Consider the following 144,179-nt stretch of genomic DNA (forward strand, 5'->3'; position numbering starts at 1 on the left):
GGGAACCTGATCTCATAAATATTGAGTTTTCAGTGTTTGAAAGTCTTGTGTAATGGTAAGACCGGGAGCTGACAATATGTTACAAAAATCTCTCATAAGTCTGCTTGCTGGCACTTTATATCTGCAGGTACTTAATGCCATAAGCCAATGAAAGAAAGTAGTCGTAAGGGCGCCTTTTTTTTGCTACACAGAAGAACATTGTAGTTTTCATACTGCTGGCATTATACCATAACATATAATGCAGTGTATAATTAATTTTTAACCTAACTTATTATGTCATCCCCAAATGTATTATAAATATTTCCCTGTCTAAGAAATTATTTACTTGAATATTTTAAAAGGAATGAATATATGTGCAACGATCAATTAATTATCTATCAATAATTTAGTTCAACAATCTTGTCATTATAGCATTTGCTACATACACAATTTAAAATTGATTTATTAAATATTGATGGGAGAAATTATATGCGAAAATATTTTAGAAGTTTATTGTAGTATCACTAGATAAAGGAATACAACATTTTCCAATATATAATTTTTTATTTGGTGCAAGGCCTTTCTGATGATGGAATCTTTGATTCAGAAAGGCCTTGCACAAAATAAAAAATTATATATTGGAAAATGTTGTATTCCTTTATCTAGTGATACTACAATAAACAGTTTTTCCAATGCTCCAAGATTCTACATTTTAGAAGTTAATAAGTGATGTTAAAATATAGGTAAATTGAATTATGTAATTTCTGAAGAAAGGGTCTGCAGATTTAGGATGATACAGTGAGACAACAGGTTTTCTGGTAGTCTGCTTTGTGAACGGGTTTACAATGAGTGTTGACTTTTGTTCTCGCTGACCTTGTGATTGGATAGTGGGAGGCCAATCATAGATTGGCTTACAGTTAGCTGGTTTACTGGAAAGGGAGGTACAACACGTGCTTCTCAGGGTCTTTTAAATGTTCTTTAGCAGTAATAGTTAGTGTTTTCGGATTTATGGTTTTCCTGTACCCATCTGTGAGGGATTTTGCATAAGTAGCTTTTTTATAGTCAAATTACGATTTTCAGAAAGGAGTTTTGCTGTTTATTAATGGTAGCTTTCTTTTACAGGGATATTGTATACATTTTTATATAAAAGGGAAATAAGAAGATTTGAATCCACTTAATAAATAACGCAAGTTTTCTAGACAGTACAAGTCGTTGCAAGTACAGTTTAGAGTTAAGTCTTCCATTTTAATAATATTTAAAAAGTTGCTGGTAATAACCATTTAGTATTAAACAGTCAGAATAATTTTTATACATGAAGATATAAAACTTTTAACAAAGATTTTTGGGTGAAACATAGTTAAATTACAGTTTGAACTTTGAGACTGTACCAACAGCAACAGTTGTAACAAAAGTGGTCTAAAGAAATTTTCAGTAAGTTTTTAGTTTAGTTTTATTTAGCCTAGTTTATAACAAAGAACAGTATATTTTATTTTGAGCTAAATTATAATCTTTATTTTATTTGAAAGAAGAAAACATATTCCTGAGAAAACTTTTACTAGACAAGTGGTCTTGTAAGAATTTGAGTATTACTTACTTACTGCCGTGGCTCTTGGTACCCAAGGTGGTACTTTGCCTCGCCAACACACTGCCTCCAGATCTCTCTATCCATTGCCTCTTCTTCCCAGTTTTCTTATGTCTCTTCTGATCTGGTCTCGCCATCTCAACTTGGGCCTTCCTGGTGGTCTTCTGCCCTCCGGATTGTTTACAAGGACGTTCTTGACTAAGGAGTTGTCCTCCTTCCTTAGTAAATGGCCAGCCCATCTCATTCTCCTACTTCTCACCTCGGCCACTATGTCTGGGTCCATATATAGTTGCCTCAACTCTACATTATGTTTTATCCTCCACTTTCCATCTTCAAGGGTTGGCCCATAGATTTTTCTCAATAATTTGTTCTCAAATACTATCAAACGTTTTTCTGTTTTTTTACTTAACACCCAGTTTTCTGAGCCATATAACAGAACTGGTCTTATAATGGTTTTTTTATATGTACGGAGTTTGGTTTTGTGTGATAGTAGTCGAGAGCTTAATAGCTTGTGGCATGATGATAAACTTCTGTGTGCTGCATTTATCCTTTGTTGTATATCCATGTCTTCTTCATTATTATTCGTCAGCATTACTCCCAAATAAGTGATGTTGTTTACTTTTTCAAATTTGTGCCCTTCTATTTCTATATTATTTTCATTGTTTATTTGGGTTTTTCTCCCACACTCCATTATTTTGGTTTTCTCTTCATTTATGCTTAAACCAACTTTTTGTGTATGGTTTAGGAGTTTTGCGACCAGCACTTTCAGCTCTTCTTTACTCTTCGCTATAATTGAAACATCATCCGCAAATGCAAGAACATTTATTTTGGTCCCTATTGTAATTCCAGCTTCTGTTTGTCTTACTTCTTGTAATGCTTCCTCTAAAGCTAAATTAAATAGCAATGGGGACAATCCATCCCCCTGTCTTACGCCTGTGCTTACATCAAACTTTTCCGAGATTTCCCCATTTATCTTAACCTTGCATCTAGATCCTGATATGCATCATTTTGACAAGTTTATTAATTTGTTGGGTATTCCATACTTTTCCATAATCTTCCAGAGTCTTCTTCTACTAATCGAGTCATATGCTTTGGAGAAATCAATAAAAAGGCATAGAAAGGATTTATTGAATTCATGGTATTTGGCAATTGCCTCCTTCAGTATGAATATTTGATCGGTAGTTGATCTACCTCTAGTAAAGCCTGCTTGGTGGTCACCTATTATATTGGATGTATACTCCTCTAATCTTTTTTGTAAAATCTTTGATAGCACTTTGTAGGTACAGTTGAGGAGAGAAATTCCTCTGTAGTTGGTGCACTCTTTTTTGTCACCTTTCTTATGAACAGGGATGACTATCGCTTCCTTCCATTCATTTGGAATCACTTCTTTTTCCCAAATATTCAGAATCAATTTGTGAATCTCTTTCGCTAGTCTTGCCCCTCCTGCTTTAATCAATTCTGATGATACTGAATCCTCTCCTGGAGCTTTATTGTTTTTTTAATTCCTTGATTGCATTTTCTACTTCTTGTAGTGTTGGATCTGGGACCATTGGTTCCACATTTTGATATACTTCCTCGGTTTCCTCTTCCTCCAATGCTTCTACATTCAAGAGATCTTTAAAATACTCTTGCCATACTTGTATCCCTTCTTTGCTCTGTATCACTAGTTCCCCAGATTTGTTTTTGATTCCATATGGCATTGGGCTGTATCCCTTCCTGAAAAATCTCACCGATCGATAAAAGTCTCTGCTATTGTTTGCCGTCCTATCCTGTTCTGCTTTCTCTAGGATTTTGTTCACACATTCCCTCTTTTTTCTCCTGAGTGTTTTTACTGTTTCTCTTGAGCGTTTTTTATATTCTTCCCTATCTCCTGCCTGTTTCCTGTTGAGCCAAGTCTCTTTCCCTTCCTTTCTTTGCACCACTTTTTCTTTGCATTCTTCGTCAAACCATGGTTTTTTGTTCTTCCTTTCATTCTTTTCACACACATCTTTTGCACAGTTTTGTAGGGTTTCCTTTATGTTTGTCCAGCCCCTTTCAATTTTATCTTCCTCTGGGTTTCCTTGAGCTAAGTTACTTAGGGCTTGGAAACGGTTTGACAGTTTAAGTTGGAAATCTTTCCTTATTTTTTCATTTCTTAGATGATCCAAATTAACATTTATTGAGGTTTTCTGTTTTGATTGTTTCTCTATCTTAATTCTCTGTAATAGATTGACTAGAACTAGATAGTGGTCTGATCCACATTCCGCTTTCCTTATGCTACGTACATTGGTGATATGACTAGAATGCCTGAGATCTATCAGAACGTGGTCTATTTGATTTTTTGTGATGCCATTCGGTGATGTCCATGTGGCTTTGTGTATGTCTTTCCTTGGAAAAAATGTGCTCATTATCTTCATGTTTACTGCCCATGTCAGGCTCAACAGTCTCATACCGTTGTCATTGCTGTTTGCATGTAAGCTATTTGATCCTGCAACACTTTTCCATACTTGTTCTTTGCCAATTTTTGCATTGAAGTACCCCATTATTATCTTTGTGTCATAGCTGGGGATTTTTCTATACTCTTCCTCGATCCTTTCATAAAAAGCATCCTTTATGTCGTCTTCCCCATCTTCTGTGGGCGCATACACACTCATAACAGATATATTCTTACACCTACCCTTAATCCTAATTATACACAGTCTTTCATCTTTGGCTTCGAAACATATCACAGTACTCTCAATCTTCCTGCTTACAGCAAATCCTACTCCTCTTTGTTAGCTTCCTTCCTCATTTCCACTATAATATATTATATAATCTTTGGTATTTAGCTTTCCTGCTATTGGCCATCTGGTCTCTTGTAGAGCTACCAGATCCATCTCATATTTACTAAGCTCCTCCGACAGTATGTCAGTGGCCCCTGGTATAGCTAGAGTTCTAACATTCCATGTCCCAAATCTCAAAGTCCGTAAGGGTGGCCTTGGTCTAACCCGTGTAGTCCGTCGTGTATCCGAGGCATTGTGTTGGTTTTTCTGAACTAAGTAGTTTTCCGATGTGAGTAGTTGGCCCGACGCTCAACCCCCACATACCCTTGGAGGACCGGGTCTGAGTTTCCTGGTTTTCGCCTACCTCATCAGTGCTAAGCCCACCGAAAAGGTGTTTCCCAACTTTAATACTTAAAGAATTTGAGTATTAAATCTAAATATTTTAAATTATATAAAGTCATTTTCTTGAAAAAACCGATTGTTTAGTAATAAACTTTGAAGTTTATTACTAAACAATTTTTAATGTGATTTGAGAAGGTGTTCTCCTGTATATCTACCATAATATATATACTTAATTAATTATCAAACTAGATAATTAAGTGCAGTTGAACTAATCAAAAGATTATGTAGAGGGATTTTGTGAAACTTGTGGATCTCTTTACAGTCATCATAATTCTAATCTGTATTTTAATATCTCATCACTGACGTACAGCCCATCTCACCTATTCTGGAAAATGTACCAATATTAATCAAATAAATTTAATATTACAAAATTTCAAATTATTTCCCTTTCTTAACACCAGTAGTACAAAGTTATTAGACAAACCAGTGAAGTCATCAAACAGTGATAAATTCCTATTCATTGTTGAGAAAATTAAATGATAACAGTTTCCTGAAGCTCACCACTCACTTCCAGACTCCCATCGGCAGTAACAGAGGGAGACTTTTGTTAGTTTATTTTCTGGGTTTCATTCCTAATAAAAGTGTTTTTAATAATATAACTTTATACTAATCTACAGCTGCTAGTAGTATTGTTATCCCTTTGTAACTTCAGTTGCTATCCCTATTTGATAACTATTATTTTTTTAAATTAATTTTAAAACTTGGAATTCATTTAATGCTTGTAATAGACTTCAGATATCATTCCATATTTTATTGTCAGCTGATCAACTACAATCTGAAAACTCAATGCTTTCATAATTATAATTTAAGTATTAAGTAAAGACCCAATTTTTAAATATAATATTTAATATATATATTATAATTTGTTCAATAAGCACTGCATCACAAAAAGTAGGCTATTGCCATTTATATAAATTTGATTATATATAACCTTCTCATGAAGGTTTTTAGACATTTCAGTGAATATATTTAACTACACTGAGGTGCAAAAAAAGTGGGACGCACTGTTTTTCTTAAATGCCTTTAGCTTAAATCAACTTGTTGGGCATGAATCGTGTTTACGTAAATAAATATAGTGTACGAGTTCCAGTTCTAAGTGAAAACCGCTAATTGCCCTATAAAAATTTGACAAACCTGTTCATTAGTCTCATTCTGCATGTCTATTATTGTAATATTGTACTTGTCTATTCTTATCAAGCCAAATCTTGACCTTTGTACATCACTGTTGGCCACCATATCCTCATTCCTGTTTCTGACTGTAACTAATATAGTTGTAGTTGTTAAGTTGCAGTTCATTTTTTACTTTTAAAATGCCTCTTTCACCAGTGAATGCGGCTAGAGTGGTGGCATTAGTTGAAAATGGCAATAGCGTGCGTCAGGTGGCTGAGATAACAGGATTTTCACGTTCAAGCATAAATAGAGCTGTTATTCAATTCAGGTTAACTGGTAGTTATGGTAGAAGGCCCGGATCCGGTCATAGCCGAGCAACTAGTGCTAGGGATGATCGGTTTATTGTTTCATTGAGTCTACGAAATCGGTCTTCAACTTCTGTTGAACTGGCAAATGAACTTCGGAGGGTTCGGGAAGTGAATATTAGCAGATGGACTGTAAGAAGAAGGTTGCAGGAAAGACAATTAAATGCTTGTCGGCCTGCCACTGGCCCAAGACTGACCGCACGTCATCGGCAAGCTCGTTTGCGATTTGCAAGAAACCACTTAAACTGGACTATTGACCAGTTGGAGTCAAGTATTATTCTCTGACGAGTCCAGATTCTCTCTCAGATCACCTGATGGTCAGCAAAGGGTGTGGAGAAGGCGAGGTGAGCGATATGCGCAATGTAACATATCATTCAGGGACAGTTTCAATGGTGGCTCTATCATGGTGTGGGGCAGAATATCAAGGGAAGCTCGAACGGACTTAGTTGTTTTTGATAGAGGAACTTTAAATGGTCAGAGGTATGTCGAAGAGGTTCTAGCAGAACATGTTACAGTTTATGCAGGATTTGTTAGGCCAGATTTTGTTTTCATGCATGACAATGCTCGACCCCATACCGCTAGAGTGGTGCAAGACTACCTTCAGGATGTGCAAATTAGTACGATGGAGTGGCCAGCACGTAGCCCAGATCTAAATCCAATAGAAAATATCTGGGACGAGATTGGGAGAGCAATTAGAAGTCAACGTGGCGAGCTGCTAACTTTGGATCAACTTCGACAGGCTGTACATGCAGAATGGAACAATATTGGTCAACAGAACATACAGAATGTGATTGACAGCATGCCTAGGCGGCTGGAAGCTGTCATCAGATCTCGGGGAGGAAATACGAGGTACTGAACTTTCTGAAATGGAAAACATAAAACCCACCAAGTGTTTTAAAAGAACTCCTTGAAAAGAACACTTACTCAATTGTGTGGATTTTTGTTGGGTATGAAAACATTATTTTTCTTTTTTTTTTAAATTAAAACATAATACATTTTAAGTAACTGATTTGATTTGTTTTAGGTTATTTCTTGAGAGTAATATTGTGTTATAGTTGGTTTAAACTAAGAAAATAAAAAAGATATTAAGCAAAAATAGTGTCCCACTTTTTTTGCACCTCAGTGTATAAAGTTAGGGCAGTTGTAAATTAGCTTAGCAATGTATCATATTTAGAGCCCTAACACTACTAATTACACATGATTGTTTTTTAATTCACTTTTTAAGTGAAAGTTAATGCGAGTATAATGTTGAGTGAAACACAACCACATTACAATAACAAGTAGCATTAATTATTGAAATTATAAAAGTTCATGTTAGTCCTGATGAAGTTGTGTCTCCACAATTAAAATTCTTCCACTGTGTATAGATGGGCCAAGGGATCTGCGTGTGCGGGCCGACCGCCTGACTGGTAGGTGAGAGAGAGGGGCATCTGTTCCAAGAAAATAGGGTTTTCCCTCAGAGCCCATTCTTCGGTGTTCTCGTAACCCAAGAGGCAAGATCTGAGATATTTACTGATTTATTCAATTACCTTGCGGTTATATTCAAATAAAAGGTGTTTCGATAGTAAAGTAAAATGTATTATTTAACCAAGCGAAGTTGTGGCTTAGAAACACTCTCTAACACTTAACTTGGGGACCAACGGCTTAAAGGTGACTTCTGAACCACCACCAGGAAGGGGGGCTGCTTGCAAGGACAGGCAGCAGCCACGCTCAACGTTGCTTCATTTGCCATAGGCATAGCTCAGTTCTTTTAAATCATTCACAGAATGACAGCGTGTAGGTGAGGTCAATGTTTTATGGATGGCTAGTAGAGCCTCAGCTGCATCCTCAGATCCCTTCGTTTAACTGGAGATGGTTTTTTGCAGGAGCCAGTTCTTTATCGTTGTCTTCCAAATAACCTTCTGTTCAAAAACATTTTTTTTACTAATCTTTATTATTACTCTTAATGAATAAGATTGTATAAATACATGTACACTGCAACTGAGGTGTTTAAATTTAATGGTTGGCAACTGTTTAGATTTTGTCATTGTTAGATTATGTTCTTTATTTTTGGTTAGTAATAAAAATGTGATAGTAGTATTTTATAAGAAATTAGTATTATACTTGTTTGTGTCCATCCAGAGATTATAAGCAGTAAGAGTGATAATGGATAGAGTAGCTTAATTTATTTTATTTGTATATGTAGTTAATCCTTACAGTACTCAATATGGTATTTTTCTCACTTGTTATTTGTCTTTGTGAATGTGTGTGTAGGTATAGCATGCGTACAAACTCATGACACAGTATAAGCTAATCTATAATATTGAATTAATGAAAATAATTTAATAACATGCTATTGGTAAAAAAAACATTACATCGTATTTTGTAAATATAGTGTTGTGTTACCGTTTCTGTGAACAGTTGCCATCTGTTAATGTATTTTGTTTAGTGTATAGTAATATTTTCGGTTTTCTGTGTTCTTTTTTCCTAAGTAACTGTTGTGTTTGGTTACTGATGCCTCAAAGGCGAGTACGGTTGCTACTTATCATCGTAACAGTAGACCATCCAAAGCAGACGGTTATACCAGTTCTTGTCTGAAAACAATTTCATCCTTAATTTTATAAATCTAGTGCTTTAAATTGTGCCTTACAATTTGTGTTTACAATAACACATAAGTTATACAAATTAATACTGGAGGGTCAACATTCCAAAAATAATTTGTAGCAAATTCTACAAATTATTCAAAAACTAGACGAAGAATGTATAGTCTTCTTTAAAGTTAATTGCTATTTGTAAATGTCATTACAACAGACACTGCAGGTCATGTTTTCATACTGATTTCTTTGTTGAAAATGTATTACAAAACCAATATATGTAGACTATAGTTTCCATTCAATTAAAGAAATGCCACGATTTTCCACAATCTTGTGATGTTATTTTATGTTAAAAATAGTTAAACATCGTGCATATCGTCAGACTTTATTTCTTATCTAAATTGCTCATGTCAACCGGAACTCAAACTGCAACATATTATAATACTGATATCATGCACTTGGAAGCTTATAATGAGCTATTAGAAAAGTTGTTAACATACAACAAATCTCTGAACAAAGAAGAAATCATTATACAACAAAAAGATACTATTTATGAGTTAAGTGAGACAGAGAAGTTCCAACTAGTCATACATGTAGATGTATGGTAGAATTCAAGGAATCTTTTTTCTTTTCCAACCCAAAATAGATTTAGAACTTATGGGAGGCAGGATGTAAACAGAGACAACAATTTATTCTCCGGAACTGTTGCCTCATCTTGTAGATGCGGGAGAAGAGTGTAAAATTTTGAATATTGAACCAAAATACTCACAGTTTCTGAAGATAGTGAAATGAATACTTTTGTGCAGATAAAGCAAAATGAAAGTATTATAAAGCGATGTAACAACCATAAAAAAATTAAAATAATAACGCTGAATCAGCGCACGTCATCGATTACATCATGTGTAATATCATGTAATCATGATATCAGCTTTGAAATACTATCATGAATCAACTGTATGCCATCTGACAATATTATCCAGTCAGCACACGCTCTTTCAAGAAACCAAAATTATTCTCAGTTCGCTTGAAAACATATCAAGATTTAAAAGAGATAAAAATTTAAATCAGGAATGAAGGTTGGAGAATGCTGTCCATTTGAGCTGTCCTTACCAAGGAAGAGAATCAGAGAGATTTGACACCAGAGAGTAGTCAACATCAGCAATTTTGAACTGCACCAAAGATAAGGGTTCAAAATGCCTTTTTAAGGCATTAGCTACTACTGTATAAACTGCTTAGCTACTATATTTACCAAGGAAAGTAAACAAATGCATTTGCCTCATCACTGAAAAGCATTAAATATTTACTAGTTTTGAGAACAAATATGCACTGGATTTATTGACAGTCTCCCGGTCAAATTACAGTGACATGTCATTCAGCTACTCTTCTGCTGTGGGAGGATACTTGCGTTTTTATTGCTTTAAAACCTCTATTTGAACAAATAAACTTTTACACATCATACATTGTTGTAAAGATTATTAAATTCTCTATAATATGGTGGTATTTGAAAATGTATAAGTTTATTCACTATTTTGGAAATTCCACTTGAATGAATACTCTGACAGCATAACTGTGAAAATAACATAACAAGACACCAGTAATTGCATACTGATACTAATTCAAATAATTCTGGGAGATATCAGCACAAGTCAGGGGAAATTGTGATGAAAAACTATTATATCACTGTAATTGAAGAAATTGAGTTAACAACAAAATAATAGAGCTAAAATTATGGAAGTTACATTAAAACTTAGCTTGTTTATTTCTGCGTGTAGACATATAAAGCAAATTATTAAAAAACCATAACTAAGTTTTGTATCTGTAAGAATGAGCGCTTTAATACTAAACAGCAATTTCGAAAATTAATTTTCATTATAAAACCTCCAATGGAGATCTAGACTTTTCTAGATATGATGGGACATTGTCAAATATATGAAAGAAATATTTCATTTATTACAGTTTCTCTTGCACAATGAAGTGAAGCAGGCCACACAAGATGCTAGAGCACTGTCGAATGAAGACCCATGCTTTGTTGCATGACAGCAGTGCTGGTGGCTGACACGCATGCTATAACATTATACAACAGACTATAGATATTTCTGTACAAATTCTTTAGTCTGTGGTTGTACGTTTCTAAATATCTTGTCTTGACGTCTGTAACTAGTACTGGAAATGTTTTGAGGTTATGTTACAGTCAATTTTTTTATTTTTCAGCAAAGCTTTAGTTACGCAATTTTTAATAAAATATTTAAACCTATCTTCAACATAAAAAAGATTAAGTTAGAAACACTGGAATTTATGTTGATTTATTTATAATGTCTCCAACATCTCAACATGAAATATATATATTTTTTAAAATTATTTATTGTTATCTGTTGTTTGGTATTCTTACCCTTCCATTTATATTTATTTTGCAAAGCCTAATCTTCCTTAAAGAAAATCTTAATTTGTATAAATTTAGAAGTTATGTCCATAACTATAGTACTAGATCTCAGAACTTGATAGACCTCAAATACTTTAGATTAAGTAAAACTCAGAACAGCTACATGTACATTAGTGTAAAACTTTTTAACCTCCTACCACCAGATGCAGTTACCACTACTTTAAGGAATTTCAGAAATTGTCTTGTGAAATGGCTGAAGCAGAAGGCTTTCTATTCAGTAGAAGAAATACTTTTACATGATTTAAGTGACCTTAAATTTTAATAATGCTATGTTTTAATTTTTAACAATTATTATTTATTGTTATCTGTTGTTTGTTATTGCTATTATTAATTTATTATTATTTATTTTAGCATTAAATTCTAATTAATACTATATTTTGACAATTTTTTAATTGTATGTTTATTTTCATTTCTCTATAGAGATGGTGTTCTTGACTGTTGATCTAATAGTACATTATTGTAAACCTTATCTGTCTTTGTCAATGCATATAGCATGTGTGGGACGACAATAAATGATTCTTGAAATTTTATTGGAATGACAGACATTCCAAGAGCCTAAGTATAACCAATTTAAGCATATAATAAAGAGGAATTAATTTCAATGAAGTTTAAACATTGGTGTTTATAAAACACAAAGCTTAATAAGGTTGGTTCTTAATGTAGGACCTAACTAATTATCAAGACAAACTGATGTTAAAAGAAACTTGTTTTATAACAAATACAATTTCAATACACTATTTTATTTTATTTTGTAATTAATATTGAGAGAACTTCATTTTTACAATAAATTTTAAATGTAATTTTGCAACTGAACTTTTTTTAATCAAACCTCTTCACAAACATCTCATCTTTTAATTATTGAGGTTCTAAATATGTTAATAACAGTATTTTGATTCGCGTAAACATCGGTTCTGGATATTAGAAAACTTCAAACTGTTTTTCGTAAATATTATTAGAATAACTGCTGAACACAAATACATAAGTGCTATAGGACAAATATTGAGTCTATTAGCATTTTTGTTAAGAAAATTTTGATCCCCACTTAAACCCTTGTAATCATCGTTAATTACCTTAAAACATTCTATGAAAAAAAATTCAATGGACTTCCGACTCAATGGAGGAAGAATGATGACATTTGAATTACAACGGATGGGACAATATTTACCACTTAATCTACCACATATTTAAGTAAAACCATAAAATGAATCCATTAGACCAATTTCATTCAATGATATTAGCCTCTGGATTGTTTAAATATTGTGATAAACGATAACTTACCCAAACAATCCTTGTTTATTAAGTTTTATGTCCCAAGACCGGTTTCGATGTTAAACCATCATCAGTCAGGGTGTACAAAGAAATAAAACATTTATTTCCTCTGCAGAATCATCAATAATGTTAAAACAGATAAAAAATACTTCTTAAGGTAAGTTACCTTTTTATCACACGATTTCATTCACCTGAGAAAACACCTAATAGACAAAATTAACACAAAAACGGTTTCAATAATTTGATCAAAACTAACCAATGGAACCGGTTTACACAACAATTTATTGAATCAACTGTGTTCAATAGGTTGTTTCTAACAATGTATACAGATATATTTTAAAGGGGTTGATATTCCAATCAATCAAGATTGACACTAGACATCATGAGTTTTGGTAAAACTTAATGAAATTCTGTGACTGTGTAAAATTAACTAACTGCTTAATTTGCGTGCACAAGCGTACATACACGTGCGCACCCCACACACACACACACACACTTAGTTTGGAAAAATAGCGGGCCACAAAAGAGCAAGCTTACAAAAGTTTAATACTTTATTTTTTTAAGAACATTTTTATATACATTTTAAAATAATTTTACATATTTGTCTGTTAGGAATAAATATAAACAAAATGCCATTAATTAGTCATAACTGTAGGGTTCATTCAATAGGTATTTTATGCAGTCTTGCTATATGAAACCATACATGGAATCATTTCATCAATTAAAAGTTCATACATTATAACTAAATATATTAAGTAGCACCACCAATGTCCAACGTTTGGGCAGTCTAGATATTTGCTCTTATTAGTGTTTCACAGAGTCTTTCAGTTTCATATGTCATTAAAATAAATTACAATGAACCATTAAACAATTATACACTTTTGAGATATGACAAACAAGTGTAATTTCAGTTAATAAAATATTGACATAACAAATAGGACATTTTTTATTCGAAAGTACCAGTATTTATGTAACAAAGAACATTAAAATAGAAAATAATCATTATGTCAACTAACAAAAAGTACTGTTAAGTTATTAAGAACACAATTAATTTATACTGACATAATTTTCATTTTTTTTATCAAGACTGTTTATATTATGTGTACAAATATTATTGTAGAAAATATGATACATTAGCAAATGGAAAGACTAACAAAGAATGGCATATTATTTTAAGTTTATTACAACTAACAAAAATATGCTCTATTTGCCTGACTTAGTCGTAACTCAAAAATAAACTAACAACAATATAAACAAAACAATGAAAAGCTATGTTCACCAGTTGACAATTGTGCGAACAAAAATAGTAAAATGCACAAAGTCATTGAGATAACAAATGTAAAACCTCACAACTACATTTCATCTTAATTTCTTTTTTTTTTATCAAACTGTAACTTAGGTATAAGAACGATTAAAATAATTAAGCTAGAAAGTAAAAAAACCCAACAAGAGAAATTTACCAATATGTTTTCCACTTTAATAGAATTTTCTCCAACTCTTTGGAAAACTTTATTTTTTTAATATAAGGCATATATATTCATTGGTGATTTCAAAGGAAATGCAGCCATTTATTTATTAATAATTTCTCTTGCCATATAACTGTAAAAACAAGAATAAATCTAAAAATTGATGAAATGTACGATGTGGTGAGGTAGAGTCGGGTGACTTAAGAACCAGTATTTGACTCGTCTTTGGGGGGGTTTGGGGGTCCAGGCGGTCCAGGGGGTCCGGGAGGTCCAGGAGGTCCAGGGGGTCCAGGAGGTCCATCTTCAGAGCCGGATTGATCTCCTCCACCCATGTGTCGACGCAATTCCTCCACTAATGCTGGGTTCTCGTTCTCCATTTGTTGAGCAAGTTGCTGAGACCTGTCACAGAGCAACCAAACGCATCAAATAAATACAAAGTCTGGTATTGAGCGGCAAGCACTTGTAGGGAGCTCAGTATAGTCTAATTTACATCAAAGGCTAACTGAATCTCTTATAAAAACACAGATAAATAAATAAATAAATATTTATTTTCCAACATTTACATTCATGTTTACAAATAAATGAAAAAACTTAGGAAGTCACTGACCAAAAACAAGTGGCTGGTCAGTATAACAGATACACAATACACAAATAAACAGTTCATAGCTTGCTCTCACATAAAAAAAAAAAAAAAAAAAAAAAAAAACTAAAAGGTGAACAGACTGCTTTCCGCGATGTCTGCACAAGACTACAAAAAAACTACAACTAAAATAAATACATATAGCCGACGTTTTTACAACATAGAGTGACTAGGAACTAATTACACAATGCAAAAAATAAAAAACACCCTTTGAAAAAAATACAAATATACAATCTTATGTACTAAAATCATAAATAATTTTACAAAAAATGTATAAACAAATATATTGAAATAATGGAAAACTAAATTAATGTATTACATAAAATTACATACAAATATCAGAAAAATCACATACATGCACTTACATGCATACTATAGAACACCCACACTCCAAAACACGTACACACTACTATGACAAAAAATTATGTAATAATGATGTAAACAATGTAATAGGTGGTTGCATAAAACTTAAATTAATACACTCGTTAAAAAAGCAATATCAGGTTTTGTAAATAGCCAGGATTTTAGTAAGGAGCAGAATTGTTTTAAGTTATTACTCGATTTGATTTCATCAGTCATTTGATTAAATAATTTTGGGCCTACGTATTGAATGGACTGTCTATAGAGTTCTTTATTAACTTTAGGTAACCTGAAGATTCTACTTTCACTAATTCTAGTTTTATACGTCAAACCACTTGTACCTAAATTTACGCTTCTAGTATAAAAAATTCTCAAAACTTTGTATACGTATAGATAAGATATAGGCAAGATTTTCAATTGCACATATAGTGGAAAGACGCTATCTCTTTTGTTTCTACTTAATATAATACGCATGAAATAATTTTGTGTTACTTTTAACTTATTTATCAAAAATTTATACGTACTTCCCCAGAAACTAATTGAGTACTGTAATCTAGATTGGATTAGGGCAAAATATAAAGTACGCATAAGATCTGTATCGCAATAATTTTTTAGAAAATAAAAAGTTCTAATTGATAATCTTAACTTATTATGTAATGCGGTAATATGATCCCCCCATGTTAATTTACTATCTATTACTACTCCAAGGTATTTGTAACTATTTACTCTTTCTATACACTGACAGTTACATGGATTTACGTTACAATTCATATTGTGGTATTTTAAGGGCCTTTCTAATTCAAAGCCTTTAAATCCAAAGATTATATATTTAGTTTTTGATACATTTACCTGCATATCATTCCGACAGCACCAAATTTGTAAGTAATTTAAATCACTGCTTATCTTTTCGTGTAATATTGCATAGTTTTTCGAAGAATAAAGAAAAGCTACATCGTCTGCAAAAGCAATTATCTGACCATAAAACGGGGTTTCCAATAATTCATTTATAAAAACTAAAAATAATGTTGCTGCTAAAACGGATCCCTGGGGTACACCTGATTCAACGGTCAGAGGGGGGCTGGTTGTATCTTTTAGATTAAGTAATTAATTAATGAAAAGTATCAAGTTTAATGAAATTTGCACTAACATGACTGCATAGCTAGGACATAACACTTGTCATATTGTGTCACTGTATCACGGTATACAATATTAAACTAAAAGCTTTAGAGATAGGTGTGAAACATGTTTGAATAACGACAATACTTGTCTTTGAGTAACAATAAATAAAAATACTTCTCCTTCCAAAGTCCAACTTCACTCGTGGAAACTTCCTCCCAAAATGAGAACCTTTTGCAAATGTACTGGTCTTGGACGGAGAAACCTCCTCCCTAAATGAGTCTCCCACAAAGGTACTAGGGGGTCACTTAAAGACCAACTCTTGTGAACCGTACAGCACACAGTCTCCATAGGTAACATTTCAGGAGCATCTCAGAGGGATATTTTACATTACGGGCATACATCCAAAAACTGGAAAGGGTTATTAACAAACATTTTTCTTATAATTGTAAAAAAATTACCAGAACTAGAAGCAAAATAAAGATAGAAAACAATTTTCAGCAAAAACTGCAGAAATGAATTGCTTTCAATAAAAATCATAACCAATTAAAAAAAAATCTTTAAATGACTCTTCTGTACACTACTGTACCTAACACTATATTTACACTATATACAAAAGTGTAAAGAGTTATATGTACACTACATCATAATAATAATCATTATTGACGTCTGTTTTTAATGTATCCAATAAATAAAAGACGAACCTGCATTTGTGTTGTAAATTGGTGAATGTGATTACTGTTAAGTTTATAGTGATGTATTCCACAAAACGATATTGGAAAGCTAAAAATACAGAACCGGTGATACGGTGATGGCTGGTCTGAAGCGGAAAAGTACAGCAATATTGCCTGGTCCTAAAAAGGTTAGTGCTTAACGTGCAGTTTGTTTTCAAAACGTGCTTGATAACACCAAATTATATTAATTAACCTTTATTTCACTGTTGTTATTTACATAGTTATGTATTCACTTACGCTTGCAAGAGCACATCGATGCCAACAGGTCCCTCCTGATTCAAATTTCCCGATAGAATATTGCTCATCCTGAAAAAGTTTTAAAAATACCATTAAAATTTTTCTTAATAAAGTTAGTTTCCAGTGCAAAGTGTGGCATGGATTATGGACATGGACTATGGAAACAGAAGAAAAGAAGTATTTGGATAAGATAGAAATCTTTATACAATAACATTGAAGAATGCCAGGGACAGATGGAAAAAGGAAAGAAACACCAGGTGGAACTAAAGCAGATCTATGAAGACCATGATAACTCACAGAACCAAATTATTAATGACTACATACGTAAAATAGATAATCTTGAAAAAAATATATCAAGGCTCCAGCATGATGCAAAACTGTACGAAGAGAATAAAGCTATGAATAAAACATACCAAAACGGGGAAACACAGACACACACCACCGAACCACCCCAGGCCATATCAGCTCTCATGATGGCACTATCTCTTCTAAAGGAAAGGCAGGATAGTCTGGAGCGTGCTGTTAACTACCTACAGGAACAAAATAAGCCACAAACCATACTGAGCTCCGAAAATGAAACTTCTCGGGAGGCAGGCACAAAAAACAGTCCTGCCACCCCAAAGTCACATGCAAACCATCCTACCTGGCTCCAATCTAGACACAACTCCTCAAGAAAAAAAAAGTAAAAAACCCAGAAATTCTAAAAATCATTTTAGCGTCTCACTCCAGATGGTGCATTTTAAAAACCAATCAAAAATGCATGAAACACATGGAAACGTTGTCATGGCTGTAGAACCGAGTTTTAAGCCTAAAAACCGAGACCCTGACACTGACACAGGGGTAGACCACCAAACCCAGACAACTGTGATCAAAAACATGGACTTTAAAACTAAACTAGAGGGAGACAGCCAAACCCTGACTAAAAAACTGACACCAGAAACCAAACCAGAGGGAGACAGCCAAACCCTGACTAAAAAACTGACATCAGAAGCCAAACCAGAGGGAGACAGCCAAACCCTGACTAAAAAACTGACACCAGAAGCCAAACCAGAGGGAGACAGCCAAACCCTGACTAAAAAACTGACACCTGAAACCAAACCAGAGGGAGACAGCCAAACCCTGACTAAAAAACTTATACCCGAAACCAAACCAGAGGGAGACAGCCAAACCCTGACTAAAAAACTGATACCCAAAACCAAACCAGAGGGAGGCAGCAAAACCATAACTGGAAAACTGGAACCAAAAAACCATAAAGCAATAGAAATCTCGGAAACAGGCAGGCTTAACAAAACTAAGCCCACCCCCTTGGACGAAGATGATCATGAAACGTATGAAACGAGATCCCCAAGCTATAAGCACATAAGACGCACAGCTGTTGACATAAACAATGGCCTAATATCTGAAATCATGGAGGAAGACCATGCCAATGTTGAAAAAATAAAAATGTTCTCCTTCCCACCAGAAGAAACTCCATTACTTACAACACAACATAAGCAAGATAAGGACCTCCCATTAACATGTGGCATTCATTTCCTAGACATCGAATACCAGAACAAGCCCCCCCTAGCTCTACCACCTGCAGAAATAGTAACAGTACAACAGAGACTCCGAGACAGAAAAGTATCCTTCAACAACTTCATCACATCACAAGATGCCAAAGGAAATACACAAATTATAATATGCTTCTCATCTAAATACATGAACTGGAAGAAGAAACTATTGCAATTCATGGAACTTGCAAACGAATGTATCAAGTTCCCTATACTCTTCTCCATCAACTTAAGAGGAGGTCATGAAGGTAATAAACCTAACCGAGGCAAGTGTAAGGGAGCTCCTGCAAGTTTTTCTACAGTTTTTATGCAATGCATATCTTCACCGAATCAGAATGTACATACGGACAAAAAAACTTAAAACAATAGTTGACAATATTCTTGACAACACCATGAATAAAAATCAGAGAAAGATTTCAAAAGTATCCCCAACAAGACAGGAAGCCATATACAATCTGCGGAGAGTGACCCAAGGATCTCTTGCCTCACCAAATCCTTATGACACCCCTCGACCTTCGGCAACTCCTGACAAAACCACTTTTATTCAAGCAGCTATGCATGAACAAAGAGAACTGTGGAAAGCTAAAGAGAAAATTATCCTCCAGGAACTCAGTTTGGTGTACAAAGAATATGAAATAAACCACTTAAGTGGAAGAAATAAGATACAAGAGTTTAGGGAAAAAACAAAAAATAAATATGCCATCATTGACCTATGTACTGGAGAACATCTAACAAACCAAGAAGCAAAAAAAGAGTATCAATTTGGCTTTGATGGAGCCCGATTGATTGAACTTAAAGTAGATGAAAATGGTAAATACACACTGGCCCCAAATAACATCACTATCAATTCCAACATACTTGTATCAGATGACACTCAACTGCTAAATGACTTGCGCCTCCTCAACAGCGTTAAAAACATAAAAATCGATAGCATTGGCAAAATTAATCTAAACTTCGTCCAAGGTGTACCAGGGTGTGGGAAAACAACCTACATTCTTAACAATTACAAACAAGGTGACCTCATTCTCTTTCCAACTAGAGACTCTGTTCAAGATTTTAGAACAAGGTTTAGAAACACACACCCAAACATCAACAACACTAAAATTAATGACACATTCCGAGCGGTTCACTCATTTATAATAAACTTGACACAACATTTAAAACAGGGACAAAAATATGAAAAGCTTATAGTAGATGAAGCCCTAATGCTGCATGCAGGTGAAATGCGGCTGTACTTGCAGGAGCAAAAGAAATTATGCTTGTTGGGGACTTAAATCAAATTCCTTACATCAATAGAACAGAATCCCTCGAAGTTAAGTTCCATAACATCGCTGAAGTAGCAACAATATCTGACACACTGAGTACAACCCATAGATGCACATTAAGCACGGCAGCGGTACTTTCAAAATTTTATCCTCAAGGAATTAACACAACAAACAAAGTCTCAAACGAACTAACGCTGCAGTCTTTTGATGGACCACAAAGTCTTGAAAAAAACCCAGCAAACCCTCCACATACCTACCTTGTCTTCAAACAATCAGAAAAACACTACCTCATCAGTCTAGGCTACAAAAATACTTCCACCATCCATGAATTTCAAGGAAGACAAGCAGAAAACGTAATCGTGATTCGTACCTCAAAAAAACAGGAAGACATCTTCAACTCACAAGCGCACTGCATTGTTGCTATTTTAAGACACACCAAATCTTTTCTTTACATCACTGCATGTCAAAATGACACAATAAGCAAGTGGATCAAGCATGCCAACACCCTGAGTAAAGAAGAGCTCCTCAAATACACAAAGAACTCATGCACTGAAAATCCATAGCAACAAACAATCTCAGCTGCAACCACGTACAAAGACAAAATACAAACAAACCTACATCCTGAGCCGCAAATACTGGAACACCATTTTTTAGTTCAAAGTCCTGCTCCCAAAGAGAGACACAAGCCGAAAATAAAACACAAAACCCGGACCCTCTGGAACTCGGCCCTCAGGAAAATCAAACACATAGCAACCATAACATCATAAAAATAATACATCAAAATCAATAAAAATCTAATCAAAATATAAACTGGCTAAGTAATAAACTAGATAGACTCGCCCATCTCTTAAACAGCGAAAAACCAGACTTGTTAATAGTAACTGAACATGGACTATCACAAGAAAACCTTGCTACGACCTGCCTTGAAGGCTACTCACTTGCTGGAGGTTTCGCAAGGAAAGATCACATCAAGGGAGGAGTAGCTGGATACGTAAAAAAGGACAGGAGAAGGAAATAACGCTCATTGAAACAAGCGGACCTGAATCAGAACCTGTATGTGAAACTGCCCTCTTTGAAATAAAGAAAAAAAAGATAAATATACAAGTACTGGGCGTCTACAGACCTCCAAGGGCGAAACTAGACAGTTCAATTGAAGTCCTAACCGAACAACTAAATAGAATTATGAGCTCAAGCAAACAAACGATACTCATGAGAGATATTAATGTGGACAATCTCACAGAAAATAATGACAACACAAAACTTCAAGAACTTCTTGCTACATATGACATTGTGAGAATGAATCTCCCTCCTACGCGAATTACAAATGAAACTGAAAAATCAATAGACTGGATCTGCACCTACATAGACCCTGAGAGCATAAAAACATCCATCATCCTGACAGGCTTATCTGACCATACAGCACAAATATTTTCCCTTAAAACATCAAAAATAATCAAAAAAACCATTAAGGAAAGGAAAAAGACTATTTACCAATAGAGAACTAACACGGTTCAAGGAAAAACTACTAACACAAACCTGGGATCAGATCTTAATGGAAGAAGATGTCAACCATGCCTATAACTCCTTTCACAGTGCACTACAACTTATAATAAATGAAACTTGCCCTCTGAAACTAGTTAAAAGAAGAAAAAATAAAAAAGACAGGTCTGGGATGACGAATGCAACCAACTGAAAAATGTGTACATCAGTGCTTTAGAAATATAACAGCGTACAGGCCTAGCAAAACAAAGAGCACAAACAGTGGAGAGAAAAAGAGAATATGACTTGAGACTGAAACACCTAAGGCGAGAACAAACTACAGCACACATTAACCAAGCAGAAAATAAATCAAAAGCGCTGTGGCAGGCAATAAATAATGAAAGAAAAGCAACTACTAACACAAATGATCAGCTAAGTCTTCAGCTAAATGGAAAAACAACAAAGGACCCACACGAAATAGCAAACTCCCTTAATGTATATTTTGCAACAATAGCAGAAAACACACTCCAAACAAGAAGTAGCAACACTAATCCTGCAAACCCTAACCCAGCTGCAGTCACAAATGAGAAATTACAGTTCTACTTAACAACAAGCGAAGAAGTAAAAAAAGCTATAGACTCCTTAAAGCCTAAAACATCGTCTGGTATTGATGAAATATCCGCAAAACTAGTTAAAAGATGTAAAGAAGAACTGATAATACCACTAACTAATATAATAAATAAATCCCTACAGCAAGGTATCTTCCCAACTGTTCTGAAGACCGCCAAAATATATCCAAAATATAAAAAAGGACTACGAAGTGAACCTGGCAGCTACAGGCCAATATCACTCATCCCAACATTCTCCAAAATAATTGAGAAAATTGTCCTTGCCAGACTCCTAAACCATCTCGAACAGCATAATCTACTTAAAAACTAACAGCATGGATTCCTTAGGGGTAGGTCAACAACAACAGCCCTGGTACAGCTGACAGAACACATCATAGACCAACTAGAGGAAGGATATTCAGTAACTACTCTGTTCCTTGACTTTAGTAAAGCTTTCGACTGCCTCAATCACGATCAGCTACTGCAAAAACTAAGAGCCCTAGGCGTAGGAGGTAAAGAAGTAGATTGGTTTAAATGCTACCTCAAGGGAAGAAAACAACTGGTACAAATAAATCACACCCAAAATTATACATACTATAAAATTCAATCAGCAACAACTGAAGTGAGAAGAGGGGTGCCTCAAGGATCCGTGCTTGGGCCGGTGCTCTTCCTCCTCCTTACAAATGATATGCCAAACTGCCTGGATGATGCCTGTTCTACTATAATGTATGCAGATGACACTGTGCTTACCATCTCTAATAAAGTCAATGAAATGCTCGCAATAAACACGACTGCATGCTTCAACCAAACTAAACAATATTGCACAAATAATGACCTAGTATTAAATGAAAATAAACCGTACAAATAGTTTTCAACACAAAAAACAAAATTACAAACTTAGCACCTCTCCTGGACCTGGAAGTAAGCAATGTGACCAAATATCTAGGCAAGTATGTAGCATGGAGGTAGCCAAAGTTTCCTACTTTGCTCTTTTATTTTGAAATGCACCTAAGATAAGGAATAATATCATGGGGAGGAACATCAGCGTCCAACATGGGAAAGATTCTTATTCTACAAAAGAGAGCAATTAGATGCCTAGCAGGACTACATCACCAAGAAAGTTGCCGGGAATCTTTTAACACGTTCGCTACCAGGCGGCGCATATTTGCGCCGCCCGGGTCACCGTAACAGACCAACGTTACAAAATGTGGTTGTTTTACACAGACCGAGAATAATTGGTGTGAGATTAACCACAGACCAAGGATAAAATATTGTTGAATTGAGCTATAATTCAACAAAATAACCTAAAATGTATGTATGTACTGTTCTTATTTGATATATTGCTGATTTGCGTAATTTTTACGGTGGCGCATATGTGGGACGCTCTGTCTATAGCATCAAAATCTTAACATAGACCAAGCCACTATTTATTTGCTCAGTTACTGTAGGTTTTAGGGTAAGTTTCAATCAAACATGCATATCTTATTATGAGAGTATTTTAATTCATGGTACAAAAGCTCAAACAACAGAGTCATAAATACAAGTTCATTGAATGTATTATTATACATATCTTATTAGGCTATAGGCCTACAAGAATTTTAATTTTAGAAATTAAAAAAGTAGAATATAAGAAAATTAAGTAGAAATAAATTTTATTTTATTTCATGGTACAAAAACACAAATGGGGTTCTTTTTACTCTACAAGACATAATACACAACTGTTTATACATATCTTATTAGGCTACAGGCCTTCAAGAATTTTAATTTTAGAAATTAAAAAAGTAGAATATAAGAAAATAAAGTTGAAATAAAGTTTATTTTATTTCATGGTACAAAAACACAAATGGGATTATTTTTACTCTACAAGACATAATACACGACTGTTAACCCATATGTCATAACTATTTTACAAAATAAGTGAACAATTATATATAAGTTATTAAATTTACACTTATATTCAGAATGTTCCAAGTTACATTATATTTAAGTGCTCACATATTCATAGTCTAATTATTGTGCCACTGGTTATAACAAGTTGGCATGCATAGGCCAAACGGTTTGTTATTTGAGTCTCTGCAGATGGAGCAGGTATAAAATGTTTGCTTCCTCTTCTGGTTTCTCTCTCTGCAAACATGGCATCTCAGACGCTTTTACAGCTTCACGGGAGTATGGGCAGACTGTGAAGAGTGGCTGGAGCGAGGATTCCTTGGCATGGGCTCTATCTGAATGTAATTTCTTATTACGATGTCCCTGAACTTCAGGTAGGTTGTTTTGGTGGCAAGCCATGAGAAAATGTAGACACCGTTCCACAGGGAGACGTCTAGCAGGTGGAAAAAAATTTTGACGTACCATCGCAGAGACTTTCTGGGAGTGGAATAATACGAGACCATTTGGTCACTGCGATCGATCCCACTCATGCCTTTATTGTAACGGACAACCATGCTAGGCTTCATTGTTTGTTACCAACTCCATCTCAGGGCCATTCGATGTTGAAATAGTTAACACATTTCTTTTGTCACGCCACTTCATAACTGTAACACCTCCCTTTTGGCGACTGATAGACTCCCCTTTTCTCAACTTTGTTTGAACCACAACCTCCGGATTACCAGCTCTAGTTGACCTCAAAGTACTACTCATGTTGGTCTTGTTGTTCATGAGATACTCCGCTAACTCGACGCTATTGTAAAAGTTGTCAAGAAAAAGTATGTGGCCTTTGCAATGTGGTCCTTCATTAACTTTTTGACCACTTCAAAGGAGTGGCCTTTATCTGTGTCCATCAGAGTCCCCTTTCCTTGATAAATTATAATATTTATAATGTATCCTTCTGATGTAGTCAGCTCGTAAAGTTTTATCCCATATATTGTTGCTTTATTTTTTATATACTGCCAAAACGACATTCTTCCTCTAAAGAGGACCATAGCTTCATCCAATGAAAGCGACTTACCAGGGCTGTAAACTCTAGCACAGTTTGCTAAGATATGGTTTACTACATTTTCAATTTTATGCATTCTGTTGTTTGTGTTGTCGGTGTCTGGATCATAAAACCGTAAGCATCTTAAAATGCACTCAAAACGGTTACGGGACATTGTCCGCCCAAAAATAGGATGTTCGTATAGGCTATCTTTGGACCAATAGTGCTTTATTGACGGTAAGTTTACATTACCCATCAACATGCACAAACCCAAAAACTTTTTAAGTTCTTCTATATTGACATCCTCCCAAACGTTCAATGATGCATGTTTAGGAAGAGGATTTCCTTGAATGATTGATGCTCTCTTATTTGTCCAAGTGACTATTTTTTCTAGGAGAACGTTGTCAAAAATAGCACCAAAAACTTCAACGGGATCTGTTGTTTGTAAGTGTATATCTTCTTTACCTGTAAACTCGTGAACTAGTGGAACATTGTTTGTGTTGGTCCAACAAGCAACTGAACTAACGTAGGCATTGTGAACTTCATTTGTTACGAACTGCACGTTAGAGTCATCTGCCAAACTATTTTGAGAATGTTCAGTTTCATCAGTGACAATGTTGGAGTTATTTACAATTTCATTAGCCTCAATGTAAAACAATTCATTTTGTTCTACTACACTACTATCATCACTACTATTAGAGCTCGGAACGTACTCACTCTGTCCATCCGATGAAAACAAAGAACTTGAGTCAGATTCACAGTCACTATTACTCAGCTCACGATCTATTTCACTGTCAGTACACACAAGGTTACGTTTCTTATTTCGTTCCATTTTGTTCTACAATAGTTTCTAAACACTAACAAAACATAACCTCAACCGTAGTTCAGAAGAAAGAAGCCCGTGGTGTGAGGTTTACAACAAGAACAGTGTAAGCTGCAATGAACAATACAACAAGTCCCACATGTGAGCCAGACATCCCCCATAGACCAATACAAAAGTATCAAGCCTCTAAAAGAGACCAGTGATTTTTCATGGCAATAATAGTGGCATGCAAACAGCGGCGCAAATATGGGACGTCAGTCTATTTGAGGTGCCCCCAGCGGCGCATATTTGGGACGCCGGTGCACGGGAAGAAACCGCGTGGCTCATATTTGAGCCGGCTGGTCTGTGGGTATACGACTTTTCTTAACATGGCGGTAGCGAACGTGTTAAACAACCAAAAATTCTCACAACAATCTCACTCTACATCTGGGAAACCATTCCGCATGCAGTCACTTCACAGCAGTTAAGACATCAGGAACTACATCTATATAACACAAGAAATGCCAGAAACTTCGCCCTGCCCTTACACCGCTTAAGCCTCTTTGAGAAGAAACCCTCCTACCAAGGAGCGCTGTTTTTCAACCACCTGCCTGATCATCTAAGAAATCAGCCACCTCAGTGTTTCGCGAACCAACTATCAAAATGGCTGCAAGAAAGGCCCTACTATTCGGAGTCCGAATTCTTGAGCACCTGACACAGTGCAGCGCAAGACAAGAGCTCCCTCTGGACATCAAAAAAACAACTTTGTATTATACAGGGTGCGGCAAAATTACCTCCCTATTTTTAAATGCTAATAAAAACCACAGTTTTTTTTTCAAAAAACAAATTTATTCATTTTAACTTATTCTATGACATGGGAAGTTTTTTCTACTTTCTTTTTAAAAGAATATCAGATAAGTGGTGGCCGTGGTTATCAATTCACTGTTGCGAGCGAATTCTGAAACTGTCGTGGACTCTCTCGAGCATGGATTGAGGTATGCGCAGAACTTCCTCCCGTATAGCTTGCTTCAGATCTTGCAGGTTTCTGGGGCGATGTTTGAACACCTCGGCCTTTAAGTAACCCCACAGAAAAAGTCACATGGGGTTAAATCGGGTGATTGCGCTGGCCACACAATGTCCCCTCCCCGAGAAATCAACTGGCCAAGAAACATTTGCCTCAAAATGTTCACTGCTATTCGGGCAGTATGTGCTGTGGCACCGTCGTGCTGGAACCACACATTCTCGAAAGCCCTCTGTTGTAGGGCAGGTTCAAAAATTCTGCTAGCATGTTGGCATACCTGTTTGAGTTCACAGTAACAACATTGCCGTCCTCTTCCAAAAAATGAGGGCCAATGATTCCACATCGTGATAACGCGCACCAAACAGTCACACGTTCACTATAAAGAGGCCTCTCATGGATTTCCTTCGGGTTGTTTTCACTCCAATAGCAAAAATTCTGTTTATTCACACTTCCAGGCAGATGGAAATGCGCTTCGTCACTGAAAAAAAAACAACAGCGTCTGGTGGGAGACTTTCCAAGATTATTTGACACGCTTCCATACGACTCTGCCAATCACGTTGAGACAGCTCTTGGACAACAACCATCTTGTAAGGATGGAAATGAAGATCCATGTGTAGAATTCGACGAACACTACGGTCGGACATTCGAAGGGAGGCTGCATGTTTGCGAGCTGATCGTTGAGGAGACTGCAAAACTGATTGCCTAACCGCATTAATGTTTTCTGGTATACGAGCATTACGAGGTCTTCCACCTCGTTTTTTCACAACAGAACCAGTTTCTCTGAAGTTTTTCACCCACAGCACAATAGACTTGCTGTCCGGTACTGAATCACGAGGAGGAATTTGAAACCGCGTTCGGAATTCGCGTTGAGCCATGATACCTGATTCATTGTTACGAATGAACACTTCGACCACAAAAGCTCTCTGTGAACTCGTCCACACCATGATGGCGACTGACGATTGGTGCCTACGGGAGGAGCGTCACTTAAACTTCCCCCTCTCCTGCGTCGATTGCGGCTATCCCCACCATTCTGAGTGCCTCCCTCTACTCACAATAAAGCAATGAAAATAGGGAGGTTATTTTGGCGCACCCTGTATAACTATGACACAAAAACTTTTTACATTGTATAAATTTTACGAACCACAACTTTTGTATTATGACGCATGTACTATTCTCTATGAATATGTAAATAAAGAAAATTGTCTATTGTCTATGGCAGTTACTTCAGTTTATTAGTTGACGAGTATGAACAGCTGGCATTCCCTACGAATCTAAACTGACAGTCTCATCAGTGAAGCCTAACAGTCGTGATCTCTGTGACGCTTATCATCTAAATGTGTCTTACTCAACTCAAGAATCATAGAAATATAAAATTGAAATTTATTTGGTATTTTAGAGGGTTAAATGGAAAAGCTTATAGTACTAAGTAAAAATTACATAATAATTTTATACAATCGTTTGTACTTAAGAATTCAATTAAAATGAAATGCGAGTTGAATAATATAGTGGTTTTTTTTTTTTTTTTTTTTTTTTTTTTTGTGGTCAGAAAAAACTTTTTCAACCAATTACGGTAGTCAAGTCTATTTTTCACCAGAGTAACCCAGCCGCTGCACTTGCAGGAGATACAGGACATATCATTACACCATACCATATTGAATACCAGTATGTAGGGAAATGAACTTGTTTATATACATAAAGGAGAAAGTATCACTGTTTGGGAGAAGACAAAATGTCCATGGCTACAACACCCGCCATGCAAAAGACTTAAACACCCTACAATGTTGACTTTCTAAATCATTAAACAGTTTCCAATAGCTGGTCAAACCATACAACATCCTACCAGAAAGCATCAGTAACATGAACACTACTAAGTTCAGGGAAGCCAATATGGTCCAGACTTACAAGTAGGCCTATCTATGCCCTCAAGGAACTTGAAGATGAGCCACTGTTCTAGTCTTGTCACCATAAACTTATTGTAAATAGTGTATATAGTTTTAACTGTTTGACAAAATTGTAAGCAAGTAAGTACCATATCATATATCTGTTTGTATTTCTGATGTAAGAACTAAACTTATGACAAACAGAATATTTTACATTACATTGCTGGATTTGTAGTTACGAAGGCACACAAAACAATAACTAATACTTGTTTGCAGATTTTGATTAACCATAACCTGAATTCCAGCAAGACTTTTTAGATTTCATTGGAACTATTGACAGAGGTTATCTTTTAAAAGTAGGTAAGGGCGTACTTGATATTGTAGTGGTTTTAGATAACTATTCAAAGAGTTCCACTTCACTTATAAATTCTAAGACAGAGCAAACAAGATTGTGGTAAACTTCATGATTTGTGAAAAAAAGACTACAAACAGTGCGTATACAACTCAGGAATTAGAGCATAAACCAAACAAAAAAATTTTATTCTACGATGCTCAGTGTATGGAAAACATAAAATAAATATTTTTAACAAATGTGTCGGGTTAGTTTATTACAATTTCCTATGTTCATCTTGATAAATATATGAAGCAATATATGAGCAAACACCATAAAGATATGTAAAGATTGTAAAGTATTTTAAGTTCTGTTTAATTTGTATTAACTAATTTGAAGGAGAAGAGTTCTGAAACATCACTCCTAAATCTCACTAAAATGTATGGGTTTTCCATATGATGAAATAGTAAGTTCATTATACAGGGTGTATATTATGTCTGGAAACACCCAAATATATCCTTTAATAATTTAAATATAAATTTTGAAACCTCTTACAATCGTGATAGAGATTGGGCATCTACTTTTTGGAACAATGTTTTGTTATGTCACACCAACGGGGGACGTCCTGCCGAGGGTATCGTGAATATTCTTAATGGAAGCCTATACCTTGTGATACATAATTTTAAAGGTAATAGCTTACTGAATTGAATGCCACAAACCGCATCTCAAAGGAATTATTCTATCAGAAATAGAGCATTTTTAGTATTGAAAATTTACTGATGTTCAACAATGTAATTTTAACATGGTTCTTGCCACAAAATGTGTTACACTAATTTTTTAGCATTTTTTAAATGTTCAATTAAAATAAAATAAACAATTTATTTTTTAAGCTGGTTTCATTAGTACAAATTTACCAGTTTTTATTACAATGAATAAAACTTATGAGTCACTTTCTCTGATTACTTATGAATCTGTACTTGGTGTTTTCCAGTCAGCAGGAAGGTTTAAAGAGACAAAGGTCACTAGCTATGAGAAAACATTATTGTGTTATTAATCATCTGGTCTACAGGTTTCAGTTTGTTGAGCATGGAGCTTTCACTAGACAGGTCTAAGCTTGGGAATTACAAATGGACAAAGGTCATATCATTCCTGTCGAGTTAATCAGTGTCTCTGAAGCATTGCTGTCAACAAGTTATCTAATTACAGTAGTTCAGTTTTTATTTGGCATTTTAATGGAATTGTCTGAAAGAGAACGAATTACTCTGTTGATGATGCGAGGATATGGCGATCGTCAAAGATCTTATCGGGAAGTTTGTAATTTGTTTAATGACACTTTCCCAGAAAGGAATCCCCATAAGTGTTTCAACAATATCAAAAAAAAAACTATTGAGCGTTTTGAAATGACAGGGAGTGTACGTAATCGGCCAAAGTCGGGTAGGATACAATCTGCATCAGATGAAGAACATGCACTAGATGTTTTGCAAACATTTATTGAAGACCCACATACATCGCTCAGAAAAGCTGCACAGCAACATGATATGCACCCTATGTCTGTGAGTAAGATTTTGAAAATTAATAAATACAAACCATTTAAAGTTCATTTAGTCCAACAGTTAAGTGAGGATGATTACGACAGAAGAGTTGAGTTTTGTGAACTTGTGATGCGCAAGATGTAATGACAATAGAGATTTTCTGACCAACATACTATTTTCTGATGAGGCAACTTTTTTCCTAAATGGCAATGTTAACAGGCACAATTGCCCGTTACTGGGCTAGTGAAAACCCACATTGGATTACTGAGTCCCATTCACAGCAACCACAAAAACTGAACGTATGGTGTGGAATTTTAGGTAACAAAATTGTTGGACCCTTTTTCATCAATGGAAATTTAAATGCCGAACTTTACTACAATATGCTCCAAAATGAAATAATCCCAGCTATTCAAAATTGCATCAGGAGAATACTTTGATAATGTATGGTTTCAGCAGGATGGTGCTCCACCCCATTATGGGAGACAGGTAAGAGAGTATTTGGATTTAAGGTTTCCTCATAAATGGATTGGCCGAAGAGGAGAAATCGAATGGCCTCCAAGATCTCCGGATTTGTCACCAATCGATTATTTCCTATGGGGTCATTTAAAATCCAATGTTTATAGAAGAAAGCCTCATAATTTGGAAGACCTAAGAAACAGGATTATAGAGGAGATTGCTTTGATAACTGAAGAAATGTTAGGCAACTCTGTCGAATCATTTTACACAAGATTGGCTCATTGTCAAACCGTAGAAGGAACACAGTTCGAACAATTGCTTTGACACCAAATGCAGGTAAAACGTTTGTTGTAAGACTTTTCTAACAGCATACATTTATTTTTTATTTGTAATAAGAAATCAATAACATAAGTATTTCCATAATTGTACTGTAATAAAAACTGGCAAATTTGTGCTAATAGAACCAGCTTAAAATGAAATTTTTGTTTTATTTAATTGAACATTTAAAAAAATGCTAAAAAATTAGTGTAACACATTTTGTGGCAGAGAACCATGTTAAAAATTACATTGTTGAACATCAGTAAATTTTCAATACTAAAAATGCTCTATTTTCTGATAGAATAATTCCCTTGAGATGCGGTTTGTGGCATTCAATTCAGTAAGCTATTACCTTTAAAATTATGTATCACAAGGTATAGGCTTCCATTAAGAATATTCACGATACCCTCGGCAGGACGTCCCCCCGTTGGTGTGACATAACAAAACATTGTTCCAAAAAGTAGATTGCCCAATCTCTATCACGATTGTAAGAGGTTTTCAAATTTATATTTAAATTATTAAAGGATATATTTGGGTGTTTCCAGACATAATATACACCCTGTATAGTGTAATAATGATGTATCCTGTAGGCCTATCTCCTGCAGGTGTAGTGGTTGGGTTAGTAGACTAGATCAGTTGGGTGTGTTCTTTGGCCTGTACTGAAATAACCGTATATCTGACAAAAAAAAGGCTTGAAATACACATTTTTTGCTAACAATTTTCCTTCATCGCGAAAACAAAAACATAAGCACACTAAATTTTTTTTACCTCGCAACTGAATTTAATTAAAACGTTCTTGAGTAAAAACTAAGGTATGAAATTATTACAAAATGATTTTACTAAATTTTTACTTAGTACTATAAGCATTTCCATTTAATCCTCTGAAATATCATATAGATTTAAAAATATTCGGAGGGTGGACCGGCAGGTAAAATGAGATGTGTTTAGTTGTCAAGCTCCATAGACCGGCAGGTAAAATTAGATGTGTTTAGTTGTCAAGCTCCGTGGACCGGCAAGTTAAATGAGATATGTTTAATTGTCAAGCTCCATGGACCGGTAGGTTAAATGAGATGTGCTTAGTTATCAAGCTCCGTGGACCAGCAGGTTAAATGAGATATGTTTAATTGTCAAGCTCCATGGACCGGCAGGTTAAATGTGATGTGTTTAGTTATCAAGCTCCGTGGACCAGCAGGTAAAATGAGATGTGTTTAATTGTCAAGCTCCGTGGACCGGCAAGTTAAATGTGATGTGTTTAGTTATCAAGCTCCGTGGACCAGCAGGTAAAATGAGATGTGTTTAGTTGTCAAGCTCCGTGGACCAGCAGGTTAAATGAGATATGTTTAATTGTCAAGCTCCGTGGACCGGCAAGTTAAATGAGATATGTTTAATTGTCAAGCTCCATGGACCGGTAGGTTAAATGAGATATGCTTAGTTATCAAGCTCCGTGGACCAGCAGGTTAAATGAGATATGTTTAATTGTCAAGCTCTATGGACCGGCAGGTTAAATGTGATGTGTTTAGTTATCAAGCTCCGTGGACCAGCAGGTTAAATGAGATATGTTTAATTGTCAAGCTCCATGGACCGGCAGGTTAAATGTGATGTGTTTAGTTATCAAGCTCCGTGGACCAGCAGGTAAAATGAGATGTGTTTAATTGTCAAGCTCCGTGGACCGGCAAGTTAAATGTGATGTGTTTAGTTATCAAGCTCCGTGGACCAGCAGGTAAAATGAGATGTGTTTAGTTGTCAAGCTCCGTGGACCAGCAGGTTAAATGAGATATGTTTAATTGTCAAGCTCCGTGGACCGGCAAGTTAAATGAGATATGTTTAATTGTCAAGCTCCATGGACCGGTAGGTTAAATGAGATATGCTTAGTTATCAAGCTCCGTGGACCAGCAGGTTAAATGAGATATGTTTAATTGTCAAGCTCTATGGACCGGCAGGTTAAATGTGATGTGTTTAGTTATCAAGCTCCGTGGACCAGCAGGTTAAATGAGATGTGTTTAGTTGAAGAACTCCGTGGACCGGGAGAATTTGGAACTTTTTCCCACCAAGTCCTCTGGGTCCAGCTAGATTTTCAGACCCTTTTAATTTTACTCAGGGAATAAGCAAAAATCTAGTACTTTTGTAATTAGACAAGTATTTCTAATGAATTGTGTGAAACTTTACTAAACAAAAACAATAAATTATGAAACTTTTCCTCATTCAAATGTTTAAAATTAGACAGTAAATTTCAGTAAGTCTGATTTATAATTTTTCTTATCTGATTGGATGATACAGTGAAATTTGTGGCAGTAAATTCTGGTATGTGTTACGGTTTATTGTTCATAATTTATTGATTTATTAAAATCTTACAAACTTGGTTTTTTTTACTCCACATAAAAACTGATATCAGAGATTAGTAATATAGATTTTTAGAACAAAAAGTATAATCATTTGTAAACCTTACATAAATGTTTTGCTTACCCTGTACAATAACATGTAACACTTTCAGACACCTATACCCTATTGGCCTTTACCTATTGGCTACTATTGATGTATATTGCCCGACATCGGTAAGCATTGGCATAATTACCTATGATGGGCACTACCCATCACGATAACTTCGTAATTTTTGAGCCAAAAAATATGCCTGATATAGATTATTTTGGCATTGGTCTATACTATTATATTGATGTTCTGTTAAAATATAACATGGCCGACTCTCTTGAAATTGACTGTTGTTTACAATTTCATCTGTTGATTGTTGCCTTCTAAAATTGCGTAACAGCAAAATCGCAAACTTTTCCCAGAGTTTTAGCTTTGTATAGAACATACTCAATGAAAGCAAAAATCAATTAAGTGATGGCAACTTTAATGACGAAATTTTGAGTGAAAGTGGTAATGAAGGAATTCAAGTAAAGTATATGATAGTGTGAAACCTTCAAACTTGGGACTGGATAAGGAAAGTAAAAGATCCACATAATTTTATTTTTATTGGTAGATCTGGTATACACCCAATTGTTGTTAGGCAACAAAATACTTACAATATAAGGTAATAAAACCATTTAACATGTTATAGGGTAGTTTAATATTTTTAATTGACCCCACACTACTATTTCCATTACAAAATGAAAAATTAATTTGGTACCTGAGAATAATAATATTTGAATTTTAACTGGTAGTCAAAGACATAGAAAAAAAGTATGAGTATTTCTGAAAAAATAAGACTATTACAAAAATATTTGCATGTATATTAATCATATCTTTCAAATGAAACATCTGTTAAAATTCTAGGACCAGAAATAAGGGCGGGACATGTTTGAGGTCAAGGAGGCCACCAATACAGACAGCTCTTAATTTTATTGTTCCCTATTTTGTAATACACTAATATGCTTTACATTATTTGATATACTAACTAACCAAAGTAATAATACAGGGTATCCCACAAGTAACCCGACAAACTTCTCAGGTAATTTCCTCTCATCAAAATAATAAAAAAAAGGTTCATATAAACATGGGTCTGGCAACGCTTTGTTAGTGAACTACGGCTGGGGAAAGATTTCACCTGATTTTCTGGGAAAGGGCGGAAATAAAGCGAAACTGATGTTTTTATAGTGTAAAGTTAGGTGTTAAATTTATTGGATTTCATGTAAAATGAACTACAAGTTTTGGTTTATCTTAAATCTTCAAAATCCTGCAATCCCTATAGGGGGAATGAAGTTGTAAATTCCGTACACAACCAATTACAATTACATTTATTTTATAGACATTTTTTCAGTTGACATTTAATATATCCCACATCACTATTTATATTAATTATATCTAAATTTTGAGATAAAAACTAAATATACATAATTTAGGCAAGGTAAATACTTTTTGGAGATTTAAAAAAGGCTAGCAAAAAAGGGTGACTGTTACTCTATGTGGTTGTACAGAAAGTTACACCTTCATGTAACTACGATGTTACCTTTCTCTATGAGGGTCTTGACTGCCTAAAACGCTTGTTCGTACCCTCAGTTAGCTTAAACACTTAATTAGCAAGAAAAGTTCCCACTATTAATAGATTTGCATGTAGTTGGTTTCATTCAGTAATATTAATTATTGTAACAAATTATAAAAGCGAAATATTTAGAGTATCAACTTTTAATTTAGGTGTTTTTGAGTAATTGGAATAAGTTTCTGATCATAAATAATGCACTCCACCCACCTCCAAAAAAACTGGCCTCGGACTCTGGATGAAAACAGTGGAAAATATATTTTGTTTAATTAAAGGGTAAAATATAACGAAATATTGTTACTTACATTGTTTGCATCGACGGGTTGGCCAGCATTTGCGATGCCATATTGAGCAGATTTGGATTCGTAAATATCGTAGCTAAATCTACATTATGGAATGGAATTGGTCCGGTTATGGTAGGAGGCGCTGCAGTGCTGTTGGTGAGAGTGTCTTCAGCGAGCTTTAAATTGGCTTTGTAACTCTCGTTTCCGGGTTCCAAGTCTACTGCCTTCTTGTAGTAGCCAATAGCCTCCTGATGTTGGTTTAAGCTGGCATACGCCAGGCTGCAAAACAGCAAATATTAGTCATTAATATAAACATAAAGTGAGAATGTTGACTTGCCCTTCTACCTTCCTAGATGTAATGCTGTGGATGAACAATATTTTGTATAGTGGAAAAGATCTTTAAAAAAATTATTCAAACATCAAACAAATTTCAACTGAAATAATAATTATTGCACAAAGCAAAGACATAGCCGATAATAAATTTAGAAATATAATATCTTGTTACGAGGCACAACATTCCATCTATACGGTTCCACAAGTTTAACTGTTGTCACCCAAAACCAAGCATAACAATAATGGACAAAGCCTCCCTGTACTGCCTACGTCTTCGATCCCCTCCACATGGCTGACTACTGGCTGTCGCATTTAGTGTTTACCATTATCAATTAGGGAGTGTAGCTGTGCCCAGATAGTTTAACACCCACACACACAAGTGCTGGGGATCATGTCCGGTTATAGCGCACCACTCAGACTTTTGAATTTGTAACTTTATCTAAATGAATAGTGTTTATAGAATTTCTACTTCGACAATTAAAAAATATTAAACCAAATTCATGATAAAAGAAACAATACATTCATGTAATCCATTTAGTGGCACAAAAATAGGCAGATAATGTGCTGGCCTCGATCCTTTTCACTTGAGTTTGCATGCAAGACAATACAATCTGTCTCTTCAGCCAACAGTCCCTTATTAATAATGGTATATGTTGCTACATTTACAGTAATATATTGAGCATCTTGAGAATTGACCCTCAGGTAAGTGCTTTCTAACACAATTCAATGTTACAAATACGCTGTGCTTCTGCTAGAAAAAATATTCTTTTTTTACGATTTCAGCACATACAACATTACTACCTACACTAGTAAAAATATTCTTTTTTTACGATTTCAGCACATACAACATTACTACCTACGCTAGTAAAAATATTCTTTTTTTACGATTTCAGCACATACAACATTACTACCTACGCTAGTAAAAATATTCTTTTTTTACGATTTCAGCACATACAACATTACTACCTACGCTAGTAAAAATATTCTTTTTTTACGATTTCAGCACATACAACATTACTACCTACGCTAGTAAAAATATTCTTTTTTTACGATTTCAGCACATACAACATTACTACCTACACTAGTAAAAATATTCTTTTTTTACGATTTCAGCACATACAACATTACTACCTACGCTAGTAAAAATATTCTTTTTTACGATTTCAGCACATACAACATTACTACCAACCAAAAATATGTACTTTTTATTTAACAACATTTTTAGCATTTAACATTATATTTCACTCCATAAAGTGTATTGTTAAAAAAAAAGAATTAAACTAGTTTTTATTGCACAAAATTTTGTAGACTCATCTATTTTCCTTTTGACATGCTCCATTGAATGAATCTTTCAAATTACAATACAAGGAAGAACATGCTTTATAAGGCCTTTGTTTTTTAACAACTAAAACATTTGTTACATACTATTATAAAACTAATTAAATATTTTATTCCCTATTAAACTGTCATTTTATGTATATCCTTGAATACAACAGGATGTTATCCTTGTTGTTAATATATAACAGTGTTACTTATTTTTGTGAAAAAATTGAACACATCTGTTTCGTTAATATATTGATACTATATGATGGATTAAATAAATATGGCTTTTACTTCCAAGCTATTTCAGTACATAATGGTTTTTTAAACAAATCAATTCAACCAACATCAAAACAAATTAAGGATGTCAATTAAACAGCTAAGATTGAAAGTAACTTGATACTGGCCACATTAACTTAATTAAACAATTATTCTACAAGCTTGGTTTTACAGTTTAGGGCACTCAGACAACCGTTCGTTGATATATCTGCCGAATATCTGCCGTTACCTCCCTCCGAAGTAAATTGTTTATCAAACTTCCCTGTCGAGAGTTTACCTCCTACACAATTGTGAGTGTTGTTATTGAAAAGAGCGTATTCTTGGCTTTCAGAAACTTTGCTTCAATAGCTAGTAAACAAATAAATGTTTATCCAATAGTTGTTTGAAAGATTACAATTTGTAAAATCTCAAAATGCCTGATAAAAATCTCAAAATGTGTTGATAATAGCTTTATTAAATTTTACAACTTTATTGTTGTCTGGAAGTACTGAGAATTATATCAAAACAAAGAAGAACTGTTCTTACAGGATGTCTAGTAAAGTGACTTCACCTGACTTCCAGACAAAAATATAATTTTCCATATCCTAAACGATCAAATCAACAGTGTTTTAACCCCACCAACTCCAACAGTCATCTCCCGCAGTAGACTAGACCTATAGCTACTAGTACCTATAGACCCTTACACCCCAGAATCTCCACATTTGCGGTTAGTGATGTGCCACCTCACTAGTGACACACGGTTTTTACTGTGCCCAGTGTAGGTTCAACTGGAAGGTATAAAGCAACCAAAAGTGATCCTTGCTGGGTATATCTTCGGTTATTCATATACAAAATCATGTTTTCCCAATCGGTAATTTACGTAATGCTGATCAGCTGTTGTACTGGAAGAAACACAGCAGACTCGCGCCGAGATACAAACGTACAGCTAATAACTACAAGCAAAATACTATTTTGAAAACTCAGACTATTTATTAATAAGATTATCAATTTACTATTTTTCAAGTACAAAAAACGTTTATGTAATAGTAATCTGTATATTGACGATCAGCTGATAATTAATGACACCGTGAGTCTCAGCAGATTCTATTGTCGTATCCCGTTGACCAATGTTCAGACCTAATTCTTTCTTGAAGATTCTGTAGATTCGAGATTTGGCTTGACCATCACTAGTTATAACACAATGACATAACACAGATATTTTTAACAGAACATTTCTGTGACAAAGTCATAATCCATGATGTTTGGGCGATTACTGTGAATTCACATTAGTAACTTTTCCGGAACTTCCGAGACCGGTAGATATCAGCAAGAATAACTGGACAATTTTCCCAGTCTATCGTGAAATTCCCTGACTTCCATTACTTTCTCCGTACCTATTGTTAAAATTTCCTGACAATTCCCAGTCACTAAACACCCTGCCTTAGCAACAGCATTGTCGCTGAAGACAATGAACCTAGTATTTTATTTTTGTTTTGTTGCGCAACCTGATTCAGCTAGTAGAGAAGAACTACGCATCCTCTGATTGTTGTGTTGATTTCGTGGTTCGTATTACATCATTGTCAATACTAGTGTATTGTTTGGTATTTATTAGGATCTTTAAGACTTTTCATTGTTTATTGGGTATAAATAAACGTTTTAATAGTGTTTTATAAATTAGTGAAGTGAAAAATGTAGAAGTTTGTGTATTTATGAATTGTAATAATAAAATGTTGTTTAATAATAAAATGTATTTTTGTGAAACTGTAGATAAGCTCAAGTTTAGATAGGTTCAATATTTTTCCTTTGGAGTAAATAATTATTGTACATTTCCTTGTGAGTGTTCATTTTAACTGTAGTGGCATTAGGAATGTACTAGGTACATTCAGAAAATCAGAAGACAATGTTGGTTCGGTGTATATGGATGAAGTCTTACCTGACTTGGATAAACCATTTCCTAATAAATTAATTGTGCCTGATGCTAGTGACTTAAAAAAGATAAAATTACATTGTTGTACATTTTTGTAAACATCTATCTATAAATGTACTTTCTATATAAATAACTTTAGGATAAAAACAAAATTGTTACTTAAAAAAAGGTTAGGTCTTTATTTCCCATTTTTACTTTTTTCAATAAACAGAATTTTTTGCCATTTTTTTATATATATAAATATAAATATATAAATATATATACAGGGTGATTCATGAAGTTCTCCCCCCCACTTCTACAGCACATTGTACTAGTAAAAATAATGAAAAAATGTTATATAAAACATAGGTCCGAAAACGCTTCGTTAGCGAGTTACAGCTAGCGAAAGATTTCGCCTGAATTTCCTGGGTAAAGAGTAAAATAAAAGCCATACTGAACTTTTGGAAAGGTTAATTAAGTAAGAAATATCGTGGATTCTTATGTATTTTTACCTGATAAAGCTAATAAAATAGGTTTCAGAACTGTACCTGTAGTAGTTTTTGAGGGATTTCAGGGTTAAATGCAAAAAATTGGGGCACGAAACAATGTTTTTTTTTAAGTTTGATGTACAATAACTTTGTTAAATTGGTAAATAAATACATAAAAATCAACAAACATTAATTGTAGAGAATTTAATTCTGAAAAAAATTGATATAATCAAAGTCTAAAATAAAACAGAAATAAGTACCTAAAAATCGATTTTATTCAGTATAATACATTACTAGTTTTAAGCAAAATTAATCAGGTTGGGCCAACCGTACGCACCTTTTTATAATAGATGTTCGAAAATGAGGCCATCATTATCAATACATTTTGCAGCACGTTTGTGTATTGCTTTTGTTGCGTTTCTTAATTTTTCAGGACTTCCCTGTATCTGCACAACCGAATCCATATTACGGGCAATTAATTCATTTTTGTCTTGAATACAATGTCTTTCATCCCATCCCCAGATGCAATAATCCAATGGAGATAGATCTGGTGATGTTGGTGGCCAAGGGTGAGGCCCTCCACGACCAATTCAGTGTCCAGGAAATTGATGATTTAAGTAAGCAGAAACGGCATGTGAAAAGTGGGGAGGTGCTTCGTCATGCTGGAAGTACAAATTTTGTCTGAGATGTAAAGGAACATTCTCTTACAGCTGCGGCAACTCTTCTTGAAGGAAAATGCAAATAGAACTCAGCATTTAGGCGTCCAGGTAATATGAAAGGTCCAATCAGCCGATTGTGCAAAAGGCCACACCAGACATTGACGCTAAATCGGTGTTGAAAGTTCTGTTCCACTACCTCATGTGGATTTTCTTCTGCCCATGAGTGTTCATTGTGCAAGTTATTGACACCATCCCGAGTGAATTGTGCCTCATCCGTAAACAAAATACGCTTGTAGAGTTTGATTTATTAATATTCAAAAAAGTTTGCAAAACTCCAAGCGAAGCGGGACCATCCCCTAGCTGTAGATGTTGAACCTTTTGTTTATGAAACGGATTAAAATTTGTGTTTCGATTAAGTGACCTCCACACCGTTGACTGCGAAACTCCTATCCGCCTAGAAATACGTCGTGTACTTACACCTGGACTGCGATGAACAGCATTAATAACAATATCATCATCAAGTTGGACAGCTCGTTCATAATTGGTTCTAGTACTTGGTAGTGATCCTGTTTTCCCGAAGAGTAGGGAAAAGTTCCTGAAATTTTTTTGGTATCTGGAATCCTCCTATTAGGGTAACTTAGTTCATATTCTTCTACAGCAGCTCTAGCATTACCATTACAGTAACCCAAAATAAAAACCATATCAGCGTATTCCTCTGATGTAAATAAGTAAGGAACATTTTTTCGCTGAATAAACAATCGAATTATAACTCACAGAAAAATTGCATTTAATAACACGATTCACAGAACCCGATCTCCTGCTGTAGCTTGCAAAACACCACTAATACACAGTTCTAACGTAACAGTACAGAATACCATTGTTGATCAGCTGTTTATTCGTGTGTTACCAACTTAGAAAATTAATAAAACAAAAAAAACTGCATTTCGATGATTAGGTAAACAATAATGGGAAAATGTTTGCTTCATTTATTTTCAAAAATTTGATGTAAATTTTTATTAAAAAAAAATACAACGTAATAAAACATGATATTTTTTTATTTACAAACAAATTTATTTAACAGTTAATCTTGTTTTCCTCAATTTATCTCATCATTAAGGAAGAAACATTTTGTTTTTGGTTTTATTTTAACTAAATACCGTACGGTATTTCTTTACAGCTAGTAATGTATTATACTGAATAAAATCGATTTTTTTGGTACTTATTTCTGTTTTATTTTAGACTTTGATTATATCAATTTTCTCAGAATTAAATTCTCTACAATTAAATGGTTTATTGATTTTATGTATTTTAATTACCAATTTAAAACAAAGTTATTGTACATCAAACTTAAAAAAAAAACATTGTTTCGTGCCCCAATTTTTTGCATTTAACCCTGAATCCCTCAAAAACTACTACAGGTACAGTTCTGAAACCTATTTTATTTAGCTTTATCAGGTAAAAATACATAAGAATCCACGATATTTCTTACTTAATTAACCTTTCCAAAAGTTCAGTATGGCTTTATTTTACTCTTTAACCCAGGAATTCAGGCGAAATTCTTTCGCTAGCTGTAACTCGCTAACAAAGCGTTTTCGGACCTATGTTTATATAACATTTTTTCATTATTTTTACTAGTACAATGTGCTGTAGAAGTGGGGGAGAACTTCATGAATCACCCTATATATATATATATATATATATATATAAATATATATAATTCAAAAGTACCAACAAACTTCTTTTACTCAAATATTTTTTAATAATTTGTGAGTTAAATATATATGTATGCAAAACTTTTGTCTATTTTAGATTTATTCAAATAAATTTAACATTACCTATGAGGGTGCAAGTAGAGAAATTTTTTTCATTTTTTTATGTTAATAAGTAATTCTTGAATAAATTCAAATGATTCCATTTTTATTTTTTTTTTTTTTTTTTTGTTGTAAACTACGTGTATTTCTGAAGACACTGATATCTTAAAATGTCTGTATCTTGAAAAATAGATGAGCAGTGATTACAATTTTTTTAATCTTTACAAAATTGCAAAAAAGTGCCCGCCATTTTCGCAAAACTTATAGTCAGTTCCAGGGTTAAAAATGTGTTCATTATAAAAACCTTGCCATTTCCATGAAAGATACAACAAGAAAATACCACATGGTCCTCGAAAAAAATCTTCAGTTAAATAAAATAGTTCAAAAATGTTTTTAGTGATCAATGTCTTAAACTAAAATCCCATAATAACAAAGTTTAGTATCAAGAAATTAAAATTTTAATTTGTAGTGTATTTTTCTAAGAATAATAAGAAAAACCTACACTATCTGTTTACTACATTTGGTACCGCAATCGTCTTATGTGAATGTTTAGCCATGTAAATAAGAAACCACAACTTACCCAAGCCTGCCATATGCCTTGCTATAAGACGGATCATACTTTAAAGCAGTTTTGCAATCTTGAATTGCACTTTCATATTGGGCCAGCTTGTTGGACGCAGCCGCCCTGTTACAGTAGTAAACTGCATTTTTCGGGTCTAGCTTGATTGCCCTGAAAATCATACAAATAAAATAAGCACACAGCAGAATGATTACAGATCCTATTACAAATAGCTGAACGATTTATCTTTTATTTCGCTAACACTTTGATCAACATGAATATAGTGTCCAAGAATTATCCATTTATCTATAATGGAATCATGACTAAATAATTGCAAATTTAAGATGCCACTTGTTGAAATAGAATATTTGACAACAAATTACATTAGCTGATAAACTCAAACAAACATCTTCTTGGTGTGAAAGTCCTCGAGACAAAAATCAATATCAATAAGTGTCACACAATAGTGACACTATTAAGTTGATCACGATATGATGTATCCTACTGATGTTTCATTTAACAAGGAGCGACCATTACAATAAGACAACCATCACTATTATAATAAGGTGGTAAATTCTAATTAAAAGAGTGTGAGAATATGAAGAGTTCATAGAGTTGCCAAATGACAGAACACCTGTACTTATCAGCAATATATTCAAAGAAAATACAAAAACACAATAATTAAACATCACATGACGTACTTACTGTTTTGGGTCAATCCTAAAACAGATGTCATTTTATGACACCCATATTTATTATATACATCTTTCTTTACACACTCCAGGAAGGCTTAATTTGAGATTAAGATAAATCATAGTATTAAATTATTCCTCACACACTTTACTAATCTTTTAAGCTGTAGTACTGGGAACCCCCCCCCCTTCCTGTTAGTGGTTACCTAATGTTAGCTTAACCCATTGGCTAGCTTTGTTTGAAACAAATAATGGGTTAGCTTTGTTTGAAACAAATAAAGTGGCTAGAATTACAGAATTCTATTGAAACCAGTGTAGAGTTTGTTAGAAGTGTTCAAACTAATATTAAGTTTTCACATTCTTCTTCATAATGAAATTATCTACACATTGGTATTCAACTTTTTAAATGACTGCACAATTTTTACCAAGTTAAAAATGCATGAACAAGTTTTAAAAGTGTTTTTAATAACTTAAGTTTTGTGTGGGAAAACTATCTTGCCATGTTTAATCAGTAGTTTTACTGAAAATGCACGTAATTTTGTACGTGAAACCGAATATTTGAAAAGTTACCTAACAATACAAAATATATACAATATCAAAATCAGAAGAATAAGAAGTAGAATAATTTTTATTGCCAAATTAACAGTTCATACAGTTCAGCAACAAAGGCAATGTTACATCAATTAGGCCTAAACTATTTTAGTATGTGGCCTAAGTATTAGCACACTGTGGCCTTACAATCAACAAATGTCAAACTGAATTAACACATTCGAGTCTACGCTCGAGCCAGACGCGAGCGCCATTGTTTAAACCCCCGGCCGGCCCTCGAGCGTGACTTGAGCACAGCTTTGCCGATTGATATACGGAGTTGCTCGAGTGATATTCGAGTGCCGTCTGCTGCATTAGAAAGCCAGCGTTAATGGTCAGTTCAGAACAATTCCGCTAGGCGCTACTACGTCATACCCGCTTGAGGCTTTTGTTTATCCACTGACGTGGCCTGGCGCGTCGTCAGTCTGTCTATGACAACAATCATTTTTTTAGCATTTGAAATTTTTTTGGCAATTAAAATAATTATTTGTAAATATGTATATAGTAAATGCCTTTAAAAAAATTGAAATTCTTGTTTTATTTATTCAAAAGTTAGTTTTCAAGTAACACAAGACATGCAGGAGATTTTATTTTTCTTCAAAAATGTAAGTTTTGAAATTTTTTAAAAAATTAATTACATTTTATAGGAATTCAGTTTTACATATCATTTTAAAGAGGAAAGATAGAACTTTCAAGAAAATATAATATTGTATACATAATATTTAACATTTTTCTAAAAACAAAATGTGAAAACCAATTAATCTATGCAGACCGGGTTATAAAAACAGCAAATAGCGAGCCAGACTCCAATGTGTTTAAAAAGCCTTGAAACTTGAATGAAAGAACTTATGTAGTAAACATTAAAAACACATAATTAAAGAAAAGACCAAAAGCCATTCAATAATTAAAAACTCTAGAGAGCAGGTAAAGAAATCTTGCCTTAATATCAGTTAGACAATTAAAGGTTAAAATTCAAAATAAAATAAAAATTAAGGTACAGTTTCTAACTTAATATCACAGCAGGCCACAGCACTGGTAAAATAGGCCTAAATAATTATTTAAAATATTTAATCTACTGTTGTTTAAAAAAAAACAACTCTTGTAATTTATAGAAAAGGATTTTGTACTAACAAGCTATGTATCACAGCCCTAAAAGTTCTCACATCTACATGACTTGATACAGGCAACTTATTAAACATTTTAATTGCTAAGAGTGGCAGATCATTTTGAGCTTTATTTAACCTACATTAAAGTTGGTCAATCATGCAGATTCTTGTAAAATGAGCACTAACAGAATGTCCTAACTGATGATTGTGAATGTTTAGAATGTGTAAAAATCATCTTCTTTGTCAACATGCAAAGTGTATTGTTTATATTTCCTTAGTTTCAGTTAAAGTGTTAAACTAAATCAAACCATTGGGCATATTATCATTAATTAACATCAGATAGAGGACCTTTTATTCCATAGAAGAGATGGTGAAGTTTGTCTAGAAATAGGTCAGCACCAAAAAAATGGACCGTTCTCATATTCCCCTAGGCCAATGGGTTAATTCAGGGGTTAGCTAAATTCACAGTTAAATTTTCTAAGGACTAATATAACAATGTTTAAGGGAACTGGAAAGCAAGGAGGTCCAAGCAAGAAGAGTTACACAACTGGAGGGAGTTATGTTCACCAAGAAAAAGGTAGACCGGGCCATGACAGTTAGTGTATCAAAGGCTAATTATAATCAGTGGTAGTGATGGGAGAGTAGAATACTTAAAAGAATCGAATAAAGTGTATTCAAAAGCACCCTTGTATTTGAATATGCATTTGAATACTTTTTCTAAAAGACATGTCTCTTGTCTTACTTCCTTCCCGTAATCCATTGTTTCCTGGTTATTTGGAATTGCCCTGCCAAAATAGTTTGTCTTTTTGCGCTTCCTGCAAACATGTCATACCCATGATTTAAGAACTCCAGAAAAAATAAATTTGTTTACCTGCTACTTCAGTCCCATCTGCAAGATTCTTTTTTTACTACAGGTTTTGTCACCAATGATCAAAGAAATAGGTTGAAGCCAAAAACCTTAATCATATTTTGTTTTTACAAAACATGAAATAAAAATTAATTTTTGTCTTTATTGTTTACAAATGTATCTATTAATTGAATATTTGTACAGTTATACATTTTGTCAGATTTAATCTTTTTAATAACTTATTCCAAATTATGAATCTCACCTTAATTATTCTTTTCATAGTTCAGATTGTTTAAAAATGTATTTATTAATTTAATATTTGTACAATTATACATTTTGACAAGTTATTATGTTTTTTCATTTATTTATTCATCTAAAACTCTCAAATGAATATATGTATATGAATACAGCTCTTGAATATTTTAATTGAATACTATTGGTCCTAACGAATAAGTATTGTAGGTTTGATTTCGATTCTTCCAGAGAAATTGTATTCATTTCTAGGGTATTCAAATTCATTTTGAGGTATTCGAATATATGAATACCTGGGCTGTATCCAAATACTATTCGATTCTGTATTCAATTCTCCCATCACTAACCATTGAGAGTAACATTATTAGATTTTAGTTCAACATCTCTTGATTATAGATAGATCTATACAGCAAGGTTGCAATACCTCATGTAGTAATTGTTTTAGCAATACATCAATACAATATAAGCGGATGGAGGGATTACACCCCTGTACTGATTGTACCTCTAGTACAATACTACAGTAATATCGTTAACAGGCTTTAATCACAATTTGTTACTTACTTTGTGTAACAGGCAGCAGCTTCTTGGAATTTCTGCGCACTCATATGGGCATTGCCCTCAGATTTGAGAGCTTCTGCTGCGGCTTTCTCTTCAGCAGAAGCTTCCTTTAGAGCTTCTTGCTAGAAAAATAAAATATAACATATTTCAATTACTGGGAGTCAAACATTTTATAATAAACATGCAGACTTAAGTGGTTTAAATACTTAGCTTGCCATTATTTTATACTGAATTAACAAGTTTACGACAATGTCTTATTTCCGAACCTTTTTATTTTCTGTTGAGTTTTTCAATAATAATCACTTCAAGTTTTTTTCGCTTGATGATTTAAGTGCGGGATCACATTTAACAAACCACCAAGACAGATAAACAATAAAAACACAACAAGGAAATCCGTAACAACATGTACTCTATTAGGCGCACTATGCGCTTTACCAAAGCCCAGTGTGTGTATACAAATGCAGTGTACATTAACCCTCCATCAGGCGCTTAAAATTTGAAACACCATCAGGCGCTCATGGAGGTTTCCTCCAGGTTAGCGAATAATGGATATCATAGTCGTTTAAACTGTTTGTATTTGTTTAAATATTCATACGGATTTAATTACAATGTACTATATTAATTTTTAGAAGTTAAATGAAAATTACTCTCTTATGTAATGAATTTTCCAAATAAGAAATTCAAAATCTTAAAAAATGTTATTGTATAGTAACAACATGATTTATTTTAAGGAATAATGCAATTAATTGTAAAAATGTTTAACCTACTGTAATAATATATGGAAATTAAGTTAGTTTTTAACTTCTTACAAAAACAACTTACTTCAATTCTTGAGTTATTATACAATGTAATGTCAATTATTACTCTGAAATAAAAATTTATTCTTTACTAAATTTTTTTTAATACTATACAAAGTTTCAAAACATTTTCCTTCTGGTTATTATAACGACAATGTTCACTCCATAAACAGTACTGAAATGTTCCCTAGCACACGGGTACTGTACTGACAAGTCTCTCGTCTTCATTCTCCATTTCACAAACTTGAAATAAAATATATTGTAAAATTTAAAAAGAAACCATCACAGGTCACACATTTAGGCGCACACGGATTATTACTCCATAAAAACTAAACACAATAAGGCGCTCACGGAGATTTCATCCAAGCACTACAAACACAACATCGGGCGCTCACGGAGGAATCGTCCAGTCTCGAACGGAAGTAGACGTCATACTGACAGATTTTGACAAAGATAAGCGGGAGGCTATTGTTTTGCTTCCCCGAAAGATGCTCGTAAAGTACACTGCGGGAAACGACTGCCAACATCAGAAAAGTAGTACTATTTTTAATAATAAAAAATACACGGAGGAAAACTCCGTTTAGCGCCCGATGTAGGGTTAATAACAGCTCTACTCATTTTATTTCATATAGCAACTTTAAAGAAATAAAACTTAATCATAATTTACAAATAACAATTTCAGCCATAGTTGAACCCCCATGTTTGACCTTGGCATAACAGACTTCTGGGGAAAACCCGACAGTATACATGTTTCCAGTATGAAGCAATAACATCAAACATGTCTGGACTCTTTAGATTAACTCGTTAAGAGTTACTGTATACAGTGAAGTACATAGTTTCATATTTAGCTAAAAATTATTTCGATACTTTGGTATTATCTGTTGAAAGCACATTAAAGATAGAAAAGACTTTAACTTGCTGTGAAAAATTACATGTCATTATGACGATAGGTTCTTGTTTTGTCTCCTAACAGGGAGTGACGTCAGCGAGAAGTACGCCACTCTGTCCCTATTTGAGCTTGAATTTGGGTAATACCTCCAGGGATGTTTTTCTTTCACCAGAAATGCGGTGTGGCACCAAACCACTGTAGTATGCACCGATGGCGAAGGGCATTTCCGATCGGTACTCTCTTAACCTCAGATCGTGTTCCAGATCGTCCAACTTTTCCCATCTGATATCAACTTTAATCTTTCATAGTATAATATATATGTAGGCTAATAACACATAGTAGATGGGGACAGAGTGTCCTCCTCATCGACATTGCTTCTTTTCGGGAGGCATAAAACAAGGTCCAATCGTTATAATGACATGTAATTTTCACAGCAAGTGAAATAAAGTGTGTTCTTTCTAATGAAAAATATTTTTGAGGTCTTCCGTACAAACAACTGTTCCAAAATAGTGGCCTCCAGATAATACCAAAGTACCATTATTTCATTAGGACTGTATGAGTGTTTTCCCTGAAATTTATACTTTTTATTCCAGTTTTTTTATGCTCCTTGGATCGTCTGACTTTGCCGTTCTGGCCACGGCCTAGTTCCGCCAGGGGTGGACATAAGGGGCTCTACTGTATATAATTCAAAATTCATAAATTGGGAAATCGATACTAATACTTCTTGAGAAAATGACAACTGTAATGAAGGCACAATACAAAACAGACTATTTAAAATGCAAAACAAATAAAATTATAATACTTGCAAACAGAAAGATTAAAAAAGAACATAGTCTGCAGATGAGTTGAAATATAATATTACTGATCATGGTTAACAATACTTTTATAGTTTCTTAAAATAAATATCATAGCTTACTAATTTATTGCAATAGGCTGCACTAAAACACTTACATGCTCTGCTAGATACTTTTTGAAGACGTCAAGGAGGACGCAACTAACATCAAGAGAGGGCTCCGAAGTGCCGATGTTATATGCAGCTTCTAGGCATTGTATGCCAACTTCCAAGCCCTCAGCACTTTCACCGTTGAGACCACCATCGCGCAACTGCGCTTTTAAAAATTGAATAATGGCATAGACAAGCTTCCGGTCTGTATCCGACATCTGCTGAAACATACATTGTTACATCAGTGCCAATAGTATCTCGTTGTGCCTGATTTAACATTATAAATTATTGTAGTAGACAATTACTTGAAAATTATGATAAACTATAAACAAACTTCATTTGACACACTTTATTTTTGTTACCATATTTAATCAGTGATAGATAAATAGCATAGCCTTAACAATTATACCTAATAAATTAAATCCATAACAATTTATGTTAGAAAACAACAGTACATGTTTTTAACACGCTAGATGGGCCTGCCTGATACACAAGTACTCTTATCATAGACTCGTACTTCGCTTGCTATTGTTACACACTTACACTTTTATAATATGAAGTTACAGCTTTCTAGGCCTTGTATAGTTAATGAGATGTTTTGGGTGTAATTTTCTTATTATTATATTATATCATAAAAATTGATATTATGTGATTGGAGGAGCTGATAGAATTTTGTAATTGCGGTTACATATAATACAAGATATATCTATCATATTAAATATGGTGATGTAACCACACATCTAATGTCAGATAACACCCTAACAGAGTTATAATAAAAGATATACGATATATATAGGTCATACACACAATATATAGAAAGTGTGGATAACTTTAATAATGTAAATTCTATTTATATGCTTTATCTATATGCAATTTAACTGCATACTGTACTGATGTAGTTTACTCAAACGATATTGTCTTATGTCCTATTAACGGAAACAAATGAGACAGTTGTTCAAAATACAAGTGCAGACAGTCTGCGTTTGCCTTAACGCCTTACCTTTGTTTGATATTTAATGGGTTTTAAGTTACAATTTGGGGGTTTCCATTTACCTTATCTTATAAAAAAGGAAAGAAACTAGATAATTAAAAAAAAAAATGCCAAAAGGCAGTCCTCTCTAACTTGCTAGTGAAACTGTTGTAATATCTTCCTGCATTTAATGTTGATTTCACCAACCTATACATTAATAATTTTAATATACCACATTTGAAATGGTTTGTAATATTGAACTCGAACAAAATTAAATAAATATGGTTGGCTAGTAAAAATATTTACGTGTTTGTAAAAATCGTTACATTTCAACCTCTGATTAAAACCTAACGAGCGGCCCCGATTTTAGTGAGTATTTTAACTGCCGTGTTGCAACTATACAAATCCAATATATGCAACGAGACTTCATGAAATGAACATGGTATTTCGTTGCAATGGAACTGTTGGTGGAACCGCAGCATAGTGTTGCGAACTCGTTGCAATGGTTCAATGACTAGCACATTTAACAGAAACATTATAGAAATTATGAAAATACCAATAATGAAATCTTGTTTTGTATATAAAGTTAACAAAAACTTACCTAACCTAACCTCCTGACTGTCTCGCATATCCAGAGGCCAACTGCCCTACTTGAGAGTCAAACACCCTACAGGGTGGTCACTCAAAACCCTTTTTATAATTACCGGTCTTTTCAGATTGAAAATGTTCAATTCTCTGGTTAATTTACAAACCATATAAAAATAACTGTAATACTGTATTTTACCCTTACGCCGAGCGTCTTTATGATTTTTTGTAACCAGCTATATTTACAGGAAATATTACGAAGATGCAGTGGGTTAGCAAATTGAATCGCTAGCAGTATATGCGAGAAATGTAGTAACGAAAGCAAAAATCCAAGCCATTCACAATAATTGGAGACGCCTTAGATCACAGGGACCTTGTGGAACATTATTAATTATTTAACTATTAAACCTGACCCTCCAATTCTTCCTTTATTAGTTATTTCTCTTTTCAAATTATCCGGTTTTTGCCGCTTGAAAATTTCCGATGCTCTAATCCATTTTCAAACCAAATATAAACAACTGTAATATTGTATTTCATCCTTATGCAGAATTATATAGTGACAATTTTTAGTCACTAGCTTTATTTGCCAAAAATGTTGTGAAGCTGCAATAGCTTAGCAAATTTAATTGCTACGGGTATATGCGAGGAATATGGTGACAATTCTCTATCCCCTCCTTGTTAATATATCTGAGGCTTTTAGTGTGTCGACGTAACATTGTATTTACTGAACTTTACTTTTAATTTTGTTTCCCCCTAAAGGTATGGGGAAAAAAACAAGCCTAAGAATAGCATGCTCCTTCAAATGAATTTGCAGATATTTCAGGAAACTGAAACATTGTAATAGTACTACAAGTCATATACGCTACCCTCAACTTTCAAATACAATAGAGATGATATGGACGACCAGAATACATTCCAATTACATAAAAATGTATGGCCATAACATATATGTCTGGTATTAATTAAAATACAAACATATGAAAAAAATCAAACATCTGCATTCACGATTACAAGATTCAAGATATAAGCCTATAAATATATTTTTTTATAGAATCAATTTATGTATATACAATACAAAAAAGATGTAAAGGTAAAATAGTCTGTTTACCACCGAGCAGTTGAAGTCCACACATACAGTTGTAGAAAATATGAACTTTGAGTTAAATATTATTTTAAAAAGTGTTATTTTATTACTCCACATTTCTAATTATAAATTTTAAGGCATCCATGACTACAAAAACACATTGTACTAACCGATATTTTGTGTACTACCGATAAGTTTTTGTCCAAGAATAGACGTAGCAGACTCACCAAGATGCACCAAAATAAATATAAAAAATGTACAAATTGTAACCATATCATGTTTACAAATACGGTAATCGGTAATTTTTTTTATCTGTCTACCTTTTTACACACAGGAAGTACAAATAAAATATGCCAGCACTCATAAGTTTGTGTACTGCCAAACTTTTTATAATAATAATAATGTGAAATTGTGACTTTCCAAGCGTATTTGAAGTATTTCTATTGGTATCGTACAGGAATCATGTGAAGAGCCGTGGTATCAAATCTTGAAATCGACCCTTACATACTTAAAAATGTCAGAGACATTATAAAATTTCACGCATATTCACAAACATTTTCCCAGTAGCTTACCCAAAATTCAAAAATAATCCATGCTTTTCCAGGTTTTCATTGTAAGTGGCAGCCCTGGTTACAGACCCGCAGAATTATTGTTGTTCCGAATATATCAAATTTCCTATCAATATATGAGGAATAAAGTAATGTGCTACGGAACAGTTCTCCCCCCGAAAGCAAACGTAATTAAGGTAATCAATTACTCTCTCATCTCTAAAATATTTTGAGTTTGCCTTAAGATGATACCTTACACAAGAATAGAATCACGCCATCACAACATAAACACTAACATCATAAAGTTAATTTTAACTCACAAGTTCGTGTGATGGTACTCATTGACTATGAAACAGCACGATGTATGGCTACAGTATATAACCTACTCATAAAAGTAATGATTGGTTGGACGATTTGGTTTGAACAGTTCTAATTCTCCAACCGATCATCATGTGAGCGGTGCAGTCGTTCATACGGAACAGTTGATCAAACATTGATTACATTTCTACCAGTTGTCCAAACAATGCCACAAAGACAACAAAACCTGCAGTGTGTGGAAAATTCAGGTGACTGGCTCTTTGCAGACTGCCTACAATATTAGTTCAGCCGAGGTTTGAATTTGACCATAATCACTTTAGTTTTTTATTAACCTATGTAATCTTATAACCAATCAAAAAGTATGTGAGAAGCAATCATTCACAAACTGAAGTGAGACATTCCGTCCACACATTCTGTAAACAGTTCAATATCACTACTCGCATGTAGTCGATTTTCATTTACAGTTTCATGGATCACATCATGTAACCTAAACACACTTTATCACTAGGCTATAGTAAGTTTGCGTGCCATTTCTAGCATTGATAATTTACTTTGAATATATTGGTGATAGGAAACTGTTATTCCTTTAGAAACCAGAATCACTGTTGCATGCATTAAGTAAGTTGGAGATTTTTCACTGCACTGTTAATTTTCACACAGTAATTAATCTAGTTTTATTGGGTTTGAATCCTACATAGGCTAGCAATAGCCTATTTTATTGTTTAAAAAACTGAATAAAATTTTTGATTCATATTACTAAGTAAAATGATAAATCAGTGTAGGCCTATTTGGAAAATTCATACAGGACATATTATGACCCATGATAAATTGAAATAGGCTACCACTACCTACTTGCCTAACCCAGTTTTATTATATTTAAATCTCACATAGCAATAGTATTTTGTTTAGGCCTGAATAGTTCTTATTGATTCATATTACTTAGTAAAATCAATCAGTGTAGGCCTACTTGACAATTGCTTATCTGTACAGTTAGTTACTCAAAATAAATTGATATAGGATACCACTGGCCAGTGCCTACCAAGTAATACTAGTGATGAAGTACTTTTCAATATGTAACCAATGAATGCCCAGCCTATTCAATGTCAATCGAACTGATGTCGAGATGATAACAAAGTAAATAAGTAATCATACTTGTTTGAATTACAATACAAGATTACTAAAACATAAGAGCCTATGACCAGAAATATCTACTCCTCCTCAATGAAGGTCCACAACCTAATTGAAGTAAGCAATGAAGATAAGTGATTACGTTTTACTATATTACTGAGAACAAAATAATTAACACAATTTACTTACGATTCTGTAGGTAAAATTCGCTCTTTTATTTTAATAAACGCGCAAACTAACTTTACACAAAGCCGGTATGCACGAAGCTCTCGACAAACTGTCGTCTGGATCGGGCGGAAAGCGTGAATACGAGGCGGGAAACGTCAACGGAAGGCGCGAAAATTGTCTGTGTAGAGAATTCTAGAATGTTCTAGAAGGTTCTAGAAAACAAACTATTCTCTTCCGGTTCTCAAAGACGTATACATTATAAAACTTCTCCATTTTTTTTCAATCGTCGGAACCAGTAAGGTGTTTAAAACTGGAAAACAAATTCTTTTCTTCCTGACACAGATGCCTAAAATGTCACAGAAATGGAACATTCCCTCACACTACATAGGCTAAATAATAAATATGTTTATGCAATTGATCATACACTGTTGAAAAAACAAAGTCTTTAATTATACAGCAACAACAGCCATATATACAATAGCGTCATATTTTTGTCAATTAAACATTTATATTAGTTTTGACATAGTAAATGTATGACTCTTTTACAAACTTAGGTTACTTATGAAATATGCAAATTAATGATACAGAAAGTAAAGTTGTCTACTAGCCTTTAACTTACATAATCAGAAACGGTCATATTTTACATTTAGTAAAAGAAAATAGTTTAGTCTACATAACCTAACTTGAGAATACCGTTATGGAAATTTTGAAAAATACAAATAACTGAGATACCATAAATAGTATTATTAGCTGTAATGTGCGAGGTTTTCAACATGTATAGTAACTTCTATACTGGCAGATATTGTTCCCAAACCAAATAAAAACAAAAATTAATATTTAAACTTTCATAATTCAATAATTACCCAGTACAGTAGTCATTTTGTATTTTTCATTGAACTATTTTTAATTTGAGAACAAATTGTTGCAATAACTTGAAATTTGGTAAACAGTCTTAAACTTTAAAGGCCTAATTAAAGAAAAAAAAATGTTTACAAGCTTTATTTTCAAGTTAGTAGCTTCTTAAAAATGTTAAGTAAACATCACAGCAACAACACATGATAAAAAGTAACTATTATTACCTGTTAGATATAGCCTACAATTTAATCCGCCATAGGCTCCTTGTCAGATGGCATCTAACAACATTATTCTCACTAAAGACAATTTATTTAATAGTTAGCACTGCAATATAAGCATCAAGTGCTTTCAAAACTATATCAGGAACATGTTAAACTTAGCTATAGTATATTTTATCTGAAGGCTGATGGGTGGGGGTTAATAGAAGAGCACCAGGACAGTAATGTTAGTTGCCATCTACACATGAGCCTAACTGACTTATTGTTTGGTAAAGTCTACGTGCAAGCCTTTTGACGGGTTTGTGTTTTCGTGTCAGAGTGGTTTGTTTTCGTTATACGTTTTAATATTTTATGTGTGTGTTCTGATTATTATTTATCTTAACATTCCGCATTATCTCAGAAACTCCATAACAGTGGTTTTAGGATAAGAAGCTCCTCCTCAAACTCCACCTCATGTTAAGAAGATTTCAGATATCTAAACATACTTAAACTAATTTATTTTATAATCATCACCAAAAAATTGTACATTATTACTTCCAAAAATATTCGTTGTGAGAAAAATTTACTCTGGCATATAAATACAAATTCAAAATCAATAATCCAAGGACAAAATCCAAGGTCCTTTTACTATCTGGTGTAGAAACACAGATTTACACCCTATAAATGTAACAACTGCAGAGGATCCTTATGTAAAGAACACACTGCATCATCTGTATACAAATGCAACACATGCATTGCCACCGTACGTAAACGAGTAATCTGTAGACTCAGCCATATTGACAAGCAATTTGTTATATATTTTCTCGATATCTTAACATTATTTTTAACGAACTTGATTTTTAATATAAATATTTTATTATAAATACATTTTTCAGTATGTCTACGTATTATGTTAAATTGCATGCAAGAAATTTAATGTTTAATTACAAAAACAGACACAATAATTATATTCCAATTCTTTAAATATATAAAAGTGTAAATCATAAATATTTATAAAAAAACAATCATACCACTATACTGAAATTAATTAGAAACAAAAAACTGTTTTAACAGTAAATTATTTAATATTAAACAATAAAGTTGTCGCATGTCAAATGTTTAGATGCCAGCTATACAAGAGCCTACAGGAGAGAGAATCAGGTACACAAGCCTGATGGAGAGTTAATTAAAAGTTCAATGATACCAATTTTAAGAAAATTTGTTGATAAATAAGGGGAGATCATTCACTTTTTTTAATCTGAGTGTTAACAAATGTCAAATGTCATTAAATGAGAGTGAACAGTTTTTTTAAATCATGTGTTTTAATATTAGATTGTTTAATCAGCTGATTATAACATTACATTGTTGGATTGTGATCATAATATCCTCACCCATTGAAGGATTTAGGTTTATTTTGATAAAACAATACAAATAGAAAGCCTGATTTTCTTTAAAGTTTAAGACTGTTTACCAAATTTCAAGTTATTGCAACAATTTGTTCTCAAATTAAAAATAGTTCAATGAAAAATACAAAATGACTACTGTACTGGGTAATTATTGAATTATGAAAGTTTAAATATTAATTTTTGTTTTTATTTGGTTTGGGAACAATATCTGCCAGTATAGAAGTTACTGTTGCTCTCATTCTGCCCACTCACTGTCATAAAAACTTCTGTACGGGACGGCAGCGTAGCTTTACTCACAAGCACAGAGGTCTCCAAAATGGACAGTCCATAGATCCGGGCTGAACAGTAGCTGACTGTCGTTCCTATCCAACCCATTCACTTATGAATGGTACAGCAGTGTAGCTTTACTCACAAGCCCACAGAGTGCTCCAGACAGTTCATAGATCCGGGCTGAACAGTGGCTGACTGTCGTTCCTATCCAACCCATTCACTTATGAATGGTACAGCAGTGTAGCTTTACTCACAAGCCCACAGAGTGCTCCAGACAGTTCATAGATCCGGGCTGAACAGTGGCTGACTGTCGTTCCTATCCAACCCATTAACTGTCATTAACTTATGTACGGTACGGCAGCGTAGCCGGTAAATGACAATTTGTGGGTTGGAGGGGAACAACAGTCAGGCGCTGTATGCTTTGGAGTGCTGTGTGAGCGATTGGACTAGGTTAAACTGGAATACTGTGTACCAGTGACATGTACAATACATGGTATGTCAGCATAAAAAAATTCATTCTGGAAATGAAAGTTATACTAGCCAAAACTGTTATAAGAAATTGTTAAAAATAGTTTTAGATCATTTTAAATAACGTGGGTAAAAAAAAATGGGGCTTTGGAGCACTCTGTGGACTTGTGGATAAAGCTACGCTGCTGTACCTTTCACAAGTTAATAACAGTGAATGGGTGGGATAGGAACGACAGTCAGCTACTGTTCAGCCCGGATCTATGGACCGTCCGTTTTGGAGCACTCTGTAGGCTTGTGAGTAAAGCTATGCTGCCGTACCGTACATAAGTTAATGACAGTTAATGGGTTGGATAGGAACGACAGTCAGCTACTGTTCAACCCGGATATATGGACTGTCTGTTTTGGAGCACTCTGTGGGCTTGTGAGTAGAACAGCTGCTGTGTAGAACAGCGTACGCACGTACAGAACCGGGTAATAGTCACACATGTTAAGAGTCAACTACAATCTCCCTCTCTCTTACGCACTGCAGTTCTAAACGGCAACATTACACAACATCTGGAGTGCTGTGTAGAACAGCGTACGCACGTACAGAACCGGGTAATAGTCACACATGTTAAGAGTCAACTACAATCTCCCTCTCTCTTACGCACTGCAGTTCTAAACGGCAACATTACACAACATCTGGACTGCTGTGTAAAACAGCGTACGCACATACAGAACCGGGTAAGTCACACATGTTAAGAGTCAACTACAATCTCCCTCTCTCTTACGCACTGCAGTTCTAAACGGCAACATTACACAACATCTGGAGTGCTGTGTAAAACAGCGTACGCACATACAGAACCGGGTAATAGTCACACATGTTAAGAGTCAACTACAATCTCCCTCTCTCTTACGCACTGCAGTTCTAAACGGCAACATTACACAACATCTGGAGTGCTGTGTAAAACAGCGTACGCACATACAGAACCGGGTAATAGTCACACATGTTAAGAGTCAACTACAATCTCCCTCTCTCTCACGCACTGCAGTCCTAAACGGCAACATTACACTGTCTCCAAAAGTCATGAGCAACTCCACAGTACTGCTGTGCCAATCACTTTTCCGTATACCTCGAACCCTTTAGATATAATGTTATCCTATGTTTTCTTATAAAACTAGATTTTTACATGGTGTTAAGAGGTCTTTTAGCAAATTCATAATGTTTAAAGAAGAACCTCAAACTGTCAATATTTTTTACCTGTTTGCTGGTGCTAAGTAACATAATATTATGTTAATACGTTAATAATATGTTAATTAATAATACGTTTTATGAGACATTTTATGTTTATATTGAAGCATTTAGGTATAGTAGATGTAAAAGTGAGTTTTGTAATAAAACACAGAAAAATACACAAAAAATTAATCATTTACAAACAAATCATATTTTCGACAAAGCCAGAATACATAAGTTTTCATTAACATGTCTCTGATATCACTTGATCTTCATGAATCGCTCACCCATTCTTTTATTTATTTTTTATTTGTATTTATTTATTTCCAACGGACATAGTTCCAAAACATAATAATGCACAATAACTATGACCAAATAAAACAAAACTGGAAATGCTTAGTTGAAAAACTACTGTTACGACTGCTCAGTGATTGAAAAGGAATAACAGCTGAAAATAATGCAGATTGGTAATCAATTACAAGTTTAAAATAAGTAAAATATCACTAAAGATGAACTACAACTTGTGGGCTTTCATTTGATATATCATTTAAAGGTCTGTGACTAATAATAAAGTTTGTATATGTATTCTAACCAATAAATACCATGATCACTAAATACTCTTGTACATGTCTGTATAGAACACCCAATACCACAGACTCACCAATTTTTTTGTATTCTAAGATGAATTCTTGCATAGTACTACCGCAATGAATCATGAAGTTATTATTTATGCTGATTTTAACATAAACATTTTGGAGGCCAAAGATAGGCATGCAATAGAATTTGTTAACTTAGTTACGGCATGAACAATGACCTAATTACACATCCTGGAATCATGAACAAGGGTTCATGCGTAGACAATATAGTCATTAGTATTCATCCAGACACATTCTGATCATTTTTGGTGCTAACATTGATGGGCCATCTGCACATCTGGAAGAGTCTAGTAACACTTACCTTTCGAGATTAGTCCAAAATAAGGATACCTTAACTTTTTAGAAAATATACGGAACATAAACTGGTTACCAGTTTACACTTTTCATAATGCTAGCGATAAGTTTTGTTGTTTTTTGTTTTTTAATTTAAAGTACTTCTCATTCATGGTACACTCATAAGCTGTTGGCTCTCTAGAAATCCTGTTTGAGTTACTACTTTATGTATAAAGATACTAATTCTCCAGGTACATTAATTGAGTACAAAAGGTTAAAAAGCTTTAACCACAAGCAAGTCATATTATTTAAACTATAATAACAATTTATTCCTAAAATAAGCCTAAACAACTGTGGGGCATTATCAAGAATGACCTCTCAGTTAACAGTAGGGCCTACTTTCATGAACATAAAACTGAACTGACTGATAAAAGATTTAATTCTTTTTATATTAACACTACTGTAAACTTAATCAGCAATCCACAAAATACCATACACATTGTAAGTTTTCATCTGTCTGATGTTTATAACAATGTTAGCTGTGCATTTTCGTTTACCCATGTAAGTGTTGAAAATGTATATTTAGCAACAAATTCATTAAGTACCAGCAATAGCCAGGATTGTTTTTTATCTTAACTTCACGATATTAACGGTGAGTAGTTATTTGTGAAGTTTTGTGTGATGTGATAAATTCTTGTTTAAATGGGGTCTATTTTCCTTAACTTCACGATATTAACGGTGAGTAGTTATTTGTTAAGTTTTGTGTGATGTGATAAATTCTTGTTTAGATGGGGTCTATTTTCCTTAACTTCACGATATTAACGGTGAGTAGTTATTTGTGAAGTTTTGTGTGATGTGATAAATTCTTGTTTAGATGGGGTCTATTTTCCTTAACTTCACGATATTAACGGTGAGTAGTTATTTGTGAAGTTTTGTGTGATGTGATAAATTCTTGTTTAAATGGGGTCTATTTTCCTTAACTTCACGATATTAACGGTGAGTAGTTATTTGTGAAGTTTTGTGTGATGTGATAAATTCTTGTTTAGATGGGGTCTATTTTCCTGAAGAATTAAAAATAAATAAAGTGATACGCATTCATAATGAAGGTAATGAGGATGATGTCTTTATATGTTCTTCTACTGATCTATCATAGTTATACACATTCTTTTTTAATATTCTGTGGCAATAGCTCGTACTCCAATTGTCTGTTTGTATTGCGAAAACGAGCTATTAGATTAATTTGTAAAGCAATCTTGAGCTCACTGTAAAAATATATTTATTAGGTTAAATATTTAGACAGTTCCAAGTATGTGTATTTATCAGTGTCTTGTATATGTAAAACAATACCATCAACTATTTACACGTAACAGTGATCGTCAATTATGAAACAAGAAATAGGTTAAACTTAAATGATCTGGTATCTTAGAATGCAACAAAAAACAGCCTTAAGTATACTGTTATGAAATTGTATAACAATAATAATAATATTTATTTGCCATAAGAATCACAAAAGATCATTGACAATGTCATTTAGCTGCTAAGTAAGCTTAGTCATGAGTCCATCACATATTCAAACATGGTCAATCAGTATCCTATAATCAATCAAACACAATATTAAAAAGGATTACAAATTACAAATATTATATGTTAACTACAACCTAAAAATATTTACATAACTAATACAATGTAAGATTACACCTTGTGAAAATCCAAATCATAAAATTCCCTGCATAAATCAACATAATGATTTTAACATAATAACCCTCCATTTAACTGATACTATCCAATATAAATACCAAACAGTACCCATCAAATACTCCGTCAACAACAGCCTCTCTCCGCATCAGCTAAGTATACATCCTTCAAGCAAAGACCAGCAAAACATGATTAACAATAATGGTGATTTGTAACAGGCCTCGTGCAAAGTTCTAAAAGTCTATTGGATCAATGACAAAAAAGTCATCTAGTTTATAAAGGGGATGTTCTAGTAGCCAGTTATAAAACTTGTTTTTAAATTGCAGGATTGGATATTTATCCATAAGTACCTTTAATTTATTGTAAATTTTCATAGATATAATGGTATGGCTACTTTGGCATTTACTCAGTCTAGAAAACGCTATGAGGGCTCTATCCTTATTCCTTGTATTATAGTTATGAATATCATAATTATATTTATAACTACTTTTATTTTTAATTGCATATAGGGTTAAGTCATAAATATAGAGATTAATTACTGTTTGTATTTTCATTTTAATAAATAAGGGTTGACAATGTTCATATTCATGTGAATTTGTTAAAGTCCTTAAGGCTCTTTTTTGGAGTATTAATATTTCTCCTATTCTGCTACAATTTCCCCAGAGTATGAGCCCATAACGCATTATTGACTGAAAATATGCAAAATATGCTGTTCTGTTATACGATTTCGGGATTTTATTAGTGAGACTCCTCAAGAGATAAATGATTCTATTTAGTCTTGGATTAATCGAGTCAATGTGTTGGCTCCATGTTAAATGGTTATCAATAAACACTCCCAAAAACTTGACTGCATTAAGGTAATCAGGATTCTCAGGAATATTATTTTTTAAACTAAATATAATTTTTTGGGTTTTATCTTGATTTAGAAGAAATCCATTGGCATTGAACCATGTGGTGGCACCCTGAAGAGCGTTTTCAGTTAATTCTTCCAAAGCATTAATGTCTGCAGTGGAATTCACCAGAGTTGTGTCGTCAGCATATAATATAGTTCTGGCTTTTATAAAATCAGGGAGGTCATTTATTGATATTAAAAAAAGGAGAGGTCCTAGGACTGATCCCTGAGGTACACCGAAGTTGACTTTTAATTCTTGGGACCAAATACCATCAATTAGAACTTTTTGACTTCTATTTTGTAAGTATGATTCAAAAAACTTAAAGGGGGAGTTTTCAACACCATAAAACTTAAGTTTATTTAAGAGGTAGTCATGATTGACACAATCAAAGGCCTTGCTCAGGTCACAGAGTGTGGCCTGAGCATAGGCCTTGTCTTCAAATGCCTGAAAGGCTTCTTGTACTAATTTATCTATTGCATCTACAGTTGACATCCCCCTTCTAAAACCGAATTGTGTTACATTAAGGTAGTTATTTACTTCAAGATGCATACTAAGCTGGTCATATACTATTATTTCAACAATTTTGGATATTATTGGTAGTATTGATACAGGGCGGTAACTTTGTGGTGTACTTACTGGCCCTTTTTTGTATATTGGACATATCCGAGATATTTTGAGCTGGTAAGGAAATACACCTTCTTCCAATAATTTGTTTATGCAGAATGCTAGAGGAACGGAAACTGTCTGAATTATCTTTTTTAAAACGCTGTTAGAAAGGTTATAAATGTCTTTACTGTTGGAGTTGTTAAGTCTCTTTGCTGCTTTTATAATATCTTGGGGGGTAATGTAGTTCCAATTAAAGTTAGCTTTACTTATTTGTTTCCTACTTAGAAGATCATCGAATGTCACGGGAGTCTTAACAAGTTTTCTCTGAATACCATTAACAGATTCAATAAAAAAGTTATTAAAATCATCTGGTGAGAGATTAGACTTGGAATGACTGGGAGTTGAATTGTTATTCTGTTTAATCAAATTCCAGGCAGCTTTGCACTTGTTGCTACTATTTTCAATATACTGAGCATTCGATGCTAATTTTGCATTCTTAAGAGCTGTTCGATATTGGTATTTAAGATTTTTCATTTGATTTACCAAATCATCATTAGGACTAAGACTATTTTTAATAAGGCTGTTATAGAATAACAGTTTATTTTTCATCGAGGCCAGTTCACCCGTGTACCACTGATGTTTATTTTGATTTTTTGTATTTCTTTGTTTACTGTTTTTTATTTTAAGGCTACTATTTAAACTGTCTAAAAAGATTTCAAAAAATACTTTAAAGTTTTGACAAGCATTTAAGTTATTACTGAGATATAGCTCCCAATCGTATGTGGCTAAGTGTTCCTCGAGCAACTGGACACTTTTGTCCGTAAGAACCAACTGTGGGGTTAAACCAGCATTAGTTGGTTGCTCCATCCTGGAGTTATTCCTGGTTTTAATGGGCACACTTATTATCAAACCGTCATGGTCTGAAAAGGGACAGTTAAAAAGCTCACATTCTACTCTATTGTTTAAGTTAGCATTTATAGATATGTTATCTAAACAATTTTTACCCCTAGTGGGCATTTTATTTACACAATAAAAATTGAATTGCCTTAAGATATTCTGAAATTGTTTAGCTGTAGGCTTATTAGTTGTGATATCAAAGGCCGAGTTCAGGTCTCCTCCTATAACAACTGTATAGGAAGGCCAGGATAATAAAAAGTTAAGAAATTTTTGTATATATTCTAGAAATTTGTATGATTTTCCTGATGTTGAATGGTATAATGATGCAATAATAACTTTTAAATCTTCATTAATTACTGCGGACACTTCAAAATTTAGTTATTCACACAGTGCACTAGTGTCAAGTTTTTTGGTGTTAGTATCGTTACGGGCAAAAATAAGTGTTCCGTCCCTTCTTTGTACCACTCGGCTGTATACCGCTGCGCAGTAAAAGCCTGTGGGAAAAGAAAATTCTGATTCGTTCTCATTTAGCCAGTGCTCTGAAATACAGATAAAACGTATTTTATTATTATTTGGTAATAGACTTTCTAGGGCTAAGGATTTACCTTTCAAACCTTGTATATTCAAATACAAGACCTGAAAATCTGAATTTACTCCTACTTTAATTTGTGTTGGAAGTTTGTACCTGGAGAAACCATAACTCAGACCTGTGACATCACTGTTGGGCTTAACACTTGTAAAAAAACATCATTACATGGAAACATGACATCTTGTTCCTTCAGGGAACCATTCACTTTACAATCACCCTCCGCACTTCCAACACTAGACTGACTTTTCTCACTTAAAAAGGCACCAATAGCTTGAGAACACTCAGAGACCAAAAAGCACTCGGATACCAAGGAACACTCAGGGACCAAAGCAGGGGGAGTGAATTCATTGCTGGATCCTGAGGCCTGGGCAGAGTTGATGTCAGGAGTTGCTGATCGGTCCTCAGCCTTGTTCTCTTCAGGCGCTGAACTCTGCTCTCGTTCCATTCGGTCAGCAATCAGTTGTCGTAACGTCTTCACGAACTCCTCATGTGACATCCCACGCCACAGTTTACGTTTCGCTTCTTGGTTATAGGATACTATATAGACTGTAGCTCCTGTTGCCTTCTGAAACTCGCTTATTCTATCAACAAAGTGCTGTGGCTGGATCAAATCCCTAACGCAACCCATTGCAGAGCATATCAGCACTTTTAAACCTCTAGTTTGAAAATCTATTTTTAGTTGTTGAAAAGCTGTATCATATTCTTCATTGGTCGGCTTGCCATAGTACATCTCTTTTGTCACCAAACTATACACTGAAAGCCCTTCATTGACTTGCTGATATGCTAGATTTTGAAAAATGAGGTCAGACATCTGAGGGCGACCGAATTTCTTTCGAAACACAACAGCCACACCTGCAGACATTTGAAAATCACGGGAAACTGTGTGTGCTAGACCTACAGTAGGATCATTATTATACCGTTCTATAACCATTTGCCTTTACATATTAAGAGTCTTCCTGTAAATAATTTTAAATTTTATATTACAAAGTTTTCAACAGTTAATTGTTTTTACTCTATTGATGAATACTTGGTTTAGGCTAAAGTTAGTTCTTTTGATATTTGAATCTGCCTATATAATTTGTGTAACTGTTAATGTTAACACTGTAGTAGTTAGCGTAAATTTTAAGAATATGTCTTAACTTGTGACGTGTTCTGTACAATTTATTATTGGCAACTGAATAAAGAAATTATGATTCTAACATGAACCTACAGCGCTCTCTTCACCCTCCTCAGTACTACTTAATTACATAAAATAGCCTATAAATATATTTTATACTTATAAAATGCCTGTTATTAATTTTGTAATCTATGCTGTCATCAATGTAATTTCAATATCCTATCACTTGATATATCCGGAAGGGATTTGAAACCTTATCACCCTAATATAAGGATTGTAAAAGCAAAATACCAGGTTTTATCCAAAATCCCTACTAATAATTGTATTCTGGAGACCAGCTGTGATATAAATTGAATCCTTTAATTTTTAGTCATATAGGTTCTTACACAATATAAATCAAATGTATAGGCATACAAGAGAAAGGCTAGATCTGATTTTTCCCTATATTAGATTGTCTAAAATATAAAGAAGTTACTATAATCAACATATATGTAATGTCAAAGCAGCATAAAGTCAAGTGAACTATACATTTCTAAAAATAGAATAAAATTGGGGTAAGTGAATTTCATTTCCACTTCAAACGATTTGTCGATTGTTTTTTAGTGGAAAGTGCCTAAAAGGTGTTAAGAATAGCAATTTTAAAGAAAAAAAAATAAGAAGAAAGACCCAATAAGTGAGAAAAAATTCCTGCACGATGGGAGTAAATCCCTCAATGTAGTGAATTTCTTAATCTACCTCATTAATAGAGGTGGAACTTTGCAACTGAAACTGCCTCATTGCGATGCTCTGTGACTGGAACAGTTACATAACCGCTATAACAAATAAGTAAAAGATCTCGCTAATACTATTGGGACAACACAACCTTCGCAACTAATACCTGCCATTGCAATGGGCTCTGGCTAGTACTGGTACTGACACAAGAAATGGAACGATGTGGTAACAGTGACACTATACTTTGCTATGGATTCTGGGATGGTACTTGATAGACGAGATGGTACTTGATTCTGGGATAGACGAGTCCAAATAGGTTATATTTTTTATTCCGGCCTTTTTACCTCTGCCTCCAGTACTCATTGTTATATACTGAGTGTTTACATGTGTTCAGCACTTTTCATATCTGTAAAAATGTTTTATAGCCTTTATATCAACAATTTTAATTAATGGTTAAGAAAAATGCTTTAATATTATTCCATTTTTATATTATCAACATTTAACTTTTCTTAATTAAATTATACATTAATATTTGCAATATATCAGATTTTAAATCGTTTCTAAAATTGAACAAGACAAAATTAAATATATCTTGTAGCCTAGTACAAATATTTAAGTGTTAGCAAAAATCCTTAGAATCTCAACTACCATTAATTAAATCTCCAAGTGCATTTCTATACTATTTATTTTTAAAACTAGTGCCTTACTATAGTACATAATGTTTTCGTATTATACACCATTACTTTAAAATCTATGTATTGCCCACCTTTTTTTACACATTGCTTGTGTAGATCGCATACTGAATAAATCAAAATGAAAAATTATTGTATGCAAAATATTCCCCATTTATCTGTGATTACAGACATGGATAATATTTGACCATTATTTCAAAGGATAGAAATATATCACAATGTAACACAAGAACAGCTAACAAAAGACGCTTAACTCTTGCAAATACAGCTGACAGCAGTTACAGCTATTGATATTCAATCTATAAAATATACTAATTGTGTTAAATTCGATAGAGAATTTATTTTTGAATAATACTATATGAAATATATCATGAAATTAAAATAATTAATGGAATTAGTGAACCGGTGTTTTAACCGTCCAGTTCAAGACGGTAGCACTCAGTAAGACAATCTAATCATCCCAATTGAGATGGTTAGCACTTAAAAGGGTTAGCGAGGTGGAGTGTTAAAAAAAAACCAGTGCCCTGATACGTGTCACGATTTTGGTACGTATTTTAATTTAGCCACGTTACAAATAAACAAAATCTGACATACGTGACAAGACTTAATGAAATAAATACGGTGTTTCTTTGCATTCAAATTCTGACTTAAAATACTAATATTTTAACAGAAACATTATTGAAAAATATGAGTATATATTATACTGGTATATTATATATATCAGTAAAGAAATGTTATGTACATGAAGCTAACAAGAACTTACATAATCTAGTCACTTAACCACCTTGCATATCTAAGGGGACCAAATACTTTATTTGAAAGACAAACACCCTATCAGGGTCACTCAAAACTTCAAATCCCCAGTCGACAAATTACGATTCTCTAGTCCATTTTCAAACCAAATAAATATAAATCATTGTACTACTGTATTTAACCCTTACACCGAGTGTCATGGTGAAGGTTTTATTTCACAATCGGTAATAGCAGGAAATATCGCAAAGCTGCATTGGCCTAGCCAATTTAATCAATAGTGGTATATGTGAAAAATTTGATGACGATTAATCGCTACCACCTATTTTAAGCTTCTTTGCTGTTATCTCTGTGTGTTTCAATGTCTCGACAAAGCATTGAATATATCTAATAATTTCCTTTCTGCAACATTTGGTTAATATACGTATCCAATTCTGAAATATTAAGAGAACAAACTGTACCAACACAGCGCAACTGTGGAACAAACTGCAGTCTAGCATTGAGGATCAAAGGTCTGCAGTACATTACAACGATTTCGTTCCTATAAAAGGTCGTTTTAATACAACCTAAAAATTAACCAAAGAAGTTTACTGAACTTACTTTTCTTTTCGTTTATCCTTTTGAGGGAAAACAAGCCTAAGGGTAACATGCTATTTTGAAAGAATTTGCAATATATCTGTTCAGAGAAACAGATATATTTCTTATACTAAGATTCATATCCGGTAATTTAAAATATGATTGAGATGGTCAGACTTAATAATAACGAACATTATTTATTTCATAAGTACACACATATCTACACAAACTAAGCATTCTTATAAAAAGAAATACAATTCAAAATTTCTACTTACAAATAAAAATACACAGAAATTGAAAGAGCTAATACACACCCAATAAAACTATTTAAGACCTGTGCCTGAGTGAGAGTACCATATTAATCACTCAACGCGCAATTAAAAACAAAGAATAATAAGAAGGAAAAAGAATTACAAAAAAGGAAGATGAATATGTCACAATTTAAATAGGCATATAAACTATTGCATACAGGTTTTTTAAATGTCATCATTTGTTTCAACTTTTTACTTTTCTTTTAAAATGGTAAATGAGTTCAATAGCAAAGAAGTTGACAATTTTACAGGATAAGTAAACAATTTTTTAAACAGTTTAGGCATTCTAATATGATTATTAATCATTTGCCTTGTGGCATAATTACATGTTATCAACAATTTGGCCTGCATTACCACTCATGCAGTAAAACATAAATACTTTGCATGATTTATATGAAGAGGAAAAGTAGGCCTATGTTCATTTAAACTATGCCTACTATTTTTCATAAGTCTTAACGAACTGTTTTTTTACACCGACCATTCACATGTGCAAACAATTCAACAGCATCATTACTAAAATGTAGTCGATTTTCATTTGCAGTTTCACCGATCACGTCATGTATCCCAAAACACTCTGTCACTATGGTAATTGCTTGTCGTTTCTAGTAATAATTTACTTTTGAATATATAGGTAGTAGAATTTGTCATCTTAATCACTTATAAATCAGAACTAATACATTGTATTGAGCAAGTCTGAGATGTATGACTAGACTGTTACTTTAAATTTTAACACTGTAGCCTAATCTAGTTTTAAAGAATTTGAAGTTTACAAAGCAACATTTTTAGGTTAAGAGGCTGAAACCAATTCTTATTGATACATACTACTTATTTAAGTGATTAATTAGTGTAGGCCTATTTGAAATATCCTTATATGTACAATTAGTGACACAGAATAATTGGATATAGGCTACCAACACCTAATAAGTGAATACCGGTTATAATATACTTTTCAATATGTAACCTATGAATGTAGGTCCAGCCTACTCAATGTCGCCTAAATTGATGTTGAGATTCGTTACGAAGTAAATAAATAATCATAATCGTTTGTAATACAACATAAGATTCCCAAAACATAGAACCTATGACTGGTAATATCTACCCTTCGTCAACCAGGGCCCACAACCTTCTCAAGACAAGTAATAATATTAAAAGATTACGTTTTACTATGTTGTCCAGAACTAAATATTTAACAAAATGTACTTACGACTCTTGTAAGTGAAGTCTTCTTTTTTATTCTTGATATCCTAGCGCTGCATGCACGATAATTATTACAAGTCAAAACTCGAACTACAGAGTACACTACACCACCCAATGCTATTCAGAATCAGATTAAGCGATAGCGAAGCAAGTCAACGGTCATCGGTATGGGCGGAACACATAGACCGAAGAAGGCGGGAAAAATCTCACCTAGAGTAAGATTCTTGGAAACACGGATGTTCTCTTCCGGTTTGAGAACTTTGGGAAGATGTAAAAATAAAACTTGAGCAATTTTCTTCAATCGTAGGAACCAGTAACAAGAGCAGGTTTATCTTTGCTGAATTGGAAAATAAATTATCTTCCTCTTGACACAGGTGCTTAAAATTGGGCTAAACTATAACATTTTATTTACACTAAGAATAAAGATATTAATTACCATTGCTGAAATATGCAAAGTAATGTTACAGAAAGTACAGTACTAGTTTTGTACTTAAAAGAAACTAGGTTTTATTGCCTTTGATAGAATAATTGAACAAGTCATATTTTACATTTGATCATTGAAAATAGTTTAGACTAACGCCACTCTTCAATTTTTCCAAGACAACTCTGAGGGCTATTATAGTCCTAGAAGAAAGAATTTAATTTACAAAACGAGAGCAAATCGCGTCAAGTGCACATGTTGATAACATGCAGAAAATGGAAAAGAAATTGACCTGGGCGTTTCGTTTAGAGACCGCTGACGCAACTGAAAAAGTTCAGAAGTCGCTTCAGCTAATTTAAAAATAAGTGCACGATGAGCAAGGTAATATCTGTACCTCTGAAGAACGTTACCATACGCCTCCAACTTGGCAAGAAGGTGAACATGACTAAGTGCGTCGAAGGCTTTTGAGAGATCAATGATCAATGCATATACTTTCAACTTATAGATTGTTGAAAAAGGATGTAAAAATATATTCCTTTAACATCACTATATTTGTAGTAACATACTTCCGTTACACTAATCCAATTTGCACTGGAGTGCAAATAAAAATATCTTAATACTTAAAAGTAATGTGGTCTAGTACAAGGGACTCAACACACTTACGCAACGCTGGCTGCATAGCTATTGGCCTATATTTTGACACATTGGTTTCATCGAATGATTACAAAACTAACTTTCAATACATCAGAAAAGATTCCTTTCTCCAGCAATCTGTTAAATATTACCATGAGATATGGAGTAGGCAATACACTGCGATACTACATGATGAAAGATGGAATCTCATCAGGTGCAAGATTCTTGTACGGGTCTAAAGACAATTTCAAACCAACATATTTAACATTAATAACACAAGAAAAAAGATTTATAGTTGAATTGTAATGATATATAAGGACGAGACCATCGGATAAAGTCAATACTGAAGAAAAAATATCTGCAAACAAATTATAAATTTCGATAGGAGAGGAGGAAGATTCGTTATTTCAGAAATTCGTTATTCAACAGTTTATGAGGGTTTTTTCTTAATATTTACAAAACTCCCAAATTCCAAAATACTTTATATTATAAGGTATGGCATTATTAACATGGGACATTGTAGTTTTTATAACAGCTCATGCTCATTTTCTTGCAGAAGTGCCGTAGACACCGAAACTCAAATATTGTCACCAAGAAACAGCAAATATTTGAATCTTCTTTTCGTCCATCATCCGTCTCAAGTCAGGAGGAAACCAGCACTGGTACTTGGTGTCACCAATGCTCTTGAGGGGAGCATTATTAATCTTCGCACTGCGAGTATTATCGTCAAAGAATTGGTATATAGCATCCTGTATATGAAACATGAAAAGTCCCAACAAATAACGAAGATTTGAAGAAACTGCTTCATGATTACAACGTGAGAAGTTATAAACAACCTGCCGAGAATCTGACATCCTCTTCGGAAAGGGTACTTCACGAGTAATTAATCAAATCAAATCAAAGCTTTATTGCCGTTACTACAATACACAGCATGGCATCGTCAAATTTTTTCACAGCATGAATATTTCATTACACAACCTTCATTATTGTTGAATACATTCTACAAACTCATCAACACTGTATACAGCTAGATTGACTAGAAAGTTTTTCATATAATTCTTAAAACTAACTAGGTTTAAACTTTTTACATTATCTGGCAGTAGGTTAAATAATTTTATACCTAATTCTACATAGCTGTTTTTAGTTGTCTGATAATTACAATGGTTGGTTCTGAGATGTAAACAATTTCTAGTAGAATAGCTATGTATGGATCTATTGTTAGGAATTTCATTTGATCTATATTGTATATAATTTAAAACATTAAGAATATACAAAGAAGGAACGGTCAGAAACTTGAGTTTTTTGAACAAAGGTTTACAATGTGTTCTACTGTTCACATTACAAATAATCCTAATAGCTCTCTTCTGCAATATTAGTAATCTCTTAGTGTTACAATCATTCCCCCAGACAACTACACCATATGACAAGTGGCTATGTATATGAGCAAAGTAAACTGCAGTCAATATTTCAGTACTTACAACCAATTTCAGCCTTAACAACATAAAAATACCTTTAGATATTTTTTACATACAGATTCAATGTGAATATTCCATTTCATATTTTCTTGAAGGTAAATACCTAAAAACTTAACACATTCATTGTAAGGGTTGTATCTTAAGCTAAAGTCAAGATTCTGTGTCTTTTCATGATTCAAACAAAGATAATTTGCAACACACCAGTCCCTTACAATTGAGTCTCCTCTGAGTAAATTGTCATGTGTTAAGATTTTATTTTTATCATTGACTAAAACAGCAAGGTCATCTGCGAAAATATACGTGCTAATTGAGTTACTTAGACTTATAGAAGCTGGAAGGTCGTTTACATAAATAATAAACATTAAAGGGCCCAATATTGAGCCTTGAGGGACACCCACTTTGACTTTGGTGTACTCTGAATAACTCCCATCATAGGCTACCATTTGATGTCTGTCATTAAGATAAGATTTAAAAAAACTGTAAACTCAAATCATTAAAGCCATAGAACTTAAGCTTATCCAACAAAATGTCATGTTTTACAGTGTCGAAAGCTTTGTATCAAAGATATCAAAAAATATAAAAAATATCAATAAATATCAAAAAAACTTACCAACTACAACGTTCTTATCATCTAAACCATAAACACAATTTTTCACAAAGTTTACAACTGCATTAAGTGTGTCTCTCTTAGGCCTAAAACCATACTGGCTATCCGATAGGAGAGAATTACTTTCAAAGTTATCAATAACTTGCCTATTTATCAAGATCTCAAACACTTTTGATATTACAGGTACTATGGACACTGGCCGAAAATTTTTGTAATCTGACCTTACACCTTTTATAAACAAAGGAACAACTTTTATCAGTTTCAAACACTGGAAAAACACCACTATCAATACAACAGTTCATTAAGTAGGCTAAAATCTCATCAATAATAGGTGCAGCAAGCTTTAACAACAATTGCTGGATAAGCAGACTTTTCAGGCAATAGACAATTAAAAGCAATTGAGACATGTAGGGATTGATTAGTCCAAACAAATCAAATTAAGAAAAACCCAAGGGCATTGGTGTAGAGTTGATTTGAAACAAATCGAAGGTGGAAGCCATTACAATTTCGTTCCGTGAGTAACCATTAATCGGAACGGGTAGATATGAATCCCAATCGAAGTATTGAAATCACCAAGAAGTTTCGTGATGTGATAAGGACAAGTCGGCATAACTTCGTCGACAGCTCCACAGAAGTATTCATATACCCGAGCAACAAGTTGTTAAGGTGGAATGTTTGCACTCCATAATCAAAAGATGTGGTGGGCGAACCCCCTCCCCAAAATAGACGTCAATTATAGGTGTTTAAATTAATCTGAGGATCAGGTTTAGCAAGCACAAGAACAGCCCCACCACAAGTTTTGAAACTAGAAGTAGTAGACCAATGATTTAGAAACTACAATAAATCCTTTGAATCCAAGTTCAGAGTTAAATTTATCCGAAGATATATAGAAATTAATCTGTTTCTGTTAGTATCAGCATATTATAAACACACCCAGAGCGCCATCAAGTTAGTTCGCTGTTCATTAAGTCTCTTAGAGATTTTTTACAATTTTAGATTCACCATTTACAAACTTTATGGTAAGGGCAGCTTCCTTACTATCTTCATTTTTCTTAAGTTGGCTTATGAGATCGGACGTTTATTAACCGTATGATATCATTTAAAGCTGACGTGTTCAAATTTCGGGTTTCCAGAAGAGCAGTTTTATCACAACTTTAGCAAATCCCAGAACAATAACAGAATGCTTAAAGATTACTTTAAGTGATTTAGGCTCAGCCGATGATGATTGTTCAATGCAGACTGATTAAATGAACATTCAACACCAAACTTCCAGAAAGATTGTACCAACACAGATTCTAACCAAATCGTGTACTGTAGCGGGTGTTTTATTGCTCCACATCGATTCCTATAATATATCTCCTCGATAACAGAATCACCACTTAAAGTTACCTTCAGGGTATTCAATGTCTTTCAGTTTCCGACATACGAGGTTGAAAATTGTTCAATTTATCATTGAAAGACACTAGTTCGTTTTTTGGATCTGCCACCTCAGCAGATATGGAAGTTAAAGAATTTTCTTACCTTCAATATGGCATGCTCATGACTAAATATGCTGTAACCAAGTATTTTTCTAAAATAAGATATAACGGTGATGTTAATGGTATTAGAGTTTTGAAGTTTATTACACAAAATACATTGTTGAAAGAATTTAGTTTTAAGAGTATCACTGATGATGAAATGTAAGATATCGTGAACGAGATAAAAATCAAAGCAATTGACAGTGATGTTATTTTAAAAATAATGATTAAATCTGATAGTACATACATCTTTAATTTGAGTACTATGCTCATCTCATGAACAAGTTTCTAAAAATTGAACATTTCCAAATTCATGACATTAAAGTAGAGTGCCCACAAACTAATTAGAGCGATTAAAATAATCTAAAACTAGGTTTGCATAGTCTTACAATATTAGTATCTATACTACTGAAGACAATTTCCCATTCTCGTCACTTATAAGAATCCCTTGATTCTTTAGTTTATCCAATATTTACTAATAAAAAAGGGTAATAGAACAAATGAACTACACAACTAGTAGCTTAACAGTGAAAAGCCAGTAGGATAATGAGTAATACAGCACTTGTCATGTGTTATGTTTTGCTATTCTAATCTAGTCTCAGCCTGATTTTACCATTAACCGCACAAAGGAAAACTAAGCTGCATGTCTACAAACTAACTAGGCTAATGCACCATTCCATAACATGCAAGCCTGTCCTCCTCCGTAGAGTAGACTAATGGTTATAGTCTCGGCTCTCTAACTGAGAGATCACGGGTTCAAATCCCGGGGAGGGCCAATCATGTATAGAGTATAGACACGAGATAAACCAGTGAACATCAAAGCCTACATAGCTGTAGCTGAGGCTTAAAAAAGAGAGAGAAAAAAAACATGCAAGCCTAAGTACGAAGTAGTAAAGTAAAAGTAAAGCAGGCAGTAGGGTTGCATTGTACTCATGCACTGGTCACTGGAGACTAGATTAGCGTTAGGTGCAAAATAGACGTAGGAGAGTTTCAGTTATAGTGTTTGCAGCGTTGCCAATCGGGTGGTAATTACCACATTTTGTGGTAATTTAAGGTCTCGGTGGTATTTCAGTGGTAATTTTGCTCCCCGGTGGTAAATTGGTGGTAACTTTAAATTAATTAGGGAAAAACAACGAACACTGAGAATTCCGCTTTCAGGTAACCTGATTGATTTCCCATTCAACACATTCAATCGATATAATATTACAATATGTATTCAGATTGTTGTTGTTTTTAATACTCTATGCTAAGATAGAAAATTGACGGTTGGCATAGTTAGTCTATGATAACAACAACACCAGGGATATTTAGTCTATGCTGTTAGTAATAGTGTTAGTGTTCTTTTTCTCTTGAAATTTTGGTTTCTATTTTCTTATTTCTTCTAGTGAAGTTATTCAGTTGAGATAAGTTGATCAGTTTAATGGATGATAAGATTTCATAGCCGTGTGAGTTGGCTTTAGTTAAGTACGTTTTTCCAAGATACGTAAGATTTCAAGTTTTCTTTATCGTGCATTTTAATCCGTGGACCTAGAATAGTAAAGTATGTAGTGAAATTGTGTAGACTGTGGCCAAGGTATAGGCTACAAAAATGTAGCAATATTTTTTCTTCTCGGACTAGCCCATTATTTTTATTGTGTTCATGTCATAACTGTTAGTAGTGCTTGGCCAATCTTTTCCCCTTGGACCATTATTTTATAGTGCATATAACTTAAGAACGTAGATCTCTTTTTTGCAATGCTATTTTTCTTCTTGGACTATTATTTTTAGAGTGTAGATGACACTTTTGAGAGCTAGCTTTGCTGCTTTAAGTTCATACAAATCATTTTGTTTTGTAAATATGATTAGGGGCCTATAGCTAGGTAACGACCTAGTCCTATTTATGCTTTGTAATACCTACTACTAGCCTATCTGCTCTGCTTCATAATTGTTTTCCCTAAGCTTAACTAAACATCACCTAAACTATAGTTAGTGTTTGGCCTAACTAATTTACATTTTCCATTTACAATCCATCTAACTTTGAACTAGCTTTATTGACATGAATCTCTAATTGGACTAACTTAAGTTACTAAGATGGATAAGTTTATTATTAAAGGTAGGCCTAAGCCTAAGAAAGATGAAGATGAGAAAAAAGACAAAGATGATGAAAGTAGACAGAGCAAGTCGTTTGTAGAAAGCTCACATGGTGAATCGAGCAAAAAATCTATTTGGCCTAGTTCAATGTCTCTTGCAATCCCAATGGAGTACGAAGACTTAGGAATAGATCCAGATGATCCAGAACCATTAGGTCAAAGCTCTAGTGAGGAGGACCAGGTTAATATTGCTGCTAGTAGCAAGGAAACTGAGCTTGATACAGACCTAGCCGTACACTCAACTTCAAATACCACCCAACCAAAAACTGCTGCTAGGGCCTAAAATTGTGTCTAGGTTTACCCATACTGCCACCATTAGGCCTAGTAAAAAAGAAAAGAAAATTCAATTCAAACTGGTTGAATGACCCCCAGTTCAAAAACTGGCTACAAAAAAAAGTCAAAGAAAAGAACCGGACAAGACATGGCATATTGTAGTGTCTGTGATGCAGTCATGGGGGCGCATAAAAACTGAGATTGTGCGTCATGGAAAGTCCCTCAAGCACCTAAAATTAATCAAGGGAGATAGCCACTAACAAAGACTTAAAAAAAAATTGTTCAAAGAACTACAACAGATAAAAGTGTCAAACGAGCAGAATTAAAATTAGCCGGCCTAATTGCAACCAACAACCTGCCCTTTTCGCTGATGGATACATTGATTCCGCTGTGCAAATCGGTCTTTCCGGACTCAGAAATTGCTGCTAAACTGTGTATGAAACGCACTTAAAACAACAACTGTGATTAAAAAAGCCTTAGGTCCCGCATTCATGGAATTGATTTACCAAAAACTAAGGGCACCAGGATCGTTTTTCTCCTTGATCATGGATGAGACAACGGATCAGGCATCGGTTAATCAATGTGCCCTCACAGTTATCTATATTGATGATGTAACTGGAACGCCAAAAACTAATTTATTTGACATGTTTGAAGTCAAATCTAGCACTGCTGATGAATTATTCACTGGTATGATGAACTCGCTGAAATCAAAAAATATTACCCATTGAAAACTTAGTGGGATTTAGTTCTGACACATGTAATGTGATGGTGGGGCAGCATCATTCGGTTTTTTCACTTTTGAAAATAGAAATCCCTCACATTGCATGTGTCAAGTGTTCTTGCCACATGATCCACCTGGCGGCAAGTAAAGCATGTATGAAGTTACCAAAGACAGTGGAGGATTTGCTCCGAAATCTTGGGGCTCACTTCAGCAGAAGTTTTGGGAGACAGTCTGCCTTTGTACAGTTCCAAGAGTTTTTTCAAGAGGAAATCCACAAAATACTATCACCAGCAGTAACAAGATGGCTGTCATTAAAATCTTGCGTTGACAGAGTGATTGAACAATTTCAACCGTTGAAGGCCTACCTGCTGACCGCTTCTGTCGAAGACCCGTCAAACACAGTGGATAGCATGTTAGCTGCTATGAACAACCAATTTATCTACTTATACTTGGAGTCTTATGTCTTATGTTCTTGTATGCTAACAGATTTTAATGTAATGTTCCAATCCGAAACACCACTTCTCCATAGATTGCGACCAGAGGTTCACAAGATGCTTCAAGATCTGTGTACAAACTACATGGGACTTAAACTACATTAAAAATACACCCATCATGTCCATTGAGCATTCAAACCCCCGTCATTTCCTGCAATTAGAACAAATATATTTAGGCATTCAGGCAACAGAAACATTTAATGAATTAAAGAAAAATGCAGAAAAGAAAGATATTGAAGTTTTCTTAAAAAGTATTTAAGCTTCTATGTGGAATTGGTCACACAAATCAAATCTAGATTTGATTTTTCTGATGAAGTTTTTTGATGTCCTCAGTGTCTTGGAGCCAAAAAGTGCCCAAACCTTCAAAGTAAAGGTCTTTGGCTCATGTCATTAACAGATTTCCCGTTCTGAAGAAAGTTGTTGATGTCCAAAAACTCGACAATCAGTGGAAAAGTCATGCTTTGCTAGACTTCAAAGAGCATAAAACTTGATGCAAATGAGTCTGCTATGCAAATATTGGAAGGGCTGTATTCAGTCTAAAGACAGTCGCTGGAGATGCTATGTTTACAGAAATACAAAAAGTGTTTAACTTACTTTTTATACTGCCATTTTCAAATTCATCTGTCGAACGAAATATTCAGTGAACTGAAGCATTGCAAACCAATGACAGAAACAAATTGAAAACAGAAACAGTCGTTTCATTGATGGGTACAAGGGAAGGAATCCGCAATAGCGGTGGATGTGTTAAATTTGAACCTACCAAGGAAATGCTCACAAGAAATATATGGCAATAAGAAATTAGGCCTTATTATTATTATTTGGCTTTTAAAAAAACTAAAACTGTGTTAATATAGCCAAATATATTGTGATTCATATTTTGGTCATCAAGTGATATATTGTGAAATAAATTTTGTGTGTATATTATATATATATATATTTATATATAAATAAATTTTGAACCTGAGTTATAGAGTAGGCTAAACACATCATGGTAATGCTAGCCTTCTAAGGTTTTAATTTCAAGACTATGTGTGCCTAGCACTTTGCCTGACATTAAAAAATTGTGGTTAACACATTTAAAAACAGTGATCTAGTGTAATTTTTTCCATAAAGCTACAAGTTGAGTTAAAGGAAAAAAGTGGATTTTTTAGAACAACACATAACAGTTCATGTGATTTATCATACAAATTTATTAAACTGTACATCAGTAAACAACCTATTTTGGAGGTAGGATATCATGAAAGAGTGTTGTAAGTATTTTTGCTTAACCTTGCATGTTTGGTTTTGGTAGGCCTTTCCTAAAATAATACTTTGTAGGCCTATAGTATGTTCAAACCTAAAGCCTGTGCTTAGCTGGTTGACAGTGAGATTTTAGAAGTCATTTACATATTATATTCCTTTACTCCTTCTTTGAATCACAGCAGGATTGCATGATTAATGTCTGCTTTATCAGTTTACAAGTTTCTATTTAAAAACTTTGGCATGGATCCAAGCTCATTGAAAGTAAAGTTAAATTTGTTTTTCTGAAACTAACTTTTTCATGCAAATTGTCTCTGTAAAAAAGTAAAAAGTTAATTTTTTTTACAATATATAAGTTATGATATTATGCTCTAAAATCAACCATATTCAATGCAATAAAAAATCCTGCTCGTTAAGCCATTTTAAGAGTGTCTAACCTAGAAAACCTGGAAAAGTCAGGGAATTTTTATATGTTCAGTTTGGTAGACACCCTGCATTTACAAAATATAGACTGTCATACGATGTCGATAACACACTTTAGTAGCCTAAATATACTTTTAAAGCAAGGTGGTAATTTGGGCTCATAGGTGGTATTTTTTTCAGGTACTGGTGGGAATTTTCCAAAAGTGGATTGGCAACACTGAGTGTTTTGAATAAAACACTCAAAAACAGTGCATGGTGATGATTATGGTAAAACATAACCCCAAATAAAAACAATTGTATATGGTTATACAGTTGCTTTATAAAAATTAATATTTTTTATATATTTAAATATTTGTACTTAAGTGTTGGTTATTACTTACTATTAGGTTAGGATTTAATTACACTGGCTGTTGTTTACCATGGTAAGTAGTCCTTGTGTTAAGAAATAAATATTGTATGAATTATAATTTTAATATAATCATTAGATTATAAATTTTGCTACTTTTCTGGATTCAAATTCTCCTCAGCAGCAGAAAACATTTAGTAAGTTAGGCCAATACTCTAATGTTAATAGGCTCACCTAATAGGATTTATTGAAACATTAAAAAAGTGCAAGTATGCTAAATTTGGATTTAAATAATCTGTAGGATTTTGTATCATCCTATATAATAATTGGAGGGTTATTGATTTGGCATTACCTGTCTTAATCAAGAGTGAATACTGAATCATAATGAGAAAACTATTTTTGGCTTCTTGACCAATTACATGAAACAGTTTTATTGCTCTGAACAAAATGGGTAAATGTTTACTTTACCCATTTCACATTACTTGTTATTTAAAGAAACAACGTAATTGTTTACTTTAGCTACTTCACACTATTTGTCAACATTTAAACTTAAAAGGAAAAAATAAAGGTACGAGAGAGTAGTAAAATAAATATAAAAGAGAGAAAAGCCTAAATAGCCTAATAACTGAAACTATGTTGAAATGGTACCGATCCGAAATGCCCCTGGCCATCAGTGTGAGCTTCAGTGGTGCTTTCGGCATCACCCTGCACTTCAGGCAGAAAAAGAAAATGTCTTTGAGATATTACCTAAATTTAAGCTCAGATCACGTGAGTGCTCAGTTCGCCCAACGTGATCTGATGTCAGAAAAATGGCCTCTCCGGGGGAACAACTGGCCTACCTAAGAAACAATAATGTAATTAAAATAAAATAAAACTAAAAATAAGAAATATAACTGAAGACAAGAAAGAAAAAACTTAAATAAAAGAATAAAGAAATAAAAATAATATATCTTATGTAGAGGAGGATAATGGTGACCACATTTATTGCACAATGAAAAGGCATCTGAAATTCCATGTCAAACTTAAAATGACAAACTATTAAAATGTCCTTCAAATACAATAAAAAAGTCAATAGAGCACCCACTACACATATATTGTCTGTAGGTCAATAATTTTCTTCACTTTTAGAATAAACCATTGTTCTAGTGGGTTACTATTACACAAACACAACACAACTCGAATATAAAATATCTAATGGCGATGACAAAACACAAAGAACGTCATTAATTAAAAAATGTTCAACACAGCAAAATCTGACCAATTATGATACATGAAGAGATAATTAGATAACAAGATGTGCAGATAATATAAGTATTGGCAAACGAAACCGAGAGCTCAAAGGAAAAATGATAATCAAATTTCACCGTAGAGGCGGAAACATTTGCAGAAATTACTAAAAACAGAAACAAAACTGGGAGCATAAAGGAAAAACGTCAATGAAAACATTGCCATAGAGTTAGAAACTGTTGCAAAAATGACAAAAAAGAAAATAAAGTAATAAATAATTCTTGAATTATCCTACTATGGAATTGGTAGCCCTACTCTGACCTGTAACCTATTCGTTGTACTTTTTTGTGTGTGAATTTTGGTATCTGGATTAGCCCCTCTATCAATGCCTACCCTTCCTTAGCTTATTATACCACCCCTCCCCCCACCCAGAAATCCCGAATTCCCTCGGATCCCAAAATAGATTCCCTCTGACTATTTGAGGTGTAACCTAAAATTTCAAACATATTATGAGTTATTGTGGAATTATGGATAGTAACTATTTTAAGAAATTGATAAAAGTGGTTTTAGATTGCTAATGCACGAGGCTAATGTAAACATATTCCACAATTAAATTCCAGAAATCCTGCATTATTTTTAAACCACGTAAAAGGAACTAGTAGTTGAAAGGGCCTAGTAGGAATTAGTACGGGGTGCGGCAGTGGTGTAGCTCTATACTGATAACAGCCAACGAAATCATCCCTCAGGATAAGTTAGTATTGATCAGTAATGTATAAAATTCCAAAAGGCTGATCACTAATGCTTGATAGCTAAAAATATTACAAACTCACCAAACCATATTATTCTACATAGCAGAAGGTTTATATTAAAGAAAATAACGTCTTTTCTGGCACAATAATGGTAATCTATTTTAAAGTGCACTCACTACACTAACTTATCAATTCAATATGCAGAAAAACATCACTCACTAGTCACTTGTACCACAAAAGAAAAAGAACAGAGTCTGCCTCTTGAAATTTACTAGGCTATACAATAAAATGAATATCTAGATGCCCAAAGAAATTGCACAATGGTAAATAATACCAAAATAACAGGACAAAGTTATGAATGAATTTCACCATAAAAGTTAAAACTCTGGCCATAATGATGAGAAACAAGATAAAGTACCCAAAAACACTTAAATTACTCTCAGACACAGTTGACAGACCTATTCTCCCCAATTAGGGAATCTGGGATAGGAAATTTATCTTTTCTTCCCATGATTGTTGATAACCCTAGATGTAATTTTAATTGAAATAAGTAATAGTTGTACAATATATGGTTTGTCAGCACCTACATTTTTTTCTGGAAATGACAGTAGGGCTATATACTGTTATAAAGAATTGTTAAAAGTGATTTTAGATTGGTTTAGGTAATGTGGATAAAGTAAATATTATCCCAAAATTGGATTATTCGTTTTGTTTCTGTCTTTTTTAGCAATAGATTACAAATACACATTTAATAGTTTTACAGATTAGTAATTAAATGTGATCAATCATTAACAAATTTTTGAAGATCTAAAAAAAAGAAAAAAAAACTAGACCTACTTTTTCCTTCGCCAGACAGATGTTTCTGGGTTATTTGGAACATAATTTGGAAGTTTATTCATGTCGTCAGTGATGTAATTAACCCTAGAAAAGTGTAGGCCTATAAGAAATTCTAAAATATGCAGTTTTCCGTATGTTTACAGGCTCATTTTCTAAAATATAAAAATTTAGATTTATTACAAAGTTTTGTATATTATCTTTCTTGTATACAACTAGAGAGCTCAACTGCATAAATGTCAAACTGTAAAATAATGTTACTCTTTATTACAGATCAACAATTTATATACTGTAAGTATCTGTACATGTTATTGAAATGTTACCTTAACAGAATGTCCAAATGGCGATAAATTTACCATAAAAAGAATTATATATATAGCATTTTGAGGTTCTTTTAGGAAATTGATTTTTTACATTTTCATGAAGAAACTCAAAATGTCCATTTTTACCTGTTTGAAGTTGCTAAGTAACATAACAATAAAATTATATATTTTTCACCCAACATTGTACATTTTTATTAAAGCAGTCTGGTATGGCAGTTGTAAAAGTCATTGTTGTCATAAACATAGTAACACCCAATACTAAAAAATTGCTATTTCTTAACCATTGCGTCTGACACTTTAGTTAGCATTTCAGCCTCAGGAAATTTTTGCAATATCTTCATGTGGCCCTCTAAGGAGGTGGCATTTATTACCTTTGTTCCTAGAAGCTTCATTGTACTTATAGCATCTGTTCTCACCACCTCCTGCCCCCAGAGGAGTGTATCCCAGGACCGCTTCAATTGCTAGTGTTGGGCAGGAGCTCATCGCTCCCGTGATGCTTAATCAAGCTAGCCTTTGAAGACTCTGTAGCCTTTTAGCTGCTGTTGTTTGTTCTACTTTCGGCCACCACACTAAGGCAGCATATGTGACCATTGGTTTTATTATGGTTTCTTAAGTTTGGTTATGCTGATTCCCTCCAGAACAGGTTGTGTAAGCTGGAACTTTCTTTTCCTGGTAAAGGTTGTCATATTTGTTTTAGATGGATTGATCCGTAGACCTTCCCCATGACACCAGTTGCTTATGAGGTTTAGTTCTTCTTGAATTAGGCGTTCCAGAGTGCCTTTGATTTTTCCTTTGACCATAAGCACTAGGTCGTCAGCATAACATAGTAGCCTTGTTCCCCTCTTCTCTGCTTTGCTAAGAAGATAATCTACCACCATCCCCCACAGGAGAGGAGACAGAACCGCCCCCTGGGGGCAGCCTTTCTGGGCCGTGATTGCGGCAGATTCGTCTCCGTACTTTGCTTTTACTTGTATGCTTTTTAGGAGGGCTACTATCCATTTGACTACATCTGGGGGAATTCCAAAATGTTCCATAGCAGTCTCCATGGATTGATATGCTACTCAGTCGAAAGCTCCTTCAATGTTCATAGCTGACTAGGGCTTCCTTTTCGTCGAAGGTGTTCTCCACTAAACTGTGGAGAGCGGTGGTAGTTGATTTACCTTCTATATAAGCGTGTTGAGTGGGGCTAAGTGGGTGGTCTGGTAATATTACGTCCCTTACGTGTCTGTTTATTATTTTTTCCATAGTTTTCACTATGAAGGTGGTTAAGCTTATGGGTCTGTACGAGTTGGGTTGAGTCGGATCCCTGTCTTTTTTTCTGCACGATCACCACCAGTGCTGTCCTCCAATGTTTTGGTATATATCCTAAGGCGTAACTGCTTCTAAACAGAATGATAAGAGTATTTAATAAGATGTCCAGCCCTTCTTGGAGAAGGGCTAGAAAAACTCCATCAGCCCCAGGAGGTTTAAATGGCTTGAATGATCTTATTGCCCACTTAATTCTTTCATGTGTGAATAGTCTGTAAGACCGTTGTCTGGCTTTTGCAATCTCTCGGCTGGAGCTCCCCTCGACTAGAGAATAAATATCCTCATTTCGAGTCAGGTGGCCCCCCGGAAAGTGCATCTCCAGAAGCATTTCTAAGGTCTCCTTCCTGTTCACTGTAAGGTCACCGTTGGCCTTTACTAAGGTTCCCATAGGGTTAGTGTGATCAGTTTGGAGAGTTTTTTGAAGCCTGGCAGCCTCTGGTAGACTGTTAATGTTTTTGCAAAAGTTTCTCCAGGTTCTTCTTATGTTCTTCCTTAGTTCCTTTTTATATTCATTTTGGGCGTGTAGATAAGGGAGCCAATGGTCTGTCCTTTTTGCCCTTTTTAGTAATTTTCTAATTTTATTTCTTAGTGTTTCTAACCTCCCAGTCCACCACGGCACGTCTTTCTTCAGCCTGTTTTGTCTGAGAGGGCAGTTTTTCTCGTTATAGGCCTTTGTTATAGTTTGTTCTACTAATTGTGCAGACCTTTCTAAGTCAAATTCATTTTTCTGGAAGGGTTCTATTTATTCCAACTCTTTGGCTAGAGACTCGGTATCCCCTCCAATTGATAGATTTAGGAATCCAGTGGGTCACGTTTTTTCCCCTATCTTCTCTATGTCGAACCTAATAGGACAGTGGTCCGATAGTGAGGCCTCCTCTGAGACGTGCCACCTTACAATGCTTATGTTTTTGAGTCCTGTGAATAGGGTTATGTCTAGGACTTCTTGTCTAGTTCTGGTAATAAAGGTGGGACTGAACCCTCTGTTTTCCAAAACTAAATCACTACAGAACATAAACTGTAGAAGTTCCTCTCCTCTTGGGTTTATGTTTGTGCTTCTCCAGTAGATATGGCGAGCCTTGCAGGGGAAGTAGGCTGAGGCTATGGTAACCTCTTTCATCCCTTGCTGTGATGCCACTTTCACAGTAGCCACCACAAGATCTCTTGTTATCAGATCTTTAATAGGAAAGGTTGTTATATTTTTTGAAATTACGATACATGTTCTGGGATTTTCAATTGATCGATCATAAATGAGATTACCAACTTGAGTCGTCAATCCTCTGATGCAACCTCTGTTGATCCAAGGTTCCTGGATTAGGGCGATATCCAGGCCCGTTGAGATAAACCTAAGATGACGGTTGCGTCCTTAGCATGGTGAAGGTTAATCTGTATAAGGCACATACTTACGCTTCTTTTCCACTATTTGAGTGCTGCTAGAGCTCTCTGGTTTGTTGAAAAATTTTGGCATTTCTTTACTCATAGTGTTCCCACGAGTAGCGGAGATCTAAAGATCACCCCAACCATTGTCCCGCTCTACTTGGGGAAGGCTATGTTTAATCTGGAGGTATCCAGAGTTCGCATATTAACGACCAAGCACACCCTTGATGACGCAGCCTTCGGTATATGCTGTTCCACCTTGGCTTGGATAAAGAAAGAAACTTAGGTTTAGTATAGTTGGAGCCATATTTTTGGAAAATTTTCCCGATAGGTGAGAGTAGTACGAAATGAAAAATGAGTGTGGTAAGGATAGTCAGAAAGAAACCCGCCAGATCAGCTCAGCCTGATCGGAATAATCAAAGATGTCAAGAATTGGATCAGGCAGATCCCAGGTGCGCGCACACGAAAACAGCACTTAAGAAGAGAGAAGATAGCTGTGCGGGTGCTTCATGGACACTCTGGCTTGGCACATGTGTTGGGGTATGAAGACCCGCCACTTCCACACCCAATGTGAAATGTATGAAATTGACATTTAACAGATGATTTTAGTAATTCAATTTAGTCATTTTTAACCTGTTTAAAATGTACAGTATTCATATGAACTTTTTAGCAATAATGGAAATGGATAAAATAATATTGTATGTTTTTTTAAATTCTACCATTTTGAATATTTTTGATATTGGAGTATAGTATGAAGTTTTACAGTTTCTGCCCTATAAAAAGTAATATTTTTATGCTTATTAGAAGTTAACTGGAATAATCGTAAAAGCTGTAGAAATTAAAGGTTAGTTGAAGTACTTAGTGTAAAAATCACATGTTTGAAATGATGTTTTTATTTCAGGCTGCGACTTTGCGACCGTACCTTACTGCTGTTAAACACACACTTACAGCTGCGATGTGTGTAGAGAACTTTTCTTCACAAGATATCGAAAGGCACAACAAACCGGAAGTTGAAGTCAGGTAAAGATCAGTCTCCATTTTAAGAATATAAAGTGAAATTATTTGGGGATCGGTGTACTATTTTATTTAATTTTTTTATAAAATGTTATTATTTTATAGCTAGAAATTTCCTGTTTACAATGGTATACAACATTTAAACCTTATTTGATTATAAATTTGTGCTAAAAGTATTTTTATAAGAGTATATCAATTGTTTGTTTGGGGAAATTAGAATCATCCCTCTCTTTGAACATCACACATGCTATTTTTACATATTATACAATAGTTTTCATACAGTGGTGTATTCTGTATAATTGATGCTCTCTGAAGTTTTATTAGAGAAATTTTTTTAACACTTTCGCTACCGACTCCAAAATTGGACTTTTAAAATAGACCGACGTCACGTATTTGTGACACACCGATTCATACCATAGACGAATGTCACACATGTGTGACTCTCGGGGTACAAACTAAAGCCTGACGTCACGTATTTGTGACACACACCGATTCATACCATAGACCAACGTCACACATGTGTGACTCTCGGGGCGCAAACTAGTCCGACATCGCGTATTTGTGACACATGTATTGTGTTACTAAATGTTTTCTGGTTGCCAGTCAGTCTAATTTTCCGACTATATTATTGCATGTCGGTCAGTGGGAATGTCCGGCGCATATACCACCGGTCGCATGGTCTGAGCGTGGGATTTTGTTTTTTTTTATGCGGGAATCGTATTAGCAAATCTGGGAATCGTATTGGCAAACCTGGTTTTCTGTGTAATATTTCCAATCCTCGTGTTTTGTTTAACCTATAACAGTGGAAGATTTATATGTGCTTTTGTAGTTTAAACTGAACTGCTTTTTGTTTTATCGTGTGATGGGTGAAAGGAAGAGACCTTTTATGTCTGTGAGCGAAATCGATCGTGAGATGGACGAAGATGACAGTGGTGAATTATTTAGTTCTGACGGTGCCTCTGAGTATGTTCCTGACTCAGACATTCCAAGTTCATCTAGTGATGAGGGTGAGCATTTTGAACCAATAAATATGTACTTTGACTTGGGCCTAAACCCAAATATCCCTTTAGCAGATGACATAGAGGTTCAATTCGAAGAAGTACATGATGATGTAATGAATCATTTTTCAATGATCCAAATGTGTTGTTTGTTGTTTCAAACGTCCATGATGATTATCACGGTAAACAAGGTGTTTGGACTGACACAAAGAATGAACCTCAGGTCCACAATTTTACTGGGCAAGAACAGATACACATTCAATCGACAGATCCTATTGAAATCTTTTAAAATATATTTTATGGAGATCTGTTAAAGAAAATTGTAGCTTGGATAAATACTCTTGCCTTATTTGTCCAGGAAACTCTTACTACCAAGCATTCAAACATGCGGTGGTGGAAGCCTGTAAATTTAGAGGAATTCAAGAACTTTTTAGGCCTCTCCATACTGATGGGAAACTTGCACTTCCCTTCCATGAATCACTGCTGGTCAACTTGTGAGCTTTATGACCACCCCATGTTTGGTAAAACCATGTCCAGAAATAGGTTTTAGGCGATACTTAGATGTTTATGTTTTTATAACCCTAATGTTGATTCTGCAGATGACAAACTGCATAATATAAACAATGTACTGAAGCATCTTTTGACCAATTTCACAAGAGCCTACAGTCCTGGGAAGAATCTGTCACTTGATGAGGCCATGGTATTGTGGCGGGGAAGATTGTCTTTTAGACAATATATAAAAAACAAGTGCCACAAATATGGCATTAAGTTTTATGAGCTTTGCACTTCAGATGGATATATTTTAAATATTCTCGTGTACACAGGCAAAGGTACAATATCAAATCCCCTAAAAGGACATTCCTTTGAAGTTGTTATTCGCTTGATGCAGGATTACATAGGTAAGGGCCAGGCATTAAAAACTACATAAAAAACAACATTTGTGTAGCTAAGGACACTAAAACTGAAGAAGAATGAAGAATGAATTTATTTCCAACAGCAAATATGTACAGTCATTAACAAAATACAATCTTTGGAAAGACTGACCACTTTTACAAGTAGTGTGGCCAGTGCGAGTACTTAAATTACAAAGTATCTTATCTACGTCCAGATACAAGTTCAATTGTTTCAGCCGGGCTGCTCTCTGTGGCGTCCACATAAGTCTTATCACTACTATTGATCTAAAACACTACGAACTTAAACTCAGAACCAAATCTAAAACTGAACTAAAATCTTCCTGAAGTACAACTGGTACCTTTTACACTAAAATAGTTTTATTTATTTACACACAACTACTTTTCCTTTATATATCATAAAAATAAGTTTCTCTGTTGAAAATGTATTAAATAAAAATAAAACTTGGTTAGCAGTTTAAATGAAATTAAAATAAACTTTGTACACAAAAATAATTCAAATTCAATAATAAAATAATAATAATATAATAGATTACATAACATTACAAACAAACTTAAAATTAATCCTAGTTTATTTACATAGTTTTTATTATTTTTATTTATTCAGTCTTTATTTGTACAAGTAATTTTATTTGAAAAAGAACAAACAATCCTCTATTGTCAGTAAAAACTCTTTTAATTTCCTATAAAAAAACTTATCGTTAACGGCAATTTTCAACTCATATGGTAATTTATTGAATAGTTTCGGCCCATTGTACATAAAAGACTGCTTTAGGATTGATTTATTGACTTTTGGTAGTCGAAACATTCTCTGGTCTATACTTCTAGTACCGTACTTTAAGTCCGTAGTTCCCAAATTACCACTTTTAATGTAAAATAGCCTAAGTACCTTAAATACAAATAGATGTTGCAAAGGTAGTATTTTAAGTTTAGCAAAAATTGGGAAAGAACTGTCACGTCTTTTTTTATGAGAAATAATTCTTATAAAATGGTTTTGCACAACTCTTAATTTCTCTATTAGATATTTAAAAGTACTTCCAAAGCAAACTAAGCTATATTGTAGTCTTGATTCGACCAAAGCAAAATACAGAGTTTGTAACAAATGTTCGTCACAAAAATTTCGTAGAAAGTAAAATTTTCTAATTGAAGATTTTAATTTTCTTTGCAAAACTGTTACGTGCTTATCCCATGTTAGCTTCCGATCAAAAATGACTCCTAAATATTTAAAATTATCCTGTTTTTCAATTCGCTTACAATTACATAGATTTACGTCGCCTCTGCAAGTAAATTCGTGAAATACAAGTTCGGAATGAAAGCTGAAATCATTGAAACCAAAATTTACATATTTTGTTCTCTCAACGTTTACAAGCATTTTGTTTGTAAGACACCAATTTTTTAAAATAAACAAATCATCATTAGTTTGGCTAAATAATAATTCCGTAACTCCGGAACTTTCCGTAACTTGTAGTAAGCGTGTAGTTTTAATGATGGAGGAGTAGGGATCTGCAAGATACTTTTAAACTATGGCCTAAGACCTGCAATCATTTGATTTTTATCATGGAACAACTCAACTGAGAGCACATAAGACTTGCAGAAAAGCCCAGGATAACCTTTATAGAAGGCCGACAGTACAAACATCCAACGCAAATTGAATTAATGGAGTTCAATCTCTACTTTGCTTACTGGTGAACAATATTCATGCATTGTCATGTACATGCAAAATATAAATAATAAATATTTTAAATATCACTTAAATATTTGAAATATGTTATAAAGTGTTTCGAGGTTTAAAATCCATCCTCTTCATCAAATGAAAAACAATTTTTAGTTCATTACAAAAAAAGATAAGAAGAAGAGATAGAAAATTGGTCAAACATAACAGAAATCTGCTTGAAGTCCAGACGAGAAAATGAACCCAGTCTGGACTCCTAGAAAATGAAAATTGAAAATGGGAAGGCTTGATTCAATGTGAATGTCGAGTGTAGCTCCAGTCCACTTTCCTCTCAATGTAGCATCATTCAAGGGTAGGGGGAATCATACAACCCTCAATGTAGGGACATTCTCACTGACTCAACATTCAAATTTAATCAACCCAATGCACAATAGCTAAATTATGTGCAGAAAACTCGGTTGCTCCAATGAGCTTAGACATCATGTCTAAATCATCGTAGTGCACTCAGTTGTGCACCTGATGAGACAATGAGAATAATCTTCACCTCGATTATAATATATTTTACAGTCTAGGTATCTCTTATGTCAAAACAATGTAAAGAGTTCATTTTCAGCTTCTTCGTTGTCAGCTCTTTTTTTTATCTCTTCAGATGAACATGAATCCAGAATCCAGGAGTCAAGTCTGTGACAGTGTCAGATTCCAGACACTGCACTAAGAGGAAGGTGAACAGCTAAACTCAACTTTCACATTCTGGATTATATCATATCTGAAGGATAGGTACAGTTGGCAGGGAAGGAAAGAGTAGACACTTGTATGTCTTCCCCTCTGCTGAAAGGTAGAGGTACCTCAGGGCAGCTCATACTGATATCATAGTATGGTAGATCAGTCATGGTCTCATACTTGATGCAAGTAAGTGTTCAGTGCTTTAAATAGGTGATCATGTGGTGCGAAGTATCAGAGCCCTGAACTACGAGGGTGTATCAAATATAAACGGGACTGATTTAAAAAAATTTGAACTTTATTTGACTAGACTAATGAATATATATTATTTTTCTATATATTCTCCTATTCCTGAAATACATTTTTTCCATCAGATTGGGAACTTTTTTTATTCCATCATTGTAAAAACTCCGTCGACATTCTCCTAACCATTGGAGCACAAATGCTTCCATTGCTATGTTGTCCTCAAAACGCTAGCCGCAAGTGCTTCTTTGAGGGGTTGAAAAAGATGAACATCACAAAGTGACAAGTCTGGGTTCTAGGGTGGATGTTCCAGTGTTGCCTATCCTATTACAATCAATTTCAGCCTCGTTGCATTAGCCACATGGTCTGGCGTTGTGCAAAAGAATGTCACTTCTGGCCAATTGTTGCTTCCTTTTCCTTCAGAATGATTATTTTGTGGCATCCAGTACTCCACAATAATATTGTGCATTGGGATTTCAAAGATTTATGCACAGACTTTTTACTATCCTGAATATCCTGTCACTCCGGAAGCAGCACAAAGGTTCTTACAGGACTAAGTGCAATTTATAAGTGTAATGTATTGAATTACAATAATAATTATAATAATAATTATTATACATATTATAAATTGTTACTGGCAAGTTAAAGCCACAGCCAAAGACCAACTGTATGATCGTATGATGCTGTGACGTCATACGTTATTTAGTGAAACAGTAAAAATGGCGGGAATTATTGGCGGAATCGGTGACTTCGACAACAGTGCAGAAACTTGGAATTCGTATGTTGAACGATTTGAATTATTCGTTGACTGTAACAGTATTAGTGACGACAAAAAGGTTAGTACGTTACTAACAGTCGTGGGTGTGGAAACGTACAGTTTGTTACGAGATTTATGTACGCCGGAAAAACCTTCAGTGAAAAAGTTCGATGAATTAGTGAAGTTAATTCAGGACCATTTGTACCCGAAGCCATCATTCATAGCTGAAAGGTACAAGTTCAGCAAAAGGAATCAGCAGGAAGGAGAATCAGTCGCAGAGTACATCGCCAGCCTCAAGAAGTTGTCTGCATACTGCGAGTTTGGCGCATCCCTCAACGACTATCTCAGAGACAGACTGGTGAGCGGCATCAGGAGTGAGTCGACCAAGCAGAGGCTGTTGGGAGAGACCACCCTAACCTTCGACCAGGCTGTGAAAATCGTCTGCTCAGTGGAAGCGGCGGAGAAGAATGCGGCGGCATTGACAGTGAACGGCGGCAGCCGGGTCCAGCGGATGGCAGCGCATCACCACCCACATGTGAGAGTCGGCGGCAGCGGTGGCAGCGCGAGCTACAACGCAAGGCACGAAGTCAAGGTGCAGTGTACGTGCTGTGGGCAGTGTGGTCACTATAGGAAGCAGTGCAAATTGTTTGGTGTTGTGTGTCACAAATGTGGTAAAAGAAATCACATATCTAAGGTATGTCGATCTACTGAAATTAGTAAGTTACCATACAATCAGCTTTCGAAAGTTAAGAAAGGTATATCTTATCAGTCTAATTTTCAAAACAAGAAAAACAAAGATTATAAGAAACATAATTTTGTAAATGATAGTTCAGAACTGTCAGATTCAAATAATTCTAAGAATTATGTTCAGAGTGATGAAAATCTTGAGAGTTATGTCGAGGACATACAGAATTTATTTAAAGTAAATGAAACTCACGGTGAAAGAATTAGAGTTGACCCAATTAAGATTAAAGTCCTAGTGCAAGGTCGAGAAACCATATTTGAAGTTGATACTGGAGCTAGTGTCACAGTGTGTAGTGAGAATTTTTATGAAAATAATTTTAGTTCTTGTAAATTGTTAGAAAACTACCTAACTTTGAGTTCGTACACTAATGAACCTATTATACCTGTGGGCAAGGTTAATGTTGATGTTTGCTATGAGAAAATACATAAATGCTTAGATTTGTATGTGATTAGAGGAGGTTCACATCCTTTAATGGGTCGTGATTGGCTTAAAGTACTGGGAGTTGACATTTCGTTTAAAAATAACTTGTGTGTTATAAACAGACCTATAGATAACAAGGCTAATTTCGAGACAATGACGTCCGAGCTAACTAATCAATTTCCAGAAGTGTTCACTGAGAAACTAGGTCAGTATACAGGCGAACCAGTTAAACTAAATCTAAAAGAAAATGCTAGACCTAGGTATTTTAAGCCAAGACCGATACCATTCTCATTGAAAAGTAAGGTAGATAAAGAACTACAACGCTTAGTTGACAAACAAGTGTTAATTCCAGTAAGCAGCTCGGAATGGGGAACGCCCATTGTACCAGTATTAAAAAAGAACGGTGAAATTAGGCTATGTGGAGACTTTAAAGTTACTCTAAATCAGTATCTAGAAGTAGACAAGTACCCTATACCTAGAATAGAAGATTTATTTGCAAATTTACAGCATGGAGAACGTTTCTCTAAAATAGATCTTAGTCAAGCCTATATGCAATTAAAGTTAGACAGTGAGTCACAAAAATTATGTACAATTAGCACGCATAAGGGTCTTTTCTCATATTGTAGAATGCCTTATGGAATCTCATCAGCCCCAGGCATATTTCAAAGAGTTATTGAACAATCTTTGCATAATTTAGAAGGCATATCAGTGTTCATGGATGATATTCTTATCACCGCACCTAATAACGAAACTCATGTAAGTAGGTTGCAAGAGGTTTGTAAACGCCTGAGTGAAAAAGGATTTACCGTAAAGAAAGATAAATGTACGTTCTTTGTAGACAAAATCGAGTATCTTGGTTTTAGTATCGATAAAGATGGACTGCATACCTCTGAATCTAAAATTAAAGCTATAAATCAAGCACCTGTACCTAAATCTGTCACTCAAGTCAAAGCTTTTATTGGCTTGGTAAATTATTATGGAAAGTTTATCAATAATTTGTCAACAATCTTGAGTCCGTTGTACAACTTGTTAAAAAAGGACGTGCCATTTGATTTTGATGAAAAATGTCTCAAATCATTTAGCCATGTCAAGGATGTTTTGACTAAAGCACCAGTTTTGGCGCATTATGATTCAAAGTTGCCTGTAAAACTAGCAGTAGACGCAAGCTCGACAGGGCTGGGCTGCGTACTTAGTATCATAACCCCTGAAGGCGTTGAGAAACCTATTGCATACCACTTTCGTACTTTATCACCAGCAGAATGTCAATATTCACAAATAGATAAGGAAGCTTTAGCAGTAGTATATGGAGTAAGGAAATTTCATCAATATTTGTATGGCCGAAAATTCACTTTGTGTACTGATCACAAACCTTTAATTAGCATATTTGGACCGAAAAAGGGTTTACCTGTTTTCGCAGCAAGCCGATTACAAAGATACGCATTATTTTTAAGTGGATACAATTTTGATGTACAGTATGTAAGGTCAGAAAAGCATGGTAACGCAGACGCATTATCACGCTTACCATTAAGCACTAAACATGTTGTAAATAATAACAATGAACCAAGGTGGAAAGGTACCTATTTACACTGTATCGCTGAAAGTTCAGTACCTTTAACTTTTGAAGATGTAAAAGCTGAAACCCAAAATGATCCTATTATAAAACAAATACATAACTATGTGATGTACGGATGGCCAAATTTTTTGTCGGGAGAGAATAGGGAATTGTTACCTTATTTCCAAAGGAAGGACGAGCTAACAGTTGAGCATGGCATTGTTATGTGGGGATATAAAATTGTTGTTCCTAACAAGTTGCGTAGCTACGTATTAAATGAGTTACTCGCGAGTCACTTGGGAATTGTAAAAATGAAGTCAGTAGCAAGATCCTATATTTGGTGGCCAAATATAGATGAAAACATTGAAAGCCTAGCGAACAATTGCTCTTCCTGTCTTATGGAACGTTCTAGTCCTAGTAAGAGTAATCTACATGTTTGGCACTATCCATCTATGCCATGGGAAAGATTGCATATTGATTACTTGGGTCCTTTCAAAGATAAGACCTACTTGGTAGTAATTGATGCTTACACTAAGTGGTTGGAAGTATTTGAAGTAGGCTCTACTTCAGCTAAGCTAGCTATAGAAAAGTTAAGAGAACTATTTTCTAGATTTGGATTACCTGTCACTATCCATAGTGATAATGGACCACCATTTACCTCAGTTGAATTTAAAAATTTCATGCAACTTAATGGTATAAGACATACATTTTCACCAGCTTATCATCCTCAGTCTAATGGTCAGGCTGAGAACTCAGTTAAGTATGCTAAACGTAAAATAAGATTGGCTTTTCAAGAAAATATTGATACTAAAGTAGCCTTGAATAGGATGTTATTTGATTACAGAAACTCCGTTCATAGTACTACTAACGAGACACCTGCCAAATTAATGTTCAATAGACCACTAAGATGCAGGCTAGATTTACTCAGACCTAATGTAGCCAGAACTGTGCAATTAAAACAGGACAAACAAAAAGAATATTTTGGCGGTAGAAAAACGAGAATTCTATTTCCTAATCAATCTGTATTAGTGAGAGATTATCGCTCTAAAGACAAATGGATAGAGGGCATTGTAATAAAACAGTTAAATAATGTGATGTATTCTGTTATGACAAAGACTGGTTTAATTTGGAGTAGACATATTGATCAGCTGATAGGACTACACAGTAGTATTGTTGACAGTGACAGTCAAATTCCACCATCTCAGGACCGTACAGTTGCGGAGCGTGAGACAGGCGCTCAGTGTCCGCCAACTCCAAGCCCAGTCAGAATTAGTAACACTGACCTCACTAGATCAGCTGGTCTCTCCCCCTCCTCACCGCATCATACCTCTCCATGTCACATCACTACCCCTCATTCTAGACCACGTCTTTCTCTACCCTCAGCTGTTCCTTCTCCTGTCACTAGAACAGCTGATCATACAAACAGATACCCAACTCGTATTAGGAAACCTGTAGAGAAATTAAACTTGTAAATAACTTACAGTACTTAAGGATGACATTTAATAATGATATGTGTTATTTATATTTAAATGTGTTTATTATATATTTATTATTACACTTGTATTGTTTAATTTATCTATGACTTGTGTGAATTCAATTTATTTTGAAATTTGGAAGGGAGGAAATGTAATGTATTGAATTACAATAATAATTATAATAATAATTATTATACATATTATAAATTGTTACTGGCAAGTTAAAGCCACAGCCAAAGACCAACTGTATGATCGTATGATGCTGTGACGTCATATGGGGTGATCAGTTTGAATAAATGCCATTGGCTGTTCTCATCACGCCACCAGATCATACCACCACTACCACTTCCAGTGTCCTGCCCTTGTCTCTCTCTCAGTTACCCTCCAACCTTAACCGAGCACAGTCGATGATGTAAACTAATTCAGTCTTTTATTCCGATTCCCTGTAACCCGTACACAACAATAAGCTTCTTGTCCTAAGAGAACAAAAAAAAAAACCAAACAAAAAACTTATATTAACCAGTAATGAGTAACAGGGTTGTGAAAATATGTATAATATAAAATACAAATAAATAACGGTACAAGGTTTATCATTGTAATATACTATAATTAATGTTTTGAACTTTGATTAGTGTGATGTTAATGTTATTCTCATAGTTATAAAAAAACTGAATTAAAAATCTTTATTTCTAGATCCAGCAGGGAGCTTCTCCTTAATCCCGTCCTTATCAGTCGCAATGAGAAAGAAAAAGTTCTAATAGAAAGTTCTGTGAATTCAATCCGAATCAGCATAGCCATAAAACAAGCTGATGACATTGAAAAAATTCTGTGCAAAAAGTTCATGCGATTCATGCAGATGAGGGCTGAGAACTTTATAATACTCAGACGGAAAGCTGTTCAGGTAAATTATTTAAGAATGTACATTATGTAGTTCCTCATTTAAAAAAGAGACAGATCTCTAAAGGTAATTCAGGCAAGCCAATGTGCATGCTACTAATGTAAATTACAATTTCATTCTAAACTAACCACTAACTCTAACTGGTCTTTTTTTATTAAAGCAAAAGAGTAATAGACAAAAATAATTATATGTTATTAATGTAATAATACATTATTGTAATATTATATCCGGGTAAATTCTTTTACCCTTTGCGTTCACAAGGCCAGTAGCACTGGCCACACCAAGGTTGCAGACAGCTCGCGTTAGTTTTGCCGTAGTTTGTCCTTGCAACTCGTATGGCCAGTACAGATGGCCGCGCTACTTTCATTGACAGCTCGGCGGCCATATTTTTTGTTTGCCTCCCCAGACTGGAATTATTTTTCAATTTCCTCCGTGTTATTTGCATAGTAATTAAAAATGTTTAAAGAAGAAATGAGAAATAATTAAAAAAGTTATTTTTAATGAATCTTTCTAATACAACGATTAACATACATTTGGGAAATTTAACTCATATGTATATTATTAACAAAGATATGCAATAAAATGTTATAAAGAAGGCTTTTACAGATTGAGGCAATGAACTATTTTATATTTTTCTGTCTACATTTTTTTAAAGAATAAAACTTAAAAATACATACCTATGTAAAGTGAAGAATAGTTAGCACATGTCTTCTAGTAAAAGTTTCTAGGTTTCTATTCCTTCTATCAGTGTATAGGCCCACTATGTGCCATTCGTATCATTTGCACAGTTAATGTTTAGAGAAAAATTATAGGCTAATTTAAAATTTACTGCTTTACCTAAAAATTACTTAAAAATAAAACTGCTTGATAGGTTTCAGCACTCACCATTCATTATAAAACAAAGAGAATATTAGAAAATAAATGCTATGGTTAGTGGCCAGTGGTGCTGGCCTTACGAGCTATGGACTCATTGTATCCTGATCAGTACAGCTGGACATACGAGCTGAGATAACATTACAGCAAAAAATAATGTGTGTTTCCGACAAAATGGTGGATTAGTAGAGCTGGCCATACGAGTTCTAAGGACAAATTATAAATACTGCCTTCGAGTGCATAGGGTTAAGAAAATTTCCCCTGTGCAAATTGGCTTTCCCCTCCCGGACTATTACTTGAAAATTCATATCCCTAAATGGTTAAATTTACAGCAATTTTATTTTGCACGTTTGTTTGCCTTCCTAAGAAAGAACAAAAATATGTTTTAGATATCATGTTTTACAAAATCATCATGAATACGAAAATGTCAAAAGACAAAATTGTCAAAAGTATGATACCTAATTTGTTAAAACTGGGTGAAAAATAAATGAGAATACACAATTTTTACTGTTTGAATAAACATGGACTTAAGTGAATTCCCTTACATTTTGTTTCGAGGGTGAAGTTTATACGTTCAATTTTGTAGTATGTTGTTGTAAAAATTATGGTGTTCCTTGTTGCAACAAATAATGGAAGAATGCCTGTATACTTTAGCTTAAATGGATTTCTTCGCCATTTAGTGTGAGCATGTATATTTATTTCATAAAACTATAAAACTACAGTGGTATTTTTGGTACTATTTTACACACATATCATATATAAATAAGGAAACCAATAGTGAAAAACATTAAATTCTTAATTTTTACCGTCCACACAAGCTTGATCAAACAAGAATGATGAAGAATGACAAAAATAAACCAAACATGCTTACTTTTTACTACTTATTTTTATTTATTGGTAGATTTCAAGTACAAAAAATACAAAATAATATTTTTTTAAGCTAAAACTTCCAAAAAAAACACCTTTTTGATTATTTTTGTTGACTTTTTAATGGGCATTTAAATTAATGAATCGAGCTACAACACTCTTTTACACATATTTACTCATACTTGTTTGTGAATTCACGTTTCCTAGGGTATGGGAAACCTTGGGCAAAAACATACATCACAATTACTGCACTGGTAACACGATTCTCAGCGCACATTATACATGAAACAAACTACACATCTCAATGTGTAAGCCAATCAGTATGCCCACACCATCTAGTGGCAAAACAGTGAATTACGTACTGTTATTTATTTAACAGTTTTCCCGCTGGTCGAATTGCCACTAGGCATGGATAAAATCTGGAACCCTCCGTAAGAGTTACAATAGTTTTATTGTCAGCCAGACGTTTGTAAATAACTGATGCTTCATAACCGCTCCACAAAGTGAAGAATCGCAACTGTGGGGGAATAAGCAGTTCTCTGCTGCAGTAAACTTACATAGTTTCTCAAAGTCGCACGACTTGTTCAGTTGCAGGTATCATCTATAATGAATAATTTTGTGTTTTGAAACTGTTCCACAAAAAGGTTAAGTGGAACTGAGCGTACTTTGTAGTACTCAAAGTTTCTAAAAGCCAGTTACAATGGTGGGTAAATTATATGCAAGTACCACTAAAAGAAAGTAAGCCTAAATAAACAAATTATAAAAAATAGGTAAATCAATAGGTTTATTTGATATTTTAACCTATTATCGTACAATATTTTGTGTTAGGCTAATGTGGTAAATAAAAACTCATTGTTGTTAATAATATTTATTTTTTAAGTATTTCACGTTACATATAACATACAAGCTACTTAATGTAAAAGAAATATATTTAGACAAAACCTGAGATGATTTTTTAATAAGTATTGAATAATGAGTTATAATTATTTGGGAAGTCTTACGTAAAACACTTGTGGAGTAAATTATCTTAATAATAATAACAATTTGTTTTTACTGTAGGTAACGGTCATTAACAGCGGTTTTGAGTCTAGTTTCAGTTTCAACAGACGTACAAGTGCAGTGCAACAATGACAGTATCGACAGTACCATCAAGCATGTAATTGCAACTAACAATATCAGATAATGGTTGTGACCCGAAACTGTCATCTGAGCGTAACTGTTCCGCTGTATCTTACTCATCCCTATCCATTACAGATCAGCATCAGTGGCCCTTTTTTTAGCCATAAGTCTGTGAGGAATTGACTCGGCAAAAGCCGTTAAGGGGTTAATGATTTGTTGTATGTTCTGGTTAACATTTATTCTAGTTCAATTTTCTTTTCAGGGCTATGACATAAGTTTTCTGATAACAAACTTCCACACGGAACAAATGTACAAACACAAACTAGTAGACTTTGTCCTGCACTTTATGGAAGAAATAGACAAGGAAATAAGTGAAATGAAACTAGCTGTAAATGCAAGAGCAAGAATTGTATCCGAAGAATTTTTAAAAAGGGTATGTATTTTATTTGTTATAATTAGCAATTTTCCTATCCTTTCATCAATTAATCTTACATTTAGGTCTTATAGGTACGGGGGGGGAGAGCATGGGGGCGAGCACCCCCATTTTGAAAATAATTTTTTTGGTTCCCCCAATTAGTACACTGTACACAAGTCGTTTACAGAATTTTGATACTTGGGCTATAAATCTTTTAATACGAGTTTGAAGTTTACAAATTAACACCCTGTATATATTATATTTGCATAGAAGCAGAGTTGACACTGGGACCAAATGAGTTGCTGGGTACTACAGAGTGAACCTAGAGGAACTCAAAATGAGATGTTGGCCAGTCAAAGGATTAATTATAATTATAAAACAAAGGATTATGCATAACTGTGCAATCAAAAGTAAAGGAGTAGAAGTGTATAAGGTTCAACATTGTTTGTATGTGGCTGGTTGAACCGCATTATTCTGGTTGAACCGCATTATTATTTTTCAAGTTAAAAAATTGTGATAAGGAATGATATTTATTAATAGGTAAAGGCAGTGAAAAGATAAAAGCTATTTCACAAAGTTTGGTCTGTTTTACTTTCAGTTTAAATAATGTAAACAACAATGTCCTTCCATTACCTCTTCCTGCTAATATGGTTGTGACTATAATAATTACATTTTAATACATGTTGTAACATTAACTATTGTTTTTTTCAGTTCTAACAATGTTGTACTTCTCGTCTGCGGTTTCTTTCCTCTGAAGTTCATTTTTCCCACTGCAATGGCTCACTTTCTTACTTGATCACAAGACTGTATTCATACCGCCACCATAAGAAGTTCTTTTGCATTAGTTTGATTTAAGTTATGCGTTACATAATTTTTGTTTTAATATTATGAAATAAATACCTTGTTCGAAATGGTTTCAGAAACATTTCATGCAGTATTTTATTTAGTTTAAGCATAATATTATTATTTTAGTGTTTCAACTATTCAAAATGACTTTTCATTTTGATAATTTGTATGTCATTTGATTCATTTTGTATTGTAAATTAAAACTAATGTGTATCTTGGGTCATATGTGTTTATGGAAATGCTGAAGTATACAGAATTACTAATTTTTGAAGAGCACAATTAATGAATGAAATATTACAATTCTTTTAATCTTTTTTAAATTGTAGCCGCTAATGTTAAAAATAGGAAGATTACATACCATCAATCGGAATGCTATTTTAAATATCTTTTCATTTTTTTTACTTTTAACATTTTCAAAGATATTCTTTAATTGTAAAAGGTGACTCAAAATCTTAACCACTCGTATCGATGCACAAGCAGTGTGGCAGATCTTCTCTCAACCTGTTACCCACAAGGCATGACAACCAGCAATCTAGAGAGCAGTGAAAAAATATCAATCTGCCTAAATGGAATCAACAATTTGTCAATAAATAAGGATCATTGTAGGGTTCCACAAGGTATGACAACCAGCAATCTAGAGAGCAGTGAAAAAATATCAATCTGCCTAAATGGAATCAACAATTTGTCAATAAATAAGGATCATTGTAGGGTTCCACAAGGCATGACAACCAGCAATCTAGAGAGCAGTGAAAAAATATCAATCTGCCTAAATGGAATCAACAATTTGTCAATAAATAAGGATCATTGTAGGGTTCCACAAGGTATGACAACCAGCAATCTAGAGAGCAGTGAAAAAATATCAATCTGCCTAAATGGAATCAACAATTTGTCAATAAATAAGGATCATTGTAGGGTTCCACAAGGCATGACAACCAGCAATCTAGAGAGCAGTGAAAAAATATCAATCTGCCTAAATGGAATCAACAATTTGTCAATAAATAAGGATCATTGTAGGGTTCCACAAGGCATGACAACCAGCAATCTAGAGAGCAGTGAAAAAATATCAATCTGCCTAAATGGAATCAACAATTTGTCAATAAATAAGGATCATTGTAGGGTTCTCGTTTTTAAACAATCAGAAACGATTGCTCTGAGAAAATTGGGATTTAATGCAACAACTGTACATGAATTTCAAGGAAGGCAAGGAGAGAATATTGCTGTGGTCCGAACATCTGAGAAAGAAGAAGAGACCTATGGCTCACTGCCACATTGCTTAGTTGAAATATCTAGACATACAAAGTCATTTACCTACTTTACACCAAAAGTTGATGATTTGCTTAGTAGCTGGATAAGAAAAATAAAACAAACTAGACATAACTGTTTATGAGCATCTTCCATTAGATCATCGATTAGAAAAATAACTCTTGAACATTCCAAACTACCTAAAATAGCTAAGGACTCCATAAAAATTGATTTCACCTCGACCACAAATAAGCGACTCATATTTCCATAAGCAACAGCATTTCCAGATATTCACCATTACACTGACGGAACTCATGTAGAACTACTAGCCTTCCTTCTAAAGAAAAAGCGTTTGTCCCTGTTGAGAAAATTCCCAAACAAAAAGAGAATAAAATAGTAGACACCATAGAAACTGATGACACCAACCAAGCAGAGCAAATGGTTGACAGAACGACCCTACTATAGCCTAGCTGAGTTCTACAATGACAATTTTATTGTACCATGTAACTTTCTTAAGCTAACAACATTGTAATTTTATATTCTGTAAAGTGTTTGATGCCTTTGTATTTCTCTAGGAAATAACAAATAAAGAAATTGATTGATTGATTTTAAACAATAAGTAGTGTCAGTGCTGTCTTGGACATGCTCATAGTCAACTTTTACTGAATAGCTAAAACTGAATTATTGAAATATTAAAATGAAGTAAAAATTGAAAGTTTAAGGAGTGTAAGGTTGATGGTATTGATTTATTCCACTATTTGAATATAAAATATACTTAAATATTTATAAATTTTAGTAATAGAACTACTTTAAAACTTCTATATACTCATGCATTTTGTTAATATATCTATATAATTATTTAAAAATAACTTTTCATGAAATAGTTTAAGGTGGCGTTAGTTGGGAAAATACAACAACAAAAAATGCTTTGTGAGATGCTGACTTTTCGTCTCCTTATAACAAAAATCTTGAGACAGCTGTTTAGCAAGGTACAAATCAGATTTATAACACAAAATACACTGCCTTGAATAATAACACCAACTGTCCTTGAAACAATAAAATCTGTCTATCAAGACCTAGCTAACCCTACTCTTCTGCGTCTATGTTTGCATGGTAATATGCAAAACACTAATAAGGCACTAAAACAGTTGATAAGGCTGATGCCCAAAACCTTAATTATATTCCAAAGAAGTTGTAGAAACATGTGCCTTTGAAGCAGTTACATACTACAATGATGGTTATGTGGTAGTGAAGAAGTTCTTCAAAAGTTGGGGACAAAAGCTGGATAATGGTATAGAGAAGGATTGAATAAACTTGATAAACTGTGGATAGTGGGCGGTAACTGAAGGAGCATTATTTATAAAAAGTAGGCAAGAAAGCAAAAAAAGATCAGTCAAGAGGCAAAAGATGACAAAAAGCATGAAAATCATAAGCAGGAGTATGGTAATGGCCTGTTCCAGCTAGTTTTGGAATTTCCATTGGTTTTTTTTACTTTTCCCACAAAGTGTTTTTCAAAGTATAAGGTACGTTTACAGGAAAACTATTACGCCTATAGACATTTTTGGTGCTAGTTTATATGTATGCTGAGAAATTTACCCTTGGTGCATTATTACCCCAAAAACAACTTTTTTTAAAAACCTCTGACTTGAAAGAAAATATTTTAATTTTTTCATACACCTCCACAATATTAACCCTTTAACGCTCACTGGTCGACATTTCAACCACCTCATTATTTGCTCTGTGCACGCTTTATTTTTACTTGTAATCCCTAGACGCATTTGTCAAAGTCATACATTAAATTTATACAATATGTTTATGCTACAAAATTATCTCTAAATATGTTATCTAAATTTTCAAGCAAAGTCATTAGTTTTTGTTTATAACTTGCATGCCCAAAGATATTCGTCTTATGTGATAATTTTGTCTTCTAGAGGAGAATATCCACATTAAAAGTGTATATCACCAATTCAAAATCTATAAAGATAATTTTTTTATAATTATTATAAAATTACCATAATTTAGGATAAAATTCTTTTAGAGTGATATTTAGTTTGTTTCAAGAGTCTATATGGTTAATATAATTTAAAAACAAAGCATAATGTAAAGTCTCATATATCACGACCAATGCTAAATAATTTAAATGTATTAAAAACTCACCTTTACTCAGCTGCAGTTAAAAACGTAATGGCAAATAGGATTTTCTCTGATGTCACTATTCCTAGACGCACGCTGGTCGCAGAATGGGCCACTTTTTGTTGTTTATCTCGATAGAGTGCAGTACAAGTTCCGTTCACGTCTATTTCATATCCCTACATGTCAGGTTGAATTCCAAGAATGGCTAGTGCTGAGACAAGGACTATATTCGCCCATCCGTATGAGCCAAACTTACCTTAATTGAAAGTGGTTGAAATATCAACCACCGTGCGTAAACGAAACTGAATGTATTTTTGGGTGTGCACAAGGAAGTTTTCCAAGTGGTCGATATTTTGACCAGTGAGCGTTAAGGTAATTAAACATAATTTAGGCAACCTATAAAGGGTTAATAAAACTGTAAAAAACTGGTAAAAAATTTTTTATGATACACTCAATAATAAAAAAATTACAAGTATTTTTTTCTTATAGCAGTAAACGCCGCCTAACTCCACCTTAAAGCTTTAAGAATAAAACAATTATCCCATGTTTTATGGCGCTTATTTTTAATATTCTAGGTACAGTAATTTCAAGCAGTTTGTTGTCATCAAGTAAACCAACTTGATTTATTTCTGATTATTTCTAAAGACCTTATTTACGTATACTAGAATTATAGTGTACTGAACTGTACTAGCAATACTCCATCCTTTCTTTTTACTGTACTTTCTCTCTCTCTCTCTCTTTATTCTGCTGTACCACATTATTTTTACTCTACATTGTTAGATAGCATAAAAGTTACAATAATTTATTTACCAATTCGTTGATTAGATATTTTGCTTTTTATATATTAGATGACTAAAGAAGTTTATTAATAATGTTTGAATTTTAAATGAAAGATTAAAAAGCATATATTTGTTTAAGTTTGATTGTTTCATTTTCTCCTGGTGCAATCTTATAGACCATAAGTGGAATCTTATTTTGAGAGGTGTCAGATTTGCATAGTTGTACATTGTATAAATTGTACAGAGATGAAATATAAGTATTACAGTTGTACATTACATTACAGTCATTCAGAACTGTGGGAGGCTCCCTTGGTGTCTAATGTGAAAATTAAAAAGGATTAAAATAATAAATATATTATATCACTCTAGGCCCTCATTTTCCTTGGTTTTCATCTTAAACTACTGATGAAAAAGGTTACAACTTCACAATAGATCATACCGTGAAAGTTGAGTCTGTCAACATCATTGTAGATCTACGATAGTTTTTAATTTGTTTCAGTTTACAGAAATTTATTTTATCTTGTGTTACACTAAGAACAATGGTGCAGAAAATTTTACATTCCATACAAAGATTGAGAAATAAACTTTCCAGTTTCAAGGTTGTAATTTAATTAACATATCACCAAAACCCCGCTCTAAAAAACTGCAGAGGAATTTCATTTGCCAATAGTGGCAACACTGTCTAACGTTGGCTGCCCGCTGTTGTAGTCCTCTCTCTCTCTCTCTCTCTTAATGGCTTGCCCATTGCGATCAGTTTCCTTGTAGTGTTCTTCCTCTGTCGATCAAAACAAAATATGTTGATCTTAGTCTCTGTGTGTTGTTTCGGTTTGTGGGTGCTAGTTGTCTGTGTTATGTAATATTTTACAATAAATAGTCTCCTTTATTTACCTTTAAATGTCTCTTAAGTGCTTGTATTCATCATTAAATATGTGAACTTTTATAAGGAAATAATTGTTATGGATTGTTAAAATCAACAACAAAACTTGAATCCACATAACGCAGCTATGGTGGGAAGGGTTGGTTCAATGTGAATGTTGAGTTGAGCTCCAGTTCAACTTCCTTTTATGTGAAGCATCTGAAATCGCATGCCGTTGTATACTAGACTCCTGAAATCTGGAGTCACGTTGGCGACAAAGAACGAAGAAAATGCAGTGCATCTAGGTGAAGAAGGTATTCTCATTGTCTTATCAGGTGCACAAACGCTGTCCATCATAGCTGCGTTATGTGTAGAAGACTCAAATGCTCCACCATACTTTGGGATTGTGTCAGTTAGCATCATAGTGCACTCAGTTGAAAGAGTTTGTACTCAATTTCCTCAAACCAAGAGTTGATGCATTGTAGGTCTCTTAAACCACAGTGCAGACTGCTGTTTGCTCAACAGCACTGTTGTCATATGTTTGAAAAGGCTATAAGCTTTGGCTTGCGTAATAAAAGTTTTATAAAGACATTTCATAAGTGGTCTTATCCAGTACTATTAGCACTTTCACTGTTGCCTCCATTTTTGACAACTTTCTTACACTGCCACACGTGTTTATGTTTTTTTAATTAAATATAATTTTTTAACCAATTATAAGAAAACAATGGGACCTACATTTTTTTTTTAAAGCTGAGTTCTTCCAATTTCTACACAAATGCTCATGAATAGATATTTTCAAACAGAAATTCTGATTTTAAAACTAAAAAACATATTTATTCGGATAAAATAAAAGTTAACAAAAAACATTACAATGTACGTATATAACAGTATATAGCATAAATATATTTCTCATTATTATTTGCTGTATTTAGCATTGATATTACTGTCACTATAGCTACATATACTTACAATTGAAATCCACTTATTTTTAAATATTTTTATTCTGGAAAGTCTTGAAACATGGTTCTTTGTAAAAGGAAATTTTGCACTTGCTACACTGATAGTAAGTGTCTCTTCTTGCAGCCTTGCCTGATTGTTTTTTTGTTATAAAAGAGCATAATAAAAATTATTACTATTTTGATCATATTTGTTATTTGAGTAAAAAAGCAATCAGTAATAAAATCAGGATCATTATCTGTGTCATCTTAGAATAAATCATCACTTTCACTGTTACTTGAAAATCTGACTTTTCTATAACTTTATAATAATAACTTTTCTAGTACTTGATTGTCTTTAATACTGTCATGATTTATTGTATTTACTCACAACACATAAAGTAAAATAATAGCAAGCAAAACAATAACAATGCAGACAACGAATTAGCAGAACGAAAACAAATAGCCGACATGACGCGTTTGTAAACGAACCACTTTTTTCCGATATCCAGATGACTGCCAACAAAATTTCATAGGTCGTAATCCATAGAGTAAGAAATAAAAAACATGGAAATAGTGAATGACTATCAATGCCAAAGTCCAAATTCATTTAAATCCATTTTTAATTTAAAAGACATCGGCAGTCTATACAGAATTCCATGCGCGAAGTAAAAAGTTCCTATCCTTAACTTCAATTGTTTTTATTTGGCCCTGATTATAAGACGTGCAAAAATTCTGCTTCAAATTCATACCACTCCTTATAGAATAATTGTTTTTTCTTGTTTTAAAAATAGTCTTTTGGTTTAGCCAACATTTTCTTTAAACGTTAATAAAAATATTCTAACTGAAAACTGATTGGTTGTACTATAAAGAATTGATTTAATCCATTGGGAATTTCATTTTTATTTATTGTCATTTTACATTGCTATAGACGTCAAGAAATAAAATGTGTAATACATTACACTATAGAAAACATACATACTGTAAATTATGTTAATTTAATAACATAATTAGCCTAAACATGATCAAGTGTAAGACTTAGGTAAAGTCCACACTGCCCAAAGGCCTGTACCATACAGACGCATTGAGGTGCTTATATAAAACATGGAAAGAATACTAGTAATAGATTCAGGTCAGCCCAAACAGAAAAAGCCATCAAGAATCAAGAAGTTTATTAGCCATTGGTCACAACAATATGAAATAGGCATCGTCAAAATATACAGCACTGATATTTACAACAACAAAATTAGTTATTACAATATTGTACTATAATTATACTAATTTTATGACCAAGTAACAGGTTTAATATAATCTATGAAGAGTGTGCACATGGTTTGTTAATTACGTTATAGCTAATACAGTATAGAAAAATCAGAAATCTACAAATCAAACTAATCAAAAAATGATATTTATGTCAGAATCTAAAAATTCTTTTAAAGAGTAGAATGGATTGCATATGAGCCAGTTACTTATCTTTAGTTTAAAAATATTGAAAGGAGTCATTGTAGCAGATGCAGGCAGCTTATTATAAAAAGTTATGCAATTGAATTTAAAAGAGTTGCCGGTTTTGACTAGCCTGTGCTGAGGGAGATCTAATTTGTTTTTACCCCTGGTATTGTGTTGATGAAAATCTTGTCTGGTATTGAAATCTGTAATTTGTAATTTTGTATAGACTAGTATTTGAAAAATGTAAAGGTTAACCCTTTGAGGTCTCAATAAAAATTGCTTCGACTGTCCTCAGGTCGTATTTAATTTTTGTTAGTTTACAGTTCTTTGACAATACACAAATGCAAGTTTTAAATCCCTTTTTCTGCAACTTTTTTATTTTTTTATCTTTATATATCAATGTAAATAACCTAAAAAGAATGTTTACATTATTTTATAGTCTTTTTTTTATAACTTTAAGTAACATTTAAAAAATATAAAAAAGAAGTATAAAAATACAAAAACATAATTTTTATTTTTTATACATATGTAATAAACCAAAATTACATGAATACAGGTGAAAAGGCACTAGGATCTCATCAGATACATGTTATTCATTATATAATATTATATATAATACTTTATATATATTATAATTTTGCCTTAGTCCAGCCCTAGGCCTACTTTGGGTAACATGTCTAGCTCTTCCTCTTAGTCTACTAGATTGTAGCCTAGGCCTAACTCTATTATTTGCATCTCCTTGTCCTACTTCTATCACACTATCCACGAATTGATCAAATTCTTCCCCATCATTACCTAGTTTCCAATCTAAACACATCACTTTCGTCGTCTAGGTTACCGTCATTTACCACAATGTTTTCAGAAGAATTTTCATGATTCAACTAACAATCACTATCACGGTCTTCTTCAATAATCTGTTTTTCATTTTGGATACTAATTTCACTGCAAATACTATCACAATCATCTAATTCATCTAATATTTCGTCATTGTCAGTAAAACTTGTACTTGGACCAGCCATATTTGTAAACACGGCGCAAGTGCAGACGTCAGTTGTATTGGTCTTCTATATTCACTTCCAATGCCTCCTATATCGTGAATAAAGATCGACGTAGCATTCACGTAACCAAAATAGAAGTCCAAAGTACCAAATAACTCAAATACTGAACAGCAATAGGTTAGAAATGGACAAACAAGCAGTGACATTATCCGGTCGACCTATTGTCGACATGCGAGCGTTCAGCGAAACTGCCCCGGTCGACCTATAGTCGACGACCGACCGACCGCAAAGGGTTAATAACTGTCATGAATTTGAGATTGATAAAAAGTGGTTTGCAATGTTCTAGAGAGCTGCTTCCACTGATGGTTCTAACTACTTTTTTTTGAATGAGAAGAATATCATTCACAGCATTGGAGTGACCCCACAAAACAATGCCATAGGAAATGTGTGATTGAAAAAAGGCAAAATATGCCACTCTCAAATATTCACAGCTAACAAAATCCCTCAGTTTCCACATTAGATACAAGACTCTAGATATTTTTCTACATACATGGTCAATGTGTGATTTCCAATTAAGCTTGCTGTCAAGATGAAAACCCAACAATTTTACAGATTGATCTTCATAATTTTCAGATAAGCTGAGAAGCAGATTTTGCGTTTTCTCCTGATTACATATCAGTCTATTAGAAGTGAACCAATTTAAAGCCAAGCTGTGAGATGCATCCATGTTTTCTTTCAGAGTATTCAACTGCTTATTAGATGAAAAAAGAGTGGTGTCATCAGCATAAATAACAATGTTAGACAACACATTAGAGGGCAGATCATTTATAAAAATGATGAATAAGAATGGTCCTAAAACTGAACCCTGTGGTACACCTGTGGCCACAGAAAGAGTGGTAGACTGCTGAGCTTGAACAGAAACATATTGTACTCTATTCGATAGATATGACTGCAATATATTAATGGAATTTTCTGATATACCATAGATCTTAAGTTTGTCGAGGAGGATGCCATGATTCACGCAATCGAACGCCTTACTTAAATCAATGAGTGTTAAAGCAACTGACTCCTTTTGTTCAAAAGCATGAAGTGCTTTAACGACTATTTCTGTAACGGCAGAAGTTGTAGATTTATTGGTACGAAAGCCATGTTGGTTATTACTGATTATATTATTGGACTCAAAATGTTGATTAAGTTGATGATACATTATAGATTCAAAAACTTTTGATAAGATGGGGACTATAGAAATTGGGCGATAGCTTTGGGGCAGAGATCTGTCCCCTTTTTTGTAGACTGGCAATACCTTGGAAATTTTTAGAAGATCAGGAAAATATCCATGTAATAAGCATTGATTGAAGATGAAAGCTAATGGTGAACTGATGTGTTTTATTGTGTTCTTGACAATATAATTAGATACACCATAAAAGTCGGAAGTTTTAGAGTTTGACAATTTAGCAGCTACCTTAGTTACATCAGTTGGGGTGATTAATGACCAAGTAAATTGAGGTACACAGTTAGTTAAAGTGTTAGCCAGTAGGTTGGTTGCCAATATGTCAGTGTTATCAATGTTAGTTTGAATGTCTGCCACCGACTGTATGAAATACTGGTTAGTTAGGTGTGGATCAAGTGTTGTTGGTGTCACACCTGTGTTGTTTTGTGTTTCTGAGGAAATTACCTCCCAGGCAGCCTTACATTTATTACTAGCTCCCTCTATGTGATTTTCAAAACAAGCCCTTTTTGCTAGGTTGAGCTTTTTTCTATACTCTTTTTTGAAGAATTTATAAAGGTTATATGCGGCTTCCATATGCTGAGACCCAGTTTTTCTAAGATTCTTAAAAACATCAAAATAACCTAGCATTATTTCTCTACCTCTCTTTAAATCTTCATTGTACCACAAAAGTTTCTTTGTCTGCTTGCTTTTAACACCAATTTTAACTAATGGAGATGATAGATACCAAATATTGTTATATGTTTTTAGAAAACTGTTAAATAAAGTTTCAATGTCAATCTCTTTTCTTTTATAGGTATCAATTATTTCCCACCTTTCACTCTCCAAACTTTCTGCAAACAATTTAATTTGTGTCTCATTTTGCTTACGCATACATTTTTTTGAGGATGTGACTGTCTCATTTGGTCTACATGATCTATCAAGTTTTAGATTTAATAGAAGAGGATTATGATCGGAAATGCAGTCATTCAAAACTTTTAATTCATAACAATCCCTTGAAAAATTTACGAGGATGTTATCGAGACACGAATCATTTCTTGTAGGAGCCTTATTTATAGCTACCAAGTTAAGAGAGCGTAAGATGTTTACAAAGGTGGTTGTCACTGTGTCAGTGGTTTTATGGAATGGTATGTTGAAGTCACCTCCAATGACTAACTTAGAGGTATGTTGCAAAACCTTTTTAATAGCTTGTTCAAAGTTATCAAAAAATAAGTCCATATTACCACAAGGTGATCTATACAGAGAAACTATTGCTACTTCTAAATTGGCCAATTTTATTCCTGAAATTTCTAAATTTTGCTCTAGATTAAATTTGCTTAGGTCTAGTTCACTATATTCAAGCGAATCTCTTATAAAAATACCAGCACCCCCATTTTTTGAGGCTTTGCGACACACCATACTTGCAGCTTTGTAGCCCTGAGGTGTAAATAAAGATATCTGCTCTTCTAGTAACCAGTGCTCACAAATGCTTATAATATCTATATGCTTAAGTTTAGACAAGTGTTCTAATTCTAATAATTTATTACGGAGACATTGGATATTAATTTGTAAAATGTTAAGACCGATGTGCAAGTTTGATTCAATGAGTGAACTAGATTCATTGTTAAAGGTTGTTAAATTTTGAAACAGACAAGGGGTTTTTCCATTATTTTCAACTAAGGTTTTTTTACATTTTGTACTTTTTTTCTTAAAAAATAACTGTTTCTACCTTGGGGTTCTACTGTAATATTTCTTTTACATTCATCCACTAATTGTTGAGACACCACTCTTTTGTCTGTTTTGGGCGTTTCAAAACCCTGAAAAGGTGAAGAAATAGAAAAAGAGCTATGCTTCACTAGAGTTGGAGACTGTAGACAAGTCCCATTGTCTCCCGACAGGTGAGGGCTGGTGGAGTGTCCAGGTGGTGGTGTCTGTAGGGACTCAGTCACGGTAGGGTCAGTAGTCAGCTTCACTGGTGATGTCTGTTGAAATACTGCTGAGATGGACTGCTCCTCCAGAGTTGACTCCAAGCTTATCCTTGGGCTGACCTCTATCACAGATGGGCTGGTGGTTTGCTCTTGAGTAGGTATTTCTCCGCAGAGGTCAGGATCAGACTTTGATGTCGCTGAAGTTCTACCAATAGCCTGAACTATCTTCCTGCCAAGCAATTTTTTTCCCATCTTGTTCAGATGCATTCCATGGCGAGTAAAATGCTGTCCTCTCAGTTCAGTCCCATCAATAACATTGAAGCTCTCCATTTCCTCCAGTTTACCGTTTAAAATTGCAATTTCTTTGTTAATGAAATGTTTTTTCTCCAGGTCGTGTCTTTGAAACAATGGTACAAAAATAAAGTTGGTATGGTTCTTTTGCTGACAAAACCGATGTATTTGACCTGGAATTACTTGTGCAGCTCGACGGTTTCTGTAGGTAACACGGCTCATATCATTAGCCCCTCCGATTATTACAACCACGTCCTGGTCTGTGAGGTCTGTACACATTGCGTTAGTGTTCTGCAGTATGTGGGTTATTGGGGCTCCAGGACAGGCATTGACAAAAACCTCAGAATCTGGTACTAGTGGTTGCACTGCGTCATACAGATTTTTACCATGACTGTCAGCAAAAATTTGGATTTTTTTGGGTATAAAACTGTTTTTAATTGTTTCTTGTTTTGTGTATGTTTTAGATTTAATAATAGGCCTTTTCTGCTTTAATTTACTTTCATTCTTGTAGTCACTGTTTAGTGTGTTGATTTCAGTCTGGTTTTGCAAAGGTTCATCTGTTATCAGCCCTGATAAAATGTCATACTTGTTTGAAAGTGTGATAGAAGTATTTGGGAGGGTTGGCCACTCATTCAAAGACTTTGTATTAATATGTTTACCTTTTCTGATTACTTCACAGAATGTTTTCCCTGATTCGTCCAGATGATTTTCTTTATGGGTATTAGAGAGGGTTTTTAAGTCCTCTTCAAGTAGTTTGGTTACTTCAATTAGATTCCTATGATCTAGCATTAATTCTGAATAAAGGTGTTCAAGATTTTGGCATTTCATTTCTTTTAATTTATTTTTTAATTTATTTTCTTCTAATATATTTTCAAGTTTCTTCTTTTCTTGTATAAGTTGTTCTTCTGCATTTGCTCTTTGTTTAGATATCCGTTCTATTTCGTTCTTCCAAATTTTCTCTTTAGAGTCCAGCCTTAATATGTCAACTTCTTCCTGTAATTTCCAAATTTTTTCATCTTTTTTGCTGCAATTTTTCTTGGTTTCATTTAAACTTGAAAGAATGTCTTCCTTTTCTAAATCCAATAATGACAGTGTTTCTTGAAGTGATTTATTTTCAATAACGCTTTTGTCAAAGCTTTGAAGCATATATGAAGCATCCTCATAGAGTGAGAAACTGCCACAGATCCACTTATTCTAAGGTAGATTAATATTAGTTGTAGTGAATAAAAGACCTTATTTTAAGCCAACATGACAATTTAATTGCATACGGTTGAAGTTCTAAACTTCTGAACTCTTATGGCAAGTTTGTTAAAACACTTAATTTGCAAATGTCTATGACTAGCTATAGTCTTCTGTAGCCTGGAAGAAGGTATAATAACATCCTGTGCCCTTCGAGTATAATAGTCATGGACCTCATTAAAACAAAAAATTCATTTTGTTTTTTTTTCATGTATTAAATTTTGAAATATAAAAATAGAAAGAACTTTTATTATATTAACATTAATAAAACATTGTTTACAATCATCCTGATAAGCTAAATTGGCCAAAATTCTCACTGCCTTTCTTTGCCATGTGAAAACCTGGCTAGCACCCTTACTATTTCCCCACAGCATTGCAGCATATAGCAAGTGAGAGTGAAATTCACTAAAGTAGGAGATAAGCATCATATCTCCACCAACACAAGATTTTAATTTTCTAAGTCGAAAACAGGCCCTAGACAGTTTTGAAATTACTGATTTGGTGTGAGCCTCCCAAGAAAGCTTCTGGTCAAAAACCACTCCAAGCAACTTAACTGGTTTAGAACAATTTTTCTTTATGTTCAACTTTTTCAATGTGACTTCTATATTACAATTAAACCAAGAATAAGCAACCTCCAATACCTCATCACTATGTGTTTTCACCTCATTGAAAGGCAGATTGTTAATATATATATATAATAAACAAAAGTGGACCCAAAACAGATCCCTGTGGATCCCCAGCAAGGACCTCTCGAAATGTGGACTCTGTGCATTCTGCCACAAAGATAAGTTTCAAAAAAGTGCAATGGTTCATCAATAATACCATAAAATTTCAGCTTACTGAGAAGAGTATGATGGGAAATACTATCAAAGGCTTTGCTTAGGTCCAAAGAGTCATATTAGCATACTCACATTTCTCAAAACTACTTAAAATACTAGTTACAACTTCATTCAAAGCTTCTTCTGTTGTGGATCGACCAGGGCGGAATCCAAACTGACTACTTAAAATATTATGTTTATCCAAAAATTTTAAAACTTGGTTTTTAACACATGTCTCCATTATTTTGGAAAACACTGAAACTATACATATTGTTCGATAATTATCTATATTGGATCTATTACCTTTTTCAAAAAGTGGTACACTCTTGGAATTTTTAAGCATTTTGGGAAAGTAGAACAGCGAAAAGAAAGATTAATTAAAAATGTTAAGGGCTTAACAATACAATTAGAAATGTACTTTTCATACATGACCTTTGCTCCTTTAATTTTATATCGATACAATTTTCTTTTAGCTATGTAGCAGTTTTTTAGTAACATGTTATTTTTATAGTTTGGTATTCTTTACAGATCTTGTAGCAGAATTAATGTATTAATCAATTTTCTTAAGCTATCATCAAACCAGAGAGAATTATGCTGGTTTTGTTTTCTTTGTTGAACGTTTTTAGTTCTCATTGGGCAGCTGTGATTTTATACAATTGACAGCCTATTTACAAAATATTCGTATGCACTATTTACATCCTCCATGTCATACAACAAATGCCAATTCAATGAAGAGCTTGTGTCTACAACCTATTCAAAGGTTCATCACTTAGTTTTCTGTATGAAATGTTTTTAGATTGGTGAACAGTACCCACAACAGTAAATTCAAGGTGAATTATAGTGATCTGAAATTCTCACCTTCCATATGCAACTGCTGTACAAATGCTTATTTAAATCAGTGGCTATGTTGTCTATACACTTTTAATTTCTAGTTGGTAGTTTGTTTACACAGTACAGATTGAATGATTTTAGATTGTTAATGAACATTATTTTATCATTATCAGTACTCTTTAAAATGTCAGTGTTAAAGTCTCCTCCTAGTATAATTTTACAAGTAGGTTTTTTTTTGTACATAGCAGAGCCCAAGAAGGAACTGAGTGGTAAGGGCGAGTGATGGGACAACTTGTGGTGGGGGAAAAGTGCGCACCTGCTCGTGCTTCCACAAACAGCCTGAAAATCCGAAGGCCCGAGTTGTCTTTTTAAAAATTATCACAGATTCTATATGAATGAGTTTTTTACAATAAAAAAACACCAAATTTTAGCTATCATTCTTCCAGAGGGATTGATATAATTTAAATTGTTAAATAGATAACAATTAATTTTTATATTTATATTTTTCCGTAACATTTTATATATGGCGGTCAATTAATTTGTTTTTCAAAATACAAAATATGTCAATCCCTCCTGTCATATTTCACATACCTACTGTAGAAATGTCATATCCTTATCTTCAGCCATCTTCCATTGGGCCTGATTATAATATGGCTCAAAATGACTACTTCAAATGTCCACAATACCCTGTGAAGTGACACAAAAAATGTGTTCTTCTTCTAATCTTCAGGAAGGGTATCTTAAATGATTGAGACTATAATTTGTTAAACATTTATTCAACCCAAAATCGATTGCACCACCTTAAACTCATAAGGACCAAAAACAAATACAGACATGTTCAGAAATGTAACTATCACCATGCTGTAAGGCCTGGACATCAGTGATGTGTAATATGTTAACATGCGATGTCAATTATCCTTGAGCGAACACGTATGGAGGCCCAGTTAGGACCTCTACACCGGTGGGCGTGACGAGTACGGTGTGTTCCCACTGTGCGGTACGTGACCCGTCCACCGTCACGGAAGTCCACTGGTCGTCAAGAATCACCATACGAGGCGAGCCCTGACTTAGGATCGGCTCTATCGTGAAGGTCATCCCGGCAGCCATTTTCCCTGACAGGGAGTTCGCTAAGACAAACCGAAGTTAAAACATATTATTGGAAATCCATTCACACTACGACAAACTAAAACAAGTTCATTTTCTGTAGTCCACTTTCTCTTGTCCACCTTAAACTATTTAGGGATACTCTAACATAACTAAGAAATTGCTGTATTACCAACTTTGTGGTACCGTAAGAAATATCACCTCCAAACATATATAATCATTTTATAGAGGCATTGAGAATGTATAGCTTCGTCAACAACTCATCACAAAAGCCTCAAGACGGTATTGGAAATACATCGTCCATCCTATCACACCAAAGTAATATATAATACTATGACATTTTACTTTGTTGACTGTAATGCTACCTAATTTCATGTAAAATTATACACAAACATGTTCTATGTCATAAATTTATTTAATAACATGGCTGACATCAAATTAGTTATAAAGTTTTAAATGTCAAAGGATTTTTTAAATATTACACCAAATGATTCATTTACTTGGTTGGCGTATTTACTATAAGAAATATACAAAGTTATTTTTAATTTTATATGATTGCAAAAAAGTGATAATAACCCACTTGGTCCTATGAAGGCCAAACTTATAAGCTTTACAACAGAGTATAAGCTAAAGCTTTATGACAAGTAACAATGATTTTAATGAAAAAAAGGATAAATTTACTTATTTTGGGAAATTACCTTAGAAATTATTACAACAACTTGTCCTTTTATCTTGATGGCTGAAGTTGATTAGACGGTTGGTTTAAGTGAGTTAAGCTAAAAAAATTTATTATTTAAATTCTTTATAACACTTTTGTTACACTTCCATTTCAAGTCCAACTAAAACTAGCAAAACTGACAATCCTTTCTAAGGTGAAATCCTTAATCCTAACAAAATAATGTAATGCTAAATAATGCACAGCTGTGTTATATAATAATCTAAATTATGGTACAAAAATTATCTATCTGCATCAAACACTGCGAATGGACACATCAAACACTTTGACTGTGTAAATCACTCATTACTTGTAAGTAAACTTAAATTTTATGGAATCTTAGGTAAGCCTTTGGAATGGTTCCAATCATTCCTTACTGATAGGAAGCAAAGAATATTACTCAACAATAATGGCATAAAACATACATCATCATGGGCAAACATATGTAGTGGTGTACCACAAGGTCATATTTTGGGTCCTTTATTATTTATTATTTTTATAAATGATCTGCCTTATAATGTTAAAAATAAGTTGATATTGTATGCAGATGATACTACATCCCTAGTAAAATGTAACCGAGGACAACATATTAAATCAGAAATTGTTAATTCGCTCATAGATTTAGAAAAATGGTTTACATATAATGGGCTTGTACTAAATAGTGATAAAACTCAAATTGTAAAATTCCAAACATTGCAAAGCAAGACCCTTGTCAAATTTTCAGATAAATTTCAAGAATACAACTCTGACTGCTGTAGATTTTAGTAAATTTTTGGGGCTCCTTATTGATAAAAATTTGTCCTGGAGACCATACATAGATGTCTTAAACAAAAAACTGAGTTCAGCTTGCTACCAAATGTTTACATTAAGGGAGTTGGTAGACATTAAGACTAGGCTTATAGTTTATTATTCTTGCTTTTATTCACTAGCACAGTATGGAATACAAATATGGGGCAGCTGCTCTGGCATTATCTCTGTCCTCAAAATTCAAAAGAGATACATAAGAACCATGCTATTTTTGAATATAAGAACCTCATGTAAAAAAATATTTACAGATTTAGAAATATTGACAATTCCATCATTGTATATTTATAGTTGTTTAATTTTTATTCATAATCGTCTAAATTCAGGAAATATAAAGCAACATGAGCACCAGTATAACACCCGTTTTAAAGATAGACTGCAATTTCCTGTACACAAATTAACATTATTTGAAAGTTCACCAAGTTATATGGGAACTAAATTTTATAATAAGCTTCCTCCTCATTTAAAGCAGCTTAAAATGTCTTGTTTTAAGAACTCAGTTAAAAGTCTACTAATTAGTAAAGCTTACTATAGCATAACTGAGTTTTTACATGACAGTCTTTACGATCACATGTTTTAAATGTTTGTAATATTTTAATGTAATGTAAGTTTTATTCTGATGTAATTGTATTACAGATTTAGTATTTATTATTGACAAGCAACCTGTTCACACAACATCTGAAGTTGTAAAATCTGTGAATGTTTTGTTGCAATAAACTTCTTGATTCTTGACTGCTGATTAAGACCACTTTAATTCAGTTTGTTGTATTATTTTTATTTTTTGCTGAACAGGCTAAGAAAATAGTATATCAGATCTAATTACATTTTCCAACCATTCATGTGGCAGTCTCCTATACCCGGGTTCCTACACATTGTTATACTCCACTACTGTAATTCTATGCTAATGTTACGGTCTTCATGTGTTCTAATGTACAGTAACTAACACATTTCATGGATAAAGAGTGAGTTTATACATTATTCTACAGGATAGGACCATCAAACGAGGTTCCACCGAGTTGTGTGTTACACTCGCAAAACCTGCAGCTACTTCATGTGTTCTAATGTACAGTAACTAACACATTTCTTGGATAAAGAGTGAGTTTATACATTATTCTACAGGATAGGACCATCAAACGAGGTTCCACCGAGTTGTGTTACACTCGCAAAACCTGCAGCTACTTCATGTGTTCTAATGTACAGTAACTAACACATTTCTTGGATAAAGAGTGAGTTTATACATTATTCTACAGGATAGGACCATCAAACGAGGTTCCACCGAGTTGTGTTACACTCGCAAAACCTGCAGCTACTTCATGTGTTCTAATGTACAGTAACTAACACATTTCTTGGATAAAGAGTGAGTTTATACATTATTCTACAGGATAGGACTATCAAACGAGGTTCCACCGAGTTGTGTTACACTCGCAAAACCTGCAGCTACTTCATGTGTTCTAATGTACAGTAACTAACACATTTCTTGGATAAAGAGTGAGTTTATACATTATTCTACAGGATAGGACCATCAAACGGGGTTCCACCGAGTTGTGTTACACTCGCAAAACCTGCAGCTACTTCATTTAGAGCAACCATAATAATTTTCAGGAGCTATAACAAACTCTCTGTATGTAACACAAGAGATCTGGACGCCTTGATTGTAAGGATTGTCAGCCAAAGTTATGTTAAACTTCTTGAATTGTAGGTATCTCCTCTAAATGACATACAGTGAAACTTAGATTATTCAAACCACGAGGGACCAGTAAAAATTCAAATTATCAACAAATTTGAACAACACAAGTGTTTTAAAAAGAGGCTGTAAAAATAATTTTATCTCCTTGATATATTTATAACAACAATAACATGCTAGAAACATATTTTAATACTCTTTATTTTCCGAATGAACGCTCCGGACGCTCCACCACATCAAAAACAAATGAAAATGTGAAAAAAGTGGAAGAAAAGATTATGAACCATGGAGGGGGGCTCGAGGCACTGACCCTGACAACTATGTGGCAAGACATCGAGATATTTTGGATTGTTCACATGGTTAAATTTATAGAAATGAACTTTTAGCCTACTAAGTCAGTACGGCAATGGCCTTTGCTGCTTATAATATAACATATTCGGTTAACTAGTGTTAGACATTATATTATAATGTTGCCTTATTTAATTTTAGGACTTCTAGCTCAGTAATAATGTGATGGACGTACAATTTTCAATTTATTGAAAAAAAATTAAAATTAACTATCTAATTTTAAAATTATCTATAATAAAAATGTCTAGGATAGAGAAAAATTTATCCAACATTTTGAATTAAAAAAAGTTGAATTATCCAAGTTCCACTGTTTTTATCAAATAAACTATTTAGCAGATAACATACCATAATGGTTAATATCCGGAGGTCCATGGAAATACGATCCTATACCGTGGCCAGCGTAGTTCGGTACAACGCTCAAGTTATTTTCTTTCACAAATTTCTCTATTGTGTTACCTGTAAAGGCAATCAACATTGATATATTATAAAACACTGATAAACATTTATTTACAATAAAAACTCAGCTTTTTCTTGAAGTGACTTATCAACTACTAAAACAAATCTGCTTATCAATACTCGTTAAACTGAATTTCAGTATGAAAAGAATTTAAGCAATAACTATAATAATACAATACCAATAAATCAGTTAGTCGTTGTTACTGAGGTGTAGACAAGGCCCAACAACATTCTCAAAATAGAATACGCTAAAAATATTACAATAATAGAACATTTTATGTAGTATAGTACTTGATTTTGAGTCAACAATGTGCTGAATTTGGTAATGCATAGCATAACTCAAGAGTAGGTATCACTTTAAAATATTAATTGACTATAAACACTGAGACATTGTAACGTTTTGAGAGTGGGTCCCGTAGTTTAATGGAATGGCAATTGACATTAACAACTGGGTTATATTGCATAATTCGTATTTTTTTCCTTTGGGACATATATCAAGATGTTAGTTACACAATTCACCGCTAGAATGTGTGTGATGAATTGAATCTGCTCATTGACAATGCAGAAAGTGTTGGCTTTTTCTTTTTTTAAATGTATCACAATAAAAAATATATGAAGTGTAGCACAAAAACAGTAGATAATTACTTTATTCAAATAAGACATTATAAAATTATTTTCATAAAGGTTGGTTTGTAATAAAAACATACGTACACAAAATCAAAAGAAAGAATCTTTGTTTTGACTTGTGTATATTCGGAACTTACTAAAATGCCCATCGTATAAATAGGTATCGATGCTAGAATGTTTTCCGTTACATAACAAAAGAATTAAGAGTTTATTGTTAGAAACAAATAATTTTTCAAATTTCAATTGTTATGACATAATGTAGGTATTCTATATCATAATATAGTTTACAAGTGTAAACTTTAATCATGTAAAATTAAACACAACAAGTAAAATTGTTTTACAAGGATATTGGTGTATTTATTTTGTAACAAGCCTCCAGATCAGGAAATTAAAAATATATATATATAAAATAGAGGTTTAAGGCCATATATCTGTCTTGTGTTATATTTTATTGCTTTAGTTGGATAACCCTGGTTTCAAACTAATTATTAATTGACCCACATATTGCAGGCCCTGTTATCATTTCATGTGGTAGAATTAATAAATTCTTATAAAAAAGTAGATCAAAACACTAAACATTTTATAAATATTACATACCACACACAAACAAGATGACAAGTAGTGCGTGGACTGAGTCTAAACATGTACTTGCCTTACTACCAGAACCTGCAATCTAAATATGAATTATGAACTATTTTGAAACCACGTTATTCCGAAAACCGGATATAAAAATAACAAAAGACAGATATGTAGTATGTAAACATCTTTATTATTCTGAGTGCCACTGCATTGTCTGCGTAAATGTGCCATCATGGACTATGTCGATGATTTGTATTTCGATAATATTTAACACAAGAATGTGTTTACAGATGCTCCCCCTCCCCCTTACTCCCAAATAAGCAAATATATTTGGAATATCTTAAACATTAATCTTGTTGAAACTAATTCTACCAATTCATATTTTAGAATATAATTGTAAACCTAAATTAGATAAAACATTAAGTCTGTAGGCTAAATGAAAGGTCCTTCCTGATGTAGAAAATAACAATATTATTTTTATCAATCTTAAAGTTACCTGAAATAAAAATTATACATAAAACGTATTTCTTGTATTTTGATTAAGAAATCTTGTGATTTATTTAATTGCTCACTATATAGAAACTAACTAGAGGAGGATGACATTATAAAACACACTTTTATTTAATTCATTAATGAAATGCCCTAGATCAATTTCTTTTCCAGAAAAATACTCGTGTTTTTTATAAGGTTCTTACCTTTTGAACCCTAAGGTCTAATTAGATCAGATACCTTAGTAATATGCAAAATCTGATAATATTAATACCACTGCTTAATAAAAAAAGTTTATGAACATGTCCAAATTGATTTTGGAATTATTTAAGCTGTAGCCTACAAACCTATGTAAACAGTATGTCTAATGAAAACCAATGGGAAAAACATGTAAAAATTACACATTTTAAGAAATGCTAACACATTTTTTAGCACTGCACTAAAAGGACAGTCTAGTGGTTACCATTCAATTTTCAATCCTCGATGGCGACTGAGGAAGCGTACCTATTGCAGAAAACGCCTGGCCCGGTTTGCAGATGCTAATTGCAAGGTCTAGAGCTTGCAGTGTGACCCGCACGAGATGTTTTCCTTTATCATCCACCTCACCGACCAAGTACATAGCGGAGCAATCACCGTGATACCCTTGGTAATATACCTAGCAACAATAGTAGCCACAGAACATGAATTCATTAACACTACAGGAAAATTTCATAGGCCTACTACAGGCTGCTTATAACTCTGACTACATATAATTCTTTCCATTGCATGTAAATGAAATAATGGATAAATTTAAGTTATTGCTGTTATCTTTCTTATAACTTAACAATTACCATTAAACCTTTAAACATATGAAAACTGATAACAGATAATATTTATAACATCACAGAAATCTACAGTTTCTTAGAATTAAAAGAAAAACCAAACAAATTCAAACTTAGAACTTTTTTGAAATTTTTAATGGGCAGTGATCTATAATGAGTGCAATTTAATACACAATAAGTTGCTAATAACAGCATATAAAGAAGGTGCAATATCTAGTCAATTGGTCATTATGAGGTTTGTGTAAACTAATAGTTTTCAGAAAATTAACATTTTAGTCCAATTACTAATATTTATTGCATTCAACAGAAAATAAAAATATTAAAAAAATAAATGTAACTTTAAGAGATAAACATTCCAATAACATAACAAATACATGCATTCCTTTATTGTAAAAAAATTAAACATGTCTTTATTTAAAAAGATGAAGTTAGGGCTTAAAAGTTCTCTTGTCCACTTAACATCTAAACACAAATAAAGAAAATAAAATATAATCATTCGTATTACAATATTGAAACTGGCATGTAGAACTAAAATTACATTTAGTTTGCAATATGGTTCCAAGATAAAGATGTACATTTTATATTGTAGTATATACAATAAATTGTAACAAAAAACACTTTAATACATTATGCAACTAATACAGTTTTCCTATCTTATCAGCTTTCATTCTCCATTCACTCAACTTACGAGTGCGACCACAAGAACCATCAATTGTCACTACCACTGAATCCACAACAGAAAAGCCCCTTCGGCTTCGGTCCCAAAGCGATCTAACTTGTCAGTAATTCTTTTGTTATTGGGAGAGATTTTAACAATCAACATGTGAAAAAAGTGAAAGATTTATTAAATAAGGCTGTCCATGGAATTAGAATTGATAATAAATGTGGAAAAACATACGTACACAAAATCAAAAGAAAGAACATTCTTGTTTTTGCCCTACAAGTTCTATGTGCATTAATAGCACAAATAAAAACAAAATTTTGAGCCAAATAACTTGGACAATCAATATGGATTTGGTTATGCGTGCAACAGACTAAGTAAGTGAAGATCTCTAAGTTCGTTGGATTTTAATAGGAATAATTGCTCAAAATACAGAGATACATGATCATAATGTAAGTTGAAAATGAACTGAATACAATAATTATGTGCAGGCTGAATTTTATTAGAAAGGTAACTGAAGTGAGGCGAAACTAGAGTCTTCACCAGCATCACTCTGGCATCTGACATCCAACGGCAAGTATTTAGCACACTGTTGATAATGCATAATTGACTATATTAATCTTATAATCTACAACTTTGTATTCGTAAACCACAATACCAATTCTCATTCCTATATGCATAAAATAAATAAGGTAATAAATTTAAAAAAACGCATGTGTAATTTTGAATCACATGGTTACAATATTGTAGATAGTAATTATTATTATACCAACGTTCAGTAGAATTAGTGTTACGTTCAAACATCTTTTCTATTCTTTGAAATTATCGTTTTAATACAAATATAGTTCTTGAGATAAAAAGTTAACACTAACACAACAGTGAAATTGATAGCACTGCAAATTCAGATGACAGCTTACCGTAATATCCACGTTGACAATGTCTCCGTCATGCAGAGGTCTGTTATCAGGTATACCATGGCAGACAACATTATTCACAGAAGTACAAATGGACTTGGGGAAGCCACGGTAGTTGAGGGGGGAAGGGTAGGCACCTCGGCTCGTCACCCAATCATGAACATAGACATCCAGCTCATCTGTTGTCATACCCACCTGCAACAGACCACTGCAACTAACCAGTCACAACTGTTCTTGCGCTCACATATACAGTGGCCTGAGAGTCCACAAGTACATATACGCCTCAGCAGAGAGTGTAGAAAAGGGTAGTCACCATGGGTTGTCACCCAGTGATGAATCTAAGCGTCCAGTTTGTCATACCCACCTGCACCAGACCACTGCAACTAACCAGTCACAACTGTTCTTGCGCTCACATATACGGTGGCCTGAGAGTCCACAAGTACATATACGCCTCAGCAGAGAGTGGAGAAAAGGGTAGTCACAATGGATTGTCACCCAGTGATGAATCTAAGCGTCCAGTTTGTCATACCCACCTGCACCAGACCACTGCAACTAACCAGTCACAACTGTTCTTGCGCTCACATATACGGTGGCCTGAGAGTCCACAAGTACATATACGCCTCAGCAGAGAGTGGAGAAAAGGGTAGTCACAATGGATTGTCACCCAGTGATGAATCTAAGCGTCCAGTTTGTCATACCCACCTGCACCAGACCACTGCAACTAACCAGTCACAACTGTTCTTGCGCTCACATATACGGTGGCCTGAGAGTCCACAAGTACATATACGCCTCAGCAGAGAGTGGAGAAAAGGGTAGTCACAATGGATTGTCACCCAGTGATGAATCTAAGCGTCCAGTTTGTCATACCCACCTGCACCAGACCACTGCAACTAACCAGTCACAACTGTTCTTGCGCTCACATATACGGTGGCCTGAGAGTCCACAAGTACATATACGCCTCAGCAGAGAGTGGAGAAAAGGGTAGTCACCATGGGTTGTCACCCAGTGATGAACATAGAAATCCAGCTCATCTGTTGTCATACCCACCTGTAACAGACCAGTCACAACTGTTCTTGCGCTCACATGTATGGTTCAGCAGAGAGTGGAGAAAAAGGGTTGTCACCCAGTGATGAACATAGAAATCCAGCTCATCTGTTGTCATACCCACCTGCAACAGACCAGTCACAACTGTTCTTGCGCTCACATGTATGGTTCAGCAGAGAGTGGAGAAAAAGGGTTGTCACCCAGTGATGAACATAGAAATCCAGCTCATCTGTTGTCATACCCATCTGCAACAGACTAGTCACAACTGTTCTTGCGCTCACAGTATGGTTCAGCAGAGAGTGGAGAAAAAGGGTTGTCACCCAGTGATGAACATAGAAATCCAGCTCATCTGTTGTCATACCCACCTGCAACAGACCAGTCACAACTGTTCTTGCGCTCACATGTATGGTTCAGAAGAGAGTGGAGAAAAAGGGTTGTCACCCAGTGATGAACATAGAAATCCAGCTCATCTGTTGTCATACCCACCTGCAACAGACTAGTCACAACTGTTCTTGCGCTCACATGTATGGTTCAGCAGAGAGTGGAGAAAAAGGGTTGTCACCCAGTGATGAACATAGAAATCCAGCTCATCTGTTGTCATACCCACCTGCAACAGACTAGTCACAACTGTTCTTGCGCTCACATGTATGGTTCAGCAGAGAGTGGAGAAAAAGGGTTGTCACCCAGTGATGAACATAGAAATCCAGCTCATCTGTTGTCATACCCACCTGCAACAGACTAGTCACAACTGTTCTTGCGCTCACATGTATGGTTCAGCAGAGAGTGGAGAAAAAGGGTTGTCACCCAGTGATGAACATAGAAATCCAGCTCATCTGTTGTCATACCCACCTGCAACAGACCAGTCACAACTGTTCTTGCGCTCACATGTATGGTTCAGCAGAGAGTGGAGAAAAAGGGTTGTCACCCAGTGATGAACATAGAAATCCAGCTCATCTGTTGTCATACCCACCTGCAACAGACTAGTCACAACTTTTCTTGCGCTCACAGTATGGTTCAGCAGTGAGTGGAGAAAAAGGGTTGTCACCCAGTGATGAACATAGAAATCCAGCTCATCTGTTGTCATACCCACCTGCAACAGACCACTCACAACTGTTCTTGCGCTCACATGTATGGTTCAGCAGAGAGTGGAGAAAAAGGGTTGTCACCCAGTGATGAACATAGAAATCCAGCTCATCTGTTGTCATACCCATCTGCAACAGACTAGTCACAACTGTTCTTGCGCTCACATGTATGGTTCAGCAGAGAGTGGAGAAAAAGGGTTGTCACCCAGTGATGAACATAGAAATCCAGCTCATCTGTTGTCATACCCACCTGCAACAGACCAGTCACAACTGTTCTTGCGCTCACATGTATGGTTCAGCAGAGAGTGGAAAAAAAGGGTTGTCACCCAGTGATGAACATAGAAATCCAGCTCATCTGTTGTCATACCCACCTGCAACAGACTAGTCACAACTGTTCTTGCGCTCACATGTATGGTTCAGCAGAGAGTGGAGAAAAAGGGTTGTCACCCAGTGATGAACATAGAAATCCAGCTCATCTGTTGTCATACCCACCTGCAACAGACTAGTCACAACTGTTCTTGCGCTCACATGTATGGTTCAGCAGAGAGTGGAGAAAAAGGGTTGTCACCCAGTGATGAACATAGAAATCCAGCTCATCTGTTGTCATACCCACCTGCAACAGACCAGTCACAACTGTTCTTGCGCTCACATGTATGGTTCAGCAGAGAGTGGAGAAAAAGGGTTGTCACCCAGTGATGAACATAGAAATCCAGCTCATCTGTTGTCATACCCACCTGCAACAGACTAGTCACAACTGTTCTTGCGCTCACATGTATGGTTCAGCAGAGAGTGGAGAAAAAGGGTTGTCACCCAGTGATGAACATAGAAATCCAGCTCATCTGTTGTCATACCCACCTGCAACAGACTAGTCACAACTTTTCTTGCGCTCACAGTATGGTTCAGCAGTGAGTGGAGAAAAAGGGTTGTCACCCAGTGATGAACATAGAAATCCAGCTCATCTGTTGTCATACCCATCTGCAACAGACTAGTCACAACTGTTCTTGCGCTCACAGTATGGTTCAGCAGTGAGTGGAGAAAAAGGGTTGTCACCCAGTGATGAACATAGAAATCCAGCTCATCTGTTGTCATACCCACCTGCAACAGACCAGTCACAACTGTTCTTGCGCTCACATGTATGGTTCAGCAGTGAGTGGAGAAAAAGGGTTGTCACCCAGTGATGAACATAGAAATCCAGCTCATCTGTTGTCATACCCATCTGCAACAGACTAGTCACAACTTTTCTTGCGCTCACAGTATGGTTCAGCAGTGAGTGGAGAAAAAGGGTTGTCACCCAGTGATGAACATAGAAATCCAGCTCATCTGTTGTCATACCCACCTGCAACAGACCAGTCACAACTGTTCTTGCGCTCACATGTATGGTTCAGCAGAGAGTGGAGAAAAAGGGTTGTCACCCAGTGATGAACATAGAAATCCAGCTCATCTGTTGTCATACCCACCTGCAACAGACTAGTCACAACTGTTCTTGCGCTCACATGTATGGTTCAGAAGAGAGTGGAGAAAAAGGGTTGTCACCCAGTGATGAACATAGAAATCCAGCTCATCTGTTGTCATACCCACCTGCAACAGACCAGTCACAACTGTTCTTGCGCTCACATGTATGGTTCAGCAGAGAGTGGAGAAAAAGGGTTGTCACCCAGTGATGAACATAGAAATCCAGCTCATCTGTTGTCATACCCACCTGCAACAGACCAGTCACAACTGTTCTTGCGCTCACATGTATGGTTCAGCAGAGAGTGGAGAAAAAGGGTTGTCATCCAGTGATGAACATAGAAATCCAGCTCATCTGTTGTCATACCCACCTGCAACAGACCAGTCACAACTGTTCTTGCGCTCACATGTATGGTTCAGCAGAGAGTGGAGAAAAAGGGTTGTCATCCAGTGATGAACGTAGAAATTCAGCTTGACACAGTGAGGCTGAAATATCTCAACATTATAATTGTGTAAATGGTGTCTTAATGTGCTGTGGACTTGACAACTTAGTTGAGGAACATTGTTACTTTTCATTTGGTTGTAGTAAAAGAAAAGAAAAAACTATTTTTTGTGCTAACTCGTGAGACCTGAATTTTCAGAAAGAGGTATTAGCAGACCTATGTTCAGTGGAATAAAAAATGTCGTTCTGGCTTCTAAAATGCAATTTTAAGAAGTTTTACATAGGTAACACGCGCACTAAATCCTCAATTATAATAAATTTTACAATACAAATTTAACTAGTAATACATAATTAACAAAGACCTTGAGTTGAAATTCAATCATGCAGTACACATGAGGGACCTATATTTTCTTAACGAGGCAACATTTTATTCAACTTTAACCCTTTAAGCATCATGAAAAATTAGACCTGATCTTTGATAAAGTTACAATTGTTTTAAATTTCCAATGTGTAAAGTTAAATTTATTTTAGTTTCTGTACGTCAAAATAGAGTTATTTAACGGCAAATAAAATTTGTTTATCCCTTTTTGGATTTCCTAGGCTAATTTTTAACTTTTGAGAATAACGTAAAATAGTAGTGTAGTTGTCACTAATATTTTTATTATTTATTCAGTAAGTATGGGAATGAATCACAGTTTTATAGATAAACATATACTATATTACAAACCAATAAAATTAGAAAAATACAAAAGTAGACAAAGAGTGTTTATTTGGTGGCGGGGTGTCACAAATGACATTCCGCGAGTCTCCCGCAATCCACTGTTATCGCGTGGACTTTGAACCTTCTTATCGCTCGGCAAACTGTAGGACAGCGTTGCGGGACTTGAATTATATTTCTTGCTTTCTGATAACATCCTTATGACCGTAGTAAAATATTAAAAAGTTTGGGGTTGACCAAGTAAATGCTCAGAATTGCCAAATCTTCAAATTCCGAATCGTCTGGATTCGCCATTCACACGAATAATGGTAAAAAACATTAAATAAATACTGGAAACTGCTGTATATAATATGAATAATTTACTTTTAAAAGAATAGGACACAACAGAAAATTAGTCATAACCGAAATACATATGCGTGTACTGGACGCTTCTCACCAACTGGCTAGATGCCTTGACAGGAGCTCCCGTCAATGACTTTGTGAAAGGTGCGGTGCCACGCCCGCTAGACAGTGTTTGGCCAATTAGAAGCAACTGCCACTCCCATTGTAACAGAATTCGAGGCAGGGCAACCCGTCTGTATGTCGCATGACTACTAGAACCATCTAGCAGCAAAATATTCAACTAACATAGCAGTAAGAAAATAAAGAAAGCAAAAACGCGGATCCACGGCAATAACGTTTTGAGCTTGTAGTGGCCCTCCTTGGATCCGCGTCAATAACGCTGGAAAGGTTAAGTATTGTGTGTTGAAATAAAAAAGCATTAATTAATTAAGGTCAAGATAAAACTGTAATTACCTTTATAACAGTGTCAAGTGAATCGAGCACTTCTCGGGCCAGCTTACAACTCCGCCTCATTCCATTTATTTGTTCCTGAGTCTTGATCTCTGGTACCGAGGGTGAGGGAGACGGAATTCTAGTTTTATAGTAACTCGGAGTGGGAACCTCTTTTCCCACTTTTCTCATTGGACTGACCTGAGCTGGCATCACAAGGTTATAATTCCCAAATTTTCTCCTAAAACAAACATAAAGATCTTTCATTTTTAATTCAAGTAACAAAATGCGAGTTAGGGTATTAAAGATAAAGCTTAACAGTTTTGGAAATTAAAATTCAATTATTATTTAGATTACACAGATTCTTGGAAACAGACCTTGGGAAATATCAACTGAAAATTCAACCCATTTGAACATTTTTACTGCCTCCACCAGAAGTGGTAAGAGAACTAAGGAGAAAAATGGATAATTCCTCACCAGATAGTTTCCATCCAATTCCATTACTCTCCGTTTTACAGGTGTTCTGGAGAGATTGATTTAAAGTAGAGTATTACAAAAACAAAACAAAAAATCAATGGGAACAATTTTGCTTCACTGAAAAATTATCTTTTGTCGATGCTATAATACGCGTAACTGATGTGTAAGGCAGTTTCTACAGGGGAATGTCCACCGTTGCCATTTTATGCAACTTTTCAAAGGCATGCGACACAATAAATAGGAAACTCCTTTTAGAAAAATTGTAATTGTATGGGATTAGAGGTGTTACTCTGTATTTATTACTTCAGCGTAACATACAACATACGTATATATTCACAGTCCATCATAAGAAATAGTCACTTCTGCGGTGACTGTCTTTCCATTTTTTCTATCAAGAGTGGTACAACACCAGAAGGTTGTGTGACCGAGTCTTATTATATCCAGAACAATATTATATTGATGTACACAAATCTATTGACTTTATAGTTCACAGCCGCCATTAAGAATACCTTGGCATAACTGATGCTAATATAAAATAATGCATTATAATTAGTTTAATACTTTTAAAAATATTTTATTATGAATATAACAATCTAAATTTTAAATTTTGCCCTCCCTCCCCCTAAATCTTGCTATCCTGTGTGTGAACATAGACCACCATGTGTCTAAATACGGGTCTGGTTGCAACTTGCATGTTTCATTGTATAGTTAATTTAATTTTTATATTATGTACAGTGCCTTTATTGTATATTTTATTACAGTAGAGCATCAATAAGCCGGATCAATTGGGACCCTACCCCGTACAAATTTTTAAAAGGAACCAAAAAAAGAGATAAAGGGTCATGACAAAGAGCTAATGAAAAGTTATGTGCAATCGAACATAAAGCACATTGTTTATGGAAGTGGAGCAGATAAATAAAACTATTCACTACTGTATTAGTAAAAGCTTTAAATGTTTAACTAACAGAAAAAATACAGTAGTCATATTTTGTGTAAATTACATCTAGGCTATATGAAACTAAAATACTGTACCTAGTATAAAACTATGATTAATAAATAACTTAAATCATGAAAAACTTTATGATAAAAAAAAAACTGTTATGGATTTCTGTACCTCTATACACGTATAAAAAATATTTTTCGCCAGATCTGGCTCCGGATCATTGACAATCCGGATTTTAGAAACTTTACTGTATTTGTATGACAATTCCAGATGAACTTTAGCATGTTCCAAATAGGAAATAAAGTTCTGATTCAGTTACAATATGATCAAAGTTGTTTTCTTTACAACTGTGATAATTACAGATTGAACAGCAAGAGTGGCGGGTGGCGGCAGATCTGTGTCTCAGTGAAGGCACCCTACACACTTGCAACCATCATACAGACTATCGCACATATTCATAGATTTAGCAAAATTCCAAAACCTAATTTCCAAATCCCCTGGTATAGTGCATAGGGGATTGTACGGCGTACAGATATCATTCTGATTTTCACTAGATCTATATGTCTATACACACTATACCAAATATTTCTTGTTTAAGGTCAAACATCTAAACAAAATTCTTTACTAGTTCATTAAAATACAAAAGTTCAAGTCAACAAGCTTTTCCTGAAACGATTATTGTCCTTCAGTAAAAGAGTGGAAATCAAAATGATTTTGGCACAATCAACAACCTTAGTAAAGTCATTGTGTATTAACACTTTTAATCCCAACATCCAATTTAAGGATGTGGTGTGTATTTGTATGTGATCGCAACGTCCTATTGTATGGACATGGTGTGAATATGATCCTATGATCAATATGATCATATGAATATGATCCCAGGCATATGATCCTAATGCCCTAATTTTTTTTCAAATATAATGTAAGAAGCCTTTCTTACATTTTCTGCAATGTGCTTCCCACATCACAAGTGTTAGTATATATGTACGTTACTGAAAACATGTTTATAAGGCCATTAAGTGTTGTATTCCCTTTTACACAAACGTTTAGTCTATCCAGTGGGTGTCATCTTTTACAGTTTGATAATGGCCGAATTTATTTTAAAATGCATGTTTCCCAACTCTTCAACATTTACTTTGGATTTGGTTAGGTACAATACATTTTATCTGCAGATTTTACAGCAAAATATGGAGTAATAACATAGAAGTCAGGACCTGCTGCTTGAATGGATCCCTAATTTTGGTCCTTTACTTTACTATACAGGGTAAAGTTAAATTACCTGATATCCAATTTATATTCTTGAACAAATAATACCCAATACATTTTTTCAGAGTTATTAGTTTATATGTAAAACAGTAGACAAATGTTTAACAAAAACAATCAAAACATGATCACAGTAAAATATATTTTTGTTCATTTCTAAATATTTATTTATTTATTTATTTCAACGGTAAACCATTTTGTACAACATAACTTATAACAAAGTTGGCAGCTATCCATAACCAAGCATTTTACTTAACATTAATCAAAACAACAAAATCAAAACACAATCAGAGAAAAATAACAATAATAACATAAAGGATTATGGTGATTTAAATAAGGTTTATGATGAGTGTAATGATATCCATGGAATCTGAACAACAATAATTATTGCAAGTTAACAACAATAATAATATAATAATACGTAAAGAGTCTGGGCGAGATAATAATAAAAGTAGCAGCTAAATAACAAAAATTATATAACAATAATACACGTATAGAATCTGAACACAATAATAATAACAACGGAAACAGCTAACAACAAAAGTTATATAATAATAATGGCGAGTTACATTATGGTCTATAGTGAGATGATATTTATATAATCTGAACAACAGTAATAACATGTATAAATCTGACACAATAATAATAACAACAGAAACAGCTAAACAACAAAAATTATATAATAAAAATAATAATGGTGGGTTACTTTAGGGTCAATATATATATATATATATATATATATATATATATATATAGGAATCTGGACAACAATAATAACACGTATATAATATGAACACAATAATAATAACAGTAAACAGCTAAACAACAACAAATTAAGAACTAGTTGCCCGTCATAGTAGCTTCCCCAAGCACGATCGAAATGACTGATAAGAGGATCCAAAAAATTCCACACCACCTGAAACCTCATTACCTTCTCTCATAAGTCTGGGAATACAGCTGTGGTAGCTGTAAAGAGAAGGAAGTGCCCTCTTGAAAAAGATGTCCCCGGAACGAGTGGATGTCGGAATTCGAAACTCGAGAAGAGAGAGAAGACGAGGGCAGTCTAGAGCACCGTTAACAATCTTATGAAGAATCAAGATGTCCGCCATCCTTCTTCTAGTCGCCAAATGTGGAAGGCCAAGGGAGATCCTCAAACAGTCAACAGGCGTCTCCAGGAACTGATAGCCAAGACGCAGTCCGATGAGCCTCAAGAATCTGATCTGCACCCGCTCAAGAGTATCAATGTGCCCTGTCAGGTAGGGACACCAAACAACAGATGAAAATTCTAGGATCGGACGCACTAAGGTTTTGAACAGTGTTGTCAATGTAGTTGGGGATTGAAAGTCTTTCGATGTTCTGCATAGGAATCCCATTAGTGAATTGGCCTTGCTGCATATGCATGAGATATGATTCCACGGACTGAGATCATGAGACATAACGACCCCAAGGTCCTTAAAACTGCAGACTTTATTTAGTGAGGAGCCGAAGAGAGTGTAGTTGAATACAGTGGGTGAGTCCAGCCGGGAGTACGTGAGTACAGCACTTTTATCAGCATTCAGGTCCATCCCATTCCGCTGACACCAGGCTACGATATGATCTAAAGTATCCTGTAGTCGCTGACAGTCCTCAGGAGAGTTCACTTCGACAAATATCTTGATGTCATCAGCGAACATGAGACAACCCGTAGAGATAACTTCGCAAATATCATTAATGAAAAGACTGATATTGAGTTGTATATTGATGTGTGAATAATTTAAAGCCAGTATATTGTTAATAACTTCACGTATGTGGTTGAAAACATGATATAGAACTCTACTCACACGCTAAATCCCTTCTTATTATATTTCAATGAAGATCGTTGAAAACTGAGGGCTGAGTATAGTAAAACAAACAAAACTTTAACAATAACAGATACAACAAACCTCATTGCACTAAGTAACTGTAATTGTAATAACTTGCTCATTATCTCTCCAGATCTTGATAGTAGTATCATAAATTATAATCATTCTTAGGAATATTATGACATCAGCTATTCTATTTATATACAATTAATCACACATAAACATTTATGTGGTGAATACTCCTAGTTATTGTTTGTAAGGCCTATACTGTTTGTAATTTATTAAGTTACAGTAAACCCTGTAAAAAATAAAAGGCAATACGTTTGACTGAATCCAAGTTTTACCAATTAGTACGTTTATACGTATTAATAAATCTGTACAAAAAATAGGCTATTATTTTGTTCTCATAATGGAAATATTAGTATAAGAGTTGTAGTGTTTTTCTTGTACCTGTACAATTTGGGTTTGATTTAAACAGCTATATAGATAACAGCTAGGATCGTTCCAGGGGCCGATTTGATTGATGTCATTTTCAGTTTCAGCTACTACTAAAATATGCAAAAAAATTTGGTAGCTCAGAATATAAAGCACATAATTTTGATCAGAATAAATCACGGACTGTTTGGGGAGTGCCGCTTCTCAAAGCATTTTTCTAATTAGGTCTCAAATTAATGCCCTGGGATATGTGAAAAGAAATCAACCAATAAATATTCTATACAATATTTGTCAAGCAAGAACTTCTCTCTAACTTACATTAATCTGCTTAAAAACAAAATACTTATTTATTCTCGTTCAAAACCTATTGTCTCCTATTGATTAAATATTTCTGAGCTAAGAAGATAATGCGACCTAACTAAATACCTAGGAAAATACTAATTTTAAGCATGTTCCCTTTACTGTATAAATTCTGTGAGGCAAGACTAGCACGATGTACAACAAACATATGAGTTCATGTCTCAAGCAGGTCTGCCAGCTAGATCAGCAGCTGACTCCAGGTCCAACTTCCCCTTCTCCCTTGCTGTGACAGGTGACACTAGCGTTGGCAGGGGTGGTGAAATACTGGGTTTGTAGCCTATTGTTCTTTTTCATCCAGCTGACCTGATTATAACATCTTCTCACCTACCTCTTTCTTGTTTTCCAACATATATTTATTTTATTTTGCAGGAAAGTATGAGACACATAATAAAAAAAAACAGTCTTAATTTGAAATCTTACAGGGTCCCCTACCCAAGTTATTTGTTAGAATATCAGGAAAAATAAAAGTGAGGATGTGGCCTCTGGAACCCAAAACAGAATGAGTCAAACAAAGATGTGCTGCATTGCCTAACTGTCCATCCACCAAACAGATACAGAGCTTGACTCAGGGACGACTCTAACCTTGACGCTCTCAAATAATATGAGAATGGCCACTAATCAAATAATATGAGAATGGCCACTAATCAAATAATATGGGAGTGGCCCCTAATCAAATACTATGTAAATAAACTGATACAAAAGAATACTGAAAGACCCAACCTGCATCATTGCCTTTCTACTGTAATGCATGCATTGCATATTAACTTGGTGCAAAGCTCTTGTAACCTTTTTAGTTAAAACTTTGCTATCCTTTGACCTTTTGATCCCAAAATCAATAGAGTTCTTCCTTGAACCAACAAATAAAAACATCAAGTGATCTTACTCTTTTAAAAACTTGGCTTGACCAAAATGTCCTTTCTCTTAATATAACAAAAACAAAGTTTATGCTGATTTTCCTAAGAAATAGTACAGATTATAATTTACAAAACTTGGTTATTTATAGTTGTGGTAACAACTATCTTATTAATACGTGTACTTGCGAGGAAGTAGAGAAGGTGGATTACTATAAATACCTTGGAGTAATTTTTGATTTTCGGATGACCTGGACCCACCATATAGATATGTTAGTACAAAATATTAAAAAATATGTCTTTGCTTTCAGACAAATTAGTGAAATTTTGATGGAAAAAGAAATTAAATAAGCTTACTATGCTTACATTCAATCACTTCTTTTTTTCGGAATAATTGCTTGGGGAGGGGCAAGACCATCTATTCTATATCCCCTCTTTGTTTCTCAAAAACGCATACTAAAAATAGGGTTTAACAAAAACCAATGTTATTCTACTGACACTCTATTTAGAGAATCTGCTATTCTCCAAGTTTTTATAAAGACTCTCCTGACGTACATTTACCTCAATTTAAACACAATCTTTTCAGAAATTACCCACCATCATGATACTAGATATGCGCATAATGTTAGGACTGTTACTTTACAGTTACGTAAAGAGTATTCTACAGCAAACCCCTTTTATATATCTAACATTCTATATAGAAATATTCGTGCTCATCATAAGAGCTGCACTCTCTTTGAATCACCCTCCTTGCCTGTTTTCAAAAATAGAGTGAAAAAATGGCTACTCAATTAGGTATCACACAAGCAGAGTCCATTATATCTGCAGATTACCAAGCGGCCTGACCTGGACCACCTATCCTCAGGCACTTTATAATATCACACCCGACCACTAGACCACTATACTACTACTAAACCATACTACTACTGCTACGACACTACACTACATTACCATTCGTACTAGACGCTACATTAGTACACACTACACTACTATACTATTATTACATAGAACCATGCTGACTTGATCTCCCCTGGGCCAAACACAACGATATGATGCCGTTGCATTATTATAGATAAACTAACACTGAATTATTTTTTGACGTGACAACGTCTTAAATTAGGTTGCGGCTCGGAGTCACTCATGAAAAAGTGTAACGCCCGGTAACGTTACGATGCCCGTCCAGTGGGTCCGCCGCACGGGATAAAGCAGATAACTGTGGGTCCGCCACACGGGATAAAGCAGATAACTATGTTTATTCGTGAAAATGTGGAGTGCTTAGATTCGTCATTTACAACAACTACAACAATAAAGGTAAATAATTGTACACTGATATTTCATTATCGTAAACTATGATTGATTGATTAATTGTTAGATTGACACAAAAGTTGAGAAACTGAGTTTATAGGTTATGTCATACTATTGACAAATGTTGATAGTGTTAAGTAAATTATTAGTTTAAATCACTCTGCAATCAATCGTAATTCAGTCGACTGAGAAGAAACAGCGCGTATTGCTAGTCAAACATTTAAAATAACAAATTATAACCTCTAACCTGTCATAACAGTGCGACCAAACAAACGAACTAAACCGACCAATCACCACGCGCGGAGTTAGAATTTAACTGTGTTTAGCAAGAATTTCAAATTCCAATTTTAGTAAATGTTTTATTCAACTTTACCATTTACAATAACAAATTTTAATTAATTTCAAATTATGTACAATGTTTTAGTAAACAAAATATATTTCTATAGTTAAAATTTGTGCAATTCTTATTTTCATTCAATTCCTTGTTCCTATTGTGCAATTTAATAATATTCATATCAATAAATATTCTACCGAGAAAAAGACGTTGTCACGTAAAATCTTCGCCCGTAAAACCGACTTTACAGGCAACCATAATTTTTTACTAAACGTAACAAGCCAGTTCTCATATTAAATCGTGTTTTCTTTCTTTTATTATTATAAATTTTATGTTCAAAATTCTAGCACATTCTATTTATTAAATGCTATTAAAGATATGAAGTTCTTTATTTTAAGTTATCGTGGCGGACGATCAACTGAAGCCTGCGCACAGGCTGAATGCCCATGCATGCTTTATTCCTTATTAATTATTTAAGTAATTAATGATTATGGTAACTACCGAAAGCAAAACTGAATTATGTTATAAGGATGTCAAATTACAATATAGGTCAGTTTTTTTTATATCTACAAAATAAACCATTTTTATCATGAATATGAAACTATATGTAGGATAGCCTATGTGTATTTATAAACAAACATAACTGTGTAATACTTAGTTAATTTTACTATTTTGATGTATAAACATCTCTGACACCTTGTTACAAAACACATGTACATCACTATTGTAATTGCGTCTATTACTCAAATACCTTACAAATGATTTTACTTTGTTGAAATTAATTGGAAAAATATTGTTATTCAATACAAAAGAGCTAACACTAATTAAGAGTATATAGTTAAAATGTTCTTGAATTCAATATTTTAGGTATTTCTACACAATAATTTGGTTCCTTGATTAAGTTGGTGGTGGGGCCGCTTACTAAATTGCAATATGCCACAATTTTGGCTATTTTTATAGCCCGCCTAAATATTTTTATATAAAAAATATAGCTAACATCGGTATCACGTGATCTGAGCTTGAATTGGGGTTTCAAGAGATGGTTTTCTTACTTCACCAGAAGTGAGGGGAGGTGACACCACACTGATGGCCAGAGGCACTTTTGATCTGTACATTTCTGACCTCAGATCATGTGCCAGATCGTCCAAGGTGTAAAGAGAAAAACATCCCTCAAGATAGTACTTACCCAAATTCAAGCCCAGATAGATCATGTGAAAGAAACGTGAAGTGGAAATGTATCCACTGTACAGGCTATACTAATTATATCTGAACTATTTCAATATTATTCCATAAAATATTGAGTGAAAAACTTTAACAATCATGTTAAATACTGATAGGGCGATACAAATTGTTTGATTAAAATGTACTTGCTTTGATAATTCAGTTGTAAGTTATTTTAACCTTAAATAAATAACTTTTAAATTGATTTTATAAATAGCCTAAGTATATTGTAAAGCTTTTTAACTTTTGTGAAAACAATTTATATTGAAAATATAAAAAAATTGTAAAGGTTTATGCAAAAATACAATTTTAAAATAAATGCCATCTAGTTTAATGTTTAAATTGTTAAACATAATGTCACTAGTTATATAGTGGAATATAAATAACAAAACATTTACCCAGAATAATGACCAGCGATTTTCGGGTGGTTTTCATTGTAACTCTCATTACACTGAACACAACGGAATAAACCAATATATTGTTAGTACATTCAACTAATACACATTGAGGTTAGGGATGGATTACCTTCGCAAATGACGGGATAAAAATCCTCTAAACTGAAAATAAAACATTTCTCCAGTTACTTGTAGTAAATTACGTTTAAAAACTAGACAATAATTATTTCTCAATGCTATAATCATGATTTATCTAAGTTATAATCGGGTTACTACGTTAATTTTAATTTTAGATTCTAATCCTAATCCTAAACATCAAACCTCTGCCCACTCAATTTCACCTTCTACGAAGAGAATGTTGTGTTGTGGAAATCACTATAACTTGCCTCATAGCTACTGTATGAAGTTACCTACTCTATGTCGTTATCAGTGTTCAAAAACGCTCCTGCATGAGTCATATGATACGTTACATGAACAACGAGACGGGATAAGATTCCGATGTGTAGTTTTCTTCCAAAAACCAGAACTTACATCTCAGATGCTAGAAAATGCAGTATATCCATGATCAAAAATTGTGTAGTATCAACTTTGAATTAATTTCATTTGCTTAAATAAATATTTTTTTTACTTTTTAGCTCCTTGATTGTATTAAACGTTTTTAAAGTATATTTATTCTTTTTAATTGTATTATAAAGTTAGGTTTTAAAATGTACTTCATATCATATAATATAATATGCCAAAAGTTCACGCTTAAAACTATTGTTATCAATATGGTTTTTAGTAACGTGTATTTAGACAGGTATACAGTCTCATAGAGTTTACGCGCAGTTCGTATTTCCGATAGTAATGTTTAAATCATTATACTTGAAAGTTAGTTTATGGTGCTGCATACAGAGACTCGCCACAATTATTTCCTTCGTTTATCTTCTTGACACTTTTAAGTACTTTATATTCATGATTTATAACAAAACCATTTGTAATGTAAATACGTTTTGAAACAATTAATATATAATCGTTCATTTTTGTTCACATACAAGGAAAAGTCTAATTTTAACACTTTAATTGGTAAGTGTGTGAGTCCAGGTGGCACAAAATAACTTATGCCCGTTGAGTAACAAAGTTTAAAGCTACGTTTTCCTAGCTCCGCGACTGGGCTTTTTGTGCTGCGTGCTCCGTGTTACGTAAATGACGAAACCACCGGTTCTCTGTAAACCAATGGAGGTGTCTTCCTAGCTACGCGTTGCGTGCTTAAGCCTTAACCGCGCTGCGTGGTCTTTGCTGCGCGACTGGGAGCACTACCCCGAGAGCAGTCAATCACGCACCGCGCAGCAGGGCTGACGACTATGTGTATATTATTATTATTATTATATACACTTTCATGTTAACTTGAACAAATTTAGATGAATCAAATTAATACTTATAGTGAACAGATGAGATAATGTACAAGTTCTATTGATGGTAATACAAATCTTTAAATTTGGCGTTTTTAAACCTGAGGTAGTGAACATTAAAATAAATAAACTCTCTTCCCCTTAATTACTAAGCTACAAAGTTTGCTCACATTACAAAGTTTTTTCTGATACAGAGCTTTTATTTTATTTGAGTAGTAAGCTCCATTAAAGTAATCAGTAAAACTGCTTCTTACTTTAAACCCTTCTGCTTTAGCATAGCCTCCGACATAAGCCAAAGGGATCATGTTTTGTGTAGGAAGTTCGTGCTGCGGATAAGTCACTAGTCCTTTGGGTTTGCGTGCAATAAAGTCATCCCTGATCCAGTTATGAAGACAGCAACTTACGAATATGACTATAAGTCGACAGTTTCTGGTTTCAAGTTTATTGGTGAGAAAAAAATTCAGAAAATGTGACACAAAATACAAAATTCATTTTCAGTTACTCTTCTAGCACGACAAGTGGCGTAGTTAAAGTGTCGTTTATGAAAATCTGCGATTGCTTGTTTGTTCGTGTAGGGTTTCATGACATGATTACCCAGTTTAAATGCTTCATCTCCTACTGCAACAAATTGTAGTTTAATTTCAGAAGAAGGTAGGTTTTCAGGAGGTGGGAAAATAGTTCCTTCTTGAATCAATTTCCCCATTTTAGACTTTTTTAAGATTCCAGCATCTCCTTCTTTGCCGTATGCTCCGACATTGATCAGTACAAATTTGCAGTTTGCGTCAGCCATAGCAAACAATACAATGGAGAAAAAGTTCTTAAAATTGTGAAAAAGGGATCCTAAATGAGCTGGTACAACTATCCTTATGTGTTTTCCGTCTATTGCAGATATACAATTTGGGCCTCAGTTGACCCAGAACTCTTCGGTTTTCTGTTTCCAATCAATCTCCGATGGTGGTGGCAAATGCACATGTTCTATTTTGTCCTTGACAACTGTCAAAACGTCTGGGACAAAATTTGATATTGTAGACGCAGAAATTCTGTATTGGAAAGCCAATGATCGGTATGGTTCTCCCGTAGCCAGAAACATGAAAAAATAGAATTGTATAAAATTTTATAAAAGAGTAACAGCAATGTCGACATCCTCGTCTGCGAAGAGCAATAACTATGCCAAAACATTCCTTTTTCGATCCATATCAATGAAAACTGCACATTTCTTCAAAAGATGAAACTGGACGAGGAGAGAGTTTAAGTCGCGCGTTACGCTGCGTAAAATGACAAATCCTAGAATTGAATTGAATTGAATTGAATTGAATCATAGTTTTATTTCCAAAAAATATTTACATGTGTGCAAATTTACTATTAAATTTATATTGTCTTGTTACTATACTAGTTGAATGTTTACATAACAACATTATACATAAAAATATTATACACATCAAATTTAAAGTGGCCTAGGAAATGAGCCTACATGGGCGGAAAAGCCTGTGCGTAGGCTCGAGTTGCTTCCCTGGAGATTTTGGACGAACTGAATCTGGTAATTAATTAATTATCATATTATAACATCAACACACGCATACACACACACACACACACACACACACACACACACACACACAATCCACATAATACGGTATTGAAATTTATCAGCGTAAATACTACAAATAGTTTAAAGGAAATATTAAAAGAGGAGAAAAGCAAAATTAAGGAGTGGTGTGTTTTAAGGATCAAAAAGTCTACCTGCAGAACAACCTAACACATTACTAGCAATTTCTTTACGAACTGTTATGAAATAAAACAAATAAATGTACAAAATAGGAAAAGTCCATCTAAAGGCATCAGTGCTGTTGAAGGGGCATCAAGAGGGGGGAGGCAGGGTCCAAAGGAAAACACATTTGCGCTGCGCAGTATTTAAGTGCGCTCAACTAAACACGTTGCGCACTTGGCCTTAATTACGTAGCACGCAGCAAGCCCAGTCGCGGAGCTTTTATTATTTTAAGGCGTTAACCTTATCAGAAAAGATTGTAAATTGTTCATTCATGGATTTCGAGTTTTTCTAATAGTATTTCTTGTAAACGAGAGTGATAAAAAGGCCGGGAGGGACAGATTTTTTGTTTACTGTCTCCTATGTCTATGATAAACAAGGTGGTGTCATGGAAGCATTATTATTTATCCACCTAGAAAACAATAGTTGCAGAGCTTCTTCATCATAAGTTAACTGGGAATGTAGTAGTACATTGTACCTAATTGTAGGAGTAAAGTAATGTGCAGTGGCATAACCAGGATTTTACTTTGGGGGGGCTGAATCTGATTGAAGAGCACACCTCTCCAGAGGGTATGAAATAAATTAGAATACATTTGAATTTTAATAAATTAGATATACCTAATTCAAATGTAATTACTTAACAACTGTATTTCAAACAAATTTGTTTGAACTTGTAACATAGTTGTCAATTATTACAACTAATGTATCTTATCATTACACAGAGTTTTCCTCGGAATTTACCTAATCGTTGGTATACGTTTTATTGTTATTTTAATTCAAGATAAAAGTAAAATTCATTGACTTTGTTGAGATGAAATGAAAATGAAATGAAAAATGTCTTTATTGAATACAACGTAAAACATATTCAATTGGCGAGATTAGGACTATTAAGTCCTCTCTTACACCTAACCATAAATTAATAAACTCTACTATTACTGTAAAACAAGAGCCACAATGCAGTTT

At 34.2% G+C, this 144,179-nt stretch overlaps 4 protein-coding genes across 12 annotated transcripts; 1 reads left to right on the forward strand and 3 right to left on the reverse strand.

Moving 5' to 3' along the window:
* Nucleotides 1-3,048: 3,048 nt before the first annotated feature.
* Nucleotides 3,049-4,194, reverse strand: LOC124369359. Its single transcript, XM_046827337.1, has one exon. The coding sequence runs from the start codon at nucleotides 4,192-4,194 to the stop codon at nucleotides 3,049-3,051; it is 1,146 nt and encodes a 381-aa protein (XP_046683293.1).
* An 8,805-nt stretch (nucleotides 4,195-12,999) lies between these two features.
* LOC124368688 (small glutamine-rich tetratricopeptide repeat-containing protein alpha-like) lies at nucleotides 13,000-69,777 on the reverse strand. Of its 7 annotated transcripts, none has more exons than XM_046825977.1 (7): nucleotides 69,614-69,776; nucleotides 49,442-49,654; nucleotides 46,808-46,926; nucleotides 42,783-42,932; nucleotides 35,449-35,706; nucleotides 17,015-17,083; nucleotides 13,000-14,326 (listed from the first exon to the last, which is right to left on the reverse strand). In XM_046825977.1, exons 2-7 carry the CDS (start codon nucleotides 49,649-49,651, stop codon nucleotides 14,128-14,130), a joined length of 1,005 nt encoding a protein of 334 aa, XP_046681933.1. In that variant the 5' UTR covers nucleotides 49,652-49,654; nucleotides 69,614-69,776; the 3' UTR covers nucleotides 13,000-14,127. The 7 variants fall into 7 exon arrangements, with proteins under 7 accessions (XP_046681933.1, XP_046681932.1, XP_046681937.1 ...); XM_046825976.1 differs by having other exon boundaries at nucleotides 49,442-49,651; nucleotides 69,614-69,773; XM_046825981.1 differs by lacking the exon at nucleotides 69,614-69,776 and adding an exon at nucleotides 69,509-69,531 and having other exon boundaries at nucleotides 49,442-49,651.
* Nucleotides 69,778-79,764: 9,987 nt separating this feature from the next.
* On the forward strand, nucleotides 79,765-101,303 carry LOC124368689 (actin-related protein 2/3 complex subunit 4). The gene is made up of 5 exons (XM_046825983.1): nucleotides 79,765-79,960; nucleotides 86,601-86,719; nucleotides 96,900-97,107; nucleotides 100,226-100,396; nucleotides 101,090-101,303. The coding sequence occupies exons 1-5, from the start codon at nucleotides 79,958-79,960 to the stop codon at nucleotides 101,093-101,095; spliced, it is 507 nt and encodes a 168-aa protein (XP_046681939.1). The 5' UTR covers nucleotides 79,765-79,957; the 3' UTR covers nucleotides 101,096-101,303.
* Nucleotides 101,304-116,686: 15,383 nt separating this feature from the next.
* Nucleotides 116,687-140,394, reverse strand: LOC124368690 (methionine aminopeptidase 1D, mitochondrial). Of its 3 annotated transcripts, none has more exons than XM_046825986.1 (6): nucleotides 140,191-140,394; nucleotides 130,660-130,876; nucleotides 125,133-125,324; nucleotides 123,238-123,388; nucleotides 120,928-121,038; nucleotides 116,687-117,054 (listed from the first exon to the last, which is right to left on the reverse strand). In XM_046825986.1, the coding sequence occupies exons 1-6, from the start codon at nucleotides 140,304-140,306 to the stop codon at nucleotides 116,840-116,842; spliced, it is 1,002 nt and encodes a 333-aa protein (XP_046681942.1). In that variant the 5' UTR covers nucleotides 140,307-140,394; the 3' UTR covers nucleotides 116,687-116,839. The 3 variants fall into 3 exon arrangements, with proteins under 3 accessions (XP_046681942.1, XP_046681943.1, XP_046681941.1); XM_046825987.1 differs by having other exon boundaries at nucleotides 140,064-140,196; XM_046825985.1 differs by lacking the exon at nucleotides 140,191-140,394 and adding an exon at nucleotides 135,139-135,286.
* Between the last annotated feature and the right edge of the window lie 3,785 nt (nucleotides 140,395-144,179).

Source organism: Homalodisca vitripennis, chromosome X (genome assembly GCF_021130785.1).
Source record: "Homalodisca vitripennis isolate AUS2020 chromosome X, UT_GWSS_2.1, whole genome shotgun sequence".
In the NCBI taxonomy this organism is placed as follows: domain Eukaryota; kingdom Metazoa; phylum Arthropoda; class Insecta; order Hemiptera; family Cicadellidae; genus Homalodisca; species Homalodisca vitripennis.

What these genes read in the sequence shown, in the direction of transcription:
- LOC124368688 (XM_046825977.1), bottom strand. Translation starts at nt 49,651, where the DNA reads ATGTCGGATACAGACCGGAAGCTTGTCTATGCCATTATTCAATTTTTA. An exon ending in AAAAGTATCTAGCAGAGCAT is followed by an intron (nt 46,927 to 49,441) that starts GTAAGTGTTTTA and finishes TTATTTTTCTAG; the next exon opens with CAAGAAGCTCTAAAGGAAGC. An exon ending in AAGGCATATGGCAGGCTTGG is followed by an intron (nt 35,707 to 42,782) that starts GTAAGTTGTGGT and finishes GCTGTTTTGCAG; the next exon opens with CCTGGCGTATGCCAGCTTAA.
- LOC124368689 (XM_046825983.1), top strand. An exon ending in AAACCGGAAGTTGAAGTCAG is followed by an intron (nt 86,720 to 96,899) that starts GTAAAGATCAGT and finishes CTTTATTTCTAG; the next exon opens with ATCCAGCAGGGAGCTTCTCC. An exon ending in TCAGACGGAAAGCTGTTCAG is followed by an intron (nt 97,108 to 100,225) that starts GTAAATTATTTA and finishes TTTTCTTTTCAG; the next exon opens with GGCTATGACATAAGTTTTCT.
- LOC124369359 (XM_046827337.1), bottom strand. Translation starts at nt 4,194, where the DNA reads ATGAGTGTGTATGCGCCCACAGAAGATGGGGAAGACGACATAAAGGAT.
- LOC124368690 (XM_046825985.1), bottom strand. Translation starts at nt 135,281, where the DNA reads ATGAGCAAGTTATTACAATTACAGTTACTTAGTGCAATGAGGTTTGTT. An exon ending in TTGTCAACGTGGATATTACG is followed by an intron (nt 123,389 to 125,132) that starts GTAAGCTGTCAT and finishes TATTGTTGCTAG; the next exon opens with GTATATTACCAAGGGTATCA. An exon ending in CCAGGCGTTTTCTGCAATAG is followed by an intron (nt 121,039 to 123,237) that starts GTACGCTTCCTC and finishes TTGCCTTTACAG; the next exon opens with GTAACACAATAGAGAAATTT.